The sequence below is a fragment of the Callospermophilus lateralis genome, chromosome 3 (genome assembly GCF_048772815.1).
Source record: "Callospermophilus lateralis isolate mCalLat2 chromosome 3, mCalLat2.hap1, whole genome shotgun sequence".
NCBI classification, from domain to species: Eukaryota; Metazoa; Chordata; class Mammalia; order Rodentia; family Sciuridae; genus Callospermophilus; species Callospermophilus lateralis.
Genome location: NC_135307.1, coordinates 54,905,554 through 55,049,732, shown reverse-complemented (window position 1 = coordinate 55,049,732; position 144,179 = coordinate 54,905,554). Strand labels below are relative to the sequence as shown.

At 36.7% G+C, this 144,179-nt stretch overlaps 1 pseudogene; it reads right to left on the bottom strand.

Moving 5' to 3' along the window:
• Positions 1-134,222: 134,222 nt before the first annotated feature.
• Positions 134,223-135,113, bottom strand: LOC143393794 (nucleophosmin pseudogene; annotated as a pseudogene).
• Positions 135,114-144,179: the final 9,066 nt, after the last annotated feature.

Genomic DNA, 144,179 nt, shown 5'->3' with positions numbered 1-144,179 from the left:
ATTTAGAAAAGAGAGGGTTTGAGAGAGAATTGAAGGTCTTGTTTGGCAACTGGGCATGGTGAACTTATATTTTAATTGAAGATTTTAAGTTCATGGACATATTAAGCTGAGAAACTAGATCACAGATTAGTGAAAAGAATACTAGAATTAGTTTCCTAAAATAGCTTCCCCAACTTTGCAGTAATTTGTGATATGTGAATTGGGTCTTAACCCAAATCTTTACTTTATACAATTCTACATGGGCAGGAGTCAAAGCAATAGATTCTGTCTCCAGCTGTCCTTTCCTTTGGACCTTTACCTAACTGCAATACTTGTATGAATTTTACCATTTATCTTTATATAGTCCAGTGCCAATATATGTTTGCAATATATAATTACAAATGCAAATATAAAGGCATTTAACTCATGTGGAATCAGTGGAATTTCATGTTTCACACATGCATATATATATATTTCATGCTTAACAAAATGTGGTGTGAACTACACAAAACTTTTTATTTTACTTCTTTATATGTACATATTCTCCCTAAAACTCTCACCAGCTTCCTGTACTAAGAGAGGATTGAAATGAAAAGGAAACTGTGTGTTTTCTTATCTTTCCATTTTTTCCAAAGTCATCATATTCAGGGCTAGTGATATTGGAAGTAACATGAGTAAAAAGGATATAATAGGGTTTCCTGGCTATTTGTGTTTTCTAAAACATAGTTACCTTCTTTCTATGTTCTAAGCAAGTCCTGGTTCAAAAGTAAAATATGAATCGTCCAATCTGTCAGTGATACTACTCACTAGTCATATGTTTTAATAAAAGAAATAGATTTCTTTAGGAAGGAACCTGTGATAATTCTGACCAAGTCCATAAATACCCTTGTATTTGCATTTATGATTCTATATCGCAAACAAAAACATATATTGGCACTGGACAATATAAAGGTAAGTGGTAAAATTTATGCAAGTATTGCAGTTAGGTAAAGGTCCAAAGGAAAGGACAAGCTGGAGACAGAATCTACTGCTTCGACTCCTGCCTACATAAAATTGTATGAAGTAAAGATTTGGGTTAAGACCCAATTCACATATCACAAATTATTGCAAAGTTGGAAAAACTATTTTAGGAAATTAATTCTAGTATTCTTTTCACTAATCTGTGATCTAGTTTCTCAGCTTAATATGTCCATGAATTTGAAATTGTCAATTCAAATATAAGTTCATCATGCCCAGTTGCCAAATTGTTGTATGGAGTGTGAGCACAAATTTATGACTCACTATGATTGGAGTTCAAGTGAAAGAAGCCTGTTATGGAAGCCAAGTTACAGTGGACACATAAACTGTTCTACTCTGCTTATATGCATGCTATATTGTCCTATTTAAATTCACTTAGAAATCAGACACTCAAAGAAAACAAAATTAATAAGAATTCTAAAATTTCTAATGGCAGAGCTTTTAAAATTTTTTTTTTAGTTGTATATGGACACAATACCTTTGTTTTATTTATTTTATTTTCATGTGGTGCTGAGGATCAAACCCAGTGCCTCACACATGCCAGACGATTGCGCTACCACTGAGCCACAACCCCAGCCCATGGCAGAGCTTTTCACCAAGCACAGCATGCTTCTGAATGCAGTGCTCTGACTGCACTTTTCACATGTTCATGAAGCTGATTCTGCACCTTCTTCATGGTGTTGTAAGTCTCCTAGCATAGTACTTTACATATCCTTCCTTTTTCTTTGTGAATAGTGCTGTAATAGACATGGAAATGCGGGTATCTCTTTGATAAAATGATTTCATTTCCTTTGGATATATGCCCACTAGTGGATTGCTAGATCATATAGAACTCTATTTTGCAATCATTTTGACGTTGACAGTTACATTTATTCAGGATTTAATAAAAGAAACATATTTCTTTAGGAAGGAACCTGTGATAATTCTGACCAAGTCCTTATATGTTTCTAGGATACAGTAATGCTTCCTTCAGTGGTGTGCTTTAAAGAGTTGAAATTCAGATCAGAGGTTTCATTGGAAGACAATTCATAATGCTAGGAAGAATGTATTAAGGCTCATTTTGGCTGTTTTCAGTTAGGGCAGGGTTAGAAAGGAACCCAGCTAGTTCTGAGATTTTAGGCACATTACTTACTAATTTAATTGTAGACTATTTGGCCTGAATATTCTCCCAAGTATATTTTGCTTCCTAAATTCTCTAAGGAATTATCTTGTGTTTCTTTTCTTTTCAGCCATCCATCCCTAAATTTTTCTACCCTTCCAGGTCTTCCCAAATAGGCACTGCTACATAGTGGCTTATTAGTGGGCAGAAAGTACCTACAAGTCTTTCAGTTAGGAGCTATTCTTAGAAATTCCATAATATTTGGAGAAAACATCTGAAAACATAAATAAGGTTGGGAAGTAAAACATTAATTAAGTAATGACTACAGGATATTCATATGCAATAAAGAGATAGGTTTTATATCCTCCACAAAAGTTAACTTAGATAACAGACCTAAATGTAAAACACAAAGCTATAAAACTCCTAGAAAGTAGCATAGGAGAAAATTTAGTTGACCTTGTTTTGGCAATGACTTTTATTTATTTATTTTATTTAAATTTTTTTTTTTTTGGTATCGAGGATTGACCTCAGGGGCACTCAACCACTGAGCCACATCTCCAGCCCTATTTTATATTTTATTTAGAGAAAGAGTCTCACTGAGTTGCTTCATGCCTCACTGTTGCTGAGGTTGGCTTTGAACTCATGATTCTCCTAGCTCAGCCTCCCAAGCTGCTGGGATTATAGGCGTAGGCCACCGTGCCTGGCTTGGCAGTGACTTTTAAATACACCATCAAACACATGATCTATAAAAGAAAGAATTTATGAACTGGATTTAATAACAATTAAAAATTTCTGTTCTGTGAAACATACTGTCAAAAATGAAAAGACAAACCACAGGTTTAGAGAAAATATTTGCAAAGATATATCTGATAAATCCAAAATATAAAAAGAACTCTTAGAGTTCAATAATAAAAAAACAAACATTACATTTAAAAAGTGGGCCAAAGGCCTAAGCCACCTAACCAAATAAGATATACAGATGGCAAACAAGCATATAAAAGAATACTCCACATCATATGTCATTAGGAAAAAAAAACAATGAGATATCACTACGTATTCATTAGAATGCCCACAATCCAGAACACTGACAATACCAAATGCTGGTGAGGAAGTCTAACAACAGGAAGTCTAACTGATTGATCCTGGGGATAGAAAATAGTAAATCTATTTTAGAAGACAGTTTGGGAGTTTCTTACAAAGCTAAACATATTCTTACCAAATGAACCACTAGTCATGTTTCTTGGCATTTATCCAAAAGAGTTGAAGATTTATGTCCTTACAAAAATCTATACATGAATGTTAATAGAGTTATACTCATAATTGCCAAAACTTGGAAGCAAACCAATTTGTTTTTCAATAGGCAAATGAAAAAATAAACTGAGGAACATCCAGTTTATAGAATATTAGTCAGTGATAAAAAGAAAAAAGCTATCAGTCTTGAAAGGCATGGGGGAAACAAGTGCGTATTACTAAGTGGAGGAAGCTAATCTGAAAAGATTGTATAATATATGACCTCAACTATATGACATTCTGGAAAAGGTAAAACTATGGAGGCAGTAAAAAGATCTGTGGTTACTAGAGATTTTTGGGGGGAAGAAGAGATGAATAGGTGGAACACAGGGGATTTTTAGCATAGTGATAACAAAACAAAACAAAACAAAACAAAAACACAACTTTTTTAGATACTATAATAGTGGATACATGTTATCGTATATTTGCTCAAACCCATAGATTTCATAACACCAAGAGAGAACTCTATTGTAAAGTATGGACTTTAGGCAATAATGAGACACTAAGTTAGGCCCACCAATTGTAACAAATATGCCACTCTAAGGGGGGAGGTTGCTATCAAGGAGGCTATGCATTTGTGGGAGGAAGGGGACATATTGCATATATCTGTACTCTTCTATCAATTTTGTTGTGAACCTAAAACTGTTCCAAAAAAGAAACAAATGTTTAAAAAAAATGACCACAACCTCAAAATTATATGATTGTGCTTTGCTTTGAGCCATTCCCTGCCTCAGGGCTTTACGACTGTTATCTCATTTATTTCTTGTTATAACCGTCTGAGTTAGGCTATTCTTACTTCCATTTTACAGATTTTAAAAAAATGGCATATAGAGGGTAATATTGACTTAATTTCTTTGATAAAAATTAATTTATTAGATAATATATAGCATATTGATTTATTGCTAATAATTCAGTGTAACAGACCACCTCAAAAACTCATTGTCTGACAAAGACAAAGATTTATTTATTTTTGTTCATGGTGCTGTGTATAAGCTGTGGCTCTGCTGGGTTTGACTGGGGTCAGTTGTGTTTATGTCTGATACCTCCATTTTCTCATTCTCCTTAGATTAGTAGCTATCTGTGAGTGTTATTTTTCTCATGACAAATCACAGGAGCACAAAAACACAAGCCAGAATATGAAGGCACATTTAATGTCTCTGCTCATGTTACATCCACTAACATTCATTGTCCAAAGCAAGGCCAATATCAAAGGGACAGGAGGGCATATTTCACTCATAGTGGGATGATATTCCAAAGCAAATGGTGTGGATGTGTAATCCACAGGGAAAAATCTGAGACCAAAAGTCCTATCAAGTTGGGAGTAGGGCATTGAGGGAATGTGATTTACACTGGCCAGAGAAGGTGAACTATGATGCTTGGTGCACAGTATGGAAAGTCTGGCACAGAGCAGAAAGAAGTGGTCCAGGCCAGGGGTGGGCATGCTAGAAAGGAAAGTAGCATTTTCACCTTTTCTTCTAAGTTTAAGCCAGGCTGCCTATTTTGCAACTTTATTTATGGCTATCTCAGCAAATCGGGAGCAATGACTTACGACACTGGGGTCCATTTTGAATCACTGCATTATCACAACCCAGAGTAGGAGTAGATAAGGTAGGGTTTTTGGTCACTGCTTATTCTCAGGAGATTTTGTGTTATTTATTAAAATACTGGCTCAAACCTCCTTCATTGCAGCACAAATACAATTCTAAATAGTTTTCTTAAACATCCCACTGTTCATCACAACAAGGATGCTTCCTAATTTAAAGGTTCAGAGTTCAGCCAGTGGTTCTTTGGGGCTTTTGGCGAGACTGTTCTAGGAATGAGTTACCGTATTACTGTCCCAGCTACTACAGACAATATGAAGTTATAACAAAATTAATAGCATTTCCCAGACTTCGGGTTTATAGCTTGGGGGAGATATTTTAGCCTTTGCAGAGAAGGGGGACGAGATTGAAAATATGGGTCAGAGTCAAATTAGAAAAGACTTGGGAGTCCATAATAAGAAATTGGGATGCTTTATACGATTATTGGAAAAGAAGAAGTAAAATACTAAGTTTTTAGAAAGATGACTGTGATAGCATGAGAAGAACAGACTTGAGAGGAAACAATGAGTAGGAGGTAGAGGCACTACTTTGGAATTTACTGAAATGCTTTAGGCAAGAGATAGTAAGAGCAATCACATTCTTATTCTTGGGGCACCTTGTTTTGGATATCTTTTTGAGACCATCTGTTCCTAACATTCTCCAGCTCTTCCAGCTCCAAAACAACAAAATTCTGGAAGGCTTTAGCTCTAAGTACCATCTGATTTTTAGATTTATGCTGTTTTTAAAAGATGTTTCCTAAAAATGCCTGGCTTAAAAAGTAGGTGCTCAGTGTTTGCTGAATTAAAAAACAACAAAAAAACATGACTTCAGCAAACTGGCAGCCTGGCTTAAACTTTGGTTGTTATGGGAAAAAAATGTACCTTATAGAACATTTGAGAAGAAAGGCAGCTTGTTAATATTAAAATCTATAAGGAGTGAAGACATGCTCTTGTTATTGCTTGCTGTGGGTTTTAGAGTTTTGTCTCTGAAGACCCTGCAGCACCTCCACGTCAGAGGGGAGTAGTATGCTGTGTAATAGACAGATTTGCTGATAGCTGGTCAAGTTTATCTGGAACCATTCAGGGAGATTTTCAATTCAGATGAAAGAAATCTATTACACACCACACACAGGTAAGAGTGTGACAGAAAGAGTGTCTTTTTGTTTGATGTAAATTGTTTGGTGGCCTGGGGCCAATGGACCTTAACATTTGGCAGAAAGTTCTCCTCCTGAACCCTTTCCCCCTTTGTAAAAACTATTCCTTCTCATGGTAGGCAGAGCTTATCACAGCACCAGTGATCCAGCCTTTCCCAGGGATGCCCAGTGTGTCAATACTGCTACTGCTCTGGGCTAAGGTTTGCTGAAGGGTTTCTTACTATCTCTTTATAAAGAGTTCCAAAAATGTATATAGAGTTCTAAAAATGACCTGGTCTTCCATTTCCAAGGGTCTACCACTTTCGTAAATGTTTTCTACTTACTTTCCATGCCTGAGTGTAATATTTTGATCAGCCTTAGATTATGACTGTTTTAGTCCATTTGGCCTTCTACAACAAAATATCATAAACTGTGTGTCTTTATAATAACAAGTACTTAATTTCTAACTGTATAGAGGCTGGGAAGTCCAAGATCAAGGCACTGGCAGATTCAGTGTATGGTGATGGCCAAGTTACTGGTTCATAGACACCTGTATTCTCTCTCTCTCTCTCTCTCTTGAGTTTCTGAGTTTGGTTTATTTAATTTAGTATGATATTTTCCATTTCCATCCATTTACCAGCAAATGTCATAATTTCATTCTTTTTTATGGCTGAGAAGAATTCCATTGTGTGTTTCTGTGTGTGTACCATAATTTCTTTTTTTTTCCATAGTTGTTTTATTTTTATTTTCTTCAATGATATTTAGTGGTTCTTTTTCCCCCCACATTAGACACCTGTATTCTTACTGTATACTCAAGTGGTAGAAGGGGCAAAGGAACTTTCTGGGGTTTCTTTTATCATAGGACTCTACCCTAATAACCTAATCAACTCACAAAGACCCCTTTCTCCAAATGTCATCCCACTGGGAATTAGGCTTCCACATGGGAATACGGAAGGGACACAAACATTCAGTCTATAGAAAATGAATTAATCTCATATTGGATACTGAGCAACGTAGAGCTCTGTGTCCCAATTTTGGAACTTTGGTGAGTCTGAGATGTTGTGGTTGTGTTACTTCTTTATCATCTTGCATTGGCTTAGTTTTTGTGTCTTTTGCTAAATAAACCAAGAACTCAGTTTTATTGAGTACAGCCATTTACATCAGCTTCACAAAGGTTAAGAAGAATATTGCAAAACATCACCTTGCCAACCCTGCCCACATTTGTTGACTATGCTTTGGAAACTGAAGGGGATTGTGACTGATGAACCTCCAAATGTCAGTTCCTAGTTTGATAACCAAATTCATTTTGTCTAATCCTATGGCAAGACCAAATCTTCAGTCTGCAGTCACTGGCTCTGCCCCTAGATACCATATTTTCTCCCACAGTTATGTTGAGCTGCCCCAATGGCTGTCTCATAGAGCTGCACCAGAAAAACTGTACTCTTCTGGTTCTTTGTCATTTTTTTCTCAAACAGAGGCAATTGAGTGTGGCATTAGGAAATGGAAAGTGAAGCCCAATGTCTTCATTCCTTGTGGAAGTTTGTGTGTTAGGGGAAGGTGTTTCAAAGTATTTAATCTATGCATCAAATTCTTTAACTTGTGACCTAAAGATCTTTCCTTTTCCTTGGTCACTGAGATGAACATAGGGGCCTAGAAACACAGGCTGTAAACATTGCAGTATTAGACTAAAAATAAATCAATGTATTAGACTAAAAATAAGCAGAATGATTTGACAACTGACTTGCAGATTTTTAAAAAATCTACTTAAATGATGCCATGTGTGGAGAGGAGTTTGGAGTGGATGAACATGATCCATGCAGATACGAATAGTGGAGTGATATTTCTGAGGCAGGGCCAAATGTTTCCACAGTCTATTTGTTAGGATGTATTAAAAATACTCAATGATCAGGTCTCTGCTCTCATGAATGGATTAGTCTAATTGTGCAATTAGTGAATTAATGGGTGAATATGTGGTCTTGAGAGTGGTTATGTTATAAAAGCCAGTTTGACTAGATCTCTTTGGCACTCTTTCTTGCTGTGTGGTGCCTCATGCTGCCTCAGGGCTCTGCAAGCAAGTCCATCAGCAGATGTAACCCCTTCAGAACTATGAATCAAAATAAACATCTTTCAAACTACTTGACTAATTACAGCAACTCACATACACATATACACACATGTATACACACACACACACACACACACACACACAAAACCCAAAACCCATAGTACTCACTGACCTCATTGACTTATTCCATTAATTCCTGGTATTTGCTATGTCTGGAGCCAAGACCAGATGCCTTTGAAGAATGCTTTAGCCTCTCAACCAGTAGGGCTATCTCTTTCCTCCGTTTACATCTCAGGTGAGGCTAACCATTTTGAGTTTATACAGTTTATGGCTACAGGACGGGTAGTAGTTTCAGAATGTTATTCACACTGTCTTACTTTTGGATACTCAGCAACTTGAGCATTCCAAATGGTTTCCCTTTCTTGCTGAGTATGGTATAAATTGCCAAAGGGCAGAAGCAGCACAATCATTTGCACGATTATTGTTATATTCATCTGATAAGTTCTGTGGTATATTTCTTCTTTACTGGTTATAGGTATACATCTCTGACTTAGTTTATTATGGTTCTCTTACTACAATAATAGTGTGCATGAGGTTAGGGATGATTATTACAATAACTCCATAACTTAGTGCTCCCAATGTATTGCTAGTAAAGATAATTTAAAGAAATGATATAAAGATGTATTATGTTAACCTAATGATGAACATGATTTTTAGACAACTGTAAGTCAAGAAAACTGTGCTTATGTCGGAAGAGAGGGCTACAGATATTTTTGGGACATAATAGTGACTGTAATAACAAATTCAAAGAAATAGCACTACACTTCTACTGTGTTGAATGAGTCTCTCATTAGCTACTGTTTCCCCCCACCCCTGTGTGGAATCAGGCTTTTTGATGCCAGCCTGGGATTTGGCTACTTGGCTAATCATTCTATGTAGCTATTAGAACATTTCCACTGGATGATTCTTCTATACTCACAATATATTATATCATATGTATATGATAATTATATGATATATATATTATATATATATTTGTAGGTGGACATAATACCTTTATTTTATTTTTATGCGGGGCTAAGGATCAACCCAGTGCCTTATATGTGTCAGGCAAGTGCTGTACTACTGAGCCCCAGCCCCAGCCCCAGCCCCAGCCCCAGCTCCTATTATATCTTCTTAAAAAATCTAAAAGGACAAAATATTTACTGGGAATAGCAGCAAGTAGAAGAGATTTTGGGGGATAGTGATTGCATTATTAAAAACTGGACAACCCAGATAGCTTCAAATTTTGTCCCTAAATTTTAAAAGAATATACCAGAGTAAATATTTAAATTATCCCAGATTACTACAGATAGAATAATAGCCTTGAATTTGTTCCAGCTGGGAGAAAATCTTTGTCATTGCTAAGACTATTTTTTTACCTGGATTAATATCAGCAGTGATGATGTTGGAGTAATCTATATTTAAGCAAAAATAAAAAGCAATCTAAATATGTAAGATAGACTGAAGGAGTTGTTGAGAGACGTTTTATTGATCCAATATGGGAAATCTTAGGTTATGGTCCAGAGTATTTTTTTTTAATAACACTTTAACTATTTTTGTTTTCTTCACAGACTTGTCATGTTTATTATCCAGAGTCTTAAATGTTTCTACATACCATTCTTCTGAAAGATGATTCAAAAATTAATAGAGGTAAAATCATGCTGAGGAAAATTTAGCCTCTTCAAATGAAGGTTAACTTCCAAGAGAATGGTGAAGATCCAGACAATTCTGATGATTTTTCCTGAAGTTTTGACTGAAAGAGGATCAAAAGGGAGATTGAGAGTGAAAAATAAAAGTATCCAAACTCTTAGGAAAAAATGGACAATTATATAGCCTTGGTTAGAGTTAGAGTTAGAACTGATTGTAAACCTAATTAGTGACAATTATCAATAATGGGAGTTGCCTCACTTCAGTGAATACATTTCTAAGGCTGACATTAAATATCTGCCTCTGCAATCAACACAAAACATGCTCTTCAGACTGATCTCAACCCACTCTCACCTCTGGAGTCAATAAACATTTCCCAAGTATGCTCTGTAAAATTAGGTTGCAAAAAAAAAAAATCAGAAGTTTACTCTCTCTGACTCACACAGCTCTTTATTACTTAAACATCAAATTAATTTTTGGGCTTTTGGTTTCATATTTTAAGTGTGGTATCTTTGGCAGGGGACATGAGACAAATATTTCTCATAGAATCACTGGAAAATGATAGGATAAGGAAGTCATATATGAGGTATCTACTTGTGGCAATAACTTTAGACATTAAAATATACAGCTTGTTTTCTATTTCTTTTTTAAATGTTATTGTACTTTCCATACATTTATTTATTTATTTTATTTTTTTTTTATGTGGTGCAGAGAACTGAACCCAGCCCCTTGTTTTCTGTTTCTTCAGAATTATTTTCTGCTCAGAATGCTTGAGAACAAAGGTAATATCTAGATGGAATGCAGACCTTGGGGTGGGGAGGATGATAATATAGAGCAAATCCAAAGGTGACATCTAAGGAAAGCAGGATGGAAGAGAGAAATTTCTGCAAGAGAGAGAAGAGTTTATGGAGCATCAGTGGTAGATGTTTTGTGCCTTTTCACCACCATTTATGCAGACAGAGGAGAATGTTTTGCCTGACCCATTCTATCCTGAGGTTAGGGACCCTCCAAAAACCTGTCTTTCAGAATTGGAGATATTTAATCAGGCCCTGGTGCCAGCTTCTTGTTTGGAGCTGAGGGAAGGAACATATAGGTATATTCAATAGGAATTGGGAGGAGGACAGAAGAAAATTAGTAGAGTGCCTAAACTGTCAGAAGAAGGCAGAGATACCCCTTAATTTCCTTCAGAGCTAAGCCTTTCATAACTGACATTTTTAGGCTTCCTTGAAGTCTGGCACCAGCTCCAGAGACTATCTGTGGTTGTAGACTGGCTTGCTATTTTCAAGGCTGAGTAGCAGGGTGAAGAGATCTCCCATGGAAGCTGAGAGTTAGTGTGACAAACCCCAGACTTTCTCTTGTCATTTAGAAGTTATAGGAGATTGATAGGCAGGATGCTCAAATCAAACCTGCTGTAAAATAGAGTTGGCAGCTATATGCACCAGCACCAGACCAGATCAGTCAGGATGCCGATATCCAGGGCCAGAAGAAAAGCAACTGTGAACCAGCTGTGTAACCTCTGCCTGTCCTGGAAGGGCAAACTCCCTCCCTCAAGCCCCTTTATAAAGTACCAATTCCATTCATGAGGGCAGAGCCTTCATGGCCTAATTACCTCCTGGAGGCACCACTTCTGAATACTGTTGCATTAGCAATCAAGTTTCAACATGAATTTTTGGAGGGAACACAAACATGGTTTACCATAGCAGTAATTCTCTTAAGATATGGTCTGTTGTAGTTTCATGATCTAATCAAATAGAAAAATTTAAACATTGTTCTACATGAGAAATTATTTTTATAAAAGCCATTTATTGTTTAATACTAATTCATCAGAATTATTCATTAATTTTAGTAACCTCCAAGAATATTCCAGGGGTGCTCAGATTCAGCAATTTTTAAATGGTGGAAATTTCCAACCCTTATGCCAGGGTGATCAATTTTGAAAGATTGAGCCATTTAGCACACATTTCACATCATACCTGGTGACAATCCTAGATCTCACCTAGTATGAAATCAACCTCTCTATGAATTCAGTATGATAAACACAATAAAACACATTCATGAAAGGCTGAGCTAATGCAAGTATGCATTCATAAAGTAGCATTTACATTATATGCTAGTGCATTTCTGTAAGTAGTTTTGTTGAATTAAATGAAAAGCTTGAAGCATATTTTGAAATACATTTGGTGATGAAAGAGAATTAGATTGGAAGCAATTATTGCTTTTGGAGTTATGGCTTGAAGATCTCTTAGAACCACAAAGTAGAAATTGTCATTTATGCTTCATAGCTAAGATGACAATGAAAGTGATAACTGGCAGCACTTTGAATGACCTAGGGCATTAGTAATCTTATCCATCCCATATTAAATAGGGCATGTAACAAACACTACATTTAAAGGCCAGGGAGGACAGAGACTCTTGAGTTCTCAAACTTTTTGGTTCTGAGTTCTTTAGTTATTACCACTATGAAAGAATAATGGTAGAGATATATTCTCTTTTTGTGTGTGTGGTCTTTAAGTTTACAAATATAGTTTCCTTTTCCTTTTTCCTTGTTATTGTCAACTCAGCTTATAGGGTAGCATTGAAAACTCTCTCCTTCACTTTAGATGTTAGCTACACTTGTGAATTTATAATTACTAACACTTAAACACTGAGTGAAACAAATCTATCTTGAGCTGCTGACAACTGATTACTTGAGACAGCTGTATTCAGTCTCTGTTTTCATTTTGAGTGTTGGCCAAAACTGCTGCTTGGGGCACACAAGTGCTCTTCTGATAGTATCTTTCTTAAATCAAAGTCAAGTCTTAAAAATGTTTATGTTCATGAAAATTTGAATTGTCATTGTTTATGTGTTTATGTAGCGAGATTGGATAAATTATTTCAATTGCATTGAATTCAGTCTTTTATCTAGGTTTGCTTTGTGAATAGAGACATGCTTTTTTTAAGGGATAGAAATGAGGAGTGATATATGAATTGGTATCTGGTCTTGTAGAGATGGTTTTGTGGGCTTCAGGCATAAAAGAACAAGAAATGAATTTAAAAAAAAACAGAAGATAGCAGTTTACAGATTATGTTATTGCTAATTTTGAAACCTTGACTTAGTGAAGTAAGGAAGTTATACAAAGAGAGAATGTGCTGGTAATGCACTTCCCTAACCTGTTGTCCTTTACTGTAGTACTGAGTGGGAGAGCAGAGTGGACTGCCCTTTAGGTTCAATGGCTGAGTTAGGCAATGGATAGAAGATGGCCTTGCCTATGGTACCAGCTAAGAACTACTTGCCTCCACTACTGAAAATAGAATTTTGAACCTGAAAAACTTGTAGGTAGACTGTATAAGCAGAGGCTATTTCAATTCTAGTATGTGATTTTTTTTGGTGTCATTTTGAACAAATTACTTGTGAAGGATTTTTGTCTCTTACATGTTTAGATCTTAAAAGGGCCTAATCTAGCCCTTAATGGTTAAACCACAATCCTCCATAGTGAATTTTGGAGGAATCTTAAGGCTGTCTTTCCTGAAAATATCTAATAAAGACTTCAAGATGTAGACATTAGATTAGGTAGATATCATTGAAGAATCAAGGTGATTTAAAATATACCTGTATATTTATGATTGAAGAGGTAGGATGCTATTGCCAAGGTAATATGCAGTTATGATAATAAATTATAATACCTTTTATCATAATAAATATTTTTGCATTGTAATAAATTTTGTAAATATGCAAAGGAATAAGGAATGAAATAAAAATCAGTTATTATTTCACCACCCATAGATGGTCAGCATTTATCTGCATGCGTGTATGTGGTGTGTGTGATGTGGGTGTGTGTATATAATTGAATCATTTGTTGCTATTGTGTACTACCTGGATCTCTCTTTATGATACACCTTTTTCATGGTAAAAGAATCCTTAAAAAGGTTTTCCCTTCTCTCTGAGTTTTGACACATTTTGTTCATCCTGCCTCTGTTTCCCTTCCCTCTACCTTTCTCAGACTCTAGTGACCACTGTTTTACATTCAGATCAACATTTTTTAAAAAAGCTTCCACAAATGAGAGAGAAAATGTAGGATATCTTTCTTGGACTGCCTTATTTCACTTTACTATTCTCCTGTTCCATTCATTTTTTTGCTGCAAATGATAGGATTATTCTTATGGCTGAAACCCATTCCATTATGTATATATGCTACATTTTCTTTATTCATTTATCTGTTGATGGACACTTAGGTTGATTCCATATCTTTGCTGTTGTGAAGAGTGCTGCAGTAAACATCGAACTGCAGGTATCTTTTGTTTTTGTTTTTTTAAACATTTGTTCTATAATTATATTTTAAGCCCAAATTAAAAATTTTTTATTACTCTAGTGCTTAATAATTATGTTAGACTTCAGTGTATTGTGATGTATTATGGATGGCATTCTTCCCATATAATCCCTATTTTAGTGTTCTGTTCTTTTTTTTTTTTTCTTCAATGCTGGGGATTGAAACATGGGCCTCACCTCACATACCAGACAAGTGCTTTACCATTGAGCTACATCCCCAGGCCCTGTTTTAGCTTTTAATAACAAAAAAGTTTTTATTGTTATATAAATTTGCTTTACACTAAATTTTATTGAGTAGCTTATTTTGTTACCTGAGGGCTATCTGTGGCCAACACACTTGTAGCTGGGAATTTTGTATGATGAAATAAAGCCTTCTGTCATTTTGTACTTGATTTTTTGATAACTGGGCTAGCTCTGAGTACATAATTTAAGAATCACTAATTTGTAGAATGAAATCTACTTCGTTCTTTTATGATTTTGATCACTTGCAAATATTATAAATGATTCACTCCTTGCTTTCCTTATTAAGCTTCTACTTATCTTATCAATGCAATTATAAACTGAAGGATGTCAATGGTTCCACAGTTGTGGTTCATCTGAATTTTGGGTTAGAAGGGAGAACAGGGTCATTTTAGGCCACTAGGACAAAAAATTAAATCAAACAAAGTTCTGAGGAAAGAGAACAAAAGAACAATAATATGAGCATTTATGGTCTTTATGAAATTGAAAAGGAAAGGCTGTCTCAGAAAACAATCCAATTAAACTGTGAGACATGAGATAAGCTCTTTAGAGGCTGACAGTTATTGCAATTCTTAGACAGTTCAATTTTAGTTAGGAATAAGTGGAGAACCTGTTGGTTTTTGTCACATAAAATACAAATGGACAGAACATTCTACTATGCACTTCCAGGATGGATTTCAAACCACGGTAAAACTTATCAAGAAATGTAATATAAAATTGGATTTTAAAATACATTCTCTTTGAGTGGGCATCTGTGTTTCAACAATTTAGCTAACCTATATTAGAATGTAATAACTTGAGTCAACAAGTCTGATGAATACATTATAAGTGAACTCACGTAGTGATAAAGAGATGTGACACCTGACTTTCTTTGTAAAATAGATTTTTATTTTTTTTTCTTTTCTAGTCTGGATAAAAGTAAACCAATGAGGACACATTTTTAACAGATATTTTCCTCTCACCAACTACTTTCCCATTAGCTAATTTCAATGTTGTATTTAATTCCTATATATTTTTTTTCCTTTTTAATTGACTAGTGTTCACTGTTCTGAATTAAAAAAAAAAGATTTCATACAGTTTCCCAAAACCCCATGATATATTTTAGTGATTGAAACATAACAGAAGTAGAACACAAACAGCAAAGATCAGGAGTCCCTTGTGACCTCCTGCTCTTTTCTTCCTCTCAGGTTTCACAAGTTGCTCCCACTGCACTGCACGGGGAGAAAATTGTAGGTCATTGGGCATAGGATAAATTAGCTTCAGGACACTGAGTGGGGGTGTTTCATGTAGGCCTGAGGGAACATGAAAATCATCTAACCTGAAAACATACATGGCAAGAAAAGAACATGCCGACTGCTTGAAACATGGAAACAACTCTTTTTGCTTTTCTTATTTGATGGTCAAACAAACATTTTCATCGGCCTCCTGGCAGGGTTGGATGATTAAACTGTCTTCTTCAGGATACAGAACCTAGTTGTTCATGGCTAAATTGTCTGTTCAACACTTCTTCAATAGCTCTTTGCTAAGCATGGATCAGATATTTGACATTATTCTGGGTGCTAGTTTACATTTTATGTAAATGAACATAGGGAGATATATTGGGAGAAATATTTAAAATACTAACATATGTCTAGCTGCCCAAAGATGGATGAAAGGGTATTTAATCACAGAAAGAGTAAGTTCTAGTGCACAGTGGGGTGACTGTAGTTCCCAATAACCTATCATGTATTTTATGAAGATCTAGAAGAAAGGAGCTTGAAGGTTCAAACCTAAAGAAATGATAAAGATGGAATAATCAATGTATGTCTGTTAAGTCTAAAGAATTGATTGTTTCATTGAGTTCTATAGTTTCATTTTTTTCGTTTTTGTTTGGAAGTTCTATCCCGTTGTGAGAGAGGTGTGTTAAAGTCACCCAGTATTATTGTGTTGGGGTCTTTTGATTCCTGAAAATGACAAGGGTTTGTATGCGTAGATGCCCCATTATTTGGGCATAGATATTTATGATTGTTATGTCTTGTTGATGGATATGATTCCTTTGAGTAGTAAGAAATGTCCTTCTTTGTCCCTTTTCATTAACTTTGGTTTGAAGTCCACTTCATCTGATATGAGGATGGAACCCCATTCGTCAACAAGCGAATACACTTTTTCCCCAGCAGCACATGTATCCTTCTCCAAAATAGACCATATGTTATGCCACAAAGCAAGTCTCAGCAAATACAAAAAAATAGAGATACTACCCTGCACTCTATCTGACCATGATGGAATGAAATTAAATATCAATGATAAAATAAAATAAAATAGAAGCTATTCCAACACTGGAGACTAAATAATATGTTACTGAATGACACATGGTTAACAGAAGAATCAGGGAGGAGATAAAAAAAATTCTTAGAGGTAAATGAGAACTCTGATACAACATATCAAAATCTTTGGGATACTATGAAGGCAGTGCTAAGAGAAAGGTTCATTGCATTAAGCTCATTCATTAAAAGAAGGAAAAAGTCAACAAATAAATGACCTGACATTACATCTCAAAGCCTTAGAAAAAGAAGAACAAACCAATACCAAAAGTAGAAGAAGATAGGGATAATTAAAATCATAGCTGAAATCAATGAAATTGAAACAAAAGAAACAATTCAAGTCCTTTGGGTATAGACCAAGGAGTGGGATAGCTGGGTCAAATGGTGGTTCCATTCCCAATTTTCCAAGAAATCTCCATACTGCTTTCCATATTGGCTGCACCAATTTACCAGAAGTGTATGAGTGTACCTTTTCCTCGCCAACACTTATTGTTGTTTGTCTTCATAATAGCTGCCATTCTGACTGGAGTGAGATGAAATCTTAGAGTGGTTTTGATTTGCATCCTCTAATTGCTAGTGATGATGAACATTTTTTCATATATTTGTTGATCAATTCTATATCCTCTTCTGAGAAGTGTCTGTTCAGATCCTTGGCCCATTTATTGATTGGGTTATTTGTTTTTTTTGGTGTTTAACTTTTTGAGTTCTTTATATTATATACCCTAGAGATTAGTGCTCTATCTGATGTGTGAGGGGTAAAGATTTGCTCCCAAGATGTAGGCTCTCTGTTCACCTCACAGATTGTTTCTTTTGTTGAGAAGAAGCTTTATAGTTTGAGTCCATCATATTCATTGATTCTTGATTTTAATTCTTGCATCACAGGAGTCTTATTAAGCCTAATCCCACATGATGGAGATTAGAGCCTACTTTTTATTCTATTAGACACTGGGTCTCTGGCTTTATTCCTAAGTCACTGATCCATTTTGAGTTGAGTTCAGAACCAACCTAGATGCCCTTCAATAGATGAATGGATAAAAAAATGTGGCATATAGACACAATGGAATATTACTCAGTAATAAAAGAGAATAAAATCATGGCATTTGCAGGTAAATGGATGGAGTTGGAGCATATAATGCTAAGTGAAGTTAGCCAGCCCCCTCCCCCCCAATGCCAAATGTTTTCTCTGATATAAGGAGGCTGATTCATAGAGTGGTAGGGAGAGGGAGCATGGGAGGAATAGACAAACTCTAGATAGGGCAGAGGGGTTGGAGGAAAAGGGAGGGGGCATGGGGTTAGAAATGATGGTGGAATGTTATGGTCATTATTATCCAAAGTACATGTATGAAGACACAAATTGGTGTTAATATACTTTGTATACACCCAGAGATATGAGAAACTGTACTCTATATGTGTAATAAGAATTGTAATGCATTCTGCTGTCATATAAAAAAGAAACAATTCAAAAAATTGACAAAACAAAAAGCTGGTTCTTTGAAAAAAATAAATATAATTGACAAACCCTTAGCCACCCTAAAGAAAAAAAGGAGAGAAAAAACCTCAAATTACTAAAATTTGTTATGAAAAAGGAAATAAACCACAGATACTATTGAAATACAGAGGACAATTATAAACTATTTTGAAAATTTGTACTCCAGTAAAATGTAAAACCTCAAAGACACCAGCAAATTTCTAGAGGAGTATGATCAACCCAAATTGAGTCAAGAGGACATACACAATTTAAACAGATCAATTCAAACAAGGAAATAGAAGACACCATTAAAAGCCTACCAACCAAGGAAAGCCCAGATGTATTCACAGCAGAGTTCTACAGGATTTACAAAGAAGAATTAATACCAATACTCCTCAAATTATTCCATGAAATAGAAAAGGAGGAAACCCTTCCAGACTCATTCTATGAAGCTAGTATCATCCTGATACCAAAACCAGGCAGAGACTCATCAATAATAGAAAATTTCAGATCAACATCCCTGATGAACAGAGATGCAAAAATTCTCAATAAAATTTTGGCAAATCACATGCAAAAACATATAAAAAGTTGTGCACCATAATCAAGTGGGGTTCATTACAGGGATACAAGGTTGGTTCAACATATGGAAATCAATAAATGTAATTCATCATATCAATAGATATAAAGATAAGAATCATATGATTATATCAATGGAAAAGAGAAAGCATTTGACAAAATTAGCACACTTTCATGTTCAAAACACGAGGAAAGCTAGGGGTAGTAGGAACATACCTCAACATTGTAAAAACTATCTATGCTAAACCCAAGGCCAACATCATTCTAAATGGAGAAAAATTAAAAGCATTCCCTCTGAAAACTGGAACAAGACAGGGTTGCCTTCTTTCACCACTTATATTCAACATTGTTCTTGAAACTCTAGCCAGAGACATTAGACAGACAAAAGGAATTAAAGGCATATGAATAGAATAAGAAGAACTCAAACTATCATTATTTGCCAATAACATGATTCTATACTTAGAGGATCCAAAGAATTCCACCAGAAAACTTCTAGAATTAATAAATGAATTCAGCAAAGTAGCAGGATATAAAATCAATATCCACAAGTCAAATGCATTTCTATACATCATTCTATACATCATCAGTGATAAATCCTCTGAAAGAGAAATTAGGAAAACTACCCCACTTATAATAGCCTCAAAAAACAAACAAGAAAAACCTTGGGAATCAATTTAACAAAAGAGGTAAAAGACCTCTACTAAAAAAAGAAATTGAAGAAGACATTGAAAGAAATTGAAGATCATTCATGATCCTGGATAGTCAGAATTAATTTTTCCAAAATGGTCATACTACCCAAAGTGCTATATAGATTTAATGCAATTCCAATTAAAATCCCAACATCATTTCTTATAGAGATAGAAAAAGCAATCGTGAAATTCATTGGGAAAAATAAGAGACTGAATTGACAAAGCAATTCTTAGTAGAGTGAATTGAAAAGAAGAGTAAAGCAGGAGGTATCACAACATCAGACCTTAAACTATACTACAAAGCTGTAGTAACAAAAATGGCATGGTATTGGCACCAAAATAGACATGTAGATCAATGGTATAGAATAGAAAACACAGAAACAGACCCACATATATAATTAACTCATACTAGACAAAGGCACCAAAAACACATATTGGAGGAGAGATTGGATTCTTCAACAAATGGTGCTGGGAAAACTGGAAATCCATATGCAGCAAAATAAAACTAAACCCTATCTCTCACCATGCACAAAACTCAAAGTGGATCAAGGACCTAGGATTTAGACCAGAGATTCTATGCCTAATAGAAGAAAAAGTAGGCCCAAATTTTCATCATGTCAGATTAGGCCCCAACTTCCTTAATAAGACTCCTAAAGCACAAAAAAATAAAATCAAGCATCAGTAAATGGGATGGATTCAAACTAAAAAGCTTCTTCTCAGCAAAAGAACAATCAATGAGGTGAACATAGAGCCTTCATTTTGGGGGAAAATTTTTGCCACATATAAGTCAGAGAGAGCACTAATTTCTGATATATAAAGAACTAAAAAAATTTAACACCAAAAAAATATCACCCAAAACCAAAAACCAAAAAACAAACCAACCCAATCAATAAATGGGTTAAGGAGCTGAACAGACACTTCTCAGAAGATATACAATTGATTAATCAGTATATGAAAAAATGTTCAACATCTCTAGTAATTAGAGAAATGCCAATCAAAACTACTCTAAGATTTCATCTCACTCCATCCAGAATGGCAGTAATTAAGAATAGAGACAATAATAAATGATAGGATGTGGGGAAAAAGGCACACTCATACATTGCTGGTGGAACTGGCAATTGGTGCACCCAATCTGGAAAGCAGTATGGAGATTCCTTAGAAAACTTGGGATGAAACTACCATTTGACCCAGCTATCCCACTCCTTGGTCTATACCCAAAGGACTTAAAAACAGCATACTACAGTAACACAGTCACATCAATGTTCATAGCAGCTCAATTCACAATAGCCAAACTGTGGGACCAACCTAGATGCCCTTCAATAGATAAATGGGTAAATAAACTGTAGTACATATACACACTGGAATATTACTCTGTAATAAAAGAGAATGAAATTATGGCATTTGCAGGTAAATGGATGGAGTTAGAGAATATCATGCTAAGCCAAGTAAGCCAATCCCAAAAAACCAAAGGCTGAATATTTTCTCTGGTAAGTGGATGCTAATCCATAATGGGAGGGGGATGGGATGAGAGGAGGAAATTTGGATGGGGCAAAGCAGAGGGGACATGAAAGCAGGAAAGCTGGTGAAATGAGACAGACATTATTACCCTATGTACAACGTATGATTGCACGAGTGGTGTGACCCTACTTTAGGTACAACCAGATAAATAAAAAATTGTTGTCCATTTGTGTATAATGAATTCTAAGAGCATTGTGCTGTCATGTTTAACTGACTAGAACAAATAAATAAATAAAAAAAATGATAAAGGGAAATGCTAATCATCCTGATTGAATTAGGACACATTGTATACATGTGTTGAAATATCACACTGCACCTCATTAGTATGTGCAGCTAATACATCTTAATAAAAAATTAAAACCCACAATTATCTGACTTCAAAAAATATGACAAATAAAGCAAGTGGAGTGTGAAGGTTGAAGTATTGGAGGTTCCCTGGGGGAGGAGGCTCTTTTCGATAATTACTTAGGCTCTGGGTTTAATCAGCCAAAACTGGGTTTTGTTATAAAAGAAGGATGGCAGGGTTTGAGGCAGAATGTTCTGGAGAAGCTGGAAGGAGCACGGAGACACTGCGTAAGACCAAAAGGAGGAGATCAGTGGGTACTGCATGCAGGGTTTTGTTTATGGCTGCATCCCCAAAGAGGTGGCCAGACTCCAAAGTTGTAGTTGTGTGCGCCTAAAGGCAGCATCCCAAGTACTGGGTCTCCAGCCTTTGAAGACCCTCATGTCCCATTTGTGGTAAGAAAGCTGAAGAAGCTTCTAGATATGAGGTACACTGTGAAGACCAACTTACAGGAGTGACTGTTTGGGCAGAGAGAAGTTTCCAGAGCTGTAGTTCATTTGTTATTGTTAGGCGAGATCTTGGAACCCTGTTTCAACCTTGGGAATGTGTGTGGTAGCACCAAGAAGGCCTCAAATTGAGTTTTCTGCTGGACAAAAATTATATCAATTTATAGTCAATGGAAGAAATTTTTATTTTACGTGTGAGTTTGTTAACTGATATTGATATTAGTTATATTTAAATGACTTTTTCAAGCTGTATTTCATTCCCTTTTTCTCACTCCAGTCTCATCTGCTCAAATGGTAAACCTACTTATTTGCCTATTTCTACCTGAACTTTACTTGAACAATCTTGTTCTCTGGAGTTTACCAAGGATTTTCCCTTTTATGGCAATATTTCAGCAGCTTAAGAAAAGTCCACTGGGGTACAAGTTAATTTTATAGCTGAACTTTATGATCTTTTTTTACATGTTAAAGTGCTTCCTGTACTTAAGGATATCTAAATTTAAGGCTTAACTTTTAAGAAATTATTGTTTCTTTTGAAAAGACCATGGAGAAATAGAGTGCTACTGATGACATTATTTTTTTGATACTAGGAGGTCAAGATATATTCATTTTTTGGCAGCTTTGATATCTGAGAAAGGTCTAAATGACAATTCTTGCGTCTTCCTCAGCGAAATGATCATGAAGAGGTTTCTGGGCTAACATTCATTATTTTACCAAAATGATTATGGGTTATGATTGATTGGATTCTGGTGCTTAAAAACCTGTGACTAGAATTATTGGTAGTAAGATGAGGTTGATATTTTTCTGAACTTCTGTGAAAACTTTTCTCCCTCTCCTTTCCTTGCAAGAATGGGCTGAAATGTTCCAGTTCGCCTGAAGCCAAGGAATTGGAATAGACTCAGATAATGCTCTCTCTCTCTCTCTCTCTCTCTCATTATAGCTCTTAATATGTGGCCTTGGGAATGGAATGTATTTAGATACTAATCTTAGAAAAGGAGGAAATATTTTTCCAACAATAGAGGTTCTACTAGATCCCAGCTAATGCATAATCTCTTATTTCTTCAGCTACATTTATCACTCAATCTTTAGTATTTTTACAGACCTCATTTCATATTCTATGGTGGGAGGAAATGCCATATAACAACCCCTTCCCTAACCTTTCCATTAGAGAGAGATTCTAGATCAAAAGGAATACAACCTGAGATGGGACATTACCTGGAAACAGGCTGCAGCTGTGTGACCATTTTGTGCTGCTGTCTGGTCTCAGCCCAATTGAGTACAACTGGTGTTTCTGAGCTAAAACGGATTGCCCATTATTTCTCCATGGCAAGCCAGAGCCCTGATATTGGGAAAATGTTCTTTCTTCTATGTGGAGACTTATTTGTCTCCAAGGAAAGCTAATGTTTGTCACTGAGAAAAGTGCTTATTTAATTGGTCCCCTAGTAGGGGAATCAGCAGGCTTGCCACTATCACAGGAGGGAAGCTGGAACTAGAGTTGGGGACACATGTTCACTCTGGTTAATGAACTGTAGTAGGGTGGGATAGTATTACTGCTTATCACCTGATCTGAGGAAGATATTGAGAATAGGGGCTTTTCATCTGTGAAGTGGAGTAGGGAGAAATGTAGTGGGCGAGCATTTTGCGTCGGGAGAGCAGAGCCAATATAATAAGTGTTACGAAATAAGAAACTTATAGGAATCATACATTATATAAATTAGAAGCCAGTGAAGATATGGAAGGGGAGTTGCAGGATCAGAAAAGACATGACTTGAGAAACCCCTTTTCCACAATGGCTATATTATTGTTCCATTTGAGAAGTCCATCAGGATCACCCACCAAAATGGGGCTGCAAACAGGAATCCTGTGGGAAGGTCTGTGGCAGGGCTTGTCTCTCTGTGGTTACTGCCTCTGGTAAGTCTATCCACATGTTTGGTGGTGGGTTTGGGGTTAATAATGTCATGATTTGGGAAGAAGAGTTTAACATAGAATAGAGGGTATTAAGGATGAATTGGAACCTGCTTGTGCAGAAGTATCTATACCTGTAAACCATCATCTTCAGAGATTAATGTTCACTGCTTTATTTCTGTTTTTCAAAACTCATGTAAATTCTTCTTTTGGAGGGGGAAAAGGATCTTGGGAAATGTATAATGAAAACCCCATATGAACCCGAGGGAAGTGGGTCTGATCAACACAGGAGGAGCTTACAAGTGGTCACCCTCAATGTGAAGGCCAAAGGCCAGACTTTTGAGATGCTTTGCTTAAATGGTTCATGGAAAAGTCCTGATTAGTCCACAGCATATTTAATAAAAAAAACTTTATAATTACATTACTATCTCATATGCTAGTTTTCTGGAGGTCAAAGACACAAAGTGGCAGGAAAATAACGCGTAGTATCAGAAAACTTGACTAAGGGTAACTTAAATTGAGATTTCTCTTTTGCCAGGGTAAGAAGTCTGAATGAAGTATCTCCAGGGCAGGAGCAGGGGCTCAGTAAGACCCAGGATTTTTTGCTCTTTCTACTAGTTTTAACATGGTAGCTTTTCTGCTTATGCTCATTGCCTCATGGTGTCAGGACATCTGTCCCAGAATCAGGCACTACATCTGCTTTTGAGGCAGGAAAAAGGAGAAAAAGGACAAGTTTTTTTTCCTAATATATGGATAAATCTTCCTTGAAACTCACTTTCAAAGTTCCCCTTCTAATTTATTGACCAACATTGCGTCACGTGGCACTTTTAATTGAAGTGGAGACGGGGAAAGAGCTTATCTGGCAAAGTGGAAAGGCATCACCATCACTGTTTCCAATTGATCAGGATCAACTCCTGGGCCTGAGGAGGTAGTCCAGCTTTCCCATCCACCTGTTTTAGTCAGCTTTTTCACTGATTTGACCTTGAAACCTGAGAATAACAATTTTAAAGGAGCAAATGTTTATTTGGGAGCTCACAGTTTCAGAGATCTTGTTTGATAGACAGCTGGCTCCATTCCTTGGGGCTCAAAGTGAGGCAGAACATCATGGAGGAAAAGTATGGCAGAGGAAGTGGCTCACGTGGTGATCAGGAAACAGAGACTTCATTTGCCAGATACAATATAGACCCCCAAAGACAGCCCATAATGCCCCACCTCCTCCAGCCACACCCTACTCACCTTCAGTTACCACTCTGTTAATCCCATCAGGGCATTAATTCATTGATTGGGTTAAGCTCTCGTAACCCAATAATTTCTCCTCTAAACCTTCTTTCGTTGTCTGAGTTTTTTTTGGGAAACCTCACATCTAAACCATAATACCAACCAAACACGAGGTCCATGTTCTAGTTCCACAGAGGGAAAATATGGTGGTGGCTGGTGGGGAGATGTCTATGGCAGAACAGTATCTGCTACAGGGTACTTTGCTATTCCTCGTTTCTCTCCTTGGTTCCAGGAGGAAAGGGGCTGTTCACCTTTAGAGTGAATTGTGTAGGAGAGCTCCTTTGGAGAGCTGTGGTGGACCACAGCTCTGGAGATCCTGGAGAAAAATGTACCTGCTGAGGACAAAATGGGGCCAATTGTTCTGAATAACTTGACAATGAACAAATGCTATCCTCTGAAACGGAAGAGGGTGTTGGTAGTGTTGTCATCTGAGGTATATCTTTATTACAGACTTATTAAAGAAATTGTGCTCGTCTGTATTATGTCTGACCTATGAAACATAATAACTGAGGAAGCAATCTCCTTGAGAATCGGGATCTTATATCTCAGCACCCTAGTGTCCAGCACGGTGTCTGCCTCAGAGTGAATATTGACAGTTGCGAGAATGACCCTCTTCCAGAGAGTCCTTATATGGGTGACAAGGGCTACACACTTGAACCATCAGGGGGATATTTTTAAAATTCCAATGCATAGGCCATACCTGAGGCCTATTGAATCTGAATCTCTGGAGGGGAGGACTCAGGCATCAGTGCTTTTGAAAGTGGTATTTTAAAAGCCTTTCAGGTGATTACAATGTATAGCTAAGGTCGAGAGTCATGTAATGGAATCCTTTCAGTTCTTTTTCTTTTAAAAATACTCCCTGGAGAAGTACAAAAAAAAAAAAAAAAAAAAAAAACAAAAAACAAAAAACCACTGAGCAAATATTCAGTGGTGTTCAATCTTAAGGATGGTTGATGTGTGAGATTTGGGGGAGAAAATTTCTTATAGAAATTTGAGCAACAGTTAGGAATTATTGCTTCAACAAAGATAGTACACTTTGAAAATTTTGATCTTTTTTATTAGTGTATTATAGTTATTCATAATATTGGGTGTTCATTTTGACACAATCATACAAGCATGGGATATAATTTGCTCCACTTCAGTCCCTAGTACTGCCGTTTCCTCCCCTCTTCTCTCCTCCTATCCTCCCTCCTCTACTGGTTCTTCTTCTATTTATTTATAGTTTTTTTAGATTAGTGATTTATAGGCAAAAGTTGAAATTCACTGTGGTATGTTCATAGGTACATAGAATTGTTTGGTCAGTTTCATTTCCTGGTTCCTCTTTTTTCCTATCCCTCTTTCCTCCCCTTAATCCTCTTGCTTGGCTGGCTCTGCTGATCTTTCTTCTGTTTTCATTTCCCCCACCCATCCATCCACTTATTTTGGTCTTCCGGATAGGAGAGAAAACATTCGACCTTTGACTTTCTGAGTCTGGCTTGATAACCACTCTTGTATAACCTATTAAAAATCTGTTATCTGTTAAGGGAAGGACATATGGGTTAGGAATGAGATGATATTGTCAGAATTATAGAAGTATTAATGATACATAATTTAGGGACTTTATTTTTTTCCTCCATGGATCTCCAGGAAGGGAATAACTATAAGTAGGGCTCAGACCAGGCCTTTATTCTCTCTCTCCTACTTTTCTAATATGTCGTCTTTTTCACTACTTCCCTTATCTCCAGGTTGTTGTTCTAAATGTTTTAAATTTCTAGGTGACTCTTAATTTTCATTTGGCTGGGGATTCTAAAGGTGAGAGAATCTTCCTGGTGTACTAGAAGTGAGAGGTTAGAGATAGATTCTCACATTACATATAAGGCTTGTCCCCAAACCTACCCTAGTTGGATTAGAACTATGTTGTCTGGTCTTATAATTGGTCTGAATAAGATGTAGTGTAGCAAACCAGAATCAGACAGACCTAACCTTGGGACCTGACTCAACCACTTCTTAGCTATGTTATTTAGGACGAATCAATCATTATGACACTTGGGTTTTTGATCTATAACATGGATGAAAATGTCTTTAAGAGAGTGTGATTCCCACTAGCTTATAAACATATTTCTATATTCTCCCACTAAACAAAATCAAACCAAACCAAATTAAACATAATAAAACACACCGTGGTCTGGTTGTCTTAGTGTACTTGGGCTATCACAACAAAATTCCATAGGTCAGATGGCTTAAATAATAATTTCTTACAATTTTGAGGCTGAGAAGTCCAAGACCAAGGTCCTTGGAGAGTTGGTTCTTGGTGATGGGCTTCCTTCAAGGCTTGTATCACTGTGTCTCACATGGTGGAAGGAGGGAACTCTGGTGTCTTTTTTTTTCTTTCTCTTTTTAAGGTCAGATCCTGTCACGGGGGCTCCACCCTCAAGCTCTCATCTAAACCTAATTACTTCCGGAAGGCTCTACCTCCTAATGCCTTTACATTTACAGTTAGAGCATCATCATGTAAATCTTTGTGTGGGGGGACATAAGCATTTAGTCCTTCACATTCACAAAACCTAAAATACTATACCTCTTTTTGGTCAATCTTCCAGCTACTTCCCTCCTAGGAAAGTATCTCAAAAGACTTGTGCATTTTCATCGCACTCCTTTTTTTTTTAAACCTTTATTTCATTTATTTTATTTTTATGTGGTATTGAGGATCGAACCCAGGGCCTCACATGTGCTAGACGAGTGCTCTACCGCTGAGCCACAACCCCAGCCCCTTCATTGCACTCTTGATCTTATTTCCCATTCACCCCTCAGCTCAATCCTGAAATAACTCCCCACATTCCAACACCCATCCTAACATCTGCTTTGGTGATCACTCCTCTCTTTTCTTAGATCCATGACACCGCACTCACGTGTTTCCTCACCTCTCTGTTCAGTCCTTTTCTTTGGAGTGCCTTAGACTTGGTCCTAGACCCCACCTCTTTTGACTTCATATTCATTTCCTATGTATTCTCCCCAACACCCTGGCTTCATTGATTACAAATACATGAATGACTCCAAATTCATACCACATCCCACATCCCTTCTCTGGGCTCCAAGCCTGTCTAACTAACTTCTTGACATTTATACTTGGGTGTTCCAAAAGACATTCAGACTCAGCCCAAGGCTCAACAAATTCAAATTACAGTTCAACATGGTTCTTCCTCAAATCTTGTACTCATTCACATCCCAATCTTAGAGAATGGTATGATTTTTGTCCATATATTTTTACAAACCAGAAACCTGGGAAGATACTTCTTTATCTCCCCTCATAGCCAAGCCATAGCCATTTCCATGTTCTATACTCTAATCTCTTATTAAACTGCTTTATTAAAATATAATTGAAACTCAGAGCTCCACGAACTTAATGTGAATCAAGCAACAGACATATATAACACCTTCCAAAATATCCTTGGGTCTTTTTTTTTAAATGAGTGCATTGAATATGTGACCTACCCTCTTAATAAGTTTTGAAGTGTACAATACTGTATGGTAAACTATGGGCACTATGCTATACAGCAGACCTCTAGAAGTTATTCATCCAGCAAAACAAACTTTATACCCACTGACAATTTCTCATTTCCCCCATCTTAGTCCCTGACATCCAGCACTGTATTCTGAAATATGTTGAAAAGAATTAAAATCAGAATCTTGAAAGATACCAGCACTTCCATGTTTTTTTAAAGCATTATTCACAATAGCCAAGAAATGGAAACATCCATGTTCATTAACAGATAAATGGGTAAAGAAAACATGACATGCACATACAATGAAATATTATTCAGCCTTAAAAAAGAAGGAAATCCTACCATTCGTGGCAACATAAATGAACATGGGAGGACATCGTGCTAAGTGAAATAAGCCAGTCATGGAAGGATGAATCCTGCATGATGCCACTAAAATGCAGCATCTACAATAGTCAGACTTTTAAATTGGTTTACATCACTGGTATTCACTGCTATCACCCTCTTTAGTATCTCACTTCTTACCCCAGGCAGCTAAACTAGCTTCTTTTACTTCTTCTTCTTTTTTTTTTTTTGTGTGTGTCCTGGGCTTTGAGCTCAGGGCACTTAACCATTGAGCCGCATCCCCAGTCCTTTTTCATATTTTACTTAGAGACAGGGTCTCATTGAGTTGCTTAAGTCCCCGCTAAGTTACTGAGTTTGGCTTTGAACTTGTGATCCTCCTGTCTTAGTCTCCTGAACTGCTGGGATTACAGGCATGAAACACTGTGTGGGCTTAAAATAGCTCCTTAACTGGTCTCCCTATTTCCTTTCTCCTCATTTCCTTATTGTCAATGCTCTCTCCTCCCTACTTCAGCAGAAGTAATCTTGAATTCAAATTTATCATGATTCCTAGATTAAAATACATCAATGACTTCCAGTTTTCTCAGGATAAAGACAAGAACTTTATTTTTTGACCTGGAAATATCTGCATGATAGTTGTCTGCTACCTTCTCCAGCTTTGATTCATACCATACTCTCCCTTACCATCTGAGTTTCAGCCATGTTGATTTCCCCTCAGCTAATGAGTGCACAGAATATGTGACCTACCCTCTTACTAAGTTCTGAAGTGTACAATACTGTGTGGTAAACTATGGGCACTATGCTATACAGCAGTATAGCATAGTATGGAAGTATGCTTTACTTCCTTCTAATACAGGACCTTGTCCAAACTCTCGCTTCATCCTGGAACATGCTGCTTCTCCCTTTCTGACTTATAAACCTCTGCTCAGTCTTCAGAGTTCAATCTTCTCTGATGTTTTGATTAGATTAAAGGCTCTATTATAGGCTCTATTATATGTGCTCATAGTTTTATTATTTTCCCTATGTGGCATTTATCACAGTTTTATTAGTTTGCTGTGACTGCCACAACAAAATACCACAGACTAGCTAGGTGTGGTGGCGCACACCCGTAATCCCAGCAGTTTGGGAGGATAATGAATTCAAAGTCACCTCAGCAATTTAGTAATGCCCTAAGTAACTCAGTGAGACTCTGTCTCTAAATAAAATACAAAAAGGGCTGGAGATGTGGCTGAGTGGTTAAGTGCCTGTGAGTTCATTCCCTGGTACCACCACCACCATCACCACCACCACCAACAAACAAACCACAGATGGTTGGCTTAAGCAATAGGAATTAATTTCTCAAAAACCTAGAGCTAAAAATTCAAGGTGTTAGTAGGTAGGTTTGATTCCCCCTTGCCTGCCCCCCACTGATGCCTCTCTCCTTGGCTTACAGATTGGCTCACCTTCTTGGTATGTTCTTACATGGTCTTTTCTTTGTGTGCTAAAATTTCCTTTTCTTATGAGGACAACTCTCAGATTGGACAAGGGCCCATCCAAAGGACCTTATTTTCTTTTCACTTTTAAAAATTTATTCTTTTTAGGGGCTGGGGCTGGGGCTCAGTGGTAGAGTGCTTGCTTAGCACGTGTGAGATAGTGGGTTCGATCCTCAGCACCACATGTAAATAAATAAATAAAATAAAGGTCTATCAACAACTAAAAAAAAATTTTAAAAAATTTGTTCTTGGACGGGGTTGTGGCTCAGTGGTAGAGTGCTTGCCTAGCATGCGTGATCCCCCTGCACCACATAAAAATAAATAAAATAAAGGTATTGTGTCCATCTACAACTAAAAAAAAATTTAAAAAATTTTGTTCTTTTTAGATATACATGACAGTAGCGTGTAGTTTACATATTGTACATACATACAGTATAACTTATTCTAATTATTGTACAATGATGTGGAATTTCCCTTATGTATTAATATATGTGCATAGGAAAGTAATGGCCGATTCATTCTACTGTCTTTCCTATTTCCATCCTCCTTTCTTCCCTTCATTCCTCTTTGTCTAAGCCAAAAAACTTCTATTCTTCCCTCTCCCACCCCTTATTGTGTGGTAGCATTACATGTCAGAGAGAACAACCTTTGGCTTTTGGGATTGGCTTATTTCACTTAGTATGATAGTCTCTAGTTCCATTTGTTGGCAAATGCCATAATTTCATTCTTCTTTATGGCTGAGTAATATTCCATTTTGTATATATACACTGCATTTTCTTTATCCATTTATTTGCTAAAGGGCACTTAGGTTGGTCCCATAGCTTAGCTATTGTGATTTGAGCTGCTATAAACATTGATGTGGCTGCATTGCTATACTATGCTGATTTTAAGTCCTTTGGGTATATAGCAAGGAGTGGTATAACTGGGTCAAATGGTGGTTCCATTCTAAGATTTCTGAGGAATCTCTATAATGCTTTCCATAATGGTTGCACCAATTTTCAGTATCTACCAGCAATGTATGAATGTACCTTTTTGCCCACATCCTCACCAACATTTAAAAAAATATTTTATTTTTTAGTTGTAGATGGACATAATATCTTTATTTTAGTTTTATGTGGTGCTGAGGATCAAACCCAGGAACTCGCATGTGCTAGGCAAGCACTCTACCGCTGAGCCACAACCCCAGCCCCCTCACCAACATTTATTGTTACTTGTACTCTTGATTATTGAAAAGGGTCCTACTTTAATGACATAATAATTCTTTAAGAGACTCTTATCTCCAAATACACAGGATAGGGCTTCAATCCATCTGAATTTTGAGCTTTTTAGTGTAGGCCCTAAATACAGTTAAAAGTTTGTATTCAGTTTTGTAATTATGATTGCTTGCTTTAGTAGTTTATAATTCACTGAGGACAAGGATTGTGTCTATTGTGACCCACTATTGTTTTTACATAGTATGGCAGCACTGCAGATAATCTATATATTGAATAAATGGACAATTATAAACTAGAAGAGCCTAGTAACCATTACTAACAATGAGGATGATAAACAGACAGTTCAGCTGATTCGGGATCACTGTCAATTTTGTTCTCCTGATCTAGTTGCTCCTTATTGGCATATACTTCTGAGGTCCTGCTGCTGATTTAAATCTTTAGTCTTCCTTGCAAGTGTTTAACTGACTGACTACAACACAAGGCAAAGTCCTACTACCATAGTTTCAATAAACAATAATGATGGGTTTTGGGGAGTCAATTGTCTAACTTTCATGTAAAACATTCTTTTAAAGCTTGCTTTATGATTGGGATATGTAAGCTCTTGCTTAAAATGTTAATTTTCCATCTCAGTTATAGAAAAAATATATATAAGAAGATAAAACCTTTATTGGTTATATTTTATTTTATGTGATAATTTGAGTTCTTGAATCTTAGTTATAATATTTTAAAAAGCGAAATTCATAAATTAATAATAAGGTCCAGGAACATATTTTATGCTTGCTGTATAATGAGTTAATTTGTATTACTTGATAGACTTTTATATTTGACTATTGGAAGTAAAATAAATGTACTGTAATATTTATCTTGACTATATTTCTCACTATTTTCACATTTTTAGGTAAACAAGTTGATTAAAATAAAAAAGTGAAGGTTGGGCTTTTATTTTGGCCAATATTTTGCCAAAATATACATTTCATCTTTGTGATCACTAGATGTCAGTGTTGTTTCATTGCAAACACAGGTGCTGTGGAACCCCAGGAGCTCAAGAGGATTTTATATGACTACTAATCAACACTCTGCACCCTTGCTGGCTTCCAAGGGTCAGAACAGTTCTTTTAGCATCACAGAACTGAAAGAGACCTTATGTCCACACAGTCTGCATAGTACATTTTTTTTTTTATTATTAATCAGTTGAACCATGAAGGGCAACAATTTTAAAAGAGCCAAGGGCAAATTTTCCCTATCAATAACAACTATACCAACAGATATTGAATGCTTATTGTGTGTGAGGCATGGTGTTAAGCATTGCACATGGATTCTCTTACTTAATGTTTGCTCTGAAGCATAAACTTCACTTTTATTATACTTACATTTCACATGTGAAGAAATTGAGGCACAGAGAGATTCAATAATTTCTATAGGACCGCAGAATCGGAAAGTAATGGGAAAATGATTTAAACACAGGTCGATTGCTGACCTTAACTTTGTCCTTAACTACAATACTGTGTGGCCTACTTTTTAAATTAATCATAACCATTAAAAATTAGTGTGCAAAACAGTTATTTTGAAACAAACTCATTAAAGGATTACTATAAATATAAATTGTGCGTTGTGACTTCTTAATATAACATTCCTTGAAATATGAAATCCTCATTTCTGGACATTTTTATAAAATGTAGGCAATTTTTTTTCCTTCTGGTAAATTGCCACCAAATTACAAAGGAATAATATTAATTAAATGACCCCTCAAGGAAAATGTGTGCTGAGATTAGAGAAATTTGCATTATGGAACAACATCCATTTGTTCATGGTGACCTCTCTGGGCTGTAGGCAGTGATGATGGAGGAAACTCAATGAGACTTTGGTCAAGCATTTTCTCAAAAAAGGTCCAACCTACTGTTTCCAATAAGGGCCATTGAGCTTTGTGTGGACCAAGATAGGGAGGCACTGTTCTTCCCATCTTTGTAGTTGAAAAGGGCTTGTTCCCTTTAGCTCATTTTTAGTCTTTCTTTGAAAACAAAGAAGGCATATAGGGTATTCAATAATCTGTTTCTGTGTTTAATTCTGTGTCTTTACCATCTTGGTTGTTCCTTTTATATTAGTTGTTTTCCTTTTAATGTGAGGTTGCATGGTCCAAAGATTCTGGTTTATTTTACAAATGTTGAACATTATTGAAATCACATAATTCTAATTAGACATTGAATGCCCAATTAAACAATTCCAACATTATAGTCTCAAACTTTTCTTTTGGGGATTTTACTTAGCAGTTTCTTCACAAATATATTCCTCTTTCTTAGAATAAGTTTTGAGTTTTGGGAAGGCTTTTATATTGGAGTTATATTAATTAATATGTATCTAAATTTTATGGAGCATCCATATTATAAGCCTGGACTGTATATGGACATCCTTTCATTGGTTTCAGCTTGAACTTGAGCAAAGAATAGACAGTACCACCACTTGCGTTAACAAGTGATAAATCTGCTTGTAGCAGCCTTTGATCTTCTGGTCTCAGCTATACAAATGCTATTGTTGACAATTGTGGCTAAATTGATTTGTTACTGTCCTGATGTTTAAAACTGATTCTAAATTCAAGCTGAGCTGAATAGTTTTCAATGTCTTGTTTCCAAAACTCTTTGGAGTCTGTGTGTGTGTGTGTGTGTGTGTGTGTGTGTAAATAATCCACATTCCCTTTCTCCCCGCCCTCCTGGGAGTGCTTGCTCTGTATTTCTTTATTGGTCATGGGCACTGAACTTTCTCCTGAACATGTATGAAATTTTGGCCATTGGCATATTTTTATTCACACAACTATAATTACAACAAGTGATGCGAATGTTGGTTTAAAATCAGATTCAGAAGAGTTTTACCGCAAAGAAAAAAATTGAAGTTCATGATGCAGTGCATTGTGGAGCTGGCATTGAACCTGGTTAAATCAAATTACACTGAGTCATAGCTATGGCATATAATACAGCACTGCTCAAACTGACCCGAGCTTCCATTTTCTCCCATTATAATACCATCCCAAATTGAAAGCATCACAAAGAAATGCATTCAAGGTATCTATTTAGATGGAAAATGGCACCTTTAGCTACATCCTTTTGTACAGGCTTATAGGGTTCAGTAACTGCAACCATTTGTTTTTCTTTTTTCTTTTTTTTCTACTTAGTTGTGTTCATGCTTGAAAGCACAACTTTCAAATGAAAAAACCATAGGGAAATAACTGAGATTACATATGTTTCCCTATGTCATTGAGAACAAGAGAGCATGTTATTAAGAACAAGTCGATGTTTTCAATAATCCACTCGAATTTAAGCTCTTTTGATAGGTATTGTAATGTTTAGGGGATGAAAAAAAAGAAGCAAGATACTTATCTAAAAATTACAATTTTGAGATTGGGGAAGATGGCGGCGAATGGAGTGCATCACCCCCATGTACCACGTCACTGTGCGGGTGAATGACGAGTTAGAACGGCCAAAAGCTATCTTGTTAGGAATTTCCAGCAAAATTGGGGTGCACCGAAACCTAGAGGAAGGATTTCCATCGCCCGAGGATCAGTTACTGGGGCTCAACCACGAGTGAACTGTCCGCCTGGAGATTCAAGTTGTTTATTCAGTGGCCCACCCCGCTGCTAGAGACTGCGGCATGCTGGGAAACAGCGTCCCTAGAAATGGCGAGCTAGCAACACAGAGAAATGGTGCTGCAGATTCTGTGGGCTCCTGCCAGCTGTGCCCTCACTGTGCTCCAGGCTGAGTTCTGGATTTGAGACGGGGGAAGGAAGCAGTCCAGTTCTGTCCTCCCCACTGAGCAGCCCACCGAGGAAGCCAGCAGCCACCATCTTGGAGAGCTGACGAAACCATCGCCAGTTTTCGACAGATTGCAGCTCATTCAGCGATAGAACAGGTCTGTGTCATTTAGACCATCATACAGCGGGGAAATCAAATAAAATCTCTCCCCAGCTTTCCGGGGCGTGATTAACAGAGTGAGCATGAATAGACGCGTGGGGAATGGTAAAGGCACCTGACCTCCAACTCCCCCCTCCCAACAGCCCCGAAAACAAAACCTGTCGTGCCAGCTCTTGGAGGAGAGGCTAGTGGAGGGAATCAAAACAGTAAGGTGCCGGTTCCCAAAAGCCAGCTCCATGTCCAGGAAACTGCAGGCACAGAGTGTAGCTTGAACTGCTGAGAGATATCACACTGGAAAAGGCCTGGCTGACAGGATTAGCCAGGGGACTAGAGACCAGGAATAAACCTAAGCTAACAGGTTTTGAGAGACACGGGGGGGGTGGGGTGGGGTGGGGGAGTGGGGGGGGTGGGGGGGAGGAGGGAGCGGCCTCACACGGATTGTTTCCTACAGCCAGAGGGCAAAATCTTGGCCCGGAAGGCACAGCACCACCTACTGGAAGTGAAGAAAATAGAAGCCTAACAGTGGAAGCTTTTTTCTTTTTTTAATTTTTAAAAAAAATTTTTAATTTTAATTTTTTTCTTTTCTATAATTATATTATTATTATTTTTAAATGTAATTTTTATTTTACTGCATTTTATTATTATTTTTTTATTATCATTTCTTTTTGTTTTCTATTATTTTCTCTTTCTTTCCTCTCTCTTTCTTGGTTTGCTTCCTTACCTTTTCCCCGTCTTTCCTCTTAAGCATGAACACCCAGATTACATACAACTTACTAAATGCAAATAGATGAATTCTACGAATTGGTCCATAGTCTGCCTAAGCCCTTAACTACTCCCAAGTACTCCTGTCTATTCTCTTGTTAATATCCTCCTGCATTTGAGCAATCCCCCAAAGAAGCTAACATATACTAACCTCCACACCATCAAATCGCTCAACCTCAACATAAAATCCTAAGTTCAAACCTCGATTCTATACATGCCATCAAATTCTGTAGGCCTTTAATGAAACTAATGAATTTACCTTAAATCACAATTAAATCCAATATCTCTAAACATTGTCTCCCAACACAAAGGAGAGATATTGGAACTATAAAAATCAAAACAAATTTAAAGAAGAAAACAGAAACACAGCAGTCAAACAGAGTTGGAAAGTAACGTGAGCATCATAAAAAAACAAGGGAAAAAAGGATTACAAACAATGTAGGACAACTTAAATTCACAGGAGAACCTAGAGGCATCAGAAAAAATGGACAGAGAAAGAACTCAAGGCATACCTAACTCAGATGGAACAGAATCTTAGAGAAGACTTTAGACAGCAAGTCCAAACAATGAAAGTACACTTTGAAAATGAATTAAGTAGGCAAATTCAAATGGCAAAGAATGAGCTCTACCAGGAGATAGAGATTTAAAAAAAAAATCAAACAGTAATCCTAGAAATGCAGGAAACCATAAACCAAATTAAAAACTCAAACGAGAATATTACAAATAGACTAGATCAAATAGAAATCAGAACATCAGGTAATGAAGACAAAGTTTATCAACTTGAAAAGAATATAGTCAACACAGAAAGGATGCTAAGAAATCACCAGCAATCTATCCAGGAGATATGGGATGTCATAAAAAAAAAACAAACTTGAGAGTCATTGGAATAGAAGAAGGTATAGAGGTTCAAAACAAAGGAATGAACAATTTATTGAATGAAATAATCCTAGAAAACTTCCCAGATATAAAAGATGGAATGGATTGCCAAATACTGGAAGCCTACAGGACCCCAAACATACAAGACTGTAATAGCCCAACTCCAAGACACATAATTATGAAGATATCAACATACAGAACAAGGAGAGAATATTAAAAGCTATGAGAGAAAGAAGGCAGATTACATTCAGGGGTAAACCAATTAGGTTAACGGCTGATTTTTCATCACAGATGTTGAAAGCAAGAAGATCCTGGAACAATGTATTTCAAACGCTAAAAAATAATGATTCCAACCAAGAATACTGTATCCAGCAAAATGAAGCTTCAGATTTGACAATGAAATTAAAATATTTCACGATAAACAAAAGTTAAAAGAATTCGCAGCCAGAAAACCATCACTGCAAGGCATTTTGAGCAAAACACTACAAGAAGAGGAATTGAAAAACAGCACCCAAAACTAACAGTGGGAGGTAACTCAGTAAAGGGAAGAAAAAAAATAACTAAAAAGGAAAAATGAGCCATACTAAAATAAATAAATAAATAAGCATGACTGGAAGTACAAACACTATATCAATAGTAACCTTAAATGTTAATGGCTTAAATTCACCAATCAAGAGACAAAGGCTAGTAACCTGGATTAAAAAAAAACAAATCCAACAATATGCTGCCTTCAGGAGACTCACATGATAGGAAAAGACATACACAGGTTGAAAGTGAAAGGTTGGGAAAAATCATACCACTCACATGGTCCTCGGAAGCAAGTAGGAGTGGCCATACTCATTTCGAATAAAATCAACTTCAAATCTAAGTTAATCAAAAGGGATAAAGAAGGACACTATATACTGTTAAAAGGAACCATCTGCCAACAAGACATAACAATTATCAATATGTATGCACCAAACAATGGTTCTGCAACGTTCATAAAACAAACTCTCCTCAAGTTCAAGAGTCAAATAGACCACAACACAATAATTATGGGTGACTTCAACACACTGCTCTCTCCATTGGACAGATCCATCAGACAAAAGCTGAATAAAGAAACTATAGAACTCAATAACACAATCAATAACCTAGACCTAACCGACATATATAGAATATATCAATCATCATCAAATGGATACACGTTCTTCTCAGCAGCACATGGATCCTTCTCAAAGATAGACCATATATTATGCCATAGGGCAACCCTCAGTAAATATAAAGGGGTGGAGATAATACCATAAATTTTATCTGATCATAATAGAATGAAACTGGAAATCAATGATAAAAGAAGGAAGGAAAAATCCTGCATCACCTGGAAAATGAACAATATGTTACTGAATGATCAAGGGGTTACAGAAGACATAAAGGAGGAAATAAGAAAATTCTTAGAGATAAATGAAAATACAGACACAACATATTGGAATCTATGGGACACAATGAAAGCAATTTTAAGAGGGAAATTCATTGCCTGGAGTTCATTCCTCAATAAAAGAAAAAAACCAACAAATAAATGAACTCACACTTCATCTCAAAACCCTAGAAAAGGAAGAGCAAAACAACAGCAAATGTAGTAGAAGGCAAGAAATAATTAAAATCAGAGCGGAAATCAATGAAATTGAAACAACAAAAAAAAAACCATTGAAAAATTGATAAAACTAAAAGTTGGTTCTTCGAAAAAATAAATAAGATCGACAGACCCTTAGCCATGCTAACGAAGAGAAGAAGAGAGAGAACTCAAATTACTAGCATACTAGATGAAAAAGGCAATATCACAATGGACACTACAGAAATACAGAAGATAATTAGAAAGTATTTTGAAACCCTATATTCCAATAAAATAGAAGCTAGTGAAGATATCGATAAATTTCTTAAGTCATATGATTTGCCCAGATTGAGTCAGGAAGATACACACAATTTAAACAGACCAATAACAAAGGAGGAAATAGAAGAAGCCATCAAAAGACTACCAACCAAGAAAAGCCCTGGACTGGATGGATATACAGGGGAGTTTTACAAAACCTTCAAAGAAGAATTAATACCAATACTTTTCAAGTTATTTCAAGAAATAGAAAAAGAAGGAGATCTTCCAAATTCATTCTATGAGGCCAACATCACCCTGATCCCGAAACCAGACAAAGACACTTCAAAGAAAGAAAACTACAGACCAATATCTCTAATGAACTTAGATGCAAAAATCCTCAATAAAATCCTGGCGAATAGAATACGAAAGCATATCAAAAAAATTGTGCACCATGATCAATTAGGATTCATCCCTGGGATGCAAGGCTGTTTCAATATACGGAAATCAATAAATGTTATTCACCACAACAATAGAGTTAACGATAAGAACCACATGATCATCTCAATAGATGCAGAAAAACCATTCGACAAAGTACAACATCCCTTTATGTTCAAAACACTAGAAAAACTAGGGATAACAGGAACTTACCTCAACATCGTAAAAGCTATATATGCTAAGCCTCAGGCTAGCGTTATTCTGAATGGAGAAAAACTGAAGGCATTCCCTCTAAAATCTGGAATAAGACAGGGATGTTCTCTCTCACCACTTCTATTCAATTTAGTTCTTGAAATACTAGCCAGAGCAATTAGACAGACAAAAGAAATTAAAGGCATCAAAATAGGAAAAGAAGAACTTAAATTATCACTATTTGCGGATGATATGATACTATATCTAACAGACCCCAAAGGGTCTACAAAGAAACTACCAGAGTTAATAAGTGAATTCAGCAAAGTGGCAGGATATAAAATCAACACACATAAATCAAAGGCATTCCTGTATATCAGTGACAAATCTTCTGAAAAATACAATTTTGAGTTTTATTTTATGTTATATAGAGAAATGGGGCCAATGGATTCTAAGAATGTAAAACTCAAAAAATAAGGCAACTAAGGTGGCTATATTTTAAATCACAAATGGAGGAGCTGGGGATGTGGCTCAAGCGGTAGCACGCTCGCCTGGCATGCGTGCGACCTGGGTTCTATCCTCAGCACCACATACAAACAAAGATGTTGTGTCTGCCAAAAACTAAAAAATAAGTGTTAAAAATTCTCTCTCTCTAAATCACAAATGGAGATGATAGAAAACATTCCAAATTTTAAAATTAATTTATTTTGACAAGCATAGACTTTTATTTTTTATTGGTTCTTTTTAGTTTTACAGGATAATAGAATTCATTTTGACATAATAATAAAAGCATGGGATATACTTTGTTCTAATTCAGCCCCAGTTCTTCCCCTTCCCTCTACTCTAGCAATCTTTCTGCTATTTACGTATAGTATTTTTTTCTTTAAGTTACTGTCTTGTGGATGTTCATGATGGTGAGATTCACTGTGTTATATTTGTATATGTATATAGGAATGTTAGATCAAATTCATTCCAGTTTCTCTTCTCATCCTTGGTTCATTGCCCTTGTCTATTTCCACTGATCTTTCTTCTTCTTCTTCTTCTTTTTTTTTTACTCTTCTCTCCATTTTGGGGTAGCTTCTGCTAATCAGAGAAAAACATAAACACATTACTCCATTGTGAATATATGCCACATTTAAAAAAAATCTATTCATCTATTGAAGGCACCTAGGTTGGCTCCACAGCTTGGCTATTTTGAATTGTGCTGCTATAAACATCCATGTGACTGTGTCACTACAGTAAGGCATACACTTTATTTTGACAAGCTATTTAACATAGCCTATGAGAGGTACTATGCTAAGCACTCTGGCACTTTATGAGGGTTCACTTAAATCTTATAACAACACTGTGAATATCGATACTGAAGTTATCATCAACAACTCCATTTTACAGATGGGCACATGCATGTTGAAATAGCTAGTAGCTAGCAGAGCCAGATTCCAAGTTCAGCAGGGTAACTGAGTTCGCCTGTAATCCCTTTGCTTTGAAACTGGTGACTGTCATCAGATGCCTTGATTGGAGGAGGAGTCTGGCATTAGGCTGACTCAAGAGTTGCAAACATAGGGTGACTGTGCTCCCAGGCCTGAAGGCCACTGTGATCACCAGCCCGCTGAAGGAAAAATCCTTTTTGGGTTAATTCAATAAAATAACGGTTTTGCTTCAATGGAACAGGGTAAAGAAAATTTTCTTTAAAATGGATGGAGGAATGAAGTTAAAGAAGTGAACCAAAAACGTGTTCTATGTAGTAGGTTTTTTGTCTTTTTTCTGACCTTCAGTTTCCTTCAGAGATACAAAATGCTGCTTTGAAAAAAGAATTAAAGTTGCTTTTCAGGTGACAGTGACTTTGTCGGTCACTCAGCCACCACCTGGCAATCTGCTTACCCCCTGTCATCCATCCCATTTCCCCTACCTACCAATCAGGTCTCCTGCTTCACTCCGATCCTTTCTTCCTTCTACTAGGCCCTTTATACTCTTTTCCACCCGATAGTGTAAGTTGGCCCTCCCTTATTTAGCCACCTCTTTCTGAACATGATTTTGAGAGGTTTTGTGGAAACTTTTTTACAATTAGGAAGTAAAATTAGGAGTTGGAAGCTTGCTCAAAGGTAGGCAGTAACCAGATTCCTTTAAGGCAAGAGATAAAATGGAAGGTAAGAGAATGTTTTTAAGCTCTTAAACTGCTGTTTAGACATCGAGAATAGTAAAATTATACAGGCAAACTACAGGATTAGAATTCAAATTAGTGACAACCAAATGCTGGTTACTAAATCTGATGACTTTGGGTGAAACTAAAAATTTTGAAAATAAATTCTGTTCATCGTCCTCGAGATATTTAGAAATCAAAATTTTTAAGATAATTAAATTTTCACTATTTTGGAAAAGGAAAATTCTGGCTCCAGAGACTTTTTCAAATGGAAGTCAGGACACAGAAAGCATTGTCAAATAACAATTTACATAGGCACTGTAATTTAAAAATTTTTCCTTTTGTACATTCAAAAAAACCCTGTATTGAAGAGTCAATAACAGCCAGTATATTTAGTCTCTACCATTGTTTTGTTTTTCTTTGAATTAAGGGTATGTGGTAAATAAAACTCAAATCACCATTTCTTTTTCCCTTGGCTGATAAATTTGGCTTTAGGTGAAATAGACACTGCTGTGCTGACCCTGGGCTTTCTAAAAGCAGTGTTGTATAAGCTATAAATGATTTCTTAACATGCCCCTCACATCTCAAATATCTTTGTCCACAAGGACTACAGAATAACAAAATGTGCATCCAAGGCTTTGACACACACAATGAAAATAAAGAGGAGAAGGAAATTCACTTATGTATTAGGTAGCTTAAGCAAAGGAGAGAAAGAGACAAAGAGATGAATAACTGGATTGGTTCCTACAAAAGAATCGGGGTGCTTCTTTTTCTGGTCCCCTCCTAGGGATTCAATTGTGCAAGTCAGTGAATGAAATATACCCAAATGTGAAGGATTTTTTTTTCAAGCTCCTTTTTTTTTTTCTTGAATGTTTCCTTTGTCCTCTCAGTTTTTATTTCAGACAACCTCTTTCTTATGAGTATTTTCTTTAGATTCTGTCAGGAAAAAAGGAGACCACCATTCTCTCCTGAGAGTTTGCTAAGGGGGAGGTAAAGAAAGGGGGAAAACCTGGAGAGGATGAGGAACAAAGGGATAGAGGGAGGCAATTAATGCAGAGTAGTCATCCTGGAAAACGTTTTGCCTCCGGTCCCAGTGGGATCAATTTTAGAGCTATAGTTTCCAGTCTCTGTGTAGGAGAGACACATAAAATAACTTGCCTGAGCACTGCTTATGACTGCATTTCAGGTCTTCTCTGCACGGTTCCAATTCTATATGTAAAATGTGAGCTTATTGTTTATTGAAACCCTGCTTTAATATATCCCCGTGGCTTAGAGTGCCACAAAGAAAAACAGAATGCCAAAGACTATGGCTTTTAGAATAGATCCTGGTGCAAGGGAGTCTTAAAACATCATCTTGATCCCATAGACTCTATTAGTAAGAATCTTGGCAAAATTGATTAAGGTTACTTGTGTAAGGTCTAGGGCTATGACCCTGAATTCATGAGGAGTTCAAAACTTTTAATCCCTGGTTTCCATCCTGTTTAGCATCAAAAGTGGCAATGCAAACAAATCAGCAACTATAATATGTAGTATACTCTTATGGTTTTGTTATGAGGTGTCCCCCAAAAGATGTTCTGTGTTAATGCAGGAAAATTCAGAGATAAAATGACTGGATTGTGAGAACACTGACCTAATCAGTCCATCCTAGTTTGAATGGAGGACGTGGGTCACTGGGGGTATACCCTGGAAAAGTATATCTTCCCTGAAGTCCCTTTGTCTCTGTGCTTTCAGGCCATCCATGAATGGAGTAGCATTTCTCCTCCATACTCTTCCACCATGATGTACTACCTCTCTTGGGAACCAGAGCAATGGGATCGGCTCCTCATGGACTAAATCTTTAAAACCATGAGCCAAAATAAACTTTCCCTCTTCTAAGTTGTTCTTGTCAGGTATTTTGGTTGTGAAAACACAAAGCCGAAATAACACACAAACCCAGAGAAAAGAAGTTTCAGTAAAACACAATTCTGAAGAGTGCTGCTTATTTAAAGATTTGGCATCCTCCTCTCACTTAGATTCTAATTATGGTCAGATTTGACCGAAGTAATTCAGGCCTAATGGTTTCTGTGTTCTAAATTTTAATGCAAGCATGAAAGGATATGTTGAGAACTATAAGAACAATAACATGAGAAAAATACACATTTTTAATTTTTTTTACTTATAGTTGGATACAATACCTTTATTTTTATTCATTTATTTGTATGTGGTGCTAAGGATTGAACCCAGGGCCTCACACATGCTAGGCAAGTGCTCTACCACTGAGCCACAACCCTAGCCCCCCAAAATACCCATTTTTATAGGTTTACATACATCTGTATACAAATTGTAACCTCCTGAGGGAAGTTATCATAGTTTATGTTTCACTATTAAATCCCTAATTTTTAGGACAGTAGCTCACACAGAATCACAATATATTTTTGTCAAGTAAAGGAATGAAAAATAAATGAACAAAATATTAAATTCTGGTTAAAATTTCTGTTTGGGGGCCTAAAGATCACTTTTACTTAGTGCCACTAATGGTATGGCTTTGAATCTTCTTTTCTTTGGATTTCCCATTCCTTTTCTCTCCTTCTTCTCTTCCATCCTCCCTCCTTTTCTCCTCCAGTCTCCTTCATTCCTTCCCTTTCTTATGTCACCTTCCTTTCATTCATTCTGGGGACAAACACCGACAGTTTTCACCATCTGTTTTGGATTGTCCACTTCTTATATTAGGACCCTGATAAGAATCACAGAAATTTCTGTTTTTGCTTAGTATTTGCTCAAAGTATGGTCTTTAAAGAAGAGTCTCTATCATTTGCTAGAGAGAATCGGCTTTCTTCTAACATGAACTTCAAAATGCTAGTGCCCTATTTGATCCATTTACTCCGGTTTGGTCTTCATTATACAGTTCTTTGATAGCCTCTTCCGTAACACCGTTAGTAATCTTCACACCTGAAGTAGCAGCTTCACATGAATCACACTTAACCATGGACTTATGTGGTATAGGTTATACAGCCAGCTGTTTACTGAGGATTTGCTGTATGTGGAGGACTTTTAGAGTTACAATGAAGGCTGAGTTGTTATCCCTGGTCTCACAAACCAACTTTAGAAGCCAGAAAAATATATGCAAGGTGAATTAAAAGAAGTTCAAATAATTGGAGAAAACAATGGGCTATCAATAGTTCCTGGTTCAGAAATACCATGATTTACTTGTATTTAGGAGACATTTTGCCCACTCTGTAATTCAATGCAGTGTTGTCTTCCGGGAGGGTGGAAACAAGAAAGGGGTGGTTTTAGTGGAAGAAATATGGTGTTAGAGGTAAATTGATTTTATTTTCCTATTGTTTCAAAAGACTTTTTTTTAAAAAAATGAATCACTTTAAGCTTTGTGTATGTTTTCCTATTTTTAAAATAGAATTTCAAAATTGTAACTGGAAGTGGCTTTCTGGTACTGCTGTGATGATGTTGGGCTGTTTCTGGATCCCATGTCTCTTTGTTGTTGTTGTTGTTGTTGTTTATCTTTGTTATATAAAAATAAGTTCCTGAATAGCTATTTAAGAAAGCCTAAGAAATAATTTCTTATTCTCTTGGTATGTGTGACAATGCCTTTTTCTTATCCTTATAATTGATTAATAGTTTTGTTTGATAGAGCATTCTAGATTAAAAATGCCTTTCCCTCAGAATGGTTAAAAAATTGATTCCTTATATTCTAGATTTCACCTTACTGTTGAGACATGCCATTATGTTTCCTATGCCTTGTATAGGATACATACACACATTCATATGTACATACATATATAAGTATATTTATATGTAAAAAATTTTCTCCCTTCTCATCAGTGTTCTGAATTTCACAGTGATAAGGCTTAGGGTGTGAATGTGTGTGTGTTTTATTCATAGCACTGAGTACCTTAGTTTGCCTTTTAAATTTGGGAAAGATTCTTCAGTTCTAGACATTTTCTTAAATTGTTTATTTATTAGTTCCTTCTAATTTTTATTTTATCTTTTTCTGGAATGAATATTAATCACATAATGTATATCATTTTTTTCCTGCCCCTTAATTTTAATATCTTTTTAGGTGTGCAAATATTTCGTGGGTTTCAAAATGTGTATGTCTTATTTTTTAAAAAATTTATTTGTTCTTTTTAGCTATACATGACAGTAGAGTGTATTTTGACATATTATATATATATGGAGTATAACATATTCTAATGAGGATCCCAAGATAATGTATATCTTGAAAGCATCATGTAAATATGTTACTTTAAATTTTTTTTTCTTATTTTCTATCTCTTGATCTTCTTATTCTGCTTTCCAGGAGAGCTTAAATGTTACCTTTCCAACCACTGTGATAATTCTAAATTTCTGTTCTATACCTTTGTTTTAATTTTAGGCTCTTTCTTTTCTCTAATTATACCCTTTGTAAAAAAAAAAAGCTTTCTATTTTATTTTTTAATGCTATCTATGTCTTTTAAGATATTACAGTTTTCTGTTGTATGCTGTTTTGTCCAGGATACTGTTTTCTTTATTCTTTCATTCTGGAAAACTTTCCTCAACTATCTGATGATCCTTGTGTGTCCGTTTCACTGGAAGTTTCCTGATACGAGGACTTATCTACTAGTGGGTGTCATTTTAGAGTAGTTGGGAAGAAAGCATATAGAGTACATACAGAAATTTATAACAATGTTAGAGACCAAAAAATAGACTATTATGTGGCCCCAACAATAAACAAAAAAACCTATGACAAATAGGGGCTCTAATGAAGTGTTTATAAATTCTTTAGGTATAATTATACTGGAAGTCAAGTTTATTTAAAATTCTTCAAAATAATGTTCCTGTTAATTCCCATATGCTGCTTGATAATTTAACATTCAGTTAAATGCTTGCATTAAAGCACTTGCTATTCAAACATAGTGTCTGCTCCATATTATTAAGAACTTTAACTGACTACCTTCTTCAACTTCTACTCTATTCTTTTTTTAATTAAAAAATTTTATTGGGGCATTATAACTATACATAATAGTGAGATTTGTTGTTATATATTTGTACATGCACACAATATAATATAAATTGGTCAATTTAATTCCCCAGCAACTCCTCTTTCCCTCCCCTCCTTCTTCTCCCTGTTCCCTTGCCTCTATTCTGCAGCTCTCCCTTCTATTTTTATGAGATCCAACATCCCATTTTTTTCTCTCTAGCTTTCACATATAAGAGAAAAGATACAATCCCTGACTTTCTGAGTTGGCTTATTTTGCTTAACATAATGTTCTTAAGTTCCATCCATTTTCCTGAAAATGACATACTTTTATTTTTCTGCATAGCTGAATAAAACTCCATTGTGTGTATATATATATATATATATATATATATATATATATATATCCACATACACTTTATCCATCCGTCCATTCATCTGTTGATAGACACCTAGGCTTGCTCCATTATCACCAGCTGTCCAGGCTGGTGATATGAACTGTGTTCAAAGGAGCTGGCTGTATCAATAATTAAGAAAATGGCAAAGAAACCATGCAGCACACGAACATAAGTTTCTAAGGCAGGATGACTCAGCTCGGTTACCCCAAAAGTCAGCTCCAGCACTGGAAGGAGCAAGAGAGTGAGCACCTAGATTCTCTTTATTTTTATAGGGGGGGACACACAAAATGAGGTTTGATGGAATGTTCTATCAAAATTAGGCAGGGGAATCAAGTTTCAGGGGTTTGCCCATTCCCTTAGGTAATGCCCAGGTAGGGCCTGAAACAAGCTCTAGTTGCTGATGGAGGGTAAAGGCCACTTGCCTTGCACAGCTTTTGCGTGCGTGCGTGTGTCAGATGATACCCCCCACTGCTCAAGGTGGGGCGGGGTGGGAGGGGCAAGCTCAGCCTAGGGGAGAGGGGTGGCTCCCCACACTCCATAATTTGGATTTCTTGAATTGTCATATGGGCTGCTATACACCTGGCTATGCATGTATCACTATAGTATACTGACTTTAATTCTTTTATTTTTTATTTTTTAGGTGTAGATGGACACAACACAATGCCTTTATTTTTATGTGGTACTGAGGATGGAACCTGGGTCCCACCCGTGCTAGGCGAGCGCTCTACCCCTGAGCCACAATCCCAGCCCCTAATTCTTTAGAATAAACATGGAGGAATGGTATGAGGAATCTCCATACTGCTTTCCAGAGTGGTGGTGCTAGTCCATAGTGCCACCAACAATGTACAAGTGTATATTTCCCCCCACACCCTCACCAGCATTTATTGTTGTTCATATTCTTTTTTTTTTTTAAATTTGTAGTTGTAGATGGACAGAATGCCTTTATTTTCTTTATTTTCATGTGGTGCTAAGGATTGAACCCAGTGCCTCACACATGCTAGGCAAATGCTCTGCCACTGAGCTACCGCCCCAGCCTTGTTGTTCATATTCTTGATCACTGCCATTCTGACTGGAATGAGATGAAATCTTAGTGTAGTTTTGATCTGCATTTCCATGATTGCTAGGCATGTTGAAATTTTTTTTTCATAAATTTGTTGACCATTTATATTTCTTCTACCACCTTCACTTGGCTCATCTTCACTAAGGAGATCCAATTCCTTGGTGGAGATCATGCTCAAACCTCACTGTTCTCTTCATTTTGGAGTGTCTTACTGTTTACTCAGAACAGGGCTGGTCTAGTTCTTTTCTAGGCTCTCAGTCTTTACTGGCCACTTCCTTTAACTTGCCATCAGCCTTGGGACAACTTCTTATATGGAAATCCTTAGAGCTCAAAAATAGAAGTTGCCAAGCACATGGGTGGCCCATGACAGCCAGGAGAAGTGGGATGGTGGCTTGGATCTCCTGGCTCTAGTATGGCAGTTCAGGTTTTGTCATAGAAAACTCCTCCAGTTCCAAATCAGATACCATAAGCCTGGCAGCCAGCATGGGAGCAACAGGAAGGAAAACGTTAGGTGGTCTCAGCGTTTGGGATGTAGATTTTATTTAAAGTCCTTGTTTCCAGGACTTCGCCACATTCTTCTTCCCCCCTGGCATCCTATCCTCTGAGGCCTCTCAAGTTTATTCTCTATAAATGTTCCACTGATCTCTATTAGTGAGCAGGCAATGGGTGAGGGAAGGTGTCTGAAGAAGGTCTGAAGAAGTCTTTGTACACAGACTTTTAATCACTTTTTTAATTTTTAATTTTTTTGACTCACCTCTTTCCCTCCTTGCCTTTATGTTTTTATACCTTCTAAAATTTCTGTCACTTTCATGGGGTCATGGTTTAGGGATAAGAGGGATGCATGTGATTCATCCTCTAAGTTGATTTTAAAGCTTCTGTTAATGATAAAGAGATCTTCTGATGGGAAGAAATGAGGATGTGTGGATCTTGTAAGCTCAGCCTGCCTTGGGTCTGATGTGAGACGGATGGCAAGGAGGCTTTAGGCATGCTTGTCTGAAGTGGAAGGTATAGGAGGGATAAAAGGGATATAGAATGAGGAAATGGGGATGAGGCGTTTTTGGGTTTTATGTATACAAAAACAAAGTGGGAAGATTTTATTTAAAAAGATATTTTGGGATCTGATATCTTGTGTAATATTGTGCTAGAGTAAAACTAGATGAGTATAAAGAATTATTGTATTGTCTTTAGCTTAACTCATCAGACTTAGTTGGTCACAGAAGTTCTGCGTCAAAGCCAAAGTCATTGTTCAATCAGATCAACTTTGTACCAAGGACTCTTTCCTCATAGTTACAGGCTTGCGTCTCAAGTGGCTTCTGTTCCTACTGATATACCAATGTTCAAAAGAGGACATGGTGACTAGAAATGTGATTGAAGCTAATGGCCCATGGGCAATGAGCTGTTACTGCATACCTTCGTAGGGGGAAAAGGAAGCATTGTTTTATCAGAGTCTTTTTTATATAATTGGAATTTAAGGCATGTTAGTTGGCATATTTATTGACTTATATCATTTTTACATTAGCAGTCTTTGATATTCCTACTATTAAATTTAATTTTCCAATCAATCCCATTTTTAAAAAGCATACAACCTAATGAAGAATAGACAATGTTTTTCTTATGGATAAATACAGAGCAAACAGCAAAATGCAAGCCTATTATACTTTATTTTTCATTTACCTCTTTGGTTATCAAGACCTTTCCCTTGGGCTTTTAATTCTGCAGTCTCCAAAATTCTACATGAGCAGTTTCTGTGTAACAAAGGATATCTGCAATATTATTTTGGTTCCTTTTATGTATTTGAACATTAAAATGCAAGCTTATAGTTTTAATCCCCAGTTTTGTTTTACAAGTGGTTATTATACAAGTGTCATTTTCAGATGTGTACTAGGCTTAGTCTGTCAGAAGTGGCTTAGGGATTATCAAAATGTAATTATCCCTAACTTTTTAATTTAAAGGAACAACTAATAAAACTAAATGAACTGAGATTGCTAACAAGTTTTTGACTATGAACAAACTGTGCATTCAAATGCTCTATCTGGAAGTTTAGTGATATTTTGTGACAAACTCCCACTTCTCATATATGTATCGATTTTATAACACCTAAGCAGAAAATAGGAGTCATTGTAAGTGCAGATGTGTGTTTTAGATATGGTAATATCCAGGCTGAGTGAGAATACTGTCCGATAGATCGGCATGTGCCAGGCATGTGGGACCCTGATGTGTGTGAATCAAGTAGTTGATGGGCTATAAAGGGAAGAGATGACTTTGAGAAAAGCTGGAAGTTGAGAAAAATAGGAATGTTAAGATCTGCAGTATCTGTTTTACAGAAAATGTGGAAATTGAAAAATTGCTTTGGAGGCACTATACTCCTGCAGCATGGGGCCTTGAGTTACTTTGGTCTGTGTCCACTTGGGCACTTTAATTAGGGACAGGCAAAAATAGCTTGCTAAACTTTATACAAGGCACACAATATTTGTTAGATACTATTGGCTCTGCCTCTTCTTAACTGTGTGATCTGACAGGTTATTTAACTACCCATACTTCTCCATTTCCTTGTATGTAAAGTTAGGATAATAATATTTATAAGGTTGTCATAAGAGTTAAATGCAATGATGTGTATAAAAAACTGTAATGAGCAGAGCACTGTGATGCATGTCTATAATCCCAGTGGCTCAGGAGGCTGAGGCAGGAGGATCACAAGTTGTAGGCCAGCATCAACAATTTAGTGAGGCCCTAAGCAACTTGGCAAGATCCTGTCTCAAAATAAAATACAAAATGGGCTGGGGATGTGGCTCAGTGGTAGAATGCTCCTGGGTTCAATTCCTAATACCAAAACCAAAACCAAAAACCATAATGAAATGCCACATAGGCAGGTATTCAAATGCAAGGTATCAAATATTTTTATGGTGGCAGTAGTTTTGAGGGGATGGAGGCCCCTAAAGAAAAGTCCATGTATCCTCAAGGAAGTTGACTAGGAAGGAGAATGACTTAACTTAAGGTTAGCAGTGTATCTTTGGAGAGAAGGTGTTGGTCATATCTCAGACTGATAGCCATATGACGGATTGCTACAAATCTGGGTAGACAGGATTTATTATCTGAGTGATCACCTAGTGATCAGGTGCGCCAAGAAAGAACTGGTACGTGGCTGGGAAAGAAGCAGAGGTATCTGGAGGATAAACAGAGAAGGAACCTAAAGGAGAAACCTAGACTTGGTAAAGTGTGGGTAAGAAGAAAGATTTGACCAAGAATCAAGGGATAAACCAGCAAGGAATCTTGAATTACACTTTCTTGGGTACATGAGTTCAATTAGTACTATTTTTACTTAGGCAGCAACATACATGCAATGAAATAATGTCCAGCATTTTTTTTACTTTAATATAAAGTGAAATAATTTTTATTTGATATATTATTAATTTTACATAAGGAGAGTAACATATGAAAACATGATTTTTTTTTGGTACCAGGGTTTGAACCCAGGGGCACTTAACCACTGAGATACTCCCCAGCCCCTTTTAAAATATTTTATTTAGAGACAGGGTCTCACTGAGGTGATTAGGGCCTCCCTTAGTTGCTGAGGATGGCTTTGAACTTGTGATCCTTCTACCCCAGCTTCCCAAGCTGCTGGGATTACAGGTGTGTGCCACTGTAACTGCCTGGCTGAAAACATGATAAAAATGTACACTTCAAGGCTTTTTATGATTTCCTTTTCTTATAACTGATATTTTTCAGAGTGGTGTAAGTGTGTAGTCTCTATGGTTTTCAGTTTTAGGGGACTAGTTGTTTATTTTCTTCTATTCATTTGGCTGATGATACCTGAAGAAAGCCTAACATCTGATGAAGAATTTCTTTTCACAGCTGGTTATAATAACTCAAGGGTAAATACTCACAGGAAAGGTAGCCTAAGTTCTTTAATTTCTTATTATAGTATGAACGACTAGATGAGCACTTTATACATATGAATATCCACCACAGTGAGTGAAAGACTATTTGGCATCTGAGTGGGTTAAGAAATGAGAATGATGCAGAGGGGCATGATTTCCTCTGGAGCTATCTTTATAAGTATGCATTTTGGGGTGTCTGAGTGTACCCTGCTGTGTCCACATTGGATATAGTAGATGAGCTGCCATTCAGACAATTTTACTTGATATTTAGCTTCTCTAGATTGAACTTATAAAAAATGGTGACAGACTTTGTCAATATGATCAGGAATATTACCTTTATTCTCTACTTCATTCTTCCTTTGTAACTCAAAGTATGCCCTGAAGAAACCTCCTACCCTCCTAGAGGATTGGCAGGAGCAGGCCAGACTGCTCAGGGTGTGATTGTGATTGTGAGTGCTCTGGAGGGACAAGAGGGTCTGAAATAAATGGAGGCCAGGGGAGTTTGGGAGGTCGTTGTCTGGCTCCAGCTAAGAGTAAACAGGCAAAAGCATTTCATGTGAGCTCAACCACACAGCAGAGGGGCTTGCTCTAGTGGCAGTTTTAAATGTGACCACAGTTAATGGAAAGAATATAAATCACCTCTCTAGCAAGCTAAAAAAGTGAAAGCTAAAGAGACTCCATTCCACATGTTACCTAATTTGGGGCCAGATAATTTCATATTATTAGCTTTTGCTTTTCACATTTCTAAATCCAAAAGGATGTGTTGCATGATCTAAAGAATCCTCTTAAGGGCTGTGGATGCAGCTCAGTGGTAAGCACTTGCCTAGCCTGTGTGAAGCCCTAGGTTCCAGCCCCAGCACCAGGGGTGGTTGGGGGTGGGGGGAAAGAATCCCTTTAAAAGGTGTAGCGTACAACAGACATGAGTATGGCAGAATGTATAAACGTGGCTGTATAACCAATGTGATCCTGCAATCTGTACACGTGGGGAAAATAAGAATTCATATCCCATTTGAATCAAATGTATGATATATGATATGTCAGGATCATTGTAATGTTTTGAGCAACCAATAAAATAAAAAGGTGTAGTGTATATGCATAGGGAAAGGAGAGGAGGAGAACCATGTCATTGGGAGCCTGTTGTGGCCAAGCTCTATCACTGATTCAATGCATTATGGACTCCATCTCACTTTAGTTCTTCGAGCATACCAAATAAGTCTAATTCCTCCCATAATACAGAGAAGGAAACTGGGTTTAAAGAGTGTAAGTAACATTTAGCAAGTAAATGCCAGGGCTGGATTGGATCACAGGTCTGCCTGTAACTTTCTGATCTTATACGTGAATGAGCTGAAGCCAAAGGGATAGTTTGCGAGAGAACTGGCAGTTTCTCTGCCTTTTGAACATTAGAGTTGGGTGAAAGAAAATTCATAAGTCACAGTTGCTAGTATAACAGCAATAGGCTTAATTTAAATACTTTTTCTCCCCAAGATGTTTAAAGGATATTGTGCATATATAAATGAACAAATCCTTGAATAGTTGATGTTGGAGAACTGATTCTCTAGACATTGATGTAATTTGTTGTTCTGTTTGTTAATGGAACTTTGTTTTCTTCCTTCATGCCCTAGGCTCAAGCGGACTTTCCCTTCTCTTACTCTTCTTTATTCATCCTTTTAAATAACTCTTCAAATCTCATACTCAATTTGAACCTTTTGCCAATAACCATGGCTTAAGACTTTTTCTTCTAATTTTATGTAAAGTTTTTTTAAAAAACAATTTGGCTTATTTGACTACTATGTATAAGTCAGTGGTATTAATTATGTTTCTTTGAACTATGTCTTAACATTTTCTATCAATGAGCAAGTACATCGGTCACTCTCATTGTCTGTTCAGTGACTTGCTTTATGCACAGTTACGTATCAGTAGAATAACAGATTCACATTTTTTTTTAGATATAATTCACTGTCAGGAGCCATCTGTGGGCTGTATGTGGACTACATTGGCATCTCAGCCTGTGAGGAGATAGATCTTGGGAATTTCTGGTGACACCCCCACAGGGGTAGACCGCCTGATGCAGGTGAACTTCCCCCTTAGCTCTGCCAAAGGTCCCACACAGCCCCTCTGAGATGGGTGTGACCTGTCAAGATGCCAATCAATCTGCTGACTGCAAGACATCAGGAAGCAAGACTCCACCCCTGAAACCTTATTCCTGCCTTTGATGTACCCCCTTAACCAAACTACCAGAAGTCCCTTTCTAATTGTCTAGCTCCAGCTCCTGTGTGAACTGGACCTATCAGGGATCCATCTTTTTGAAACTATCTTTCCGACTTTGTCTTTTGCTTTTCACTAATTATTCTAGACTTTAATTTTTTAGGTGACTTATACCCACCTGAGCAGGAAGAAGAACCCCCTAATGAGGCTCTGTCTACCTTACCATAATTCACTTGAAAAAAAAATGCTGAGAACTTGAGTTTAGCAGCATAACATCATTTTTATAAGTCTGGAATCTGGAGCCTCCATTGCCAGGTCTGCATATTGACTCTACTGCTTACCAGTTATGTGATGCTTGCAAGCTACTTAGCTCCATGTTGCTTAGTTTTCTTGTCTGTAAAATGATAATGGCATTTACCTCCTAGAGTTGGCAGGAGGATTGAATGAATTAATAATTTAAGAGGATTTGGAACAATGCCTGTTATACAAGTACTACACACATGAGTATGCTTTGATTACTTTTTTTAAGACAAAGAACTATAAAAGTCATCAGTTATTTACTTAGAATTCTGCAACATATGGGCTTATAAATAAATTAAATGGTTTTAACAATAACCATTAAGATACCAAAATCTAATTGAATGCCTGTTAATTGATATGGATATTGGGGGAAAGATAAAGTAAAACAAGAGATTGTGAAAATAAGCATGAACATGCTAAAAATCCATTCTCTCATCTTCTAGAGGGGTAAATCCATAAATATTAGAAGTACATGAAGAAGGTGGCATGTGCTTTCTTAGCTGTGAAGAGGCGGTGGCCACATTCAAACTCCCATGCAGGGTAGGAGAGCTCTTTACAGATAGATCCTTCTTTGATAGCGCCTTTTCCAAAGGTAGCTAAATTCGCCAGCTGAGTAGTTTGGATGCAATCACATTCTCTGTGGGAGAATAAGAGGATAAATGACTCACCTTAAGCACACAGGCAGTCAAGACACATTCATTTTAGAGCAACGAGTATAAAATTTTAATGCAGCAGATTTCAGTGTTCTTATATCTACATTTCAGTGGGGCAATTGGAATGATATAAAGTCTATCAAAATAAAATTTCCATTTTGATACACGTTACAAAGCTCAGTCTACTATTTCTGACCCCTAAGAATATAACCTTTTTAAAGGGATACTCTTTGAGACATACTTCTGAATTGTGACAGGTGCTTAATTTTATTCACACGAGCAATACTCTTTCAGAAAATTACTTGTATTACAGTGTAAAATTTTTCTAAAGATTGAAACTAGTGCTTAATATGTATAGTACATTTTTTTTTAAAAAAACTGGGATTTAAAACTGCAAGAAATAGTTGACCAATATCACTTTAAAAAAACTTAGTAACTGTACAAAAACATAGTCCCTAATCACTAGTGATTTAAAAGCAATTTTTTTTGTATTCTTTATTAAGAATTGTGTTATTGGGGCTGGGGTTGTGGCTCAGTGATAGAGCACTCACCTACCACATGTAAGCCCCTGGGTTCGATCCTCAGCACCACATTAAAATTAATAAAATAAAGGTATTGTGCCCAACTACAACTAAAAAATAAATACTAAAAAAAGAAAAGAATTGTATTGTTACTGTTTTATTAAACACTCCATACAAAAAAACCTCTCCTGTAAAAATGTGGGTACATTTTTTTTCCTTGAGAAATTTAGTCTTTCAATTATTTAGCAATGAAATTGGGAATTTATTTGGAACAATTTTCACTTAGCTCACTCTAATTTCATTGGCAACTGAGAGCCCAAGATAATAGAATTATAAGTATTTTATACTATAGAGGAATATTGATGGATATGGTATGAGATGTGACATAATCATGTTGTTCCAAAATTGGGGCTCACTCTAGCTGCACCAGGAACTGAACACACCAGATAAGCTCTCCAGCCTTATGACCTTAGCTCCGTCATTCTCCCTCTCACCCCAACCCCATACCTACTGGAATATTTTTTTCTTGAGATACCAACAGAAGCTATTTTTTACCTCCATTTTACCCACTGCCGCTACCTCACACCTTTGCCCTCCTTCTTTTCCTCTTCAGCACTCACCACTTTTCAGCTTGTTTATATCTATCTCCTTCCCCTCCAGAGTATAAAACTCCTTAAGGATAGAAGGCTTGACAGTTTTGTTTAGGGGTCATACCTCCCAGGGTTTACACTAGTGTCTGGTGCATAGCAGGCATTTAACAAAGACTCAATGAATGAGAAAATGAGTCTAAAAATCTTTTATATATGACTTTGTATTTATGAATATATCCAATGTCCTAGGGGTAAAGCATTTCAAACAAAATAATTTAAACAAAACCATTTAAAGACGGGATGCATAGAACAAATCATTATTTTTGTAACATTCTGTGTATTTCAAAGGCGATGCTGTTCTAGTCATTTCCTTCCTTAGGGCTTTTTAAAAAAATTTTAACATAGCCATTATTTTTAGAAATAGCTCTGTTGGACTCTAATTCTTTTCAATGCTCTACTGTGAAGGATCTGTCTTTGAGGATGCTAGCCTTCCTTTCCTTCATTGTCTGTGTCTTTATTGTATACTGTACTCTTCTTTTGGGACCCACTCTCACAAAAGGTTTTCATATATAAATAAAATTGAATTTGTCTAATGACTTTTAATCAGGTTCTGTAATTTAAATTTTAACAATATCCATGTGTGAAAAGCAATGCTGTTCTTTTATGCAGATGGGTACACTGAGTGAATCTGGTAACAGAAACATTTGTTGGTAATATAATTTTTTTAAAATTTATTTATTCTAATTTGTTATACATGACAGCAGAATGCATTTCAACTCATAGTGCACGTAGAGAGCACAATTTTACATGTCTTTGGTTGTACAGAAAGTAGAGTCACACCGTTTGTATCTTCGTATACGTACTTAGGGTAATGATGTACATATATGATGTACATATATCTCATTCTACCATCTTTCCTATCCCCACATTTTCTCCCTTCTCCTCCCTCCCCTTTGCCCTATCTGAAGTTTCTCCACTCCTCTCTTGCTCCCCCGACCATCGGCCTTTGGTTTTTTGGGATTAGCTTACTTCACTTAGCATAATGTTCTCCAACTCCATCCACTTACCTGCAAATGCCATGATTTTATTATTTTTTAATGCCGAGTAATATTCCATTGTGTATGTATACCATAGTTTATTTATCCATTCACCTATTGAAGGGCATCTAGGTTGGTCCCATAGTTCGGCTATTGTGAATTGAGCTGCTATGAACATTGATGTGGCTGCGTTACTGTAGTATGCTGTTTTTAAGTCCTGTGGGCATAAACTTAGGAGTGGGATAGATGGGTAAAATGGTGGTTCCATTCCAAGTTTTCCAAAGAATCTCCATACAGCTTTCCAAATTGGTTGCATCAATTTGCAGTCCCACCAGCAATGTAAGAGTGTGCCTTTTCCCTCAGAACCTCACCAACACTTATTGTTGTTTGTATTCTTAATAGCTGCCATTCTGACTGGAGTTTGCTAGAGATGTTGAACATTTTTTCATATGTTTGCTGATTGATTGTATATCATCTTCTGAGATGGGTTACCTGTTTTTATTAAGATTTTTGCGTTCTATATATATCCTAGAGATTGGTGCTGTATCTGATGTGCATGGGGGAAACATTTGCTTCCATTCTGTAGGCTCTCTTATCACCTCCCTGATTGTTCCTTTTGCTGAGAAGAAGCTTTTTAGTTTTCATTCATCCCATTTATTGATTCTTGATTTTCTTTCTTGTGCTATGAGAGTCTTGTTAAGGAAGTTGGGGCCTAATCCAACATGATGAAGATTTTGGGCCTATTTTTTCTTCTATTAGGCACTGAGTCTCTGGTTTAATTCCTAGGTCCTTGATCCACTTTGAGTTGAGTTTTGTGCATGGTGAGATATAAGGACTTAATTTCATTTTGCTGCATATGGATTTCTAGTTTTCCCAGCACCATTTGTTAAAGAGGCTATGTTTTCTCCAATATATGTTTTTGGTGCCTTTGTCTAATATGGGATAACTGTATTTATGTGGGTTTGTCTCTGTGTCCTCTATTCTGTATCGTTGGTCTACAAGTCTATTTTGGTACAAATACATGCTGTTTTGTTACTATTGCTCTGTAGTATAGTTTAAGTTCTGGTATAGTGATGCCACCTACTTCACTCTTTTTACTAAGGATCGCTTTCGCTATTCTGGGTCTCTTATTTTTCCCTATGAATTTCATGCTTTTTCTATTTCTTTGAGGAATGTCATTGGGATTTTAATTAGAATTGCATTAAGTCTGTATAGTACTTTTGATGGTATGGTCATTTTGACAATATTAATTCTGCCTATCCAAGAACAGGGGAGATCTTTCCATATTCTAAGGTCTTCTTAAATTTCTTTCTTTAGTGTTCTGTAGTTTTTGTTGTAGAGGTCTTTCACCTCTTTTGTTAAGTTGATTCCCAAGTATTTTAGTTTGTTTTGAGGCTATTGTAAATGGGATAGTTTTCCTTGATTCTCTTTCAGAGGACTTGTCACTGATGTACATAAATGCCTTTGATTTATGGGTGTTGATTTTATGTCCTGATACTTTACTGAATTCATTTATTAGTTCTAGAAGTTTTTTGGTGGGATTTTTTTGATCTTCTCTGTATTGAATCATGTCATCTGCAAAGAGTAATAATTTGAGTTCTTTTCCTCCCATATTCCTTTAATTTCTTTCATCTGTCTATTTGCTCTGGCTGGAGTTTCAAGAACTATGTTGAATAGAAGTAGTGAAAGAGGGCATCCCTGTCTTGTTCCAGTTTTTATTATTTTTCTTTATTTTTATTTTTTAAATACTTCTTTTTTAGGTGTAGATGGACACAACACAATGCCTTTATTTTTTTTTGTGTGGTGCTGAGGATCGAACTCAGGTCCTGCCCATGCTAGGCGAGCGCTCTACCGCTGAGCCATAATTCCTTGTTTCAGTTTTTAGAGGGAATGCTTTCAATTTTTCTCCGTTTAAAATGATGTTTGCCTGGGGCTTAGCATAGATAGATTTTAAAATGTTGAAATATGTTCCTGTTATCCCTAGTTTTTCTAGTGTTTTGAACATGAAGGGGTGCTGTATTATGTCAAATGCTTTTTTTACATCTATTGAGATGACCATATATATGATTCCTATCTTTAAGTCTATTGATGTGATGAATTACATTTATTGATTTCTGTATGTTAAACCAAACTAGCTTCACTGGGATGAACCTCACTTGATTATTGAGATGTGATTTGTATTCCCGATCATTTTTGTTTATTTATTTTTAAATTTTAAGTATTTTTTTAATATTCATTTTTTAATTGTAGTGAGACACAATATCTTTATTTTATTTATTTATTCTTATGTGGTACTGAGGATTGGACCCAGGGCCTCGAACATGCTTGGCGACTGCTCTAACACTGAGCCACAACCCAGCCCATGTTTATTTTTGATATTTAACTTGACTTGATTTTTCTTTTGAATGGTTTTTACTCTAGTATAATACTTTCCTTTGCTGATTTTCCTTGTTGGTTTTTATTTCCTCCTCATGGGATATTTTGCTGAGGATGTTCTGTAGTGCAGGCTTTTTAGTTGTAAATTCTTTTTTTAGTTGTAACTTTTTTTTATCATGGAAGGTTTTTATTTCATCATCAAATCTGAAGTTTAATTTTGCTGGATATCAGATTCTTGGTTGGCATCCATTTTCTTTCAGGGCTTGGTATACGTTGTTCCAGGATCTTCTAGCTTTCAGGGTCTGGGTTGGAAAATCTGCAGATATCCTAATTGGTTTTCTCCTATATGTAATCTGATTCCTTTCAGTTGTGGCTTTTAAAATTCTCTCCTTATTCTGTATGCTAGGCATTTTCATTATAATGTGCCTTAGTGTGGATCTGTTGTGATTTTGTACATTTGGTGTCCTATAAGCCTCTTGTATTTGATTTTCCAATTCATTCTTCATGTTTCAAAAATTTCTGCTATTATTTCATTGAATAAATTATTCATTCCTTTGGTTTGGAACCCTATGCCTTTATCCCAGTAATTTTAAAGTTTAGTCTTTTTATGTTATCCCACTATTCTTGAATGTTCTGCTCATGATTTCTTACCATCTTCACTGTGTGGTCAACATTCTTTTCAAGATTATATATTTTATCTTCATTGTCTGAGGTTCTGTCTTCCAAATGATCTAATCTGTTGGTGGTGCTTTCTATTGATTTTTAAATTTGGTTTATTGTTTCTATCATTTCAAGGATTTCTGTTTGTTTTTTTCCTCAGAACTTCTATTTCCTCATTAAAGTAATCTTTTGCTTCCTATGTTTGCTTATGTAGCTCTTTATTGAAATGATCTTTTGCTACCCATATTTTGTCTTTTATATCATCCTTTAATTCACAGAACATTTTAATTATATACATCCTGAATTATGTACTCCTTCTCTGTAATTTCTTCTGTTATGCTGGCTATGGATTCTAATAATGTAGTATCTTGGTTTGTTTGGGGTACTTTATTCCCTTGTTTTTTCATATTGTTCTTGTGTCTTCCCTTCTAGCACTGTGGATCCTAGGTGTTATAGTTTTTACCCTGTAGGATTATAGTGTCCCTGCAGGATTCCAATACCTCTCCTTTAAGGGGGAGAACGATATTAACAGATCCCAAAATAAACAATATACAGCTTTAAACCAAATAAATGCCATGAAGATGTTTATGGTTTTGTCACAATATACAGAAATGGTGAGCTCAATTATTATCTATAATATAAACAGTAGTTTTGCAAAAGGGTCTACAGTTTCTGATGGTGGACACAGAGAGAACAGGGGTGAAGTGTAGGATAAGATGTTGAGGGGGTAAGAGGTAAAGATATAGAGTTATTAGATATTAGGTAGCATGAAAGAGAAATCTAAAGAAGTTGCTTAGTAGCAGGAGAAAGGAGAGGAAGTGGTTTTGTGGAGACAAGTAAGTGGGGTGGGAAGACATTAGAGTATAAAAAACAAACAAACATAAATATTAAGAAAAATAAAAAACATAAAAATAGAAGATGAAAGAATATGCAGCACAACTGTAATATACTATTTAACATCCAAGTCCTCATTAGCCTAATTGATGAAAATACTTGGTTTCACAAATGTTGGGGATGTGAGGGTGGGGAAGAGAGAGAGAGAAAGAAAAAAAATCTTGAAGGAAAATATAAGGATTGTTTTTGTTGGAGGTTAGTATCTTCCCTGCTTTCCTTCTCATCCAATAGTGGGGTTGTCTGTTGTTTGCTGGCATCTCCATCCTCAGGATGGTGAAGGTTATTAGGGTGGAGGGTTGGTCTTGGGGGTGGAGCTCCTGGAGGTGGGGTGTAGCACTTTCTGGTCCCTGATGGGAGACTACACCCCAAGGATCTCCTTTGGGACCCACTTGTGTGATGTGGGTAGACCTCACAATTCCTGGTCTCTAATTTGGTGTCTAAACTGTATCTCACTCACCCCTTCCCTTTCTGCTTCCCTATCAGGAACCTCTCTCTCTGAAGGTCTTGTGGGCTGCACTCTGGGGTAGTGCACCTGTCGTGGAGAGCTGTTTTGTATTGGGCAGTTTAGAACAAGGTTTTGCAAGCTACAGACCGGCTGGTGTAGCCTCAAGCCCTGTGTGGGGTTATCGGCTGCTGGGGAGGGCTGGGAATTGGGGATTATGTACACCATGGTTGGATTCTAATAATGTAGTACCTTGGTTTGTTTGGGACACTTTATTCCCTTGTTTTTTCTAAGCCCAAGCTGGTGTCCCAAGCTGGAACTTGCCTCAACTGAAGATGGCAGCAAAGGTATCCCAAGATGAAGGTGACTGCTCTCAGTGATGGGATGTCGGTCGGGTGAGGCTGGGCAGTGGCATTGGGTTGTGTGTTCAGAAATGCCGTTCTGTGTAGTGCAGTGTTGTGGCTGGTGGCTGTCTCCAGACCCTGTGTGGTGTCCCCAGGTGCAGGCTACCATATGTAGGGGGCTATTGCACTGGTCGCAGTGTCTCAAGATGGAGGCCACTGGGGGAGCCCCATGGTGGTAGATGGGGGTCCACATGGAAGTGGTGGTCTGGTGTCCTGCGTGGGAGTGGCAAAAGGGATTCCTGAACAGGTGGGCTCCAGGAGTCCTGAGCTGGTGCTGATGCTGGTGGTCCTGACAGTTGTTGGTGCTGTGTGGGTGAGTGGCTGGGAGTCCTGTGCTGGCCTGTTGGTAATGTTTCTTAAGTTAAGGATTCAGTTCAGCAGCATGAATGGGAAAACATAAATAATAGGAACTTAAACAAGATAAAGGGTTATTCTTATATAATGAGAAGCTGAGTTGCTGGTATTGGCTTGTTGGGTTAGGGTGTCAGGGATGAGATATGTGCAATTATTTTGACTCTTTTCTCAAGGTCAAAAGAAAGGAAGGGTGGGGGGAAGGAAAAGGACAAAATGACTATGTCAATTGAGTCAACTTCCCTTTTTCTGGGGCTTTGTCAGAAGTTCCAATAAGTTCTACTTCTATGACATTGGCCTGTTCTATATTCCATTGTCACCCCTATCTGCAGTGGAGGTCGGGAAATATAAATGCTCTTTTTTCTTCCAAGCATATGGATGCTGCCCATATAATTAGAATTCTATTAGTGAGAATAGATATTGAGTAGGCAACCATCAGGTTTTTTTTTTAAGTATAGAACAATAAATGTTTTAATAGAGATATATACAGGGTTTTATAGGAACAAAGGGGCAGAGAATCCCAATTGCAACCATAAATTTCTGGCAAAGTAAAATATAACTAAAAGGTACATAAAAATTTCTGTATGGGGCTGGGGTTGTAGCTCAGTGGTTGAGCGCTTGCCTCCCATGTATGAGGCACTGGGTTCAATCCTCAGCACCATATAAAAAAAATAAATAAAACAAAGATATATGTCCATCTGCAACTAAAAGAAATATTAAAAAAGATTTTCATCTGACTTTTTCACAGAAATGCAGTTGACTGGGCCATATCAACTAGAACAGTATTGGAAAATTACCTACAGAAAATTGTGTTTCAATGTTTTCTTGGAAATCATCCAAAATGTCTTCTTTATAATGTATTGAGATTGCTAAATACAGATTAGAACAAAGAAGATATGGTAAATCCTACAGCACAGAACAATCATTATTATTTTTACTATTGTAACAATGAATGAGCTTCACTGTGACATTTCCATACAAGCATATATCCTGCATTGATCATGTCCACCCTTCCCACTCTTCCCCCTTCCTGGTTCCTTTTCTATTTCCTAATAGTCCCTCTTTTATTTTCAGGTCATTTTCTTTTAATCTCATATGAGAGAAAACATATGATACCTTTTTTTTTCTGTATCTGGCTTATTTTATTTATCACGATGTCCTCCAGTTCCATCCATTTTCCTGCATATAACATGCTTTTGTTCATCTTTATGACTGTATAATACCCTATCATGTACATATACCTTATTCATTCATTCATCTGTTGACTGGCACCTGAGCTGACTCCCTATCTTAGCTACTGTGAATAGTCCTGGAATAAACATGGGTATGCAGGTGTCTCTTTTGTATGCTGACTTTGTTTCCCTTAGATTTCTATCCAGGAGTGGTATAGCCGAATCTTATGGTAGTTCCATTTTTAGGTTTTTTTTTTTTGAGGAATTTTTATAACTGCTTCCCATAGTGACTGTTCTAGTTTAAATTCCCATCAATAGTGTATAAGGGTTAATTTTCTCCACATTCTTACTAGTATTTCTTATTTTATAAAAGTGATGGTAGTTATCTGACTGGGATAAGATGGAATCTTAATGTAGTTTTGATCTACATTTCCTTGTTGGGTAGAAATACTGAACATTTTTTTCATATATTTATTGCTTTTTGTATTTCTTCTTTTAAAAATATCTCTTCAGATCATTTGCCCATTTTTAATTGAATTGCTTGTGCTTTTGTTGCCTTTTGAGTTCTTTATATGTACTGGATATTAATCCTCTGTCAGTAATGCTGGCAAAGATTTTCTCCCATTCTGTAGGTTGTCTCTTCACTCTGTTGATCATCTCCATTAATGTGTAGGAACTTTACAATTTGATGTAATCCCATTTGTCAATTCTTGCATTTGTTACCTTTTGTTACCTGAGCTATTGGAGTCCTATTCAGGAAATTCTTGCCTATATTAATATGTTGAACTGTTTCCCCTATGATCTCTTCTAATAGTTTCAAAGTTTCAGGTCTTACATTAAGGTGTTTTTGCATTTTGAGTTGGTATTTGTACAATTAGAGAGAGGGGGTCTAGTTTCTTTTTTCTTTTTAATAATCTTTTCTTTTTATTCATTCTTTTTAGATATACATGACAGTAGTGTGTGTTTTGACATATTATTTGACACAGAGTATAACTTATTCTAATTAGGATCCCATTCTTGTGGTTATACAAGATGTGGTGTTTCACTGGTCATGTATTCATATACAAACATAGGAAAGTTATGTCCAATTTATTCTATAACTTTCCTATTTCAAACCCCTCCCTTCCCTTTATTACCCTTTATCTAATCCAATGAACTTCTATCCCCTGACCCTTATTGTGTGTTAGCATAAGTATATCAGAGAGTACATTTGACATTTAGTTTTTTGGGACTGGCTTATCTCACTTAGCAAAATAGTCTCCAGTTCTATTCATTTACCCTCAAATGCCATAATGTCATTTCTCTTTATGGTTGAGTAATATTCCATTGTGTATATATATACCACCTTTTCTTTCTTTTTTTAAAATTGCTTTTATTTTTTATTTAAAAACGACAGCAGAATGCATCACAATTCTTATTACACATATAGAACACAATTTTTCATATTTCTGTTTGTATATAAAGCATATTCACAGCAATTCATGTCTTCATACATGTACTTTGGATATGATATCCATCATATTCCACCATTGTTGCTAACCCCCTTTCCCCTCCCTTCCCCTGATTCCACCCTTTATTTATGTTTTGAAATCATATCATGAGACTTCTGATGTTACTTTTTTTTTTTTTTGCTCAGAACTGCTTTGCTATTCAAAATCTTTGTGTTTCCATATAAATTTTAGGATTTTGTTCTAGTTATATGAAGAAAGTCATTGGTAACTTGATGGGGGGATTATGTCATATCTGTAGATAGTTTTGAGTGGCATGGTTATTTAAATAATGTTAATTCTTTCAATCCATGATCCTTCTTGTGTCTTCAGTTTTTTTCTTTAGTGTTTTGTAATTTTCAATGTAGAGGTATTCTACCTCCTTAGGTTTATTCCTAGGTTTTTAATTTTTAAGCAATTGTGAATGAGATTATTTTCCTGAGTCTTTTGGTGAGTCTTTAGGGTTTTCTAAGTAAAAAGTCATAGTATCAACAAACAGGGATAATTAGACTTCTTCCTTTCCTATTTGTATCCCTATTTTGTTTCTTTCTCTATCCTAATTGCTCTGGCTAAAAATCTCAGTACTATATTGAATAAGAGCAGTGAGAATCAATAACTTTGTCTTGTTCCTGATCTTAGAGGAAATGCTTTGTTTTTTTTCCCATTCAATACGATGTTGGCTATCAGTTTGTCATAAGCAACTTTTGTTATGTTGAATTTATGATCCTTCTGTACCTGATTTATTCAGGGCCTTCATCATGAAGGAATGTTGAAATTTATCCGAGGTTTTTAAGACATCTATTGAAATGGATATGTGATTTTTAAAAATCTCTGGTTCTTTTTATGGGATGTATTAAGTTTATGGATTTCCACGTATTGAATCATCTTTGTATCCCTGGAATGAACAACTTGATCATGATGCATTGTCTTTTCAATGTGCTGCTGAGTTTTGCATCTGTGTTCAACAAAAATATTGGTCTATAGTTTTTTTGTTTTGTTTTTTGTTGTTGTTGTTGTGTCCTTATTAGGTTTTGGTAGCAGGACAAACGTGGCTTTGTAGAATGAGTTTGGGAGGGTTCTTTGCCTTTCTATTTTACAGAATAGTTTGAGGAGCATAGGCATTAGTTTTAAAAAATTCTGGTAATTCATTAGTAAATTCATCCAGTCCTGTTTTTTTTCTTTATTGAAATACTTTTTCTTAGTGCTTCAATCTGATTACTTGTTATTGATCTATTTAGTGTTTTTTTTAATATTCTCTTTATTCACTTTTGGTAGGTCATATGTGCCCAGAAATTTGTATATTCTACATTTACAATTTATTGGAATGTAGTTGTTCAAAATATTCCCTAATGATTCTTTGATTTTTGGTGGTATCTGTGGTAATGTCTCTCTCTTTTTTTAACCTCTATTTTATTTATTTGAGTCTTCTTTCTCTTTCTTTTGTTTAGTTTGGTTAAGAGTTAGTCAATTTTGTTTATAATTTCAAAGAACAAACTCTTCATTTCATTGATCATCTGTGTTGCTCTTATGGTGTCTAGTTCATTTATTTCTGCTGATATTATTTATTTCCTTCTGATTTTTAAAAAAAATCTGCATATTTTGTATTGGGACTTTATAGTTGCACATAATGATGAGATTTGTTATTGTGTATTCATACATGCACATTATATAGCAATACAATTTGTCCCCTTCTACTGATTTTGGGTTTAGTTTACTCTTATTTTCTGTAAGACCTCGAGATGTATCATTACGTTATTTATTTGGAATCTGTTTTTTTTTTTTAATGTAAGCACTCATTGCTATGAACTTTTCTCTTTATTTATCTATTTATTTTATGATAGGATGCATTTTGACATATAGTACACAAATGGAGCACAACTTCTCATTCCTCTGGCTGTACATGGTTCAGAGAAACTTTTTTCTTAATATTGCTTTTCTTGTACTCCCCACTCTGATATGTTATGTTTACATTTGAATTCGATTCTAAGAATTTATTGATTTGCTACCTGATTTCTTCAATCTCTCAATTTATTTGAAAGTGTTTTTCATTCTGCATGTGTTTGTATATTTTCTGTAGTTTCTCTTGCTGTTAATTTCTCATTTCATTCCATTGTAATCTGGTAAAATGCAAATTTTTTTTTCATTTTTTTTTGTATTATTAAGACTTGCTTCATGGTCTAGCATATGATTTATTTTGGAAAAAGTTCCACGTTCTAATGAAAAGAAGGTTTATTGTACAGCTGTTGAGTGGATTATTCTGTAGATGTCTACTAAGTCCATTTGATGCATAGCATAATTTAGCTCTGATGTTTCTTTGTTGTTTTTTGGCCTGGTAATCTATCTATTAGAGATATTGGGGTACTGAAGTCACCCACTATTATTGTATTGGGACTTTTCTCTTCCTATATGTTCAGTAGTATTTGTTTCATAAAACTGGGTACTATTGAGATTTGGTGTACATAGATCTATAATCAAATTTCTCAATGAATTGTTCCCTTCATCAATATGTAATGACTACTTTGTATTTCCTAACTGATTTTAGTCTATTTTGTCAGACATAGTATAAACATTTCTTGCTTGCTTTTGGATTTCATTTGCTTGGAATATCATTTTCAGTTCTTTCTCTTTTGATCTTGTAGGTGAGGCAAGTTTTGGCAGGTGACCTATAGTTAGGTCTTTTTTTTTTTTTTTTTTTTTTGGTACCAGGGATTGAACTCAGGGGCACTTGACCACGGAGCTGCATCCCCAGCCCTATTTGTATTATATTTAGATACAGGGTCTCACTGAGTTGCTTAGTGCCTCACCATTGCTGAGGCTGGCTTTTGAACTTGCAATCTTCCTGTCTCAGCCTCCCTAGCTGCTGGGATTATAGGCATGTGCTACCACACCCGGCTTAGTCTGTGTCTTTAAAGTGGTAAATTAAGATAATTTACATTCAGGGTTATTAAAAATTGGATAGTTCCTGTCATTTTATTTATTTTATTCTTATTGTTTTGAATAGTCTATGTTTATTTATTAAAAATTAAAAAGGGGAAGAAAGAGAGAAAGGAAAAAGAAGAGACAAAAATCCCCAAATCCAAAAACAATAAAAATAGTATTAATAGAAAATAAAACTTTCCTGCCTGTGGAGGTGCTCAAATGAATGATGGATGATAGAGGATACTTGTAACCTATGTTGACCAAACCTTCTCTCCAAGTCTTCTTAGGCTGTGCACATCAGTCCCAGGCAAAGCTGGGTGTTGTTTATCCCCACCCTTTCCTTTGTGGTACTTTTCTGGTGAATAGTGGGAGTGGAGCTAGTTGGAATTTCTCTCATTTGCTTTGCTTGCTGGAATCAGCTAGTGTGGAAAGCTCAGCTCACCTGTGAAAATTCTCTCCAGAGCTTTTGAACTTTGCAATTAAAGGGGGTATGTGCAAACTTCGGTGACAGCTCATCAGCAAGCTTGTGCGCTGTGGAACTCCCCAGAGATTCTCTTTGGGACTTTTTGGGCTGCATGCTCTGAGCGTGGGGTTAATGCTGGCTCAGTAGCATATGTCCAGCAGCCCTTGTAGGCAGAGTGACAGTGAAGTCACCAAAGAACTGCTCTGGCATGGGGTGGGACCCACACTGTTTGATACCCACGATTCTAGTACTCTTAGACTTGTCTTTTGCATGAAGTCACACGTGACTCATGACTCCCACTTCTCTAGGCTCTGACAGCTGGATTCCTGAACCACCTAATTTAAGAGAAAAGGCCTTGCTTTCTTCTCCCTTTGTGTTGTAACACCACTTCCCTCTGCATGGAATCCTCAGTGGGTCTATGTCAATCTCTCCCAGAGGGACAAATGGACTCTGAAGCCACTGCCGGCTGAGCCAGTGCTGTTATATTTCTTTAGGGGCTCCATTGATGGGAAAATGAAGGAGCCTTTGACTCTGAAAGCTGTAGGTTCAGGTAAGATCCTTCTCCAGGTGTCTGCTGGTTACAGCTTGGTGAGAACTAGTGGGAAATGGAGAGAACTCTTCTCCATGGCCAGCTTGCTATGCAGATTTCAGGTCTCATATGTTAGGTTTCTTATTTGTCTGTAGTGTGCTGAGTCCTATGCTAGTGGGTTCACACTCCTATAGCTACACCACTGTGAAGGGGGCACTTCCTCTCCCCCTGTCATGCTGGAGTGGTCTATTTTTCCTTTTTCCACTATCCAAAATCTTTTGGTGTCTCTAAGTCTGTCTCTCCACTATTATATTCCAGCAATGTCCCACTACCAACCTCAACAAGCAGCTGCACTCACTTTGATTTGGTTGTAACTCATGGTGAGGCAGGCAGTGCTGGGTGCCTCTAACAGTGTCCTGAATCCCCCCAAGAGCAATCTATTTAAGCATCCATATGTTTTTTTGTCTGTTGAAACACATTGCCCAGAAAAAGTTCTAAATGTGGCACAAATTCGAATCTTGGTTCAGTTATTCTAGATGGACCCATAATGTGGATTATAATGATCATAGAATTTAATTATAATTATCTAGCTTATATAATAGCAAGGTTTTTTTTTCATAAAGTACTTTATAAGAGATATTAAATGATTAGAACAGTCATATTTTGCAAACAGTTTAAAATATTTGTAGTTCGTCTGTTTGATAACCAAAAGAGGAAAAATATCCCAAATGAGCTTATAGGCCTATAAAATGTTAATCCATTTAGGAATGCCTAAATGCAGGGTAATTTAAAATTTTTTTCTATCTCACAGTGTAATTTTTTAAAAAATATTTATTTTTTAGTTGCAGATGGACACAATACCTTTATTTTATTTCACATGTGGTGCTGAAGATCGAACCCAGGGCCTTGCACGTGCTAGGCAAGCGCTCTACTGTTGAGCCACAATCCCAACCCTCACAATGTAATTCTTTAATTTAACATCATGGTATTCAGTAAAAATACATTGGAAGTCATTGGTAGCGATGAGTTATTATCCCTAAGGAAAAACTTTAAGGTGTTTAATTTAAATTTCTTTTATTCTTGTAACTTCTTAGGAAATGACTTTAGAAGGCTTATAATGCTTACTAGAAAAGAGTAAATTGAATGAAAGAAATCAAATCCCTAAAGAAGAAAAACAGTTTATGTTTTTAAAATGCTGTCTATAATTGTACACTAATACGTTTTAATTCTAGGGGAAATGTTTGGATCCTATTCTCCCTTAATTTTAAATGAATGTTTAAATGAATGGAAATCTTTACTGAATTTGAATTAACACTGCACAGTGAGTTGTGGTTGTCTTAATTTTCTTTACGTGATGGATAAAGTGAGCTGTTTTATTTTCTACAATTTTGTGATTTAGGAAGTGAATTAAAGATTTAATGATATTTTGGATTAAATAAGGTACAGGGGACACAAGTATGACTCATGTGTTGTCTTTGTATTCAAGAAGTTTCTAATCTAATAGGAGATAACAGATGTATGAGACATTCACTTCCCTTGTGGTTAGGGTTGTCTTAGTCCTTTTGGGTTGCAGTAACAAAACACCATAACCTGGGTGGCTTATAAACAACTAATGTTTACCTTCTCACATTGCTGGAAGTGGAGAAATCTAAGACCAAGCTGCTAAAGTTTCTGTGTCTGGTGAGGACAAACCACTGCTTGGTTCATCATCATCATGCTGGGTCCTCACATTGCAGAGTGGGTAGGGAAGGTGTCTAGTGTTTCTTTTATAAGGGCACTAAGCTCATTCATATGGCTCTGCCTTCATTAGTTGACCACATCCCAAAGGGCCCATCTTCTAATACCAACAATTTAGGGGTTAGGATTCCAACTTATAAATTTTGGGGGCGATATATGACATCCAGACCACAGCAAGGGGCTATGCCAGAGAAGGCAGAAATAGAACTCGAGAAACAGAGATTCTGGAGTCATACTTTATAACGTTTGAAGCTCTGGATAGTCTCCAATTTGCACATCAACTGCAACTGAGAGAGCTTGTTGACCTGTTTAAGGTCACTAGAGATGGTACAGGAAAAAACTCAACATCTAATCCAGGTCTTCTGATTCTAATTTAGGAAAATTTTAAACCTGAAATTTAGATTCACTATATTAGTAGTAAGAAAACAAGAAGTCTCTTTATTGATACCACTACCCTCATTGTGAAGGAATTTCCCATCCTTCCTTGTACTTTTATTCTTATATTTTTATGCATGTGAAAAGGAAGTAGTAGGATTGTGGGGCAGTAAGGTTGAAAGTAGGAATCATCAGAAAATGCAGAAAGCTGAACAGTTGAGTCAGAGCTGTGGTTGCAAGAAGAGCAGGGAAACTGGGGCCCTGCTCCAGAGAAGCAGGTGCTGAAGTAATCTAATTCCGCTGGATGAGGAATTTTTTCTTGCCTAGGGATGCTTTGAACAAGTTAACTGAAGTCTGGTTTTTATGTGAAGTTTTTTGGCTGCTTTGGAATCTGACACACAGTAGATGCTGGGGGCTAGATGTTGGCTGGGTTGTTCCACGTGCAAGTTTTCAACTCCACACCATGCAGACCATTGTTCCAGATGGCCTGCTAGGGGAAAGGGATTTTCCAGTTCAACAGCTGAGATTTATCATTTATGCCAGTATTATTAATTCTTAAATACTAGGATATAATGACATTGATCAATATTCAAATTATCCTTACGATAGTTGATATTTTTTTTGGGGGGGGGGAATAATCTAGAAGACGTTGGATGATGAAGGTACTTCCAGGCCTTCATCAGGAATGTCAGTGAGCTTAGTGCATGTGAGAGGACTGATGGACAGAATTCCAGTGTTTCCAATGCCCCTTAACTCTTCCCAGTGCTCAGGACTAACCTGATAAGGCAGGAGGGGCAGCAAGGAGGGTTTCAAGGGCCAAATGTGAATGGAAAGAAATGTGTAGGGCCTAATCAAAAGAGAAGGCCGTAGTCCAGCAGCTTCAGCAAATTAGTGTATGTACTTTGTAGTTTCCCAAGGCTCAGAGTGTTACCTCTGTATGCAAGTCAGTAATTTAAAAGAGATGAAAAGTGAGCTTTTGAGGTCTGTCCTTAGGGTGTTAGCTTTGCAGTACTATCTAAGTCCTTGATTAAGATCTGGAATAAATTAAAAATAAAAATATTCAAACAGTTGAAAATATAATACTTAGAGGATGGTATAATTTCTATGGTTTGAGAGAAATGTTAATTATGTTTAATGTTGAGACTGGAGGACAGACCACTGGGTATAGGTGTGCTCTAGGGGCTCTGTGTAGAGTTTGCGAGGCCAGGCAGTGCCCCAATGGCCAATCTTGGGAAGGTATGGAAACAGTTAACTCCTGACTTCCAGGTTACTATGTACCTTTGGGCAAGAGGGCTTCCTTATTCACAGAAACTCCTCCTTCCTTGATTCTGGGCAAAGATAAATAAGAATTAAACCTGTCTCTGGGCAGATGTTTATATGTGGTGGTTTTCAAAATCATGGAACTGAATGAGATATCAGAGATTAATTTAACACAAAAAGTTAACTGATGTTTCCCAAAGTTCTATAGCTGGTCCAATGCTGAGAAAATAAGTTACTTGTAAAATAGTTTTATTTACACTACTATATGTGATTGTTTTCCCTGTGAAATACAAATAATAAAGGCAGGTAGGATGGAATCCCTGCTCTGTTTTTACTGGCTTCATAAATTCCTCAAGGTGCTTCAATTCTGAGTCTATGAGTCTGTTTATTTATTTGTAAAGTGAAAACAGACAGGTATATTGATTATCTTCACATATATGTATGTATGTGTATGTATATACATATATACACACACATATTGTGAGGGTGATATATATTCATATATATCATGACTAACATGACTAACATAATAAAAGATAGTTTTCTTTTATTACTAAAGTGAGGGGTTTTCTTTAGCCCTTTTTTAAAAATTTATGATGTTGTCTTGATAACTCTGTCAGATTTCTGGGTTTCTTAATAGGCTTTGTCAAAGTAAGATGCAGAATAGTTGATTTCCTCCAAACTCTAGCCCACTCTTCATCCTGGCATGGGGCAATTTAGCTTCTGCTGGTATGGGGTGAGTGTGGAGGTCTCTTTCAGAGACACTTAGAATGGATACTGACAATTTTCTAAGCCACAGGCAGTTTTAGGACTTACACTACCTTCATCTCTTAGCCCTTGAACCTAACCTTTCTAGTTGTCTAAATGATTGAACTCTGGGTTAACAATTGCTTTTTTTAGCTTTAAAACTCTTATTTGCTTTATAAACCCACAAAAATTCATATAGAAAATTTGAAACACTCATATGAACAATCATAAAATCATTTTTCCTATGCATATATATGTGTTGTAAAAATAATCATGCTATATAAAAATTATATCATGCTATATATAAAGCATAGTTCTTTACTGAAAATTTTTTTGCATATATAGACATTCTTGCCAAAATGCTGTGGATGCATTCCTGAAAAACCTTGTGTTTGGCAAAATTGAACACTAAAAATGACAGGACTTAACTGAAAAATAAGGTTAGGGCAGAGAATTCAAAATCCAAACAAATTTGTAACCAGAGCACGAGCCAAAACAACCATTGATACTTGGGTAGTTAAATTGAACTGCCAGATAATTCCACCTAATTGCAAACAGGCATGTCATATATTAAAAAGAAATGCAAGAACAATAGTATCTCAATTTCATCAAACCTTTAATTAGAACTGGAAGCAGTATAATGAACAAGGGTAAATGCATAGATGAAAGCAGAGCTCCAAGCCTGTGGGACGACTGTGCACCTGGAGGGATTTGCCTATCAGTGGTATATACCTCTGAGGAGGAGAGTGAGAAAATCTCTTTAAAATTTATTTTTTAGGGCTAGGGATGTGGCTGAAGTGGTAGCGTGCTTGCCTGGCATGCACAGGTTGCTGGGTTCGATCCTTAGCACCACATAAAAATAAAATAAAGATGTTGTGTCCACCGAAAACTAAAAAAAAAAATTAATAAATAAAATTTATTTTTAAACTTTTTATTTTGAAAAATTTCCAGCATTCCTCCAAGTAAAGAAGATAATATCATGTATCCAAAACCCAGATTCAAGAGTTATGATTTTTCTAATCCTGTTGCATCCTTCTTCCTAAACCTACCTATTACCGCTTTTATTTCTACTGAAGTATTTTGAAGGAACTTCTTGACATCATATCATTTCACTTGTTGATAAATAAGTATATATTTCTATTTTAGACTTTAAAAACTATAAACACAATATAATTTTCATACCTAACAATATCAACACACCTATTTTCCCCCATGCTATATATATATACCACATATCTACATGATCATTTTTAATGACCACTGTATTAGTTATCTATTGCTGCACAGCAAATTAGTCCCAAAGTTTAGTGACTTAAAACAACAAACATGTGGGTTGGGGAATGAAGAAATATCAAGACTCAACTAAGGAGGATTTGCTTGTGAGTCACACAAAGGATTTTGGCAGGACTAAATTTCTCATGGAATATTGGACTGAGACATAGGTTCCTCACTGGCTGTGGCTTGAGGCATCCCTTAGTTCCTTGTCACATGACCTCTCCACAGGATACTTCACAGCATGGTAGCTGGCTTCTATTGGAGGAAGTGATATAGCAAGGGAGGATGACTGATATAAGCAGAGTCTTTTTTTTTTTTTGCAATCTAATTTTAGAGGTAAAATCCCATCACTTTTGCCATGATCTGTTCATTGAGAGTGATTTACTAGATCCAGCCAATGCTTTGGGGGTGGAAAATAAAAGAGTATAAATAATAGGGGCCAAGCATCACTATGGGCTATTTTAGAAACTGCCTACCACAATTACATATTATCCCATTAGGTGTATTATGATTTAATTAGCTGATCTATTGCTGGACATGTAGACTATTTCCAATCACATCACACACTCACAACTTCCTGCTATTTTTGTCATGCTCATTCTGTGCCTCAAGCCTCCCAAATTGGAGCACCAAAGCAACCCTTTCATCATATACAGTCTATGTCTCCCCTCTGGGATTTTAATGCATAACATGTTGTGTATCCTTTTGCAGGCATTTTAGATCAAAGAGGTATTGGTCACTTATTCCTTAACATAGCCTCAACTTTAAAATGATATTCTGTACATGAAGTTATCTTTAATTCAAAAAAGACAAAATTTTCAATAGAAAAATGGGCAAACTCCCCCAGCAAAAATAGCAATGCCAAATTAAGATTTAGAAATATTGATTTGTATTCATAAGGAAAATATACATTATAGCAAGATAATATTTTTAATGAATTCAACTGATAAACATTTTAATATAGCATAATACCTAAATATTGGCCAGAGTGTTCATAAACAGGGACTCTAAAACGTTCCTAGAAGAATTTGCATTTGTACCCTAAGACTCATGGATTCCATTTACCTAGATCTTCTGTACCTTCTTCTACATCTCTAATTTAAAATTATATTGCAGAATTTTTCCGATGTTGAGCTGTCACTGTGGGATCACTGCCACTATATTCAAGACATCAGAAAATATCTGTCAGTGAAGTGAGAACAGTTTATCAACAAAGGCCATGCCATGGCCACTTTCTGGGTACAGATCCTGACAAAACGATTCTCAAGTTGCCAAGCAGGTTAAAGGCAGTCAAAACAACATGACAGTTATAACAGTACACAGACTTCATTGCTTGCTATGAGGAATGTGAGGGCTGTGAAGCAGAACACACCTTGGAAAGCATGAAGTGCACAGCATAATACAACAAACTATTTCCATTATGTTGGAAAAAAGTGTTTTTTGGGAATCTTAAGTTTCTCCATGCCATTTTTTTGGGGGTATGAGGGACGATACTTTGTTATAAGCTAAACAAGTCTTATTTGGTCTTTTGTCCTAATTGTAATAGTCAGTATAACAAAATGGGTTGAAACTAATTGATTTCCCACTGGAAGAAATGACATACTGTTAAATGAATATTTTGTTCAAAGGGTTTTTTTCCCTTGCTACTCTATTTGCAAACAGCCTTATGTATACCTTATGATTGTTCTCCATGTAGATGATAGTACTGTGGCTGGAAGATAGTTCCTGTCTTTGTGTTCAGGATATAATCCTTGGCACTTACAAAATAGAGTAAGTCATTTGACATTTCTGTATCTCTGAGATTTTTTACAAGATTAGTCAGATGATTAAGAAGGGAGAAATTAACGTACAAAAGCACTTTGAGTATATAGGCCATGATGCTCTCCCAATTGAAGATGTGTACTTTTTGCCCTCTTTATCCAGTTAAACAGAGGAGACTGTATTAGTTTTTATTACTTATTGACTATAAAAATACAGGGATTAGGGCTGGGGTTGTGGCTCAGTGGTAAAGCACTCGCCTAGCATGTGTGAGGCAGTGGGTTTGATCCTTGGTACCACATAAAAATAAAATAAAGATTATTGTGTCCACCTACAACTAAAAAACAAGTATTAAAAAAGGAATGATAAGAAGTGAATGTGTAACACAAATAACTTAGTAGATATTTTTATTCTAGTTTCTGAGAAGTTTGATATCTGAGAACACAATTTAGTTTTAGAATGAGAAAAGTATGTTCATTTTATGTCTCCAAGTTTACCTTAAAATGGAGCTGGAAGTCCAACTTCCATTCATGTTTTGTAGGCAAAAAGCAAACACAAAATTTACTGATTCTTATATCTTTTAAGTATATGATGGCCAATTATTCAATGTCTATTTTACTTATTGTGGACCTTTCTTTTCTCAATTTGCTTGTTTTTTTTCCTCCTGTATTTATATTTTTACTTTTATCTCTCTATGAAGTTCAATGTAATGAACTTAGTGACATATTCTCAGAAACATGTCATTTACCTATTTACCAACAAGACTTTTTGCACTGTTTTGTTGACTTATGGATTTTTAATTAATAAATTTATAAGATATTAAAAATTAATCTTTTCAAACTGAGTTTACCCTATTTGTCTTCAGAACTGAAAAAGAATTCTGATTAATATGTAATCATTCCTGTGAATATAAGAGGAGTTTGTTCCAAGAAGCCCCATGGATAGCATGGATGCTCATAAAATGGCATAATACTTGTGTAAAAATAACATCAATCCTCCTTTATACCTTATATCATCTCTAGAGTGTATATTACCTAACACAAGGAATACATATAACTTAATTCTTGTGAGTTCAGCATTGGCACTTGGAAAACTCAAATTTAACTTTTTTGGAACTTTCTGAAAAATTTTTCAAACTAACATTTTATTAAGTATAGTCTCGTTTAGGTACATTTATCTTCATAAAACTAATTTCCTTTTTTGGTTAAAAATAACCCCAGGAAGCCCTTGCAATTCTGTGGCTGGCTCTTGGCCATGCCCCCAACCCCAAAGCTAAGCTTCTCTGCTGGAAAATCTTCTGGGGTTAGACACAGCCTTGGATGAGTAGGGCTGGCTGGATCCATCATGTCTACTTGAAACAGCAAGGTGTAGGGGTTTCAGGGCAACAGATGTGGTTGCCTCCCTCCAGCAACCACACCTGTGTCAGAGTTGGTAGGGGGCAACTTTTCCCCCTCCCTCCTGAACTACAGGCTTTCTGAAAATTTTTTAAAAATATTTTCAATCTGTGATTGGTTGGATCTGTGGATGTGGAACATGCAGCTATGGAGGGCCAACTATATTTAGTTGGAAATTTTTCCTATATCTTGTCAATTCCAAAACTCTCACCAGTCTGTCTTATTAATGATCCATTTGTAACATTTTTATAAAATCACTAATTGAAGTGCCTTTGGGAACCTTTTAAAGCAGCTTACCTTGTGTGCTATTGTACATGTAGACTCTTACACGTGATTAAAGCAGCAGGTGTGCTCAGTTTGTCCTTCAGGTATGATCCTTATCTAATTTGTGTATCAAGGTTATAAAAGACTTGTACATTTGGAACCCCAAGCATGTGCCTAGAAGGGTGATGGATGGAGATTCTGTATAGAACAAGGCAATTAAAATGTCGCAAGGGCTGTAATTTTTAAATGCTTTAGATTTTTCTCCTTTTTGGACTTAGGTTCTATTGTGTAGCTGGGAGACAGAAAACCATGATTGTAAGATGGTAAGTTAGAGAGTGACTTCGGTTAAGACTGCTAACCTCTGTGCTTTCTAGGCTTCTTCATTCATGAAATTAGGGAGTTAGGCTAAATGAACAATAGAATAGCATTTGGTTGGAAATCCCTTGATCATATCTTGTACAAATGGAATATACCCTGATTTATGATTATTTGAAAATAGTACCCCTTTGGATTTAAAACACAAAATAAACAAATGTGAACATTTAAAATATTTCTTTGCTATTGCTATCATTTTAATTGTGAGGCCCATTTCTTATTTATGCCTTAGTCTTTGAGAAATCTAAGACTGGCTGTTAAATAGTTCTTCTAATTAGTATGAACTGTTGTAGCATTTAAAATCCTTGTTCTGCCTTTGATAAGATCAAAATTAGAGTGAATAATATGCCTTGGTTGAATATCAGCATGCAAACCATGTAGCTTGAAAAGATGTGTTTAGGCACTGAGAATAAAGCAGAAGCCAGCACGTTCTGACAGCTGTGAGAAACACAAAAAATATTAATGGTGGCAGTTAGAGAGTCAGACAGAGAATAGCAATGCACAGGTGCATTTTCCCCAGTGCATATATTTCTTCTTTAGTATTCATGATAAGTTTTCAATACCTTCATCTTTACACAGGAATTAGAAAACAATTCAGACTTATTAGTTTGGCTGAGCAATAGCCTAGGACAGCTAAAAGAACAATGCCTAAAGGGGTATATATATTTGTAATAAAGTAGTCTTCTATGATAATGCTTTAAATATCACCATAACATCATTTTTTTCTAATAAAGCCGTCATCATAACAATTTTATGGTTCTCTTAATTTTATTCTTAACATCTTATCTGAGTAGCTTGAAAAATTACATTAATTGCAGGCCGTTCTACTTGCCTCACCAGTACTATCTTTTAATACAAGGTTTTGATAATCATCTTACAACATTTTGACTTTAAAGGTCAAGTTGTCACTTAGGTTTAGGGTAATTATGTGAAAAATAATTTTAAGTCAATATAGAAACCCATCACTTCAGAGTAGCAGAAACTTGTAGAAATAGGAAGCATGAATTATTTTCACTTCAGTATGTTTGAGCACATGATCACATTGAATCCCTCTGCACACTCCTCAAAAATGCCAAACAAACCAGAAATAGGTATCCTGAGTACTCTGTTCTCAGAGCTATCAGGAGATATGTGACACTGTGCATGAATCAAGTTCTAGTGATGCTGTATATCTTTTAAGCTCACTGTCAATGAACAATGTGAAACATTTGGATCTTAAATGTCTATACTGATTTCTCCCTTATCCTCAAACTTTCAATCAATTCAACTACTAGAAAAAATTATGCAAGTGGTGTCACGCTGCCACAGAGGCATGAAAGGAAATTCAGCAAAACCATGAAAGGAAATTTTCTTTCACTACAAAATCTAAAATGAAAACTTACATAGTAGTTTTCCTAAATTTATACTTTAGAAGGAAATATCAGCCCTCAGATCACCTTTTATATTGTAACCAAGTGTCTTAGAATATGTATCAAAAATGTCTTTAAAATTTGTAGTAAAATGTAAATGAGCTCCAATTTTTAAACATGACTGAGCTTTAATTTTTAACTCTACTTCTTTAAGATTATTAAATGCTATTCATAAGATATCCAGTTTTAGCAAGAGGGCTGACACTGTTTGATGTGTATGATGGCATAGTATGATACCTTTGGAGTTTATTGTCTTAGGATCAGATTGGGGATTGAACCCAGGGTGCATGCTAGTCAAGTGCTCTGCCACTGAGCTAAACCCTGGGAGTTCTTTTTGTTTTATGTTTGAGACATGGTATCACTAATTTGCCCACGCTGGCTTTGAACTTGTGATCCTCCCGCCTCAGCCTTCAGAGTAGCTAGGATTACAGATGTGCACTACCAAATCTGATCTGAAATCTTTCCTTACTTATTTCTGAAGTAGTGATACAAGGTGATATGACACCATTAAATTCCTAATTGCTAGATGTGATGTGATAAGTGAGACTTGAAACTGGTTATGAGATCATTAATGAGTGCATATACACAAACACAAGTAGTTTTAAAAAGAACAAAATTGTTCTCAATCTATTCAAATTGATTTTTGAATATAAAGTTTTAAATAAGATCATGTTGTTTGTTATCCAGCAAATTATATATTGACAACCCATACTGCCAAGTTTTAAGCTCCATTCTTAAAGAAGAAAATAAATTCATTGAGTAAAGATTTTTCTTAGGTATAAACATTTCGATCCAGTTACAGTTTTTCAAGTATATAAATCTCTTTTGTCTTCCCATTTAAAATGGTATCTACTGTTTTCACCTTACCTTTATGACAGTCCCCTTTTTCTTTTTAATTCTGCTAAATTAGAGCTCAGCTTAGCAAGATTCATTATTTCTCTGATTATGCTCACACTCCCCGCTGCCTTCTTCCAGAATGGGAGATTTCCAAAAATTTCAGTAGAGGTTTATGATTTTTTAAAAACGGAATGAATTTGTCTGAGATTTTGTGAAGTATTTTGAATATTACAAAAATATTATATGTGTAGTATAGAAAATGGATGCCAGTTCTGTATTTTAAAATTATGTCTACAATAAAAACTCATTCTAAAACCTCCCTGACCCTCTGGTAATACATTGGCAATACAGAATCAACAGACTGGTAGATGGCACTGAAGCCTTTTCATTTATGACACATGATATGATCTCAAGTCCATTACTGGAGCTGCTGTAGCCAGAAAGTCCCTCTGATGGCATAGCAGGTGATCCATTTCCTGGGTTTCTCAGGAGCTATGAGAGCAAATCTTGTCTCTGCTTTGATTTCACCACAGTTGGATCTCATGTCCTCATTAGTCCTTTATCTGAATAAATAAAATCTGTTCCACTCCTCAGTCCCAGATTATCTCCTTCAACATAAGCACCCTTACCATAATTATTACTATTTTTTTTTTTTGCTAGAACACAGAATCCCTGGTTGCCAGTCTGAATAAGGGAAGCTACCCTGAACTGCTGGGGTAAATACTTCAGGTATAAGCTTTATGAAGTATTCAGGAATTAATTTACCTCCTCATCCCTACCTGTAAGCCAATCCTGCTCCTCTAGATAGTTTTACAAATTCTGGAGAAGTTATTAAAGATAAGAACAAAATTGAAGATAGTTTTTCAGAGAGTTTTTTTGTAAAATTGTGTCAATAGGGAATAAAAGGTTGTATAGGGGAGAGAGAGAGGAGAAAACCATATGCTTACAGATGAAAAGTGTATCTTAATGGTGAACACTGGGGAAAATGTAGAAGGCTGTCAATTATTAATGGGAACACAACATGTACACATCCTTTCCTTTCACAATGATAGGTATCACTGATATATATTAGAACAGGTAAAAATAAAAAAAATAGTATTAATACCAAATGTTGGTGATAGTGTGGAGAAACTGAATTTCTTATACATTGTTTGTGTGAATGTAGAATGGGATAGCCACTCTGGAAAATTACATACAGTTTCTTATAAAGCTTAACATGCACTTATCATATGACTCAGCAATCATGCTTTTAGGCATTTATCCCAGGAAAATAAAAAAAGATAAAGATGTATGTTCATAGCATTTTTATTTGTAATAACCCAAACTGGAAATAATCCAAATATTCTTCAGTAGTGAAATAGTTCAACTCTAGGCATCCATACAATGAAATATTAGTGATCAAGAAATGAACTACTAATACAAGCAACAATTTAGATTGTCTCTAAAGTCAAACCATTCTTAGAAAGGTCAATCTCAAAAGGTTTCAAACTATATAATTGCCCTTTATATAGCCTTCATGAAATAAAGAAAAACTATAGAGATGAAGGATAGACTGTAGTTCTCAGGGAATAAAGATATGGTAGAGGAGGGATTGGTGTAGAGCAGATAAAATTGTGGAGCATAAAGGTGTTCCTTGGAGGTGACTGAACAGGTCTCTATCTTGAGTGCAGTGATTGTTTCACAAGGCCAAACATGAGATAAAATTGCATAGAACTGCACATGCATGCATGAGTGCACGCCCACACACACATACACACCAGCAAGTGCATGTAAAGAATAATGAAAAAAAAATGACTCTGTGGTCTAGTTAGTATTGTAGTTAATAGTATTTTACCAATATCTTCTTCCTCATTTTGATAATGTGCTACAGTTTTATAAGATGTCACTCTTGGGGGAAGCTAGGTTAAATGTGCAAGGGACGTCTATGTACAAGCTTAATAGTTTCTTTGAGTTTATAATTATTTCAAAATAAAAAAAATCTAACCTCTCTTTTAATGATGTACATTAAAGTTCTCCCTGCCTAAGTGTAAATACTTGGCATGTCTTTGGTCATTTACAATGCATTTTGTTCTCTTTTGAAGGATTACATTAACTTGTAATTGTATGAGAAAAAGACACTGGCTTACAGTGCCAAATCAAGATGTCAAATGGGAGTTGAACTCTAATATAGACTAAGAACCACATTGAAGAGAGGACAAGCAATTCTTCACAGGGCTCCATAAAGCTGGTTCTCGCATCTGTTCTGTGTTTGATCAGTAGAAAAAGGAGTAGGTATATATACTCTCTTGTATTGAGGATGGACCATAGATTATGGATTATTAATTTCCTGTATACAGAACAATGGTGGCCTGTGTATTTTAAAAATAAGAGTCTTAAATCAACCTACGCTATTGGAGAAAGAAATGGGCAAGAAAATACTGCAATATTAAAGTTAGCCAGGAGACACAAGCAGGTATTTAACGACTATTGTCAAAACAGTTCTTTTTTGGGGGGGGAAGTTAAGTTGTGGGGAGTGGAAGCATGTAGATCATCCTGAAAGCAAAAGGATTACATAGCAAAGTAAGTTTACTTACATTCTGATGGACATGAATAATAAATAAAAGCCAAATAACAAAATGAACTGTGATTCAGGGATTCCGTTCCCTGTTTGTGCAGTAACTACTTTAACAAGGTGGAAGTCCCATCAGACAAGATATTGGATTCATTCAATAATGTTTTTCTAATTATTTTGACTCTGAGTATGCCTTTAGGGCTTGCAGATTGTTAAAAATCCAATAACTCTCCCCAGAGGCCGAATAACAGCCTCCTGCTTCTTTTTGTCTGAGCAATCATGTGTTCCATCAACTAAGACAGGTATTGGTTATGTATGATGAACTATGGATAATTTCTTTTTTTACAAGAAAATAAATAATTTTGTGGCTCATTAGACTGATCATTTCTCTGATTTGTTCGACCTTTGCTGTGCTTTTTTATCTGCTAGTTTTTTTCTCAGACCTCATTTTTCCCTGCAAAGCTCCAGTAATCAAATGAATTGCTGGACCTGTCAATCTGATGCCATGACCTGTTAAAATGGGATTCATCAGAAGAATTTCATTATGTTTTTGTTAGAACAGTAGTCAGAAATCTTTCATTCCTGCCCTCTAGTCCTGTGACAGATGACTGATATACACATGAAGGAAGTGAAGCATTTATGAAGAGTTTTAAGTTGAGATGCCAGCTGAGTCAAAAGCTCCCGACACATAATACCCTTTGTGGGAAATATGTTCTGGTAGCCAACTATAGGCAATTAAACCTGGGATCTTCTCCTTTAGAAAGATTAACATAGGTAGGAAAGTATTTTTAGTTTAAACACCCAATGCGTGTGTGTGGGCATTAGCAAGACCCCAGGAAAGATTTAAGTTAAAAATGGAAAAAATGTATTTGCAAAGAGAATTTTAGTGTGATTCCTGTTCACTTTGTACATAATCATTAACTGAAGCAATCAACCTGCAGAATCATGAGCTGAACCAGGGAAAAGAGGGAATTCTTACTGACTCAGATGCAAATAGCTTTCATCATGACCTTTCCAGGGTTAAAAATAGTGTCCAAGATGAACTTATATCACTCCCATTTGGCTAAATTTTAGGCCCCTGACCTCACTTTTCTTAGAACACTTATTTTGGGAAACTTGAAATTATAAATTCTTTCTCTGCCCTTCTGAGATATAGATCTACAATCAGAAGAATTGTAGGTTTTCCCTCAAAGACCTGGGAGCCATCCCTTTGAAATGTTAATTATCAAGAAAGATAGGGCATATATCCATCCCATCTTTGTGTCAGGTTAGGAAACTAACTTCAATAAGCCAGAATTAGCACTCACAGATGGCCTGTCACATTGACCAACATCTCTACTACTGTCCTTCAGGATTTTTGCCCACTTCAACATTTAAAAATCCTCTGGCCTTTTACTTCAGTGAATCTGAGTTCAATCTCTCTTTTTGCAGTCATCTTGAATAAAGTCTTTCTAGACCATTTAGCTGATCTGGTACAATTTTTTTTTCTACAATAGATCCCAGATAATTTCTTTCTTTGTTTCTTTCTTTCCTTTTCTTTTTTTTTTTTTTACTTTATTTGTACTTTATTTCTACAAATCTGTTTAGCTATCTTTTTAGAATGAACAACATTTGTGCATTGGCTTTATCTAGTTTTGACTCTGTCACAATTTATTAGATCACTTTTAAAAGCCGCGAATGTCACTTAGGGGCTAAGCCTCTTGGTGCCTCCCTTTTTAAAGAAAATATATAATGCCAGGGTCCACCTTAGGCAACACTGTGTAGTCTACTCTCCTCCTATCAGTGTGCACCTCATCAATCATTGACAGATAATCATTAACTTAATGGGGGTGAAAGATTCTCTTTGTAGAGCTCAATCAACAAAACTAGTTGTGCTGACTTCTGCTCTGTCCTGGACTTGATCCCCTGCAAACCCAGGGGCACTTAACCACTGAGCCACATCTTCAGCCCTTTTTTCTATTTTATTTAGAGACAGTGTCCCAATATCCCACGGAGTTGGTAGGGCCTCACTAAGTTGCTGAGGCTGGCTTTGAACTTGTTCTACTCCTGTATTATCCTCCAGAGACACTGGATTACAGGTCTGTGCTACCACATCAAGCCCCCTGCTTGCTCTTTTGATATATACTTCTATATCTCATTACTGATTTGCTGTTGTCCTATGAATGACCTTTCACAGAGAGCAACTAACATTGATTTTACTGACTTCTGATTTAGAGACACAGCCTAATGCTCACAAAAACTTTTAAGATATTGACCTGGTCTGGTCCTCTAGTCAGTAAGTGTTATGTTTCATGGTCTCAGAGTACATGGGTGACTGATCATCTCAGGGACTTGTGGGCTATGCTGATAATCACTATTTACTGTACCTTGGTAGGCTGATATTTTAGGTCATGGAACCAGGTTTGACATGCTTTGTATCATAGAATTCAGTAAGTGAAGTCCTCATTAAATTAGGCCTGGGCATATACAACCCTTAGTCAGAAGGACCAGGGAGATTCAAAGTCTCAATTAAAAGGAAAACGTTTTATGCCATCCCGAAAGATGCCTGATAGAGTTGCAAATGGGTTGGATTGGACTGGTCTGAGTCTTCTCAGTTCCTATTTCCTTTGCTCATTTATCTCTGCTATATTCTGTCTTTCATTGTTGCTCCTGACTCTTCACTGGGTATTTGAAGGATATATTCTGATACCTAGATAATAAAGTGATCTTACCCTTCAATTCCAGTCTTACTTCCTAGTTTGACATTTGGTGAGATTTTTGTAGAAATGACCTTACTATGACTATTGTTTTGGCCTCATCATTAGTACATGCCCCAGAAGTCCTTGGAATTCAATGATATGGGAAGACAAGAATTTTTATTAAATTATGAAGAGTTTAAAGATGAAGCCCAGAATGAAGCCAGGAGAAAAACAAAGTTTTTACTATTATTAACTAATACCAAAAGGTCAATTAATGTTTTGGTTGAGTTAATTGGGAAATAAACCCATATGTAATAGATGCAACATGATATCTCAGACTTCACCAGTCTGTGACTACAAAATATGGTTATATTTACTTTTTTTAAAAATTTGGTGTGTGTGTGGTACTGAGGATTGAACACAAGGGTTCTCTACCTGAGCTACATCTTCACTACTTTTTATTTTTAAGACATTGTTTCACTAAGTTACCCAGGCTGGCCTTGAACTTTCAATCCTGCCTCAGCATTCTCAATAGCTAGGATTATATGTGTGCCCCACTATGCCAAGCTACATTACCTTTAATAGACAAGTTATGGTAGTTAGAGCCCTTTTTATTTGCCTCAAATTAGCCCTTTCTAAATACATACTAGTTATTTCTAAGGTGGGCACCTGAGGTGCCCATAATCCAACATGGCATCTGGTGACGACTTCTCATCAACAGGGCCTGTTATTGGAATGCCAATATCCATATTAAAGTGGCATCTCTAAGCACTTCTTGTTGTAGGCATGCCAGAGAATCCCTGGATGCTCTGATGAGTTGGGAAGTCTAACATGGACTGATCATCACACTTTGTTGCCAGGGCCTGGAAACTCTGTTGAACATATCTTGATGTGAGGCCCTTAGCTACGATCTTAACAAGTCTCATATGAAAAAACAAAACAAAACACAAAAAAGCTCCACCTGTTCCTAGTGGTCTTTACTCTTTGCACCCCAACTGTGACATAAAACTCTTGGGGGAACAAAATCAAAGAAAATAGGTACGAAGAGGGGCATGAAGTCTGGGAGCAGAAAGGCGGGATACCTTTGGCTTGAACAACATCTGTGTTCCCAGCTCAGTGAAACAAAAAATACCCGGATAAGCTAACAAAAAGGGACTTGGCGGAGTGTCAACCCTCACCTCTATTATAGCCCCCCCTTTCCTTTATTTTCAACTGTCTTTGGTTGCCCTATTTCTTTAGAGCTGACCTTTGCCACCAGACAGACTAAAAGCCACCATGAAGCAACCCTAGAAGAGGTGAGTGTCTCAGGGAGATGGATTTACCAGGTCTCTGGATCTCTGAAGCTGGAGGCAAAGTGCACATCTGAGATCAGGCTCTTACGGACATTATTGATGTGCTTCTGCTGCTAACTCTGCCCTTGTACAGAGAGGAGCCAGTCAGTTGGCAAAAAGGCAAGAATAAGAAATTGAGAGGGAGAAAAACCAATGGGAGCAGAAGAGTCTGAATTATCTGCCTGAAGCAGGGGTCTCTCAAAACAAAATGAGCCCTATTTTTTTTTCTGCAGGGATCAGAATTGATATGATCTAAATCATGTTTGATTGTTTTCTCATCTCCTGCTTGTAAAGGGCAATTGCCAGGGAAGCTCTTTGTGAATCCTATTCTCACAGGGTCTGGATGTGCATATAACTGAATGATCTCATTCCTTGAAATTGAAATTTTACAGTTCTTTGAAGCCCAGGTGAATTTACTTGGCTTTTATTTATTTTTTTCTTTTCTCCCTTTTAGTAATACTGGGGATTGAGCCCAGAGCCTCATGTATGCAAGTACTTAACCACTAAGCTACACCTCCAGTTTTTGAAACTAGAATTACGGCACTAAAACAAGGTTATTGGTTCATGTTGAGTATACAAAATAGTGGGTTTCATTGTGGCATATTCGTAAAAGCATATAATATAGAAATTCTGGATTTCGATAGCATACTTTTAATTGAAGATTTGATAACAAGAGAGGATTTGGAAAACCATTATCCTTTCCTATGTTTTATAAGGTAATTATGACTTACAAGGTGCTGAAGCTACGAACAAAAATACTGAACAGAGAAAAGATTTTTTAATTAATTGAACATTCCTATTTTATATGTTACAGTTGCAATTTTATTCTCATTGATGAAAGATTCATCTATTTCTTTAATGATTTTAAAGAATCTGGCAAATAAAAAATATAGCAATTTCATGAAGGTAGAGGAGGGACTTGGGGGTAGGAATGATAGTAGAATGAATCAGACATTATCATCCTATGTGCATATGTGATTACACGACCTGTTTAACTCTACATCATGTACAACCTGAAGAATGAGAAGTTATACTCCATTTATGTATGATATATCAAGATGCATTCTACTGTCATGTATAATTAATTAAAAAAGCCAAGAATATAGCAACTCCAAAAAATACATAAATGTCTTCCAAAATAAAAATTTATAGAAATTATATAGAGTATAAAAACTTCTACTTACATTAAAAATTAAGTTGTAATTGTTATAGGAAGAATCAGTAAAATATTTTAAACAAAATTAGTAACAACATTTTAAACAAAATCAGTAGAAACAAGACTTCCCTGTTATCTACCCAGTGTTGTTTATATTTTGGAACTTGTGACAAATGAAAATGATTTTCCTAGTTGAGAAAATCAACTATATTTTATGGCTAAACAATATTGAAAGAAACTCATCTCAACTCTGAGGAATAAACAAATCAATTTGATTTTAATTGTAATTACTGATTATCTTTTTTCTTCTACCAATACTTAAATCATTTCTAAAATTTTCATAGAGAAGTTTCAGGAAATGCATTTATTTGCAAGTTATATGGGAGGCAATATACCACAGTGATTTAGATCACAGATTTTTATAGACCTCACACCTGGCTTTGAAACCTGGCTCTACAACTTACTAACTATATGACACAAGTGAATTTTTTCATGTATAGGTCTCTGTTTTCTTTTTCACAAAAACATACACATCAATAGATTTTAAAGGAGGGAGATACTCTGTAGAGCACAAACTAAACTCTCATTAATTGGTAATTATTTTTATTATCATTATACATCTAAAACTCAGGCCATGAAAATAAGAATGAAAATTACAAAATATGATGTGTCATGCAAAATAACAAAAGTTATTTTCTCACTAATTTTGGAAATCCAAATAAGTGGGATAGAAGTAATTTTGATTCCAAGAGTATTTATTCAGTCCTTACTCTATTCCATGGTGCTATGTATATATTTCAGGTGTAATGTATCACAGGCTCTTGCCTACTTTGAGATATTAATCCACTATTACTTGATTTTTACCACATATACTTCCACTGTTCATATTTGATTCTCATTATGCTTTAAATTTTTAAAAATTCTTTCTAGATTAAGGTAGAAACTGTTGAATATAACATTCACAACTTGGGCCCAACCTACCAAGACCTTCTTTATCTCTTTCTTTCCTCCTCATTGTTTTTAAATTTGACCCTCTATTCTGAACCTCTCTCATTACATCCAGAAACGCCCTGGTCTCCTGATATGATAGGTCAAACTCAACCTCCCTCTTGCTTGTTCTGTTATGCCTAAGAAATCAGCTCTGCTGCAATTTTGCACACATATTTGTATTGCTCATCAGTTAGCAGGGCATATATGATAAACACCTTTTAACAACTGAAGTATGAACTTTGGGAGTAATGCTGATCTTCAACAGGGTATAACACTGAAATTCTTCCAAACTATGCAGAGCCTTCCCAATAGGAATTCTAGTGATTGGCATTTTCTTCATCTGCTCCCATAATTATTCTCCAAGAATCTGTTAACATTCTTTTGGGGGAAAATATGTCTTATTTATTGCTGTATTTCCCAGATGTAGCATACAACTCAGAAAGTTTGTTGAATGAAACAATAAATGATTCAAGAATAAGTGAACAAACAAAGGCTGCAGGAAATGTAACAATGGTACATAATCACTCAAAATCAAGACTATATTCCATACTGGCTTCTTTTTTACCCTGCTCTTGCCACAGCTTTATTGAGGTATAAATGACAAAAAAATATAGACATTAAGGGAACAACATGATATTCTGATGATTCAGACCAATCTCTATGACCCCCCACTCTCCAATTCATCTACAGTAAGGTGTTTTTTTTGTTTGTTTTTGTGTGTGTGTGAAATGTCTTACTTATTGCATTCCCAATGAATAACGCAAGAGGAAAAATAAATAACAAAAGTTTGTCAATAATTACAAAGCGTATCTTACTATCCTGGAGTTACAAGCCTTGATCATACTTTATTGATGTTATAATGAACATTCTTTGAATGAGGCAGACCAAAGCAATGGTTCCCAGCACTATAAATTCTTGATGTGATTGAAGTCAAGTTCCCTACAGACAGACATCCTGCTATTTCTTTACTGTTAGCAGTTGGCAAATACTTTGTGTGTTTGCTGTGCTATTGTGTTAGTACCAGAATTTCACTTTTTATTTTATGTGACACTAAAAATGAAGAGATAAAAGCAAAATGGGGAGGCCTAAAAAATGTAATTTAAGGTAGTCGCCAGGAAAAAATGTTTTGTTTTTACATAACTGCACTTGGACTCAAAAGACTTAATTTGGTAAATTATCTCTCAGAATGTATTAAAATAAGAGCAGGTTAACTGTTGCCTCCCTACATCCTGGGCAGCAAGGGATCAGTAAACTTAATGGAGGGGTGAATGGGCTGGAAAATTTAAAGTCTAAAGAAATACTTAGAAAAACAGACAAAAGACACAAAAAATGATTTCAAAAGCAGGAGCCTGGTGGGTAAATCACACCTGATGAGTGGGACCCCTAACAAAGGACAAAGGTCTCCTGGAATTCTTTATGTAAAGGGAAGCACATCAAAGGGGTTTATTGTGAGGAAAGGTTCTTCAAGGTCAACGAAGGAAGAGGCTGTAGAAAGTTGGCCTTATGGGAGCCTTAGCTCTCGCCTCAAGGCTACTTAGGCATGCTCTCTCTTTCAGCCTCAGGGCAGCATGCATCTGAATCTAAAGCTATCCCACCAGGCATGAACTCTGCCCCATTAACAGCAGCTACCTGCAAATGGGCATGTCTTTCATCACCATTGTACTGAGAGAAACCCAAAAGGGCAGTCTAGCTGTCCAAGGCTTTAGTTGCTCCAACACTGATGGGCAGTAAAGTGTCATTTAGCAAATAATTTTTTTTCTAATAGATTCATGGACTAGATTTTTTGGTAGAGACATTTGCCAGTCACATGGTAGTTTATTTTGTGAGTGTGTGTATGTGTTTTGAGTGTGTGTGTAGGATTGAATGCTGGTATGCTTTACCACCGAGGTGCATCACTATCCCTTTTTATTTTTAAATTTTGAGACAGGTTTTTGTTAAGTTTCTTATGCCAACTTTGAACATATAATCCTCTTGTGTCAGCCTCCTGAGTTGTTGGCATTGGCATTATAGGCATACATGTACCACCTTCCTAGATTTGTGTTTTGAAATGAATAATAAGCAGGGAAGTACTGAAATGATTAATATTTTATTAAGTTACTGGTTGGCTACTTTAAGAAAGATCAAACTAAAAATAGCTTCAACAATATAGGAGCCTTTTCTCTGATAGGAAAGTCTGGGCTGGAAGACAATCCAGGGTATCAAGGCAGGCCTAATGTACATCTCAATCTGTAGCATCTTTTACCTTACTACTCTAGGAACTAGGGCATTGACTTTGACTGCATGTTCTAAGCTGGTTTACCATCCACACACTGAGTTAAAGGCATCAGAAAGGGAGGAAGATGGGTGGCTTAAGTGGCTTTTTCCTTACTTTAGTGCATTGTGCTAGCTGCAGAGGATGCTGAGGAAAACAGAACTTAGTCTAACCAATGGTACAAAATAGAAGACACAGAGACAAACCCACACAAATATGACTATCTCATACTAGACAAAGGTGCCAAAAACATACATTGGAGAACAGATAGCCTATTCAACAAATGGTGCTGGGAAAACTGGAAATCCATATGCAGCAGTATGAAATACTGCACCAAAAATCAAAGGCTTAAAACAGAGACCCTGCGCTTAATGGAAGAAAAAGTAGGCCCAAATCTTCACCACGTCGGCCTAGGATCTGACTTCCTTAACAAGACTCCTAAAGTGAAAGAAGTAAAATCAAGAATCAATTCATGGAATGGACTCAAGCTAAAAAGCTTCTTCTCAGCAAAGGAAACAATCAATAACATAATGAGAGAGCCTACAGAATGGGGAAAAGTCTTTACCACACGCACCTCAGACAGAGCACTAATCTCCAGGATATATAAATAATTCAAAAAACATAACACCAAAAACAAATAACCCAATCAATAAATGGACTAAGAAACTGAATAGACACTCACAGAAAAAGAAATACAATCAATCAACAAACTTGAAAAAATATTCATCATCTCTAGGAATTAGAGAAATGCAAATCAAAACTACTTTAAGGTTTCATCTCACTCTAGTCAGAATGGCAATTATCAAGAATACAAGCAATAATAAGTGTTGGTGAGGATTCGGGGAAAAAGATACACTCATACATTGTTGGTGGGACTGAAAATTTGCAATCACTACGGAAAGCAGTTTGGAGATACTTCAGAAAACTTGGAATGGATCCACCAATTGACTCAGCTATCCCACACCTTGGTTTATACCCAAAGGACTTAAAATCAGCATACTACAGTGACACAGCCACATTGATGTTTATAGCAGCTCAATTAACAATAGCTAAACTATGGAATCAACCTAGAGGCCTTTAACAGAGAAATGGATAAAGAAAATGTGGTACATATACACAAAGGAATATAATTCAACCTTAAAGAAGAATGAATTATGGCATTTGCAGGTAAATAGATGGAACTAGAGAATATCATATGAAGTGAAATGAACCAATCCCCCTAAAACAAAAGCTGAATGTTTTCTCTGATAAGCCAATGATGATCCATAGTGGGGTGGAGAGATAAGGAAGAATAAAGGAACTTTGGTTTGTGTAGAGGAGTGTCAGGGAGTGGTGGGGTTGTGGGGATGGGAAGGATGGTTGAAAGAGACAGACATTATTACCCTGTATACATGTATGATTACACTACTAGAGTGATTCTGAACCATGTACAGCCAAAGGAATGGGGAGATGTGCTCCATTTGTGTCCTATATGTTGAAATTCATTCTACTGTAAAATAAATAAATAAATAAAAATTTAAAAAAGAACTTAGTTTACACCTAGCTGCAAGGGGGTTGGGGAATACAAGTGCCTCGCTGGGAAGCAATAAGACTACCTAAATTTTGGGCAATGTTAATATGAAAAGAATGAATTAATGGATATAGCAGGGAAATTCACAATCTTTATCAAAAAAGAAAACTAGAATTCTTTTCTGGAAGATGAGAACACAAACATCTTGCCTACTGTTCTGAATTTTGAATTTATAGTCTGTATGAGGCAATGATGCACAATATGAAAAAAAAACCAGAAGAAAAATAAGAGAAGCAAGGTTTGAATCGTTAAATCTTGATTAGACACAGTATGAATTTTTTTATTTCAGATTCTCAAAAGGCAATGACAATGTCAACATGAATTCCTCATCGCCTATCTACAGTGCTGAAAAAAACAAAAACAAAAACAAAAAACAGAAAGTCAAACCTCTCTGGAAGTATGCCTTGAAGAGAAATAACTTGTGTTGTTTCACACCACTCATTGTCCCTTATAGTCACTTCCTAGTGAAATTTCATGTCTGTCTTGATTTCATTGTAGTTGCTCCTTAGGAAGAGAAAACAACTCCTGGGAAAATAAAATTCTTTCAAGTTCTCTAACAGGCTTCTGTTGACCTAGTTACCACTGATTTCAGATCAACCAGATTTCCCAGCTTGTTTGTCAAGATTCTCTATCATGTGGTGACTGAAGCATATCTTCTGACATTTCACATAGATCATTAGAAACACCTTTAGGCAATGGATGACATCAGAATAATTTATATTAGAAATTCTATTATTTACTGAGATTAATTAACAGTGTGGTGTTCAGGGAATTAGCAGTACAACTCCTCCTGATGCTGGTTGCAGTTTGTGTCCCCTGCAGGGATGACACTGAATGAAATCTTGCAAGTCATTTCAAAACAAAATAACTCTCTGTGAGAAGTAAATGTGCACTGAGCCAGTCCAAGAAAATGCTTAAAAATTGCTTGCAAAGTTCCCTTGTTTGCATGTGTTCAATTTTGGTTAGCTTTGCTCTAATTATAAGCTAAAACCAACCTGAATGTGAGAGAAACAGCATCTAGAGCTGCATACAAAAAGCATTGTCTCCCAAACTCTCTGAATGCCCTTGGTAAGGGAATGTACATGGTATATTCACTCATATGTCACCGTTTGCCTTGGTGGGGACCTGATTTATGCCTGTGGCCTTATAATTGTTAATATTGCCCTCTTTTACTCTCTAAAAGTGCCCCTAGTTGAACGATAAATTATATGGTTCTTCTAACTATAGTGAACCTCGAAGTTAAAGGCATTGCTCTTTTTAAAAAATACATGTTCTTAGAGAGGCTTATTTGATGTTATAATAGTAGTTTCAGGAGTTGATGAGGATATGAAATTTGAGCAGTGGGAAATGCCACTTTCTCCCTCCAAATCTTAATGGCAGGGTTCAAGCCTATGATTGTGAAATTAGACTTGCAACTTTCATACACTTGACATTTGAAGAATCATGGCATGTCATGGTTCACCACTTTGGTGAGACATACATTAGAATTTGTCTACATTGAACTCCTTACAACCACATTTTAGAGGAACTTTATTATTTAACCATCCTGAAATCTCAAAAACTTGGATTTTCATTCAGAGATAATTCTGCATTTCCATTCAATTCTCATTTTCCTAGGAATAGTGCTTGGAACTTGAGAATTGAGGCAGTGAGTTCTAGATTCTCAGCATTTGCCTAGTTGAAAAGATACTCTTCTTCCAAAGTGTGCTTAGGAGGTCACAAAATATTTAACTTTTAAGCTATGGCTTATCAAGAACTGTGAATTATTTGAGATATTATATTTCTTACGGGTTAGCAAGTTAGTCTATTATGGTTTCACAGATGCTGACCAAAGGCATGAGACTTTCGAATCAGTAAAAAGAACTATTTCTCAAAGCACAATAGGAATCAACTGGATATATAGAAAATACTTATTTTGAAGGAATGGTTTAAGGGATTATGGATGTCGAGGCATTCTACAATCTGCTATCCGAAAACTGGAGGCCCAGGAAAAGCCAAGGGTACAGTTTCTGTTCAGGACAAAATATCTAAGGACCAGAGTAAAAAACGATATAGGTTCCAGACCATTTCTGAAGGTCTGAAAACCAAGAGCAGCAGTGTCTAAGGACAGAAGAAGAGGGACATTCTAGCTCAAGATGAAAGAGTAAATTTGCTCTTTTTTTGTGTTCTATTCAGGTCTTCAATGGTTTGGAAAATGCTCATATTTACATTGATGAGGGACATCTTCTTTACTCATTCTACTGATTCATATGAATCTCTTCCTAAAACGTCTTCACTTAAACACTCAGAAATAATGTTTTATTGGCTATCCAGGCATCTCTTGGCCTAGCCCAGATGACAAATAATATCACAGAATCATCAGCAGCTAAGAAACTCTAAAATTAGGTATTTCATTATTGAATGATGAGTTGCAAACAAAACTGTCCATCTTTATTTGAAGGAAGACATTATCTTTATTACACTGCAGAGCAAATACATCTGCTCTTTGTTCCACAAAGAGCATCAATATCCATTTTTAAGGCTGTGTGTTAGTCTGCATAACTGAAACTTTGTACTTCTAGATCAACATCTCCCCACCTTTCCCCCTCCCTTTTAGTTGCTGATAACTACTATTCTACTGTTTTAAATTTGTTTTATTTGTTCTTTTTTAGATATACATAGAAGTAAAGTGTATATGGACATGTTATACATACATGGAGTATAACTTCTATATCTTATGATTGTACATGATGTGGAGTTTCAATGGTTGTGTACTCATATACAAACAGAAGAAAGTTATGTCTGATTCATTCTACTGTCTTTCCTATTCCCATCCTCTCTCCTTTCCCTTCATTCCCCTTTGTCTAATCCAATGAACTTCTATTCTTCCTCCGCCCATCCCACTGTGTTAGCATCAGCATATCAGGGAGAATATTTGGGCTTTGTTTTTTTTTTTTGGGATTGGCTTACTTCACTTAACATGATAGTCTCTGGTTCCATCCAATTTATAGATGCCATAATTTCATTCTTGTTTATGGCTGAGTAATATTGCACTGTGTATATATGCCACATTTTCTTCATCCATTCATCGGTTGAAGGTCACTTAGGTTAGTTCCAAAGCTTAGCTATTGTGAGTAGAGCTGCTATAAACATTTTGGATATATGCTGAGGAGTGGGATAACTGGATCAAATGGTGGTTCCATTCCAAGTTTTCTGAGAAATCTCCACACTGCTTTCCATAGTGGTCACACCAATTTGCAATCCCACAGCAACATATAAGTGTACCCTTTTCACCACATCTTTGCCAACATTTATTATTCTTGTATTCTTTATAATTGCCATTCTGACTGGACCGCAATAAAACCTCTATGTAGCTTTAATTTGCATTTCTCTAATTGCTAGAGATGTTGAACATTTTTTCTTGTATTTATTGACCATTCATGGTTTTCTGTGAAGTACCTGTTCAGTTCCTTAGCCTATTTATTGATTGGAATATTTGTTTTTTTTTTTTTTGGTGTTAAGTTTTTTTTTTTGAGTTATTTATACATCCTGAAGATTAATGCTCTATCTGAGGTGCAGGTGGCAAAGGCTTTCTCCCATTCTATATGCTCTCTCTTTATATTCTTGATTGTTTCTATTGCTGTGAAGAAGCTTTTTAGTTTGATGCCATCCCATTTATTGACTCTTGATTTTATTTCTTGTGCTTTAGGAGTCTTGTTGAGGAATTTGGTTATTAAGCTGACATAATGAAGATCTGGGCCTACTTTTTCTTCTAGTAGGTGCAAGGTCTCTGGTTTAATGCCTTGATCCACTTTGAGTTGATTTTGTGCAGGGTGAGAGATACAGGTTTAATTTTAATTTTGCTGCATATGGATTTCCAGTTTCCCCAGCACCATTTGTTGAAGAGGCAATTTGTATTGTATTTATGTGGGTGTGTCTCTGTGTCTACTGTTCCACTGGAATTCATGTCTGTTTTGGTGCCAATACCATGCTGTTTTTGTTACTATAGCTCTGTAGTATAATTTAAAGTGTGGTGTTGTGATACCTTTTTTTTTTTTTTAAAGAATCAAAGAGAATTTTATTTACTCTTTTACTTTGCAAATGTTACCTTTAAGTCCAATGAGGAAAGGTATATGTCAGACTTTTCCATAGAGTTGTACAACAAAATGATGTCCAAATGATAGTAAAGAATTAAACTGGAATGTTTTCAGTGCCTAGGAGCATATTTCAATCTGAGGAAATGTTGACAGAGAAATATACATATATTTTAATGATTAAACCAATCCTGAGAGATTAAAATCATTTGGTTCCAAATGTAAAAAAAGACAGAAGAGTAGCATTTTTATATAAATAAAATGACTGTGCTATTATCTTGCACTCATATATTTCAAATATTTTGATCATTTAAAATAATTGATCATTAAGTCAAAGAAACACATAGTATGGGAAATACTGATTTCTGAGAGTCACATGTCATTATAATAATTTGTCTAAATAATAAGAAAAACTCACAAAAACAACCGAAAAGTTAATCTTGTGAACTAGACAGATTCAGACACTATTTAGCTTTACTTTTCTCACTGAGGATTACTTTGGGTCTCTTATTTTTCCAAATAAATTTCATGATTGCTTTACTCTTTTTATAAAGAGCATCATTGGAATTTTAATAGGAATTTCATTTAATCAGTGTAGCACTTTTTGTAGTATGGCCATTTTGATAATATTAAATCTGCCTATCCAAGAACATAGGAGATCTTTCCATTGTCTAAGGTCTTCTTTAATTTCTTTTTTCAGAGTCTGTAGTTTTCATTGTAGAGGTCTTTTTACCTCTTTTGTTAGATTAATTCCCAAATATTTTATTTTTTTGAGGCTATTGTAAATGGGATAGTTTTTCTCATTTATCTTTCAGTTGATTAATCACTGATGATTTATGAGTATTAATTTTATATTATGCTATTTTCTGAATTCATTTATGAGTTCTAGAAGTTTTTTTGAGTCTTCTAAATATAGAATCACATAATCAGAACTAGGATTTTTCGAGTTCTTCTTTTCTTATTAGTATCCATTTAATTTGTTTCTTCTAATTGCTGTGGCTACCATTTCAAGGACTATGTTGAAGAGAGGTGGTGAAAGAGGGCATTCTTGTCTTGTTCCAGTTTTTAGAGGGAATGTTTCGATTTTTCTCCATTTAGAATGATGTTGGTCTTGGGTTTAGTATACACAGCTTTTACAATGTTGAGGTGTGTTCCTACTATCCCTAGTTTTTCTAGTGTTTTGAACAAGAATGGATGCTATGTTTTGTCAAATGCTTTTTCTGCATCTGTTTAGATAAATCATGTGATTCTTGTCTTTAATTCTATTTATGTGATGAATTACATTTATTGATTTCCATTTGTTGAACCACCTTGCATCACTGGGATGAACCCCATTTGATCATGGTACACTATCTTTTGAATATGTCTTTTAATGTGATTTGCCAGTTTTTTATTAAGAATTTTTTAAAAATTAAATTTGTTTTAATCAGTTATACATGTCAGTATAGGCATTTATGCATTTTGATATATCATACATAGATGGGATATAATTTATCATTTTTCTGAGTGTATGTAATTATTCATTTCCTGATTCTACATGTTGTAGAATCACACTGGTCATGCAGTCACATATATACATAAAGTAATAATGTCTGTTTCATTCTACTATCCTTCCTATCCTCACATCCCCTCCCTTCACATCCCTCTATCTAATCTAAGGTAACTCTATTCTTCTCTAGTGTTTCCCATCCTCTCATTGTGAATTAGCATTCACATATTAGAGAAAATATTCAGCCTTTGGATTTTTGTAATTGGCTTATTTTGCTTAGCATGATATTCTACAACTCCATCCATTTACTGGTAAATGCAATAATTGAATTCTTCTTTAAAGATGAGTAATATTCCATTGGGGAATATATATATATATATATATATATATATATATATATATATATATATATATATATTTGAATAATATATATTATTAAAATTATATAAAACATTTTCTTTATCTGTTCATCTATTGAAGGACACCTAGGTTGGTTCCATAGTTTAGTTATTGTGAGTAGAACTTTTGCATCTATGTTCATTAGGGATATGGTGATATTTCTTTCTTTGAGGTATCTTTGGTTTTGGTGTCAGGGTGATACTATCTTCTTAGAATGATTTTTGAAGAGTTTCCTCCTTTTCTATTTCATAGAATAATTTGAGGAGGATTGGTGTTAGTTTTTCTTTGAAGTTCTGGTAGAACTTGGCTGAGAATTCATCTTGTCATGAGTTTTTGTTTGTTGGTAAACTTTTGATGCCATCTTCAATTCCATTGCTTGATCTGTTTAAATTTTCTATGTCTTCCTGATTCAACTTGGGCAGATCGTATGTCTCTAGAAACTTATCAATGTATTCAAGTTTTTCTATTTTATTAGAGTATAAATATTCAAAATAGTTTCTCATTATTGTCTGTATTTCAGTAGAGCCAGTGCTGATATTTCCTTTCTCATCATGAATTTTAGCAACTTGAATTTTTTTCTTTCTTTTTCCCTTCATTAACTTAGCTAAAGGTTTATCAATTTTATTTATTTTTTTCAAAGAACCAACTTTTTGTTTGTCAACTTTTTAGGTTGTTTCTTTTGTTTCAATTCCATTGATTTCAGCTCTGATTTTAATTGTTCCCTATCTTCTACTGCTTTTGGTATTGATTTATTATTCTTTTTATAGAGCTTTGAGATGTAATGCTAAGTTATTTATTTGTTGAATTACTATACTTTTAATGAAGGAGCTTAATGTAATAAACTTTCCTCTTACTACTGTCTTCATAGCATCCCAGAAATTTTGATATGCTGTATTGCTAATCTCATTTACCTCTAAATATTTTTAAATTTCATTCCTGATAGCTTCTGCTATTCATTGGTCATTAAATTGCATATTATTTATTATCTAGGTGTAGAATAGCTTCTATTTTTATTTTATCATTGATTTCTAATTTCATTCTATTATGATCTGATAGAATGCAAGATATTGTCTCCATTTTTTTTTGTATTGCTAGGGATTGTTTTGTGGCCTAAGATATGGTCTATTTTTGAGAAGAATCCATGTGCTGCTGAGAAGAAAGTGTATTCAGTCATTGATGGATGAAATATTCTGTATATTTCAGTTGAGTCTAAATTACTAATTATATTTTTTTAGTTCTCCAGTTTCTTTCTTTATTTTTGGTTTAGAGGATCCATCTTGTGATGAGAGAGATGTGTTAAAGTTATTATTATTATTATTGTGTTGTGATTTGATTCTTGAAGTTGAGTAGGGTTCATTTGATATACATAGTTGCTCCATTGTTTGGGGCATACATATTTATGATTATTATGTCTTATTGATGTACAATTTCCTTAAGGACTATGAAATGACCTTTTTGTCCCTTCTAATTAACTTTGGGTTGAAATCCATTTTATCTGACATGAGGCTAGAAACTCCCACTTATTTACAAGATTCACGTGAATGACATGTTTTTTTTTTCCCATCCATTTACCTTCAGAATGTGGATGTTTTTGCTTATGAGGTGAGTCTCTTGGAGATAGCATATTGTTGGGTCTTATTTTTTTAATCTAATCTATGTCTGTGGCTTTATGAATTCGGGCCATTTACATTCAATTTTATTACTGAGATATGATTTTTATTCCTTGTTATTTTGATTTATTTCTGTTTTTTTTAAATTTGAATTAGTTTGCCCTTTGATTGACTATTTTTCTAGTATAGTTTCTCCATTTGATGGTTTTCACTTTTATTTTTCATTTCTTTTGCATAAAATATTTTATTATGTTTTTTAGAGCAGGCTTTATAGTTGTGAATTTGTTTAACTTGTGTTTATCATGAAAGGTTTTTATTTATTCATCAATTCTAAAGCTTAATTTTGGTGGATATAGTACTCTTGGCTGGCATCCATTTTCTTTCAGAGCTTGATATATGTTATTCCAAGACTCACTAGCTTTGAGGGTCTTGGTTGGGAAATTAGTTGAGATTTGGATTGGTTTCCCTCTAAATGTGACTTTTGTTTTATATCTGGGATCCTTTAAAATTCTGTTCTTATTCTGTATGTTAGGCATTTTCATAATAATGTGTCTTGGTGTGGGTCTACTGTAATTTTGTATATTTGGGGTCCTGTAAGCCTCATGTATCTGATTTTCCATTTCATTCCTTAGGTTTGGGAAATTTTCTGATATTATTTCATTGAAAAAATTGTACATCCCTTTGGTTTATATCTTGGAGACTTCATCTAAACCAATAAATCCTAAATATGTTATTTTCAGGTTATGCCATATTTCTTGGAAGTTTTGTTCATGGTCACTTAACATATTTTCTCAATGTTCAACTTTAATTTTCAAGACTACATATTTGTCTTTATTGCCTGAAATTCTGTCTTCCATATGCTCTAGTTTTTTGCTGATGCTTTCAGTTGAATTTTTAATTTGTTTTATTTATCACTTCATTTTGAGGATTTCTGCTTGATTTTTTTCCAGAGTTTCTATGTCTTTATTGAAGTACTCTTTCACTTCCTGTATTTTTTTCCCCGATTTCACTCCTTACATTGTCCTTTACTTCTCCTATCATTTTTAACTATGTACATTTTACACTCCTTCTATGACATTTCTTTCACTGTGGTGGGGATGAATTTTGTTATTGAAGTATCTTGGTTGGTTTGGGGCAATTTGTTCCCTTGCTGTTTCATGTTGTTTTTCATCTAACAGTATGGATGTGAGGCAGTAAACTCATAGTGCCCTATGAGGTTTCTATTACCTCACTGTTTAGGGTGAGAAAAATAATAACAACCACAAATTTAAACAGTATAAAGCATTGAACCAAATAGTTCCTGTTATGATGTAAAAATATTAATTGTTACAGTAAACAGAAATGATATGATCAGTATCATACATACAGCCTACAATAAAAACAGAAAGTTTGAAAAGGGTTTATAATTTTGAATGGTGGATAGAGAGAGAACAGAAGTGATGTAGGATTTGCTGATTATGAGGGAGGAAGAGAAACAATAGAGGTAAAAAATGAAAGAAAGAGTGTGAGAGAGAACAATAGAGGTTGGATGCTAGCAGAAGAAAAGAGAAAAAGAGCATCAAGAGTAATACATAAGTGAGAGAAAAAATATAAAGTGAAAGTTTAAAAAATTAAAAATGAAATTCAAAATAAAAGAATACAAAACTGAAATATAGGAATCAAACATACTAATTCTCAAAATACTAATACATGAAAAACAGCTGGCTTCAAAAATGCTAGAAATGGGAAAAAACAAATATGAATATGTATAAACGTTCATGAACGATTAAGGTTGTGATAAAACAGAGAAAAGAAAAAAAGATATTGATGAAAAGTTAAAAAATTATTTCTGTTGGAGTTCAAAAGAGTCTCAGCTTCCCTTCTCAGCAGTGTTAGGTTGGGACCTCTGGAGTGGGATGGTTGTTCCACTCTCAGGGTGGGGTTGCTGCAGTGAGAGAAGTAATCCTATAGGCAGAACCCATGGAAGTGGGGTTTAGGTTTAGGTATGCATGAGGTTCCTTGCTGAATGCCAATTGGTCTGGAGATTTTAAGTCAGCACATCTCCAGGGCCCAGCAGTTGCCAATCCACACTGGAAGACTGCACTGCAGTCATCTCCCCTGGATTTTACTTGTGTGGTGGAGGAGACAATTCTTGGTCCACTACATCACCTTCGGACCCTGCATTTCCTGGTCTCAGGTTCATTCTCCAAACTCAATGTCTCCCACACCTGTTCTTTTGAATTCCTGGCCAGAAGCATCTCTCCCAGCTGATACTGGAAGCAGTTGGATTGGAGGAGGAGGGGGAGAACCAGGTGAGTTTCCACACTCTACATTTGATTTTTTCCTGGTTACTTAGGCACACTGTATGTCATGTAGTGTGGGTTTACCAGGCCTTTATTTTGGGCCAAATGTGGGTTTGCCAAGAATTGCCTCTCCCAGTTGCTGTGCTTGTGGCTGCAAAATGGTTCTTTCCTTTGTCTTCTGCACACAGCTAGGAGAGATGTGGCTTTTTTTCTGTATAAGGATATTGTGCAGCACACCTTTCAGTATACTTGGGCGATGTCTTGTACCCAGACATGCCTCAGGCCTCCTAATAATGCAGGTTTCTTTAATTCCCTTCTATCTCCAGTTTGTTCATGGGGGGATGCCTCTGGCTGGTGCCTCTGGCTGTGGCAGTGACTGTGGTGCTGGGGATTTCTTTCTTATTATATTCAACTTCCTGAGTCCCTGATCTGCTTTGAATGTCCAGTATTAAATTCCAGTAAAAGCGTCCCCCCCATCCCATTTTTTTTGTTCACCCACTTTACTGAGAAGCTGCTTATCTGCCTTCTTGATTTCATGCCGTGGAGTAGCCAGGAAAGTGACCTCCTCTGTTCTGCCATCTTGAAACCCATCCCATTCTCCTTTTTACTTCTGTGCATTTGATTATTGTAGATTCCACATTTAAGGGAGATCGAGTGGTATTTGTCATTCTGGGTCTGGCTTATTTTACTTAGCAAAATGTCTTCAAGATTCATCCACTTTGTCACATAGGTCAGGATTTTCATTTCTGTTAAGGTTGAATAATATTCCACTATGTGTAGATGCCATATTTTCTTCATTCTTTGAACCATCAAGGAACATTTAGGTTGTTTGTATGTGTTAGTTATTGTGAATAATACTGCAATGAGTGTGAGCATGGAGATATCTCTTTGAGATCTTGACTTCATTTCCTTTGCATATAAACCCAGATGTGAAATTGTCATGAAAAATAAATAAGTTATAGTGATCTAATATAGAACAATGTGAGTATAATTAATAATAATGTATCATATTCTTGAAATCTACGAAGAGGATAGATCTGAAGTTTTTCAATATACCCACACAGAAAAGAAAATGGTAATTATATATGGCAGTGGATATATTAATTAACTTGATTGTCATGATAAATTCACAATGTATGCATATATCAAAACATTTAGTTGTATGTCATATATTAATAATTTTTATTTGTCAGTTATACCTCAATAAAGATGAAAAAAATAGAAAGTGCTATAAAAAATACAAAAAACTGTTAGTGCTGTTCCTTGCAAGACATACAGAAACTTGAGACATCTCTCCCAATGTGTCTATGCAATACATGTTTGAATTTCTAAGTATATATGTAATTTTATATACAACATTAGCTGTCTAATTGCTAAAAATTCACTTCCTACTCAATTTCAGTCATGGACTAAGGAGGAGTTATCCTTTTCTCTTGACTGTATTCTCATTTTATTTTACAAAAAAAAAAAAAAAAGAATGCACATAAGAGTTTGTAAGAAGGGATTATATCTTCTCTCATTTCTTTGTACTATATTATGTATCTATTGTTTATTGCATAGACTTGTAGGAAACATGGGCACTATTTCTGGGTAATTTATGTACCATGAGGTAAAATAATAACCACCATAAGCATGCATTTAGCTATGGAGTAATTTCCGTTGCTTGTATAGTGGAAGGAATGTGAAAGATGATGTTGATATTTTATGCCTAGAAGAAGCCTCCAGGGGTAACCATAGTTCAATGAATATTTTGATTCGATGACGGAGGTTGCCAGATGTCTTTGAATCTTTCATTTCCTTATACATTTTCTGCTTTATCATGTTCTGCTTCTCTTTTCATTTCCTCAAAACCTATAAACTCCTATTGATTTTGAATGCAAATCATCAAAAAACCCAGATGCTGAATTTTTTTTGGGGGGGAAAGGGTGTATAAAGTTTATACTACATTATTACAAACAAACAAACAACAAAAGAAAAATAGTATGTAACAAAGTCCTAACAGGGGCTCAAAAACACAACTTCTATAACCTGTTTTAGGGTAGTTCAGTTAGTTTAATAAAGCAAATACAACTTTACATGATATTTCTAATTCTCAGAACAAGGCTACAAGAGAGACTTTTATTTCCTTTCCAGTACAAAAGTGAGGCTCAGAGGTTAAGGTCATTTGCCACAGATAACAACTCTAGGCCATTTATGAGCCTGCAATTTTCTTTGAATTATCAAATAAGAGGTCATCATGTTTAGAGTAGCTTTTAAAAATTAATAAGCTGAATTATGCCATGATGTCCTACTTCTGTTACAAAATATTCAGCTCATTTTCACATATTAGGTAAAAGAAGTCATAAATTATGCAGTTTAAGTAGCAAAATCTAAATATGTATATATACACATATGCATGTGTCTCACTGTATATATTTTATATATGTATGTATATATATGTATATATAATTTTAGCAACAACTAATGGCATAATTTTTTTTCTTCATTGAAGCTTTCTCTGACATATTGTATTCATTATTGCTTATCCCTCTGTTATAATTTAAAGTTCATTTATACTCTACTATAGCATATTGTCCTCTAATTAACTTTTTAGGTGACTACTCTGTTTCTATAAGCCCTTTAGGAATTAGGACTATTTCTTATTTGTTTTTGTATCTGTGGGGTCTAGCCTAGTGCCTGGAATTTTAAAAAATGATTAATATATGTTTCTGGATAAAAAATGACTAGTTTACTCTGAATACATTTAAGGTACTGCCATGGTCTTTCATTTTTTCAAGTATTTCACATAACAGGTGGTTATAATTCACCAGAGTTACTTTGCTAGCATTGAAAAATCACTGTGAATCTTAAAATAACTAATATATTCTATAGAAAGTGCTGACTAACCTAGAATATGAGCCATGTTGTTGCTTTTCTGTAGCTTATCTCTCTGTAGCCACTGCTTTATACTAAAGAATGTAAACCATTGGCTGGGAGGAAATAATCTATTGCTTTGTTGTTAGGCAGTTTGAAACCTAAACCAGATTAGATACTCTTTTCTTCTCAAAAGCTGCATGAAAAGACAATTCTATGGTTTTACTTGGCAACACATTGTGTGCTTTTGTGTCACTGAGAAAAATGCTTCCAAATTCATAATTGGTATCTCCCAATTTGGAGTTCAAGTTCCATAGTTTAAGCCCAGTGTGCTGGAGAAGTGGAGGTCTTCCTTGGTGCCTTAGGATTCATCCAATAGGCTAATGCATGCTCCCTCAACAAATGAGTCTCTGTGGCTTAAAGTAAAAAATGTGTATTTTTCACTCACTGTATATATCCATTAGGGGAAGCTTTAGGGTTTCACATTGTCATGTTTGGGACCAGACTAAGGGGAAGTAACTGTTTGCAATATTGCAATGGCAGAGAGTAAAGAGGGGGAGTAGCAAAGCATGGCCCTTGAAACTTCCACGTAGAAATGGCACATGTCACTTCTCACTTCTCACACTTTATTAAACAGAGCATCTGTTACTTCTTACATTCATAAGGTCATGCCTAACCTCAAGTGAGCAGGAAAGTATAGTCTTGCTACCTGCCTGGGATGACAGAAAGCCAGAATATTTGTGACAGTTCTTATGGCTATCACAGATGCTTAAATATTTTCTCTAGGCTAGCATGAAATGAATTTAGAGTGAAATATTTTTGGTTGCATGGATACAAAGACTGACTTTAAGAACAAAGATTTTTACAGCATATTTGATTTTTTGGGGGGTCATACGTCAATATTGTAAGACATTAAACAATAGAGAGTAATACAGTCACAGTTTTTATACCTTTTCAACTTCAGTGATTTCAGATTTTACTCTGCTGCAGACAGAGTGTAACCTCCACAATTTTTCAGATCTTTGCCAACACCATGATTTCAAATGCAGGAACTTCCCATTGGTTATGATCTTCTGTTATTCATCCATCAAATACACCTTGAATGTCTAATTCTTGGGGATGCCACGGACCAAGTCGACTGCCCCCATGGAAATGCTGGTCTTGGTGTTCTGGCGTTTCACTATAATGCATTTAAATGTAGATCTCCACTTATTGGTTCTGTTGAGATTCACTGGACTTCATGAATTTGTGGATTCATGTCTTTTTATCATTTCCCAGCCATTATATCTTAAAAAATGGACTCTGTCCTTCCTACTCTCTCTCTTCTCTTTCTTGAGCTTATTAGATTTTTGTAAAATAGTATCTTCTAGGTCTCCAAATATCCTCTTTAAAAATATATTTTTAGTTGTAGATGCGCACAATATCTTTATTTTATTTTTATGTGGTGCTGAGGATCAAACACAGTGCCTCACAGGTGCTAGGCAAGTGCTCTACCACTGAACTACGGCCTCAGCCCTCTGAATCTCTTTTATTTATTGTATCTTGTGTCTTTTGACTGAATCCCGTTTTTTTTTTTTTAAATCTATTGTACATTTCCTAGTTATTTCTTTGGCTTTTGTCTAACTCATTGGTTAGATTTAGTTTTAAATTTCAATTGTTATTATTTTCACAGCTAGATATTTTATTTGGTTTTGCAAAATTGTCTTCATTATTCCTTATAGTATCCTAGTCCATGCTAATTTTCTTTTTCTTTTATTTTATAATATTTCCATTCTCATTTTTCAAAGTTTGGATTTTAGCTCTTTAAATATTATATATTAATAATCATAATTTTATATTCTGTGTTAATTCTAATATTTGGAAGTCTCCTGATTCTCAGTTTCTGTTATGGTTTGGATATGAGGTATCCCCCCAAAACTCATGGGTGAGACAATTTTAGAATGACCAGATGTGAAATGATTGGATTATAACACTTATGACCTAATCAGTGGATTTTCCTCTTGAATGGACTAAAGAGGTGGTTAGTATACATGGGTAGGGTGTGGCTGGAGGAAATAGATCACTGGAAGTGTGATTTGGGGATTTAAATATTTTTCCCCTGGAACCAACTTCCCTTTCTCTCTCTCTCTCTCTCTCTCTCTCTCTCAGAGAGAGCAGGTCCATGACCTGAGCAGCTTTCCTCCATCATGCCCTTCCACTAGCAATGGAGATGACCTACCATGGACTGAGTCCTCAAAACCATGAGCCAAAATAAACTTCTCTTACTCTAATTTGTTCTTGTCAGGTACATTGGTCACAGCAATGCAAAATTGACTAACACAATTTTGGTTCCTTGTTTTATTCCATGTTCCATGATTCTTGAATGTGAGTCTCTCTCTTTTTTTTTGATATTTATTTTTCAGTTTTTGGCAGATACAACATCTTTGTTTGTATGTGGTGCTGAGGATTGAACCTGGGCAGCACGCATACCAGGCGAGCGTGCTACCACTTGAGCCACATCCCCAGCCCCGTGAGTCTCTTATTTGTGTCGAAATGCTAGTACTTCTTTGACTAGTAAATCTGCTTGCACTACCAGCCTAGAACCACTATGAACTTTTGTCTGATTTCTTCCCTGCCCTTCAGTTTGAGAAAATAATGAAAACAAGTTATTCCTAATTTTTAGCAGTAATTTCCTCCTTCATATAGAAGAGTGGTCAACATGTTTTCAAGTATACAAACAAAATACACTCTGTCAAAATTGCAAGAATAACAATGTTTTCTATAAATGAAATTTTTAGAACTTTATCAAAAGGAGAATAATAAAACCACATATACTTGGTTAATAAAGTTACCCAGGCATATAAAAATGATATAATATTCAAATCATTAACATTACTTTAATGCAATTATAACTTCAAAAATCACTTTTTTTCATTGACAATGGTTGTTTGAGTACAGAGATCAGTTCCCCAGAGGCTAGGAGTTGAAACTGTTACTGTAGACCAGGGTTTCCCCTTCTTTCTATATTGCCACTTTGTGTGTGTGTGTGTGTGTGTGTGTGTCTTTCCACTGCAATACATTCTCTTTATTAAGCAGTAATAGAGAAGAACAATAATAAAGCTAAGAAAGCTAATTCTCTTTGAGTTATAATGTTTTCCCCTGTGTGTGAAGTATTCAATAACAATATAGAAAAAGGAAAAGAGAAAAGAGAAGAAAAATAATAGTTTCTTTTGTGTATTCCCTGTATACACACTGAAATAGAAAGTATGACTTGAGTTTTCAGGGTTAGATTTCTGTGTCTGAGTCTTCATATTCTTTACAAGTGTTTTTCCCAGGGGAGAACAAGATAGATTCTCACCTTTGATAAAGGCATCATTTCCAAAGCTATTTTTTCTTAAGCGATGTCTCCATGTGGAGACATCCTCTGTGTGAAGAAGGCAATTCTTACAATTTCTGCCATGCCTTTGCTTTTTAAAAACCTGTGCTTTTTAAAGAGAGAGAGAGATAGAGATGGGGGGGGAGGGCTGGACAGAGAGGAGGGGGAGGGGGAGACAGAGAGGGGGAGGGGGAGACAGAGAGAGCGCGGGGTGGAGAGAATCCTCTCCTGCTTCCTCCACCTTGAGGAATCAAGACCAATATGGCAGCCATCCCACTACCCTGAATCCTCCTTGTTAAAATCCTTTAAACATGCAGCTTGTCACAGGCTGCTAAGAAGTCTCCAACGTAGCCGTTCTTTTGTTTTCAGGAACTCACTCTCTCTTCCTGTTGATTTGTTAGAGAAGAGCAGCTGATCTCAGCTAGAAGATTGGCTAGAGGACCTCTGCAGAAAGAGGTTACAACAGATCACTAGCCAGTTCCACCCTCTTGGTCACAGAGATCAGATGGGTAGGAAGTATCCTGGTGTGACTTCCAATATTTTCGTTTTTCATCCCCTGGATTGGAAAGGAAGTGGTAAAGGGTTGGGAAACAGGTTCTTGTAGAACACTGAGGTCATGTTGTTGATTTGCTCTCATTTTTCTATTTGCATGGTGAGGCTTTGGTCAGGTAAATGTGGCAGAGCAGGAGGGAGCAGGATTTTTTTGGAGACTTTTTGGATAGTGTATTAAGTCAGGACTCTTTGAAACACAACCAGTAAATTGTCTACCTGCCTACCTACCTATCTACCTACTTATCAAGACTTTAAGGAATTGGCTCATATGATTGTAGGGACTGACAAGTCTGAAATCTCTAGGGCAGATCAAGATCGGCAGACTGGAGACACAGTTAAGAGTTACAGTCTTCAGTCCAAATTCCACAGGGCAGTAGGCTAGTAACTCAGACAGGTTTCTACATTGCAATCTTGAGAATTCCTCCCCTTCTGAAAAATTTCTTTGCTTTTAAGGCTTCAACTGGTTAGATGAGGCCCATCCACATTATGGAGGGTCATCTGTTTACTCAAAGTCTATTTATTTAAGTATTAATCACATCTAAAAAGCACCTTCACAGTAACATATAATTGATATTTGGCTAAACAACTGGGCACCAAAGCCTGGCCAAGTTCACATGAAAGTTATCCATTAACCTCTTGGAAAGGTATTTGGCACTAGGTAGATTTTTCCACACTCTAAGAAGAATACAAACATGTCTGCTTAACTGAGTCTATTTACTGGTTTTTTCAGACTGTAACATTTCCACCTTTACTTCTTTTTTCCTTTTGCTTTCCACATATTTTTTTTCCCCTAAAAGGCAGAATCTTTTGTAAGGAGTGGATTCAATACTAGTAAAGGGTCCCTAAGTGACCCCTACCATGCTGGCTTATGAAACCATGAGTCTGTAAAGGGTCATTATAACCATACTGAGTCTCTTTGAGTCTAACAGGTGATCCCCCAGAGACAATGGAGCCCACAGAATCATGGCAGAGCAGGGAGAGCTGGACAGGAACGTCACACTCTTATCCTGTCACTCTGAATCTACCCTCTCCTTAGGATAAGCTGCTCATATTTTTCTAGGGAAGCTGCAGATGACAATATTTACTTAGATCTGGAGAAATAAGTTCAGTAGGAATAAAATCATGTGGAACTATTTAGGCTTCTTTTTCAGTGAGATGAACTATCAAACCTCGTGCTTCTGAGGCCAGAATGCAACCTCTGTGGTCCTGACCCTTGAGATCCTTGAGTTATCCAGTTGAATCTTCCATGATGAATTTTCCAGATGAGAGTTTGATGTGGCAAAGCCAAAGAAGCCAGTCTCCTTGAGACTATTCTGTCAGTTCCCTCAATTATTTACTTTAAATTATTATTTCTGACACTTTCTGAAGTAGGGGAAAAAACAGAAGTGTTTAAAATTCCGATTTTAAAAAGAGGAGGAACTGTAACTATGGGTATCCCATTCAACTTCTTCATTGGATGATTCTATGTTGTTGTTTAATTAGATAGTACTTGGCTATTTGCCTGGTGAGTGGAAACTTGACATAATAAGGCCATAAGCAATAGCCACCTGGGTTCATGTTTGGGAAACTGATTTCATCCAACAAAAGAATGCATAAAAAGTGTATATTTAAAGCTATATAGAAAATTATAGCCAACTTCAGTTGCAAAACTTTTATATAAGTCCTTAAAATATCTCATCATTTCTAATCCTCAGCTGCTGAATTTAGTGTGCATATATGTACAGAGTTGTTGAAAATTTGAGGATATAGGCATGAGGCTTTTTGTTTCATCCAGGTAGTATGAATTTAGCCTGCAAACCTGCAGGAAAGCCAGCTTGTGGTTGCGAATAGATTGCGGTTTTATTATACCACTAAGTTTGTGGTAGTTTGTTACAGCAGCCAATTAGAAACTAATACAATGTCTGTGACACTGCCTGCATAAGTATTCACCACTTGGGATCTTCTGCCCTCTGATCAGGCCATTCTGCTCAAATTACTCTCTCAAAGGTCTCTGCAACCTATCAGTCATCAGATCCAGGGACTTCTTTATAATGGTGTCAAATCTGAAGTCTTCTATATTCAGGGGAGACTTTAAAAAAATTTTTTTTTCAAATAAACAAATATACAAAAACCCACTGAAAACTATTCAGAGTAACTATAAGCCTTGATATTTAAAATTTTTATTCAGTTTATTGAAGATTCCAATGAAAAAAACAAATGATAGTAAATAATACAACAGTTCTTCTTTTAGCTGTCAGGTTTACCTTATACATCTTATTATATTAATAAGATCAGCAACTTTTACAATCACATTTCAAGGAGACTTTGGTATTTGGGGACATTTACCAATGTAGTTAATTGAATTATTTTAATTTACCTTTATAAATTAGATATATTCAATTCGTCTCATAAGTACTATAATAATTGTTTTTATAAACAAAATTTTCTCAGGCTCTTGATTTGTTCTTATAAATCTAAAAAAAATACTTATTCATATACTAAAATTGCTAGTCTACATTCAATTATACATTTTTAAATGCAAATTGTAAGTCTGAATTGTTATTTGAATAGGTTCAATGCTCTTAAAGATACATGTATATGAAACCAACATTCAAACATTAATATGATGATTTTGATTCCTTTAAACATTTCTGTACTTAATTTTAAATATTTCTGGGGCTGAAAAATGTTTACTCATTTAGGAAACAGCTATGTTTTTCCAAACAGTTTTGAGCAATTATCTCCCAATTGGTTGAAATTGCAAAACAACAAGAGATTCTGGCTAAGATGCAGATAGGATTTTTGTTATTGATACTGATGAGATAGAGGTGTTAAGAGAAGCCAGCTCTTTCCTGCACTCAGACATGTGAATCAATTTTCATTTTGTTTTCATATTGGTACAATCTTTTGCAAAATTCTTCAAATTTATCATGTTTATAACACGATGTTTCACAAACTGGATTTTCTGTGAAAATTCACTTTAATAATTATTTCATTAAAAAATTATTCTCTGCTTAACAACCTTTGGATAATACCATTTCTCTTCTCTCACACTGGGAGAGTCTTAGCCTATTAGAATATAGTAAAGGCTCTTAGAAATCCTGTAGTGAAGACATTTGTGTATCTTGGTTTAACCAAGCATTTCCAAAATTAAATAAACAAGCACCATTTTCCTCCTTACAACACTTATTAAAACCCCACAGAACCATTGGCCTGAGAAATGCTGCTCAAATTTGTCTGCTGCTTTCCATTCTCATTACTCTCACTTTAGCTCAGGCCCTCGTTATAGCCCACCTAGATTAGTCTATTAGCTCTCCTAAATAGAATCGCTGCTTCTTTTCTTTCTCATTTTCAATCTGTTCTTTAGATGCTGCTAGGGTGATCTTTGCATAACACACTTCTGAATGTGCTTTGGAAAGGAAGGAGCTTTGAATTGGGAGTCTGGAGACTTCTATTCATTTCTTGGCTTTGCCACTAACTAGAATTATAATCTTAAAAAATTCATGTTATCTGTCTGGGTGTCTGTTTTTGCAACTGAAAAATCAGAGGTTGTTCTAGGGGGCTCTATTGTTCCTTTCAACCACAAAATTCTATACTTCTTATGAAAATGCAAATTCTTTCTTTTGCCTTCCATGAAATTACCCTGGCTTATCTCTTTCTAACTTAATTTCCTCTTAAATTTAAAAGTTTCACTTTACCTCTTAAATCTTAGTTTTTTTTCTGCCTCTATAATTCATTATCAGTCATAAGATACTTCTCAATTATTTTTTCCTTAAAGAAAGTTATAACTTTCCCCCATCAGTTGAGGGTTTCTTTCAACTTTGACTCTTATGGCTCATTATACTTCCACTCTAGTATCATTGATACACATGTGTCATTCACCCAATAAGTTACAAATGAAGTCAGTGGCTATTCTCTTATTCATAGGCTCTGAACAGAAGTCAGAGATTGTTATTTCATATTTATTCTCTGTAGAGCATCTACTGCTAGTGCTTACGATAGGTTCTAAAGTGTATAATGTTTAATCAAAGAGTAAATTTGAATCGATTAGAGATGTGCTGTAGTAAAATTTGAACCCCTAGAAAAATATTGGTTTTTAATTTGAAAGTAAGATAAAATGTGAAGAGGGGCAATAAAAAACTTTTAGGGTATATATTAATTAAAAAGTGAGCTTTTATTGTCAACTATATCTAAAAGCACAAGTTTCTGTTACCTCTTGTGTGTATGACAGTTCCTTTTGTAGAAGTTTATAGTTCTTTAATTTTCTCCCACAAAGCTTCCTTGAAAATGGCAAGTTAAGTAAATAAAGGTCCCTCTATTGATAGAAAGAATGAGGGCCAGGTAATCTTGTAAATTTGGCTATTTCATTATCTTCCAATTTGTCTTTGTCTGAGATCTCAGTCCTTCATTTGAACTTCATTTTGTAGGTGTTTCTTAGACATTACATTCCAAGTCCCATAGTACTCAAATTAAGCTAGAATTATGGTAATTCAGTGCCTAGTTTCCACACACTGCTTTTGTAATAAAATAAAACAAAAAAGCTACAAGCGGCACTTTCTCACGTATCTTGTATATTATACACATGTATATACATTAGAGAAATAAAATCCTGCCACCTTAAATTTCTCCTTATAGATTAAACATGATTTTTCTTTTTTTTCCCCAAAAGCCTTGGAATAGCTTCTGTTAGAGGATGGCTGCTGTGATTAGAGAAGGGAACAGTGCCGTGCCTGCCATTTGAATAAGGATTTAGTGAGGTCTCTAATGCTGAGCTAGTCAGAGGAGAGGCTTGAAATATACATCAAAGGGAATTTAATCTAGGCAAAGCTAAAAATAAAAAGGCCCATTTCGTGGAGACATGCTAGTAAAAAAAAATTTTTTTTTGCAAAGTGTGAAAAAGAGTCTTATCATCTGGAAAAAAACTATCTCAAAAGAGGGGACATAATGTTAGCTGGTGACAGATACCATATAAGATTCCATGTGCCTCAAAGGATTAGTGTTCATATTGAATTCACATTGAAGAAATATGTGCTAATTTAATGTTTTGTTAGTTTAGCTCTTTTAGAAGCAATCAGTATTTACTGATGACTAGAATTTGGGAGTTTAATTTTTAAGTGAGAACAGCCATGATTATAATACATATATATTTGGGATACCCACTGGTATCATTGGGAGCATCTGTGATTATGATATTGGTATCACTGTGATAGAAGAGCATCCATATCACATTCAGAATGAACAGTTTGCTTTGAGTTTTGATTAGCACTGATACTGAATGTGTGTCCCCTTCCCCCAAATTCATGTATTGAAACCCAAGTTTCAGTGTTATATTAGTTGGAGATAAAGACTTCTGGGAGATAGTAAGTCATAAGCATGGGCTTTTAAGAATTGTATGAGTGCTTTTATAAAGGAGACCCCAGAGAGCTACCTCATTCCCTCCCCTTAGAAGACTGCTGTCTGTGAACCAGGAATTGAGATCTAGTACTTTGGATTTCCCAGCCTCCAGAACTGTGAAAAATAAATGCTTATTGTTTGAGCCATGCAGCACATGAAATTTTGGCTATAGTAGTCACAATGGACTAAGATAGTATGTCTGTAAGGCTAGCTACCTTGTTTATAGCCTGCTACTTATATCATCAGTTCAATCCTCTCAAATCCCTGTTTTATTAGGCAGAATAAATCTCTATTATGTGACTATAGAAAATGCTAGAATTTCAGGTAGGTAACTTGTTATAATCAAATGTGGGTGGCTAAGATAAAACCTATTTTCTTGCTTGGAAAAGCAGCTCAAAATGTAAGTCACACTGTTGGCAGCTCAATAGCTTCATTTTCATACATAAAATAACAACGTGTACTTTAATATGGAAGGCATTTTAAATCATAATATAGTCAGCTAATTGTGCACAGGGCATACACAATTCATTCAAATAAAGGATTTTTGTACAATATAATATTTATTACTAGAAGTGTTTCTAGCACAAGGTCTAGGAAGAACCCTTTTATGATTATTCAGAAAAATATGTATTCAGTATTTCTGAAAATAGGAAATGCTTAGCAAGATAGTAAAAGGAAATTTTTTGATCCTTTTGACCTACATGTTAATGTTATTTAAACAATTGATCACTAGCAAGTTGACCAAGTGATTTTCAACAGATATATTGTACATACCTAAAAATAGAGACATTTAGCTCAGGAGGACATATAATGAAATATCTATGTGTTTTATAGCCAGAGATTGTTGGCATGATAAATGTGTTCATCACCACATTGCAATTTGACAAAAGGAAGGCATGTTTCATTGTAGTTCCAACTGAATTTGGGGTTGGAGTCCAGCATCCCACCATGCCTTTTGTTTTAAAATTTTTGGAGTGCTTGCTTTGGTGGCAGTTATAGCTCCCATCCCTCCTTGTGAAATGCATGATATACAACTTGGATTAATTCTGGCAAAGTAATAAATGTTGATACACCAAATGTTCTGGTATTAAGGCTAAAAATCATTATCATTATGTAAGAAATCTTTTCTCTATAATGTAATGGGAGTTGATATTTATGATTATGCCCATGAGGCATTCAAAATATGAAGAAGGTGCCAAATTAATAAAAGTTAAATTATATTTGGTGCAGTTTCAGTGTTGGTGTATTTGATTATAATTTTTGATAATTGATTATTCATGTGTGGTGAGTGAAGTAACGTTCAGTTTCCCAGAATAGAGCCTATAAAACTTATGAACAGATTGGGTTCACAAAATATATTTGTTTATCAATTTGTTTGGAAGTAGAAAAATATGTTTCTATGAAAACAATGTTACATTGTTTATACAGAAAAGTTTATTGTGTATCTATTATGCGTCAGGCAGTATAGGAATAAAGAAAGATGACTAATTCTCTAAGACCTTATAATCTCTGAGGCGTGAGAGAGAAGTGGCAGGATGAGTGCAGTAGAGATAAAAGGTGGAGTGCTTTGGGACACAGGCCAAGTGCGTATCAGTCCTTCCAGGCATGAGGAGAGGCTTTCCTCAGAGGGCAATGTCTGAGTTATTATAAGAATAAATAAATGCTAGCATATTGGTTATATGGGGAAGAAAAGGGCAGTCTATGAACAGGGACAGCTATGTGGCTTCACAGTGACCTAGAACAGTAGGATATATTCAGGAAAATGCCACTTGTTTGATGTAGCCAATGCATTTGTACTCATAGAAAGAGCAGGAGAGTAAATTCGTGTGTCACTTGAAGGCTACAGATAATTTTTGACATTTCGTTTACAGGGGAATGAAGTCACTACATTAATGCTTTGGAAAGACCATTTCCAGTAGCTCCTTGGAGGGCCAAATGAAGTGATGTCACAAGATACTGGAAAGCCAGGTAGTGGGCAAATTCATAGGTCCAGGGGTGAAGTGGTGAGATCAGAACAATCACCCTTGTCAAGAGAGCATTGGCCTTTTGGTTTGTCTGCATCTCCTTCTCTACAGAAGGGCAGACCTGGCTCTTTGAACTGGTTGGAAAATAGACACCATACTGCTCTCCCTTCCCATACCACTTCATGAGCCTTCCTGAGGCCTGGGGCCCATGTCCTGTTTCATTCACCACCCCCCAAAATCTCCCCAAGTTTAAGAAAACAAAAGATTCCCGTTTGTGTAGGGGAAGAGAATGTGGGATGGAATTGAAGAGATCTTTATCTCTTCATACCATGTTTCTGCTGGGCTCTGTGGAGACCATTCTTATATAACAAACTCTCATCATCGGATGTTTGGGAAATGGGAAATGGGGAAAGGTTCAGGATAATTTTTGTTTCTGGCTCAGGTGATAAGAGTGTCATTTATTGAAACAATACTCACGGGGCAGATTTTAAAACATAAAGGTAAGATGACATGTTCAGTTATGATTTTTGGGGGACATCCAGGGGAGGCATCCCAGTAGGCAGTTTTACAGTATTAGGATTCAGGAGAGATGGGTTTTGTGGGGTAGACAGAGAACAATCTATATGTAAGATATTATTGAAAATAGATCACCTCACTTAGAAGACTGATTAAAGTGATAATGGGAGACTAGGAAAGGAAATAAGAGCAACTATGAAATTTAAGAGGGCAAGCTGGAGACGAGGCTTAATGAAGATGGATTCTCTCTTTGAAGACAGAGAGATAATTAATCAACTCTAATAAAAAAATTAAAAACATGTTACCTTGAAATGAAGGAATGAAGTTCCCTCTAAAAACACAAGACAGTTTTCTCTCCCTGATAGAAGAGACTGAACATACCCACCAATATTGTGCTTTACATGATCCATAAATTGCAAAGTCAAATTAAGATTTAAGAAAAAGTCATGAATGGAATGCGATAAATATATAAGGTTCTTCAAAGACTGTGCTTGTTTTGAGAGCAGTTTTACCCAAAATAGTCAAAACAATTTTAGCTAAACTGTAGATAAATAAGCCAAACAGAAACTTCCAAAGTCCAGAGAATTCTACAGAATAAATTTACTACTTGTTACAGTGTTTTGTTCTAACAATCCCAGGATAAAATGAAATATTCTGAAGTCAGCGAGTCTTGCTGTTCTGAAGGGCAGATTTCTTCCTGTCAACTGCTGCAGAACAAAGTAATATATACGAAAAAGAAACCAAGGATAACAAAGTTTTCCTTGAGAGAATTGTGGAAATTCTTTTTAGTCTTTTGGTTTTTTATACAAAAATATTTTCCCCACACAAACAAATTTGCATGGCTGTATTTACCAAAGAAGTTTGATCCTTTATTTATGTAAACCAAGAAGTATAATCTTACTGAGCTAAGGGTCAACTCAAAGCTCTGTTGCTATAAACTTGGGCTTTCCAAAATTTCTCAGTTTAAGGCATCTGCTACATAAGTCTAATTTTAATTGGGGGAAAAAACCCCTTCTTTAAAATGAAATCCAGTGAAATCCCAATAGGTTTATGCCCATTTCCCCATATTCAATATTTAAAATTTGGAGGTCTATGGTCAAAAACTATTTGCTAAGTTATTTTCACAGAAAGCGAATTATTCATAATTAATTGATAAACTTTGTTCAACCACCTCCCATGATTGAGGGGTATGTGACTGAGAATTGTTCTGTGTAGTAAGGGGTAGGGTTCAGTGCTTGAGGTGGCATTGCTTGGCCTGTCATATTCTCAGCGATTCTCCCTGGCAGGCTGACATCCTCCCTTTGTGAGCTATGACCAGCCCAGGAAAACATCGCTGACATTAGGTTCTATTCTGCTGATGTTACATAAAACTGCAAGATTTCAAATATGGAATTGTTCCAAAAATATATGCTATTTTTCATAGACAGTACAAAATAACACTATAAAAAAATCACATCTGGTGTTAGTTGTTGTCTTATTTATCAATTTGTGCCTTCATCACCATGACATCAACTTTCAAGGTGCTCTTGTAAATCTAGAATTCTAACAGGTGAAATAAGAAGTAAAAATAGTTCCTGAAGTATAGGTTTGTGTTTCAAAAGTATTTATGAATCAATTGCTTGATACTCAGGACATATTTTCTCATTAAAAAGCTATATTGTGCCAAATGCGATGGCACAGCCCTTTAATCCCAGTGGCTTGGGAGGCTGAGGCAGGAGGTCGCAAGTTCAAAGCCAGCCTCAGCAAAAGCAAGGCACTAAGCAACTCAGTGAGATCCTGTCTCTAAATGAAATACAAAATAGGGCTGGGGATGTGGCTCAGTGGTTGAGTGCCCCTGAATTCAATCCCCAGCACTCCCCAAAACAAAAGCGAAAAACAGCTATATTGTAAAACTATAATGCATGATAGTTATATTCCCAAGCCTATTCTTCTTCCTTTTCTTATTTGGTACTGGGGATTGAACCTAGTAGTGCTTCATCACTGAGCAATATTCCCAGCTCTTGCTAGGTTGCTTAGGGCCTCTCTAAGTTGCTGAGGCTGAATTTTAAAAATTTGGTTTTTTTAGTTAGACATAACAGTAAAATGTATTTTGGCATAATATATATACATAGAGTATAACTTATTCTATTTAGGATCCCATTCTTGTGGTTGTATATGATGCAGAGTTACCCTGGTTGTATTTTCAAATACAAGGCTACAAAAGTTAGGTCTGATTAATTTTACTGTCCTTCCTATTCCTCTCCCCCCTTCCTTACTCTTTGTATAATCATATAGATTTCTATTCTTCCCCTCCCCACCCTCCCTTATTTTGGGTTAGCATCCATATATCAGAGAGAACATTTCACCTTTGGTGTCTTTGGGATTGGCTTATTTCACTTAGCATGATATATTCCAGTTCCATCCATTTACTGGCAAATGCCAATTTTCATTCCTTTCTGTGGATAAATGATATTCATATATATATATATATATATATATATATATATATATATATATATATATAAAGAAATAAAGAAAATGTAATATATATATGAATATCATTTATATATATATCACATTTTCTTTATCCATTCATCCATCGAAGGACACTTAGGTTGTTTCCATACCTTGGCTATTGTGAGTTGAGCTGCTAGGAACATTGATGTGGCTGCATCATTGTAGTATGCTGCTTTTAAGTTCTTTAGGGAGTGAAAAAACTGGGTCAAAAGGTGGTGTTATTTCAAGTTTTCTAAGGAATCTCCATACTGCTTTCCATAGCGGTTGCGCTAATTTGCAGTCTCACTGACAATGTATGAGTACTTCTTTCCCCACATCCTCACCAACATTTGTTTTTACTTATATTCTTTTTTAAAAAGTTTTTTTTAGTTATACATGGACACAATATCTTTATTTTATTTATTTATTTTTATGTGGTGCTGAGGATAGAACCCAGGGTCTCACACTTGCAAGGCGAGCACTCTACCACTGAACCACAGTCCCTGCCCCTTTTCTTTTTTTAAAAAAAATATTTATTTTTTACTTGTAGTAGGATACAATATCTTTAATTATTTTTTTATTTTTATGTGGTGCTGAAGATTGAACCCAGGACCTTGCCCATGCTAGGTGAGTGCTCTACCACTGAGTCACAACCCCAGCCCCTGTTACTTGTATTCTTTTTTTTTTATAATTTTTATTGTTGGTTGTTCAAAACATTACAAAGCTCTTGATATATCATATTTCACATTTTGATTCAAATGGGTTATGAACTCCCATTTTTACCCCATATACAGATTGCAGAATCACATCGGTTACACATCCACTGATTTATATATTGCCATACTAGTGTCTGTTGTATTTTGTTGCCTTTCCTATCCTCTACTATCCTCCCTCCCCTCCCCTCTTCTCTCTTTACCCCATTTACTGTAATTCATTTCTCCCCCTTGTTTTTTTCCCTTTCCCCTCACTTCCTCTTGTATGTAATTTTGTATAACCATGAGGGTCTCCTTCCATTTCCATGCAATTTCCCTTCTCTCTCCCTTTCCCTCCCACCTCTCATCCCTGTTTAATGTTAATCTTCTTCTCATGCTCTTCCTCCCTACTCTGTTCTTAGTTACTCTCCTTATTTCAAAGAAGACATTTGGCATTTGTTTTTTAGGAATTGGCTAGCTTCACTTAGCATAATCTGCTCTAATGCCATCCATTTCCCTGCAAATTCTATGATTTTGTCATTTTTTAGTGCTGCATAATACTCCATTGTGTATAAATGCCACATTTTTTAAATCCATTCGTCTATTGAAGGGCATCTAGTTTGGTTCCATGCTGCAGTCTGGCTGGGCACAATTCAGGAGCCACTTGTCAAAAGAAACAAACTTTATTTTTAGAACCATACACGCCAAACAAAACAGCTCCTCAGGAAAACCTTCAGAGCTCAACTGCCACCACCGGCTTCCCACAAGCCTCTCCCCCAACCACAATCCTCCTGCTCTTGAGGCCGATTGGCTGGGTCATGTGGGTGGAGCCAAAAAAGTCCCCCAATGAGCAGCTCTGTGGTCTGAAAGGGCAGGGAAACAGCCAAATGAGCATCACCGCAGAGGAGCCAATCAGCTAGAAGTTTCTGGGGCCGCTGTGAGCCAATCATCAGCCGGCAGCTGGAAGTTTGCTGGCAGCTGGAAGTTTGCTGGGGCCTCTTCGGCTGTGGCTCTCAACAGTTCCACAGTCTTGCTATTGTGAATTGTGCTGCTATGAACATCGATTTAGCAGTGTCCCTGTAGTATGCTATTTTTAGGTCCTTAGGGAATAGACCGAGAAGGGGAATAGCTGGGTCAAATGGTGGTTCCATTCCCAGCTTTCCAAGAAATCTCCATACTGCTTTCCAAATTGGCTGCACAAATTTGCAGTCCCACCAGCAATGTACAAGAGTACCCTTTTCCCCACATCCTCGCCAGCACTTGTTGTTGTTTGACTTCATAATGGCTGCCAATCTTACTGAAGTGAGATGGTATCTTAGGGTGGTTTTGATTTGCATTTCTCTGACTGCTAGAGATGGTGAGCATTTTTTCATGTACTTATTGATTGATTGTATGTCCTCCTCTGAGAAGTGTCTGTTCAGGTCCTTGGCCCATTTGTTGATTGGGTTATTTGTTTTCTTATTGTTTAATTTTTTGAGTTCTTTGTATACTCTGGATATTAGGGCTCTATCTGAAGTGTGAGGAGTAAAGATTTGTTCCCAGGATGTAGACTCCCCATTTACCTCTCTTATTGTTTCTCTTGCTGAGAAAAAACTTTTTAGTTTGAGTAAGTCCCATTTGTTAATTCTAGTTATTAACTCTTGTGCTATGGGTGTTCTATTGAGGAATTTGGAGTCCAACCCCACAGTATGTAGATTGTAGCCAACTTTTTCTTCTATCAGACTCCGTGTCTCTGATTTGATATCAAGGTCCTTGAACCATTTTGAGTTAACTTTTGTGCATGGCGAGAGAAAGGGATTCAGCTTCATTTTGTTGTATATGGATTTCCAGTTTTCCCAGCACCATTTGTTGAAGATGCTATTTTTCCTCCATTGCATGCTTTTAGCCCCTTTATCAAATATAAGATAGTTGTAGCTTTGTGGATTGGTTTCTGTATCCTCTATTCTGTACCATTGGTCCACCCGCCTGTTTTGGTACCAGTTCCATGCTGTTTTTGTTACTATTGCTCTGTAGTATAGTTTGAGGTCTGATATCGCTATACCGCCTGATTCACACTTCCTGCTTAGAGTTATTTTTGCTATTCTGGGTCTTTTATTTTTCCATATGAATTTCATGATTGCTTTCTCTATTTCTACAAGAAATGCCGTTGGGATTTTGATTGGCATTGCATTAAACCTATAGAGAACTTTTGGTAATATCACCATTTTGATGATGTTAGTTCTGCCTATCCATGAACAGGGTATATTTTTCCATCTTCTAAGATCTTCTTCTATTTCTCTCTTTAGGGTTCTGTAGTTTTCATTGTATAAGTCTTTCACCTCTTTTGTTAGGTTGATTCCCAAGTGTTTTATTTTTTTGAGGATATTGTGAATGGAGTGGTTGTCCTCATTTCCATTTCAGAGGATTTGTCGCTGATATTCAGGAATGCCTTTGATTTATGCATGTTGATTTTATATCCTGCCACTTTGCTGAATTCATTTATTAGCTCTAATAGTTTCTTTGTAGACCCTTTTGGGTCTGCTAGGATAGAATCATGTCATCTGCAAATAGTGATAATTTAAGTTCTTCTTTTCCCATTTTTATGCCTTTAATTTCTTTCATCTGTCTAATTGCTCTGGCCAGTGTTTCGAGAACTATGTTGAACAGATGTGGTGATAGAGGGCATCCCTGTCTTGTTCCAGATTTTAGAGGGAATGCCTTCAATTTTTCTCTGTTCAGAATGATGCTAGCCTGAGGCTTAGCATGTATAGCTTTTACAATGTTGAGGTAAGTTTCTGTTATCCCTAGTTTTTCTAGAGTTTTGAACATAAAGGGATGCTGTACTTTGTCGAATGCTTTTTCTGCATCTATCGAGATGATCATATGGTTCTTATCTTTAAGTCTATTGATGTGGTGAATAACATTTATTGATTTCCGTATATTGAACCAGCCTTGCATCCCAGGGATGAATCCTACTTGATCATGGTGCACAATTTTTTTTGATATGTTTTTGTATCCGATTCACCAGAATTTTATTGAGGATTTTTGCATCTAGGTTCATTAGAGATATTGGTCTGTAGTTTTCTTTCTTTGAAGTATCTTTGTCTGGTTTAGGAATCAGGGTGATGTTGGCCTCGTAGAATGAATTTGGAAGTTCTCCCTCTTTTTCTATTTCCTGGAATAGCTTGAAAAGTATTGGTATTAGTTCTTCTTTAAAGGTTTTGTAAAACTCTGCTGTATACCCATCCGGTCCTGGGCTTTTCTTAGTTGGTAGTCTTTTGATGGCTTCTTCTATTTCCTCAATTGATATTGGTCTGTTTAGGTTGTCTATATTCTCCTGACTCAATCTGGGTAGATAATGTGACTTAAGAAATTTATTGATGCCTTCACTATCTTCTATTTCATTGGAGTATAAGGATTCAAAATAATTTCTAATTATCTTCTGTATTTCTGAAATGTATGTTGTGATATTGCCTTTTTCATCCCATATGCTAGTATTTTGGTTTCTCTCTCTTCTTCTCTTCGTTAGGCTAAGGGTCTGTCGATTTTATTTATTTTTTCAAAGAACCAACTTTTAGTTTTGTCAATTTTTTCAATTGTTTCTTTCGTTTCGATTTCATTAATTTCAGCTCTGATTTTAATTATTTCTTGTCTTCTACTTCTTTTGCTGTTGTTTTGCTCTTCTTTTTCTAGGATTTTGAGTTGAAGTATTAGATCATTTATTTGTTGGTTTTTTCTTTTTTTAAGGAATGAACTCCAAGCAATAAATTTTCCTCTTAGAACTGCTTTCAATGTGTCCCATAGATTCCGATATGTTGTGTCTGTGTTTTCATTTATCTCTAAGAATTTTTTAATTTCCTCCTTGATGTCTTCTATAACCCATTGATCATTCAGTAACCTATTGTTCATTCTCCAAGTGATGCATGAAATTTCCTTACTTCTTTTATCGTTAATTTTCAATTTCATTCCATTATGGTCAGATAAGATGCATGGTATTATCTCTACTCCTTTATATTGTCTAAGAGTTGCCCTGTGACATAATATATGATCTATTTTTGAGAAGGATCCATGTGCTGCTGAGAAAAAAGTGTAACTGCTTGATGTTGGGTGGTATATTCTATATATGTCAGTTAAGTCTAGGTTATTAATTGTGTTATTGAGCTCTATAGTTTCCTTATTCAACTTTTGTTTGGAAGATCTGTCCAGTGGTGAGAGAGGTGTGTTGAAGTCTCCCATGATTATTGTATGGTGGTCTATTAGACTCTTGAACTTGAGAAGAGTTTGTTTGATGAACATAGCTGCACCATTGTTTGGGGCATATATATTTATGATTGTTATGTCTTGTTGGTGTATGGTTCCCTTGAGAAGTATGTAGTGTCCCTCTTCATCCCTTTTGATTAAGTTTGGCTTGAAATCTATTTTATTTGATATGAGTATGGACACTCCTGCTTGTTTCCGAAGTCCATATGAGTGATATGATTTTTCCCAACCTTTCACCTTCAGTCTACGTATATCTTTTCCTATCAAATGCGTCTCCTGAAGGCAGCATATTGTTGGGTCTTGTTTTGTGATCCATTCTACTAGCCTGTGTCTCTTAATTGGTGAGTTTAAGCCATTAACATTTAGGGTTATTATTGAGATATGGGTTGTTCTTCCAGCCATATTTGTTTATTTATGTTACTAAACATGGTTTGTTTTCCTCTTTGATTATTCCCCCCCCCCTTTACTGTACTACCTCCCACTGTTGGTTTTCATTGATATTTTCCATTTCCTCTTCCTGTAATATTTTGCCGAGGATGTTTTGAAGAGATGGTTTTCTAGCTGCAAATTCTTTTAACTTTTGTTTATCATGGAAGGTTTTAATTTCATCTTCCATCCTGAAGCTTAATTTCACGGGATACACAATTCTTGGTTGGAACCCATTTTCTTTCAGTGTTTGAAATATGTTATTCCAGGATCTTCTAGCTTTCAGAGTCTGTGTTGAAAGATCAGCTGTTATCCTGATTGGTTTACCCCTAAATGTAATCTGCTTCCTTTCTCTTGTAGCTTTTAAAATTCTCTCCTTATTCTGTATGTTGGGCATTTTCATTATAATGTGTCTAGGTGTGATCTCTTATGATTTTGCACATTCGGCGTCCTGTAGGCTTCTAGGATTTGGGATTCTGTCTCATTCTTCAAGTCTGGGAAGTTTTCTCGTATTATTTCGTTGAATAGATTGCCCATTCCTTTGGTTTGGACCTCAGTACCTTCCTGTATCCCAATGACTCTTAAGTTTGGTCTCTTTATGTTATCCCATATTTCTCGAATGTTCTGCTCATGGTTTCTTAACAGCTTTGCTGAGCTGTCTATGTTCTTCTCCAGTTGAAATACTTTGTCTTCATTGTCTGATGTTCTATCTTCTAAGTGTTCTACTCTGCTGGTAGTATTCTCAATTGAGTTTTTAAGTTGGTTTATTGTTTCCTGCATTTCCAGGATTTCTGTTTGTTTGTTTTTTATAACCTCTATTTCCCTGTATAATTGATCTTTAGCTTCTTGGATTTGTTTATGTAATTGATTGTCAAAGTGGTCGAAGTGGTCTTTCATTGTCTGATTTTGCTGTCTAATGTCTTCCTTGAGACTCCAGATCATCTGAAGCATGTATATCCTGAATTCTTTATCTGACATTCCATCTGCTGCAGATATTACCTCTTCTAAAGTTGAGTTGACCTGCATTGCTTGTGGTCCTTTCTTTCCTTGTCTTTTCATATTGATCGCGTTTCTTTCTGCTTGGTGAAACTGTTGTGTTATTGATTTTTTTCCCCCTATATATTTATATTGCTCTTGTATAGCTGCAAAGTCTCCCTCGCAGGCTTTGGCGGTGGTTCTGCCCCTCCTCCAATTGAGGCAATGTGCCTACCACGCCGGGAGGCCGCTGTGCCTGTACTTTCGATGGGCCTGTTCTTTCGGTGGTCACAGGTCTGCCTACCTTGCAGGCGTGAGCAGCGGCTTTGCCCCTCCGCTGGCCACTAGGCCTGTTCTGTCTGTCGGTTGCAGGTCTGTCTACCTAAAAGGCGCTGGTGGCGGCTCTGCCCCTCCCCCAATCGGGGCGATGTATCTGGCGGGCCACTGGGCCTGTTTTGTCAGTGGTCACGGTTCCGCCTACCTTGCACGTGCGTGGAGCAGCTGTGTCCCTCCGAGAGTTGCTGGGCCTGACCTGCCGGTGGGTGGCAAGTGCACCTACCTTGCAGGCGCGGGGATGCCTCTGCTGCTCCGCGGGTCACTGGGCCTGATCTGCTGGTGAGTTGCAGGTCTGCCTAACTTGCAGGCGCCCGGCGGCTCTGCCCCTCCCCCAACCGGGGCGGGGGGATGTGTCTGGCCGGCCGCTGGGCCTGTTCTGTTGGTGGTCACGGTTCAGCCTACCTAGCAGGCACATGGGGCAGCTGTGCCCCTCCGCAGGTTTTTGGGCCTGACCTGCCGGTGGATCGCAGGTCTGCCTACCTTGTAGGCTCGGGGGGTGGCTCTGCCGCTCTGTGGATTGCTGTGCCTGTTCTGCTGGTGGGTCGCGGGTCCGCCTACCTTGCAGGCGCCTGGCGGCTCTGCCCCTTCCCCAACCGGAGCGATGTGTCTGGCGGTCCACTGGGCCTGTTTTGTCGGTGGTCATGGTTCCGCCTACCTAGCAGGCTCGTGGGGCAGCTGTGCCCCTCCGCAGTTTGTTGGGCCTGACCTGCCGGTGGGTGGCAAGTGCGCCTATCTTGCAGGCCCAGGGGTGGCTCTGCCTCTCCGCGGTTGCTGGGCCTGATCTGCTGGTGATTCGCAGGTCCGCCTAACTTGCAGGCGCCCGGCGGCTCTGCCCCTCCCCCAACCGGGGCGGGGCGATGTGTCTGGCCGGCCTCTGGGCCTGTTCTGTCGGTGGTCAGGGTTCTGCCTACCTAGCAGGCTCGTGGGGCAGCTGTGCCCCTCCACAGTTTGTTGGGCCTGACCTGCCGGTGGGTGGCAAGTGCCCCTACCTTGCAGGCCCGGGGGTGGCTCTGCCGCTCCGCGGTTGCTGGGTCTGATCAGCTGGTGATTCGCAGGTCTGCCTAACTTGCAGGGGCCCGGCAGCTCTGCCCCTCCCCCAACCGGGGCGGGGCGATGTGTCTGGCCGGCCGCTGGGCCTGTTCTGTCGGTGGTCAGGGTTCTGCCTACCTAGCAGGCTCGTGGGGCAGCTGTGCCCCTCCGCAGTTTGTTGGGCCTGACCTGCCGGTGGGTGGCAAGTGGACCTAGCTTGCAGGCCCAGGGGTGGCTCTGCTGCTCCGTGGTTGCTGGGCCTGATCTGCTGGTGATTCGCAGGTCTGCGTAACTTGCAGGCGCCCAGCGGCTCTGCCCCTACCCCAACCGGAGCGATGTGTCTGGCAGTCCACTGGGCCTGTTTTGTCGGTGGTCACAGTTCCGCCTACCTTGCACACGCGTGGAGCAGCTGTTTCATTAGTGCCTGGGCACACTCTCCTTTTTTGCCTCCCTCAGGCCCTAAGTTTGTAGAGCTTGGGGCTGAGAACCCCCAGCAAATTTGCTTACCTTCTGGTAGCCACGCCCCCGTATCTGATGCAAGAGACCTCAGTTGTCAGCACTGGTGGGAGCGGTAGCCGTGAGTCCCACGCCGAGGCGAGTCGGTGCAAGAGACCTCAGTTGTCAGCACTGGTGGGAGCGGTAGCTGGGAGTCCCGCGCCGCGCGGTTCCCGCCGGCTCCTGCGCCAGCGCCGTCGCGGCTCCCACCGGCTCCCGTGCCGCTGCCCTGGCTGCCGCCGGCTCCCTCGCCGCAGCCGCGGCTGCCGCCGGCTCCCTCGCCGCAGCCGCGGCTCCTGCCCGCTCCCGTGCCGCCCTCGGTCTGGCTATTGCGCTCACAGGAGTCTGGGAGGGGCCCTTAAGTTTTCCCCGCTGATCTATAGCTGAAAGAGCTGTTATCAGTCAAAAAAAAAACAAAAAAAAAAAAAAAAAAAAAACAGAGATGATGACGTCAGCTCTCCAAGATGGTGGCCGCTGGCTTCCTCTGTGGTCTGACCGATGTGGAGAACCGAATTGGATGGTTTCCTTCCCCGTCTCAAGCCCAGAATTCAGCTCTGAGTACAGTATTTGCACAGCTGGCGGGAGCCTGCAGAATCCGTAGCGCTGTATCTTTGCATTGTTATCTTACCGTCGTTTCCCAGCGAGCGCCGCAGACTCTGGCCGCGGGGCGATTTGCTGCATACGCAGCGTGACCCTCCGTGCGGACAAATCTCTCGCGTTTGAGCTCCAGTAGCAGGTCCTTATGCATTGGAAATCCTTCCTCTAGGTTTCGGAGCACCCCAATTTTGCTGGAAATTCCTAACAAGCTAGCTTTTATCCATTCTACCTTGTCTTTTTCCTGCTCAGTGACGCAGTACACGGGGGTGCTGCACTCCTTTCGCAGACATCTTGAAAAGCCGCTCCCAATGACTCTTAAGTTTGGTCTCTTAATGTTATCCCATATTTCTTGGATGTTCTTCTCATGGTTTCTTAAGAGTCTCGCTGAGCTGTCTATGTTCTTTTCAAGTTGAAATACTTTGTCTTCATTGTCTGATGTTCTATCTTCTAAGTGTTCTACTCTGCTGGTAGTATTCTCATTTGAGTTTTTAAGTTGGTTTATTGCTTCCTGCATTTCTAGGATTTCTGTTTGCTTTTTATAACCTCTATCTCCCTGTATAGTTGATCTTTTGCTTCTTGGATTTGTTTATTTAATTCATTGTTGAAGTGATCTTTCATTGTCTGATTTTGCTGTCTAATGTCTTCCTTGAGACTCCAGATCATCTGAAGCATGTAAATCCTGAATTCTTTATCTGACATTCCATCTGCTGCAGCTATTACCTCTTCTAAAGTTGAGTTGACATCACTCAAATGGCCTTCCAGTCTATTACTTCTCAATCAGACTTCTATCATGGACCACTCGATAGACCCGATTTTGAAAGGGGGACTCCAAACTGCTTGCCCCACATCGTCCCTTTTCAGTCTGAAGATGCCAGAAGGATCTTCGCCCCCTTTCCTTACAGCGGTAAGGAGTTCCCAAATTAGAGGGGGGAATGAAGCCACATTTAAAGTTAGGTAGTCAGTGTAGTTAGGTAAATTGGGTCTAATACTGAGTGAAATCTAAAATGGAGGCCATGTTGAATGAATTCCGGGAAATGCAGGACAACTCATGGAATGTTAATGAAGTCCCAAGAAAAGCCCTAGGCCCAAAGTCCATCCCTAAGGAATGTTAATAAACAGCCCCAGCAGATTTGAAGATAGCCCATCCCAAAGAAGTGTTAATGAAGTCCTTCCTGCTCAGACTACTTCTTTGGCCCACCTGTGTCCCACCCCTCCAGACTTCCCACCTACATTCCATCTCTGAAAGAACTATAAAAAGGGGAGACAACAGCCTTCCACGGATCCACCTCTTGGGTCCCCTTCTTCCTCCGGGAGAAGTCTTTTCTGCTGTCCTTTAATAAAAACTTCTAATTTCTACTCTGAAAAAAAAAATAAAGTTGAGTTGATCTGCATTGCTTGTGGTCCTTTCTTTCCTTGTCTTTTCATACTGCTCGCGTTTCTTTCTGCTTGGTGAAACTGTTGTGTTATTGAATTTTTCCCCTATATATTTATATTGCTCTTGTATAGTTGTAAAGTCTCCCTTGCAGGGGCGGGCGGCAGATGTGCTCCTCCTCCAATTGGGGTGATCTGTCTATTACGCCAGTGGGCCGCTGGGCCCCTTCTCCAGGTCGCATGGTCTGCCTACCTTACGGGCAACGGCTGGGCCCCTCCTCCAATAGGGGTGATCTGTCTACCACGCTGGCGGGACACTGGGCCTGTTCTCCAGGTTGCAGGTCTGCCTACCTTGCAGGCGGGGGCGTCAGCTGTGCCCCTCCTCCAATTGGGGTGATCTTTCAACTAGGTCGGCAGGCCGCTGGGCCCCTTCTCCAGGACGCGCGGTCTGCCTACCTTGTGGGGCGGCAGCTGGGCCCTTCCTCCAATTGGGGTGATGTGTTTACTTTGCCGGCAGGCCGCTAGGCCTGTTCTGCCGGTGGGTTGCAGGTCTGCCTACCTTGCAGGCATGGTTGGCGGGCGGTGGCTCTGCTCTGCCCCTCCTCCAATTGGGGTGACGTGTCTACCACGCTGGCGGGCCACTGGGCCTGTTTTACTTGTATTCTTTATAATTGCCATTCTGAGTAGCGGGAGATGAAATCACAGTGTAGTTTTAATTTGCATTTCTCTGATTGCTAGAGGTGTTGAACATTTTTCATATATTTTTTGACCATTTGTATTTCTTCTGTGAAGTGTTTGTTCAGTTCCTTTGCCCATTTATTGATTGGGTTATTTATTTTTCTGGTGTTATGTTTTTTGAGTTCTCTGTATAACCTGGAGATTAGTGCTGTATCTGAGGTACAGGTGGTGAGGATTTTCTCCCATTCTGTAGGATCTCTGTTGATGTTCTTGATTGTTTCCTTTTCTGTTCGATGCCATCCCATTTATGATTATTGATTTTACTGCTTGCACTTTAGAATTATTATTGAGGAAATTAGTTCCCAAGCCAACACGATGGAGAGTTGGGCCTTCTTTATTTTCTAGTAAGTGCATGTCTCTGGTCTAAAGCTTAGGTCCTCCATCCACTTAGGGTTGAGTTTTGTGCAGGGTGAAAAATAGTTGTTCAATTTCTATTTCATACAGATTTCCAGTTTTCCCAGAACTATTTGTTGAAGAGGCTATCTTTTCTCCAATGTATTTTATGGCACCTTTGTCTAAATGATATAACTGTATTTATGTGAATGTGTCTCTGTGTCTGCTATTCTGTTTCATTAGTCTTCATTTCTGTTTTGGTGCCAATACCATCCTGTTTTTGTTACTATAGCTCTGTAGGATCTCAAGTTCAAAGTCAGCCTCAAGTGCTCGAAAACCCCCCTTGACGCTGGGTTTGAACTTAAGATTCTCCTGTGAGAGCCTCCAAGTTGCTGGACTTATAGGCTGTGCCTGACCCCAAGCCCATTTAACCCATAATGCATCTGAGTTCCAAACTTAATAAACATGAGATAACATTGTGACATTATTTTTAAAGTATCATAAAGTGTACGTAAATATAAAAAATGTTAAAACATTGAGAAGATACCTTTTCTAACATTTCAATATTAATAATGAAGGTATTTATTTATATGTAGAATGATTTATTAACTATGAGTCCACGTAATTTATTGGTATGTTCCATAGAATATAAGATATACACCAGAAATGGGCAGATAAAATAATTAAATTAAATAACATAGGTAAGAATTTTAACGTTTTGATCTCTCATCCCAGGAGGTATCCAGTTCATGCTAATTCATGTCACTCTGTTAATAACCATCACTTATCAAGACTTATCATCTGGATTATCAAATGGCAAATTTCTCCAGCGAAACTCTTGGCATCAATGCTGAACCTAAACAAGAAAGGATTATAATTTCTGGAAAATAGCAGAGTAGAAAAAGCTGGGTGTCAAACTTTTCATGTGTGGGCTCATTTCCTTGGCCTCCCCTGTCTGAGAGGTTGCCTGATCTCAAGAGATTGCTGAGTTATTTCAAAGGATATCTCAAAGAATACAGATGACCAGGGAGACAGTGACACAGAGAGTAAGGAATGTGGGAAAGGACCCAGAGCTTTGGTGCGCTTTGATAGCCACCTTCCCTGAAACTCCACCAGTACAACAAGAAAGCTCTTGGAATCTCTTGTTCAATTTTTATGGAAGTTTAATTAAATAGCCATGATGATTAAATCACTGGTCACTGGTGATCAGCTCAACTTTAAGCCTCTCTCCTCTCCCCAGATGTACGGGGAACAGATATTTAAAAGGGAAGAAAGTAACTTTGAAACCTTTTTTTTTTCTAATTTCATTGCCTATGAAATTGACTAGAATTTGAAGAGATAGATAGAAATGGTTGAAGGGATTCTGAAAGGGACTTTTAGGATTTTAGAGGATTTTGGAGATACAAGTCACTGTATCATTTCTGTGTACAACTCCAATTTTCACTTCTTCTTAATTAAGATATATCATCATCACTTCTCCCATGCATAAGAATCACGAATAGATTAAGTTTTTTATGTGTATGAGAGGAGAGGAATTCATAAATGGAATAAATCTACAAGTCTTTAATTTAGAAGCCAACTTGTCCTGTACCCTAAAAAAATTTCTATTAATTTTTTTTGTTTTAATTTTCAGACTCTCCCCACTAAGTTGGCTGTCACTGTATTTCCTCTTGCAGCTTTCCTTCTCACCCCTCCCTAGCTGTTTCCCAGAGAGAATATAGACAATTATGATTTAACTTTCTTATATTGATTCCTCACCTTCTTTCATTTTTCTCTAATAGCCAAATCACTTAGTTCCTCAAATTTCTTACTTGAACTTATAATTTTTGTGAATATAAATAGTATTTCCTAATACCTTATTTTGTAACTATCTTCATTGTTCTGCTTTCTTACCTACTATTATCTTATAAATTTTGCTATCTGTTCTTTTACACGGTCAAAGATGATAATTGGCAAAGGCCAGATATTGTCACCCAATATTCATCCCTCCCTCCTTCTTAGCAACAGAAACTCTATTTACCTGGACACATGGCTGCCTAGAATAGAACCTTCCTTTCCCAGTCTCCCTGTGACTAAGTATAGCTGTGTAGTTACCCAGTAGGATGGAAGCAGTAATGTTGAGTCTGAATTCCAGGAAATGTCCTTGAAGGGAGAGGTCACATTTTTCTTTACATTCTTCCTCCTTCCCACTATATAAAATGTGAATGTGATAGTTATTGTTTGAGCAGCCATTAATGAGTTCTGAGATAGAAGTCTCCTGTAGATGGAAGAGACCTGAATGCCTTCTAATGAGCTGTTCCAGACCAGCCCCAGACGACTGCAGGCTGTGCTCACATGGAAAGATGATAAGCCTCCATCAAGTTTAAGTCAAAATTATTTTGGGTTTTCTCACAGTTGAGCCCAATTTGGTTTAACAATTATAGCTATATTCTATTTTGCAACCAAAACTAGCTCTTTTATGATTATCTATAGGTTGATTTAGAAAGTTGAAAGCTGGAAGTTGTATTCACATAACTGGGTAAATAGTGTACACTACAGAATCAAGGAGTTTTTTTTTTGTGTGTGTTTAATTAGTTTATATTTTTTTTCTTTCAGATTTATTTTCAACTTCTCCAAAATATTTTGTTTTATTGTCTTCTTTTCTTTATCCCTTCTAAAGACCCTCCTTCTACAGAGCTGTGTGGCTTCCTGTTCCAATTTTGGATTTGATGCTTTCTTTCTTTTTTTTTTTTTATTAAAATACTGAGTTTATTTCACATGTATATTTTTGTCTCCCCACTATTTCCATGGCTGACCACCACTACTACTATGTCCTATCATAACATTCCATACATACTTAGAAACCAAGCAAAGGGTAGAGTTCCATCTTTAAAAACTAAACAGGCATTTTGGACAACACATTCTTGGCAATAGAACCTGGACAACATTTATCAAACATGGTAGGGAAAGTTCTCACTTTGCATTATAAAAAGGACAGCCAGATATCAACTGTTACATAAATGAAATAAGATGGATTTTTTTTGAGGGGGGGGGGAGACAGAGAGAGAGAGAGAGAGAGAGAGAGAGAGAGAGAGAGAGAGAGGAAGGGAGGGAGGGAGGGAGAGTTTTTAGTTTTTGGTGGACACAACATCTTTATTTTATTTTTATGTGGTGCTGAGGATCGAACCCAGCGCCCTGCACATGCCAGGCGAGCCTGCTACCACATGAGCCACATCTCCAGCCCAAAGATGGAAATTTTTAACAAATTGTTTAAACTATTTTCTTAAAGAGACTTCCTTCACTGCCAGAGATCTTGAATTGCCTCCTGGTCAGTCATCCAGAAGCAATTCTTCACATAATTGACGAACTTGGCTTCCACTTTGGGAAGAGAACCACCTTTTTCTATACTTCCTTGCATTTTTGCTTTAATGTCTTCTACAGAACTAGGTCCTTTTGGTGTTTTAGGAGTTTTTTCCTGTTTTTTGAGAGACTCTTGACCTTTTGATCTTGGTGTTGATGGTTTTGAGTTTTTTCCATGCTGGTTCGATTTTTGTGCATTTTTGGTTGGAGTATCTTGTATAGATTTCTTCACTGGAGCTTTTTCTTCAATTTCTTCCTCATCAAAATCATCATCATTTTCTTCATCATCATCAACATCTTCATCAGCAGCAAGTTTCACTTTTTTTCTGGGGAACCTTGCTACCACCTCTAGGGGCAGATCATTTTCCAGATACACTTAAGAGTTTCACATCCTCCTCCTCTTCATCTTCTGACTCTGCATCTTCCTCCACAGCTACTAAGTGCTGGCCACTAATATGGATAGGCCCTGAACTGCACTTCGACCTTAAGACCACAGGTGGTGTGATTTCAAAACCCCCAAGGGAAACCGTTGGCTGTACAGACATTTTCAATATTGCCAGTGTTACTTTAATTGGAGTGCCTTCATAATTCATTGCCTCTGCTTCAACAATGTGCAATTCATCCTTTGCACCAGACCCTAAACTGACTGTTCTTAATGATAACTGGTGCTCAGTTTCAACATTATCCATCTTAAAGTGATAATCTTTGTCAGCCTTTAGCTCACAACCGAAAAGGTAGTTCTGGGACCTCAGGGGGGCTCATGTCCATATCCATCGAATCTTCCATGAGGTGGTAGCACACACTTAGGTGGGAGAGAAGGCGGATGGAAAATGGTGGGTTGGATTTGATGCTTTCTATCTGCTGAAACAGCTGTCAAAATGAGACTTCAATTCAGTGCTTTCAGGAGAAGCCTATTAGAAGGCCAAATGTGACAATGACATCACATCTGCCATTCATCATCTCAGTTTAGTAATGGAGGAGAAGCTGATAGATGGGAATTCCTTTCATGTCCATAGAATGCTATAAGGGGCAAACACCACATTATTTTTCTTTGTGCATTAGCAACCATTCTTTGTTTCCAAGTTGTTTCTGATTTCTAGCACAGTTTTAGGTTAATACTATGCATAGATTTTCATTCTGAATTCTTTCTAAGATTCAAGGACTCCTTTTTTTTCTTTAAGTTTTTCTCTCTTACCTTCTCTGTGTTTCTGAGAACTAGTACAATGAAATGGCCAAGTGCATAGACCTTAGAGTTAGATGGCTTTGGTATTATTTCAGCTCCATCACTGATTGGCTTTATAACTAATTCTAAGCAAGTTAATAATTATTTACTGTCTCTCTAACCCTTAATTTGCTCATCTGTTAAATGAGGATAATAATAGCATCTGATTTATAAGTTTGCTGAAGAATTAACCCATGCTTAGTGTTTAGCCCAGTGCTTGGAACAGGGAAGACTTTCAGTATTACTTGTGACTACTATTATCATCAGTAGTGTTAGGGAATGAGTTGGCCAAGGTCACACATACAAAAGCCTGAGTTTACGCCCAGGCTGACTCCACCAACTGAGCTTTTAACAACCATGTTCTTCTTTTTCACATGGAATGTATGTTTTGAATAATTCTATTGAGGAGCAAGCTGCGATGTAGAACAGTGCTTTGTGGTTGTATATGTATGAGATGGGTGGGAGACAGGGGCTTGATGTGGATGGGAAGCAGAATTCTCTGATCACTTGGGAAGGATTTTCAAAGTACACATTTGGCATACTTTTTTAATGAGTTTGATAAGCCTTGGGATGGACTATGGCAGGGATATATATTTTTTTGAATCAGCTCCCGTGGTGATCTGATGCACACTCTTGTTGAGAAAACTGACTTGGCATAAATTGTTGCATTGTTCTCAAGTGGAATGACTCTATGACAGAAATTTTAGGAAGTCATTCAAGAAAGAAGTAATGGAAGGAAAAAAGAAGGTTCTTAGGCTTAGTGTGTCCCCCATGGAAATGATTCATAACAATTGACATTTTTTTTTCATATTTTCCCTGCTCTGACTCATATTTCTACATGAAAAACATAGTCAGTGATCACATCAGTATTTTAAAAAATTTATTCAGTTAACTCTTATAGTTCCAAATCTGTATATAAACCCACAATATCTACCACCATGAATCAACTTAAAATATATAATTCAACAAAAACAAAAGTAAAATGAAATGAAGATAATTAAGAATTTCCTGGCACTTTTGCAAGACACTGTCATGTTATTCTTTTATCCCAAACTGAAATTGCTAAGTCCATGATGTATTATATATACAAAATTTTAAACAAAATTATTCTCTTATTATGAGATGTTAAGACACAAATAACTTAAAATGTTTCAGAAATAAAAAAAAAAATCAAATGCATACTAAGTTCAAAATACTTACATGGGACTGTATGCCGGGGACTAAGTGTTTTATATGATTGAACTTATTTAACCCATGCACTAGTCTAATGAAAGAGACCCAATGATTATATTTCCAATTTTATAGATGAGGGAAATTAAGAGAGGTTAACATGCCCATGTTATATAGCTAGTAAAATAAGGGAACTAGGATTTGAAATCAGAGGTGGCTGGTTCCAAAATCTGACAATATTCTTCCTTTCTCTAAACCAAAGGTGAAAAGAATATGAAAAAAGAAGCCTGTGACAAATACCTAAATGATACCAACTGATAATTATAAAATAAATTCAATATTCTTTTCTCTATGGTTTTAAAAATATGTCTCTTTCTGTTTTTCAGAGGGTTATAATGATCTAAATTTCAGTTATTCAAGCTAAAGTTTTCCTGTAGGACATGACAGCTCTCTTCCTGAATCCCACTGCCACCCTGGGATACCCTTTCTTCCTGCCCCCTCTCCCAAGAACTGCAAGGATATGCAATTGGGCACATATGTGTTCAGAAGCTAGGGTTCTCCTGAGCTAGCCCAGAGGTTCTAAATTTTAGTTTGTACCAAATCATCTGGTGCAATTGTTTCTGATTTAGCAGGCTGGACTGGAACCAGAGAATTTATATTTTTAGTATGTTCCTGGGCGACTCTGAGTTAGCCCATTTTGAGAACTATCAGCCTAAAACCATGGGCATGAGAGACCAAAAACAATGTATTAGTACCTAATTTCTAAGATAAGGATCATGAGAATTTTGTTAGCAAGTAAAAAATATTTAATGATTTGCATATTTTAAGCCTATGCATAAGGAAATTTCTCTGGATACAATATGGGTTATTTGATATGAATTGCTTCCCTCCCTCCACCACAATTGAGTCCTGTTCATCTCCTCTTTAGCCCATTTCCAGGCCTGGTTCTCCATCCCAAACCAGGTTTCATTAAGTAAGTTTGCATAACTTTTCAATGGAGGCACGTTCCTTGGCTTCACTCCAATTGTCAGAGCTCAGAGCTTGGTAATCTGAGAAAATACCACAGGTTGAAGCCTGACTCCTGGTCAGAAGTTGTGAGAGGTCAAAGCTGCTTGGAGACTAAGTGACATACAACCTTCCTTTTCCTGATACCCATTAAGTTATTACGAAAGGAATAAGAAAAAATGTAAGTGATAAAAACAAAGAGAAGAAGAGGAGGAACAATTAATAGTAAGAGATTTCATAAAGTCACCTGGATTGTACTGCCTAATGAGTAGAGATGAGGAAGCATCTCCTTCTTCCCCAGATGAGGTTAAAAAGAGTTACAGTTATGGAGGAAACAAATCTACTTCTTCATGGAACTGAAGAGACCTAGGACCTAGAACACCAAGTTTAATAGAGGGTGACATTGTGATTTGGAGCTTAAAACAAGGAATTTGACTGAAATTCTGTGTACACAAGAACAGATGCCCCTGGTATGCAAAACACAGATCTTGAACCAAAGAATGGATATAGAAAATGCGGTTCATATATGTAAGCAGGATGAAGTCCTGTTCTTTGCAAAAATATGCATGGAAGTGGAGATCATTATGCTAAGTGGAATAAGCCAGGCAGAAAAAGACAAGTCCTGCCTGATCTCACTCATGTAGAATCTAAAAAAAGTTGATCTTGTAGAAGTTGAGAGTACAGTTAGGAAGGAGAAAGAAGTTCTGGTGTGCACAGTAGGGTGACAATAGTTAACAATGTACTATATATTTCAAAAAACAAGAAGAAAGTGATTTTGAATGTTTTTACCATGAAGAGTTGATAAATGTTTGAGGACATAGATATGGTCACTCTGATTTAAGCATTATACAATGCAGACATGTATCCAAACACCACGTGGTATTCCATAAATATGTATAATTTTATATATTTATGTTTTTCTGAAAAATAAAATTTAGAAGATTAAAAACAGATATAGTTTTTCTTATGTACTAGAATTGAACACATTAAGAAGACTTAGAATAGTTAGCAAGACTCCCCATATTCCTATTCTGGTCACTCAGGGATTACAATTCAATTTTTCTCTTTGCCCATTCTTAAGGAACTATTGGAATCCAAGGCTCACTAGAAATTTGTGGGAAACTGTCAAATCAAAAGATTCTAACCAGGGTTTATAAATAGGTGCCTCATCCCTTCACTCTCCTCTGCCTCTAGTAACCAACATTCTCCTACAAGAGACAGGTAGTGCCTGGCAATATCTGCAAAGTCCCCTCCATCCTTGGCTCATTGCTCTATTACATTTCCCAACTTCCACTGCAGCTCTGAGTTATGGGACAAGTAACAGATGCTCTTTCTACAGTGGAACTCTTTTGTTTCCTGTAAGATCCCCATATTCTCATACAGTAGGACAGTCTAGAGAGTGCAGTAAAATGACTTTGATGCTCTAAGGGCCACTAGCTAGAGGAGCCTGGGTCCCTGAGTTAATGGAACAGGCCCTTTGCTCTCCTGTAGCCCACAGTTTGACTCCTTTGTCAATCCACAATAGTGAGAGCTAATTCCTTGTTGTATTACATTACTAAGATTTTGGAGTTTTTTTGTTAGAGCATATAACTGATCCTGCTAATACAACTATTGATAAATAGGAGTTCCAGCAAGAGAGGGCAGACAAAGAAAAAGAGAAAACTGTTAAGGAAGTAATAGGAGAGTATTTCCCAGAGTATTTAAATTGAGAGGGTCCACAGAGTCATCAACAACATAAAAGAAAAATACATTCAATGTCCAGAAATAGGACCACGAAATTTGAGAATATGTGATGTAAGCTGAATTGTCCCTACCCCATCTCATGTATTAAAGTCCTAACTTGTTGTGTATCAAAATGTGACTGTATTTGGATAAAGGGCCTTTAAATAGTAATTCAGTTCAAAGGAGCTCACTAGGGTGGGCCCTGATCCAGTACAACTGGTGTCCTTAAAAAAAGAGAAAATTACGACAGGAAAAACACAGATGGGAACAAATGTGAGGACAAGTGAGAAGGTGGCCATCTGCTAAGGGGAGAGACCTTAGAAGAAAGGGCAAGCCTTCTCACACCTTGACCCTGAACTTCCAGTATCCAGAATGGTGAAAAAATAAATTGTTATTGTTTCAATTGCCCAGTCTGTGGTGTTGTATGATGGCGGTCCTAACAAATTAACACAACCAAGACTGAAGGGAAGTTTACAAGTGTCTTCAGAAAACAAAAACAGAACATCTGTAGAAGAATGAGAATCAGAATGACTTGGGATTTTTCATTGATGTTGCAAGATGCCAGAATTACAAGCGGGTGAGGTTTTCAAAGCTCTCAGGGAAAATAACTCTTCATCCAGGGTTCCAAACTCTGATTAATCACCAATCAAACCTGATGTCAGAGTAAAGACACGGTGAAGCATGTGAAGACTGGGAATGTCTTACCCACCACTCGTCATTACTCATGGAAATTATTTGAAAATATATTTTGTCAGAGAAAGATATCATTTCAAAAAAAGAGGAATAGATGAGCTTCAGGAAAAGCAGGTCAACACAGCAGAGGGAAGGTGGTGATGCTCAGCAGATCACCTGCAGATGTTCAAGCACTAATCCTGCAGCGTAGGAACTAAACTCAGTCCCCAAAGTCTAGGTTTGCCAGTTGGGACAAATAAAGACATAACACATGAAATAAATGAGACATACTTATGCCAAAACATTATTTATCATTTGTCTGAAATTCACATTTAACTGGGTATCCTACGTTTCTATCTCACAACTATGCTAGTCTGAAGGAACTCATTTTTGTTCCTTACTGTTTTGCACAATGTCTGGCACATAAATAGCAATAAAATATCACTCAGAAAGCCTCTGCACTACGGGTCGAGCATCCCTACACCAAATCCCAAATGCTCCGAATGCTGACACTTTGAGAAGGCCTATATAAAAGCACAGTGGGACCCCCCTGACCTCTGTGCAAGGCTAGGGTCAAAGCACAGGCACACTGAAAAGACTCTTTAACATTAACCTTCAGCCCTTGTGGATGAGGTGTGTATGAAACATAACTGAGTTTTGTGTTAAGGCTTGGGTCCCAAGCCCATATGATAGCTTGTTATATATAAGCAAATGTTCCAAAAATCCAAAAATATGAAAAGTCAAACATTTTGATCCTAAGCATTTGAGTCAAGGGATACTCAGCCTGTACAAGGATGATGTAGAATTAAGAAAAGTTCCAAAAAGAAACCATAAAGGACTTTTGGCAGACTTAGAATTTCTAGCTATTTAATGCTTCTCTGTAATTTCAGAGAGAGAGCATGATCTGACAGACACACCTCAGAAAGCTCACATTTGTTTATTCATGAACTTTGTGTCATCAGCAAATCCTTGACCCATTCTGAGCCCACATGTTTTGTGTTTGTTATTTGCTCTAAACCTAAAGTTCACGTTCTACAACTTTGCAACATGGACTGGTTTTCAGAATTTCAATTAAAAATAGAATTCTTAAATATCAATTAGTTCTTTCAAAATGATTTAAGAGCATTTGTGCGGTTACATGGTTTTGGAGGTTATGCACGAAATTCTATTCTACTGAAAAAGGCACAAAAAAATAAAATTTATTGATCAGTAGGGGCAAATTTTGGTGTACTGTTTGAAATACTTGCAGTTATACATTTTGAAGATGTGTAATAATAGAAACCTTATTGTGTTTTCCTTCAGAAATAAATTTCTTGGCTTTTTTTTTTAATTCGGAAGATGTGATGAAGTGATAAATTAAAATTCACAGCTTATCAGTGTGACAGAAGATTAAAAATGAAGGAATTTAAAAACAAACCTTTATATTTCTAAAAATATAAGTGCTTCTTTATGAATTTTTCACAGTTTGTTTTTTCTTGGGGAAAAAACAGAGTTAATCTGCATTTGATTGACTGCAAGACAAAGTCAAGTTGGTCTAATTTAAAGTGACTTGCTCTTATCATACAATGTCATCTCTTATTTTCAGCAGAGATAGGAGAAATTGAGTGAGAAAATTGAAAAATCATTTTAATGCTCCCCAAAGAAATTGTAACATGAGCTGGAACATATGGGTAATTTGTGAGGTAAAGTCAGCTATGGAGTCTAATCATTTTCAATATAATTTTTGTGACTGAAGTGTTCTAAACCAAGAAAAGCTTTTTTTTTTTTTTTCCTTTCTTTCTTTTTTTGAGACAAAACTCTGATTGCATGTCTTCAAACTTTTTGTTTCATCTGCAGTTGGGGCACTGAACAAGCATGACTCATGAGATACAATAAAACGCAACTTTGATTTTGTCTCCTATTTCTCTTTTAAATTTTATTTAGTGGAATAATCTCTCCTTCCCCCATGGATGGAGGCCATTTCTATTGATTTTTGCTCACATTTAGGTAACATACTGTACTTAAGTCATTTTAGGTCAAAACTCGCCTCTACTTAGCATGTTCACTTCTCAACAATTATCAAAACATTAATCTTAAATGTCTCTGTCCTCAGCAGGACCCATTGTGTTGGGAAGAGGAGGAACTTGTCTTTTCCATCCTGCTAATAATTCTCCTCCTTTCCCAGTTAGCTATTGTGTTTTGCCCCTCCAGTATTAGGACTAATTGATTTTAAATATCAATTTTAGCTTTTTCAAAATAATTTAAGAGCATTTGTGCTATTACATGGTTTTGTAACAGCAAAACCATGTAAACTGCTCTTTCCCCTCTAAACGGCTCTTCCCCCCCTTATCCTAAGGGAGAAGGAGTTATGGGGGAAAAAGCAGTTTTCAGTGGTGGTACAGTCGGAATTGTCTACATAATGTTTAGTACAAAATTAAAGGGAGGGTCCCTCGTTCAAAATGCAAGGGAAAGAGTCTTTAAAAGTGCTAAAACACAAAGCTTTTTCCTCTCAGTTTGTTTCTTAACTTGTCATGGTGTTTTTATTTTCTACTCAATGTCATTTCAAGGAAAAAAGTTACATTAATATGATTTTTTTTTGTTCGTCTCTGAATTTTGCAATACAAAGACCTGGCCCACAGTCAACTCTCATACATGATTTGAATGCAAAGTACATGTAAGAGCATTAAACTTGCATATGCAGTTCCTGAAATGACACAGCTTGTATTTTGTTGCTGGGACATAATTTATATAGAATAGCGGAAATGCTGTACAAAACCGATTCACCTGTTTTCTCTCACTTCTTGATACAGGTACAGTCTACTAACACTACCTTGGGCTTAATATTGAGTAAGGAAAGCTTGAAAGGAAAAGGAACGATGAGTTGCCAGTTTTTCCCTTCACTCTGTGTTATCATTTTTAGTGTAGACGATTTACCAATTGAGAAAAATAAAATGAGTAAAAATGAAATCAATGGGTTCTTTAGTTGTGTTTCTTAGAATGACTTTGGCTTTAAAGTGAGTCTGATTCACACGTGAAGCCTGGCCCCTGTGGGCTCTCGGCAACTTCTGCTTACTAGGCTTTGACTTAACACATTTTCTTTGTACTCGCCTCCAGTCTCGCTGCACTCCCATGCACCATGGGTCCATTTTAATTCCGTCACAGCATGTTACAAACACTGTATGAGTGGGGCATCAGGGAATGGCAGATACACATTGTGCGCATCATCTCATTGGACTGACCACAGACAATTTCAAAGACAAAATTGAATCTGGAATGTCTCTCAAAGGCCCATGTATATCAAATGCTTGGTCCTTAGCTTAGTGAAATTGGGGTTGGAGGAAACTTTAAGAGATGGGGCCTCCACAAGGGAGGCATTAGGTCCTCCCTTGAGTGTGTGGCCTTTGGGGTGTGCTCTTAAAGAGGACTGTGGGACCCCAGCTCTTCCTCTCCCTTTTTACATCCCAGCCATAGCATGAATGGTTTTGATGCACTACAGAAACTTGGAAGCAAAAGGTCCACCAGATCATGGTCTGGAATCTCCCAAACTGTGAGCTGAAATAAACCTTTTCTCTTTTTAAGTTGATTATCTCAGGGTTTTGTTAGAGTAGTAGAAAACTGATTAACACACACAAATTACGAAGAATTTTAATACACAAAACATTAAACCAAGCCTTGGAGGTGGCTGGGGAAGGCTTCTGAGAGCAGGGTGCTGTGCATCTGCACAGGTTACAGTGTGAGGCTGAACCTGAGCACAGTGTCCTTTTCAGAACTGCTTTGAAGTTCCATTCACCCATCCAGGTGGTTGGATTAGGCAGGTTTTCAGCTGATTCCTGTGAGGTCCACACCTGACCCACAGTCAACTCTCAGACATGATTTGAATGCAAAGGAAGTTCCTAGCCATATGCAGTGAGAACACACCTTTGCTTCCACACCAAAGCAGCTCCCTTGTTTTCTGGAGCAGAAACCTCTTGATCCTTTTGTCTTGTGAACTGATGGGTTGAAGCTCCCAGCGCAGCATCTTCATCATCTTCACAAAGTCCTCTCCTCAACCTCTCTCCTATCTTTTATACCTCCCTATGGGT